This window comes from Bacillus rossius, chromosome 1, assembly GCF_032445375.1.
Source record: "Bacillus rossius redtenbacheri isolate Brsri chromosome 1, Brsri_v3, whole genome shotgun sequence".
NCBI lineage: Eukaryota > Metazoa > Arthropoda > Insecta > Phasmatodea > Bacillidae > Bacillus > Bacillus rossius.
The window spans coordinates 231,507,216-231,651,394 of NC_086330.1; the positions used below are offsets into that span (position 1 = coordinate 231,507,216).

Below are 144,179 nucleotides of genomic sequence, written 5' to 3' on the forward strand. Positions count from 1 at the left end.
TTTTTTCATCTTCCAGAATCGTACCAAGGACCTAAGTCGATCTAATTAATCAGTACATTGATTGGAAATTTATTTAATGATTTCTGAACTTTTTCCCGAATCTCTAGCATTAAAATTATGAATCACCAATATGTTGTTGTTGATGGCTTATAGGATGATGATGACAGTAGAGGTTTTAATGTCTCTTTAAGAATGTTGAACATTGAAAAATAAAAAAAATTATTATTTTTTTACATCAAATTAAACATTATTGCATCGATCGGGTATCGAACCAAGGAATGAAACGGATCGAATCAATCTGTAAATTAATGAGTGATTTATTTAATGAATTTTGGAATTTTTCCCGAATTTGTAGCTAAATAATTACACGATTCCAAGATGGCGGCCAAATGACAAGATGGCGGGTGACACAGCAATAATAAATTATTACTGCACTCTAGCGGATAAGAATCAAACTAACATGGTGTCAGCGCACTCTCGCCGACGATAACAAGATGATAATGGCTACCAGCAGACGAAGACAAGATGGCGGACATGACATCATACTAGTTGACCTTGTTATTGGTGGTGGTAGGTTAGTCTGTAGGTGACTTCCGTGGTGGAAGGAGCCTGTCGCCATTTTTAGTTTTTTTTTGCACCCGTCGGGTTCGAACCGAGGACTCCGAGCTCCGTGTCTAAAAAGTTCAATTTGTAAAAAAAAAAAATATTAAAATTTTATTATTTAAATTTTTTATAAATTTTAATTTTTTTCATTAAAATCGGATAATAAATAAAAAAGTTAAAGATGGCGGACGTAACGGAAATTGCGACGGTGACGTCATAATTCAAAATGACGGAAAGTTCGAGAAAACAAAATGACGTCATCCAAGATGGCGGATCCAAGATGGTGGATCCTAAATGGCCGCCGGGGTCAAGGTCAAGGCAAAGGTCAAGGTCAAGGTCATCCAAGATGGCCGCCGTGACGTCACAATCCAAGATGGCGGTCGGCTCCACAGGCTCCAAAACCTGAATCCTGTTTTAGAACATACATTCCTATACTACTGGCATCCTTATCATGACATTTCTCACAGGAAAACATTTTGCGAGGGAGATTATAGTCATATAGTGATGTCAAAAATTACAGTTTTTTGAGAAAATCTTATCACAGTATCGTGACCCATGCTGGGAAGTCGCTGGTTTACAATCAGTGGACATAATTGATACTAGTGGAACTGCATACATTGAAGTCTCCTAGATAGCAAAACTTCATTCATCAAGGTTTCCTCTGCAGCCAGCCCTGTACTGTTAAAGTCACTTCTGTTGGTAGAACCATGCCTCTTGAAGTCTCCTCTAATTTTTTCGGTGACGATAGTACACATTACATCGGGATCTGTGTCGACCCCATCGCAGTCATCAGAGTCTCAACATCGAGAGTACACACACAAATCGTGTTCTGCGTCGCTATCGTCGTCGCTATCATCAGGGTCCTTGTCGACTATAGTACAAATTCCATCGAGTTCAGCGCTATTGATGTTAATAATGCCTTAAAGTTCTTAAGAGTAGCAATTTGCTAAAATTATGTATTAACCAAGGTAAAATTTAATAATCCCTACACCGTGTGAGAGTCGTGTCGTCTATTCATTATTTACCTATATATATAAACTGTAGCTGTTATAAAATAAGAGTAAAATAAAATACTAGTTTTCCATTTATGCACTAGGCTAATCTAGGGCCATTTAATAAATTTTATTTTTATATATTTTACTATAAATAATTAATTTTACACATATTAAGTAAATTATATTCCCAAATGATATACAAAAACTGCTCCAATCGCTCCAAATTGTTCAAGTGAATTTGGCTTCCAACTGCTGCAACTGATTTGGCTCCAACTGCTTGAATTGCTCCATCTGCACATGCTTCTAACTTAAATTGGTTCCAAACTGCTCAGTTCGCTCCAAAAACTTTTGGCCCATTTGCTCCAAACGCTCCTCCTGCACATTTTTCCAACTGAATTTGGCTCCAACTTTTCCAATTGCTCCAAATGAATTTGACTGCATCTGCTCCAATAGCTCCAACTGAATTAGGCATCATCTAATTTTGTCTCAAAACCGCATTACGCTCCACTTGCTGCATGTGGCTCCATCCTGTTCATTTTAAGCAGCAGCATGGTGTTTATATGTACAAGTAATTATTGCATGTAGCTTGCTCTTCTCAACTCTAGAATTATATTCCAAGTTTCTTTAGTGATGGATAAATTTATAGCATTTTGTAAAGCATGTAGAAGTTATAAAGGGTCATTCAATATGTTAGGATCTTCCAATGACATATAATTAATCTTTTCTGCTGTTGTCATATTCTTATGTCTATTTTTAATATTTTTAAAATCTCTGAACTCTTCTGTTTTAATATGAGCCTCGAAACCATTAAAATCATTTTCGTAAGCTTAATCAGGTTAGTGTATTTTAATGCATAGCTTACAATTTTTGATCTCAGCACTTCACCAAAGTATTAGATTTTGTGAGCTTTAGGTGCTTCATCACAGTCTCCGATCTTGCCAGGCTTAGGTGCCTCGTCACAGTCTTGAATATTGTCAGATTCGGTGTGTTTATAAATTTTTCTCAATTTAGCAGAGAATATAATTTGGTGTAAATGATTTTTAATTTCCCATGGAAATGCTTCTATTATTTTTACCTTTCAATTCCAAATCATTACCGAGATCTGGGATAGTTTTGCTAGCAACAGAATTTTCTAATTTATTGTTGTCATTATAGTCATCTATTAATTTCTCTTCATTCCACTTCCTGGGTGTTGTTGATTTGTCTTCATTATCATTAATCAGCTTGGTTGTATATATCATGCAATGTTTATTTAAGAAATGTCTTTGACCAATGGATATTTAACACTGACTACAACTATATAATTTTTGGTAAGGAGCTCAAATTCACTCGTTTCTTTCATGATGCTTAGCACTTTTCTTATGTCAAATTCCTTGCTGCAGTTACAACACCGATGACTCCTGGAAACTATCCAGAATCCCTATCAGTAATCTGTGACTGTGGTCAGATGAAATATGAAATTTCATCCTTAAATAATAATTTCAGTAATACATCGTCGATATTAATTTTCCAGTTTGAAAGATTCGTGATTGAGTATTTCTGCGTGTAAAAAAAATCTCGTCGCATGTTGTGTTGAGTTATATATTTTTTTGTTAGATGCGGGATGGTGTTTCATTATCGCAACTAGGCCCTAAAGAAAGGCTTCGCTAGACCTAGAGTGTAAGGGAAATCATCTTTATTGATTGTGTTTATAGTAGGTATATATAGTTCATATGGGGACAGGGGAGGGGGGAGGGGGATTCGGGGATTCGAAGCGGCCATCTTGAATTACGTCACTTCCGGCGGCCATCTTGGATTACGTCACTTCCGGCGGCCATCTTGGATTACATCAAGTCCGGCGGCCATTTTGTTTTCTAGAACTTTCCACCATTTTGAGTTTCGTCCGCCATCTTGAAAATCTTTATTTATCATCTGATTTTAATGAAAAAAAAATTAAAATTAAAAAAACTTAAATAATCAAAATTTTAAAATAAAATTAAAAAAATATTATTTTATAAAATTTCAATTAAAAAACCTACGCATCGAACACCCCACTCCTCTACATTACGAATACACCATCTAACACCCCGCTCCTCTGTTACAATGACATCATCATCGAACACCCCACTCATCCCTGTTACAATTTTTCGTTACATCCACCATCTTGGAAAATCATAATTATTAACTTAGAAAATCAGGAAAAAAAATATATGTATATATACCATCGTTGACTGCTGGAGGCAGCCATCTAATTTAATGGAGACCGCCATCTTAATTTCATCTGAAGGATGTCATCATCGGGTGTAGGTTTCTAAAGTACGTAGTGTACGTAAGGTAGAGTTTCTATCCCGTACCAGCATTATTATGACCCTTATAGACAAAAATCCACAAAAATCCACAAAATCCACAGTAATTTCGTTGTTGTAACCACCATTTTTTCTTAAAGTCTTATCATTTATAGGTTTTAACTAAAATATATGTTATTTGTACTAACATTGTGGATGTGATAGTTAAAGTAATGATAATATTAAAAAAAACATTTATTACCCCATCTTAGCGAGGCCAGAAATTTTTCAGAGTCCTAACTCACAAGTAATATTCTCTTCTCATGTTTGCGTACTCGTATTTAAAAGGCTGCATGGAAGCAATTATTTTTAATGTCTGTGTATAATTACATTTCTAAACAATTTCATGTTTGCGTATCCATGTTTTAAAAGCTGCATGGAAGCAGATATTTTTAATGTCTGCGTTCTATTTCACTTTTATAAACAAGTTCGTGTTTGCGTACATGTGTTTAAAAGCTGCATGGAAGCAGATATTTTTAATGTTTGTGTATAATTACATTTCACCATTCTGTAAGACATTTATAAGTATCAGTACCTCGTGGGATATTGGTTCTATATTAAAAATAATAAACAATATGTAGGTAAAATTGTATTTATTAAATTAAGAACATATTTTACACAACAAAAGTGGAGCAAAAACAGAAACTACACATCAAAAAACTGAAACTTTACAACAAAAATGGAAACTATACATCAAAAGCATAAACTGTACAACAAAAATGGAAAACTGTACAGCAAAAACATAAACTGTACAACAAAATGAAAACTATAAAACAAAAAACAGAAAAACTATACAACAAATGGAAACAACTACCAAACTGCCAAACTATTTAAATCAAAAACTATTTACAGAAAAAAAAAATTATTCGTCGCCTCCAACATATCCGTGGGGGACTGTGTGGATACCATCTTCGCAAATCAGCCGTTTGTCGTCCTCCCACGTTATGGCCAGCTTATTGCTGTACTCAGTATAGAGTATGTGCTGACGGGAGCGAATTGCTCTAACGCCTGCCCTCATTGTGCCGTGGTCTTGCAGGGCATCCAGGTAGTCATCGAATGTTATGTGGTTTTTGACCACACATCGCTGGATGCCCTTGGCCTTTTTCTCGCTCTTACCGCCACACCTGTAGGCGTAGAGTTTGGCCCGTAGGCTTACAAACTCCTCCATTACTTCTCCCCCACATTCATCTTTGAATTTACCGACAACTTTCTCGTTGATGGGGGAGAAGCATGGGTGGTCGGAAGGGTAGCAGCTGGTGTCGAATTTAGCCATCAGTGTAGGGTCGGCTTTGAGGTCTGAGTAAAAGTCTGTTGTCTGGATCTCATACACAAAACTGTCTGTATCCATATACATCAGGTGAATATTGTCATGGTAACGGGGTTTCATGGTATTGTAGTGGAATTCGTACATGAGAGTCTTTGAAAGATCTAGTACAGCCAGTCCGGCATAAATCGGCTTGTCGAAAATGATGGTCTCGTGATTAAGGTGGACTAGAGACAAATTCGGTTCGTACATTGTACGGTCCTTGAAGGACGGACGACACACCAACTTCTTGAACCTCTTCTCAGAGCACACCAACTCCATTTTGAGCCTCCGCCTTTTATTTTCCATCAGTTTACCAAATGTCGAGTTCACAGCGAGCTTAAAGAACTCCTTCTCGAACTCGTTAGCTGCTGTTTTCCGCTTGTTGGTATTCAGTCGAATATAGGGCTCCAACCATGCCGACTGCTCAAACTGCAGGACTCGGTGTATCTTAGTCACTCTCAGCCCATGAGATACCGCTTGCTGGAGGTTTTTGTAGTGGACAATGTAGTGCTCTTTATTTTCAAGTGTTGTCATCAGCTTTGATTGATTTGAGCCGGGCGGACACTGATTTACGGGAAGAAATGGCAGGTCTTTGTGACTTTCGTGGAGCTCGGGAGGGTACTCCACATCACACTCAATAATGTAGCCTGTAGGAGAATCATCTGGGACAGACACGACATCAATTGATGTGTCTGCCCATTGGAAATGCCGAATTGGAAGCGGCAGAGACATCGCCCACCCGTACAAATTATTCGCATCAATGTACTCCAGGAATGTGGATGGCTTGGAAGCATCATATGTCTCAGGTATGTAGGAGTTATTGGCTACGCAATGTCGTTTAATGCTTTGCGCTACTCCCCCCCTAATACCAGCCTCCACAAACATGTACATATCGTAATCGGTAAGAAGCTCTAGCTGTACACCTGTGGTTCGAAGCATCGCATCGAAAGCGAACCCTGGACAAGAAATATAGTGAGACGGATCTAGGCTGTATGTCTCCAAACATATGGAACGAAAATTCTCGAATACATCCGCCAAAATCAGAACATCCGTCTTTAGGTACAAGTCAGCGTACTCCCCCAAAGTAGCACACTGAAACTTGTCCCAGACTTTCACTGCATGAGCGTACTCCATCTCTGAAATCATGGAATCAGTCAGACTATTGTAGAAATCATCGATGGATGGAAGACGAGTATCATCTAGTCGAGCAAAAGAATCCACATAATCATACGGGAATACACCCTTGCGGGTAACCAACTCCAACTCATCAGGCGCGAAAAACTCGGTAGTACTTATAAACTTGTCTGCAGGCAAGAACTCAGCGAGCGAAGCAAGACCCCGACTCATAAAACGGAACGTATCGACAAACTGAATGCTGAACTTATCATGTAACTTCTTGGAAAAAGTTATCAGCTTCTCCTCTGAATTCGGAATGATGAAGATGTCTTTACTATCATACCCCAACTTCCTGATAATGAAGTTCTGATCGTATGCCAGGTTGTGGAAGAACACAATCAACTTTTTTGGTCTGCGCCTGAGAAGGTTGCAGTCATTACATGCAGGCCCAATAAATTCGCCGGTGAAGTGATTGTGGTCACGAACTTTCTTTACAGTTCCTTCGAACTTTCCTCCACAGTAGCAACAACACCTTGCTTGCAGAAAAGCAGTGTTTTGTGCATGTGTGAGCGGAGTCATAGGAACAGACGTAGAAAATATTTTCTGTACATCATGTCCAATCTCCACAATGCGGGATATGAACTTATCCTCTGCATCACAACCGCGATACAATTCAGGCTCTGATGAAAGTGCTGAAGTGAGGTGTGCAGGAATGATGGTATTATCAGCTTTCACGTAAATACAGTAGCTGTATGCTTTATGCTTTTGGTACTGCAGCGTGTATGACTCATCAGGATTCGGGTGACATGTATGGATTTTCTCTAGAATAGCTTCAAAGTCGCAATATACCACGATGGGCATCTTATCACTGTGATGGAAGTTTTTGAACTGCAGAACAGGAGGCAAGCCATTTTTATCGGGCGATGGCATCTCCATCCTAACAGCAGCATGCTCTTTGCAGAGCTCACGGTGTTTTTCCAAACACCGAAGACCAGTGAGCCCGCTAACCCTTTCCTGATCATCATAATGCTTGAAGCATCTTTTACAAACATGAATAGCATCATGATGTGTAGTGATTTGGGCCCGAACCAGGGCAGAAAAATTAGTGATGTAGGCGAAATGGGATGAATCGTCATTGACCAAGAGCAGAAGATCGAAATGATGTTCTTTTTCTTCAGGAGCGACTCGAGCAGGAACAACATTCAGATTCTCGTCGATACTGTAGATGTTGATGGAGACTCCGGGGTTCTGTTTTTCAAACAGTGGTATTTGCTTGATTGGAGTAGGGAAGTCAATGTTGTTGAAGTTGAACTCCCCCTCCAAGTTATGGTAGCGCTGGTTGACACGTTCAGGATGCTCACCTTCCACGTACTTCACAAGAATCGACCACTTAAAGCACATGTGGTCTTCGAGGTTTTGCGGATTTATCACTGCGTATTTGTCTTTGATGCATGTAGGTAATTCGATGTAGGAGCTGGCACGGAGTGGATCGAGATTATTTATCCGTAGTTGAAGCCGCTTAACGGCCGACAAAGTCCATCCGGACCCCTTCCCCATGTAGTCTTCCTCCTCCTTGCAGATCTTAGAGATGGACTCGGTAACTGCCTCCTCCACCTCATGAACTGCATAGAGGGGGACATTCATGGTTTTGAAGGCCCTCTTGTCTTCACAGGCATCTACGGGTTTTTCGTAGACGCACTCGAGCACGATATTGAATTTGAGAGGTCCGTTCTCTTCAATCTCCTCCACAAGTTGGTTGATTATTTTGTTCTTGATGGAGTCCAGGTACTTACAAATATCCTTGGCAGAACTTGACGTATTTTCTGCCACGTACGTCTTAAAGTTACCCTTGAAACCCACTTCGGCGGTGATGAAGCCGTGGGTATTGGCCAAACCAGTCCCGGTCACCACCTTTGTTCGGCTGGTCGAAGGCTTGGGCGTAACTGCAGGCTTAACTGCTACCATCCTCTGCTTCTTTGTTGGAGGCGGAGCAGGCCCCTTGCATACCTTGATGTGGGCTTTTAACTTATCAGCCCTGGCGAACTCCTTAGCACAGTTGTCGCAGGTATGTGCTATGCGGTTTGGGTTAAGACCGCAAGCCGACTTCTCATGGCGTCTAGCCAAATCAGCACGGGCGAAGGCCTTGTAGCAGAAGCTACACCGCATGCCTGATGTCGTAGCGACAGCTCCAGCACATGATGCAAGGTGCTGCTGCATCTTATCGCTGCGTGCAACCATCTTTCCACATAGGTGGCACTGCTGGTAGTCACGATGCTGGTTCTCGGCACACTGTCGCTCGTGCCGGTAGCGGTTGTGGCCTGCCGTGAATGTAGCAGAGCAGAAATGGCATTTCTGAACGGTAGACGCCATCATCACGGCAATCGGTAGACTGGTCTCAACGTACGGAACACGTAACGGTAGCTCGACGCACGGAGAACTATAACAAAATAATTAAGAATACAATGTAGCTAGATGTTAACACGAAAAAGTTGCAAACATAACCTCAAAACTCTATCCCTTAAGCCTACTAACCTAAACTGATAGCAATGTAACTAAATAAAAAAGTTACAAACATAACCTCAAAACTCTAGCACTCAAGCTTACAAACCTAAACTACTAGCATTGTTACTAAATAAAAAAAGTTGCAAACATAACCTCAAAGCTATTCCTTCATGTACAATCCTAAAAATGGTAGAATATTTAAAGTACTGATAAAAGTTAAAGCTGAAAAATATTCAATGCTAACTCAAAATGATTGATTACATAACCTCAAAACTACACTAATTCACAACTCAAAAATGCTAGAATATTAAAGTACTGTTAAAAGTTTAAGCTAAACAATTCCTGGTTACCCTCACATAAGTGTACAGAGAAAAAAAATAGCTAGCATATAACCTACGAAAAAGCTGAGAAACATAAAAATATTAACGAAACATGTAGCATACCTCAGAAAACGATGAAGTGGAGCTGTAGAACACGAAGTAGCGTTGACGGTAGAAATCGTGGTAGCAGCGAAACTCACACACGAACTAGCTCACTCAAACTCCAAGAACACACTGAAGCTCCGACAGCTAATCCTGGCCTTTTATAGCCTCGGACCTGCCTGTTCTTGGAAAAACCATTAGGAACAGAGTATTTCTGTTGTATCCACCAATAGGAATGTAGTACATGGAAGTACCATTGTCTTCGGAAAAACCCAGCATGACTCATTTGCATGTCGTAGCAGGTCTGTGAGGGGTGGGGTTAGAAATGTAACCTGACAGCCAAACATGGGAAACCACTCTCGGGTAAAACCACTAATGACCTAGGTGATTAGAGATTAGGGCGCGAGGCACTGCCTGCATCGTGACTCATCACTCAGGAATGTCGTCTCGCAGTGTCGAGGGGACCCAAACAATAGACTTAACCGTGCATGTCACAACTGGTACATTAGTCCGCGACTTTGTAGCGCCATGAGGCGCTCATGAATGTCTGAGCCTGCCACAAACAGCTCGTCAAAGTGTAATCACGAAGCACTCGAGCTTCAGTCATGACGCGCATGCTGCAACAGGCCCGTTAGTCACCGACTTCGTGGCGCCAAGCTGACACTCGGGTAGACAGGTAGCTAAATGATAATACTAGTAATGCAAGGAAATAAAACAATCGGGTATGTTTAATACATTTATTAAAAGTAAGAACACATTACAAAACTAAAACATTAAAAATTTATTCTACATTTATTATGACCAACATTCGTTTAAAAATTTTTAGCATTTCATTGCGAATGATCAGTTGAACATCCACAGTATGACACAATTTGCTGATGTTCCAGGAACAACCCTTTTCACAAACATTTAAGGAGACTTTCCTTAAGCTTTCTTTTCATTGGTCAAATAAAACATCTCCCTCTCTTCCCCTTTTACAATGATGCTGCTTTACCATCATGCTAAAATTCTGTAAGACAATAAAAAAATTTACTTCCCTTAAACCTTACGGTAGAAATTTCATCCTAGGTTGCTGTTACTGCATCTAGAAATTAAAAAAAATATTATCTCATACAGGTTTTATTTACATGTTATACTTAACCATCCTACCACACACACGCACACACATTCACACACTTACGCACATGCGTGCGCATGCGTGCACTGAGATGAAATACATACTTGCCCACATAATGTACTTTTATTTACAAAGGCAACATATTAAAACACATAATATTTAAATTTTGTGTAGATTGGATGGTACTAGAAAACCATACTACAAAACGAGCGGACAACACTTGAGTCTTTATTATGATTGGGCTGACGGATTGCCTCTGGAACGCCCTTGTTACCTTCAACGACTCAGAATTAATACTTTTTATCCATCAAAAAACAACAACAGTTTAACTAAGCAAACATACACCCCACACCCCTCAAAAATTGTTATTACACAATGCATTATTTACATGGTAGGAGACCGCACAAACGAAGTGCGCAACTTCAGATTAGAAATATTGATTAAAATAACTACTAAAGATGCTAATTTGTTTATGAAAAAATTGCACATGAAATACAGACACTTGGTTATTTACACACACACACACACACATACATACATACATACATACATACACACATACACACATACACCCTGCATGGCTTCAGAAGTAAGTACGATATTTTGAAAACCACTCAAGACTTACATCTGTTTATGAAAAGGAGCTAAATATTAAAAAAATTTCAAAGTTAATTTTAGAGATGAAATATCATGTGCAAGTCCTTGCATGCGAGAACATTTTATTACGCAATTATCTTCATTTTTCCCAAACCATAGGTCTGATGTTTGGATACCACACAAATCTCATACTTAACATATGCACTACGAGATGACTGCACGCCAGTCCAAGCCCCTGCGCTTAGAGACGAAACTGCACTAGAAGCGTTAGCAAGCATTGCAATTATCTCGCTTCACAAATGCAGATTCACCTCTGACTAGGTAGACCTCCTGAAACAGTAAACATAGGACAGTGAAACACATTAAAAAAAAAGCATTTCAAAATAATTGAATAATATAAAACACTGCACATTTCACGAAAATCACCACGAAACTGACAGCCCTTTCAGTCACAATTCTGCGAATGCTATCACAGAATGCTAGATTTAGAAAGAAAGGATCATTCATGCCTTCATTATGGAACAAAGTAATAAATCACATGAAGAGAAACAAAAAACGTACACACTTCGTTCTTAGACTCGTGCCGCCTCCTTGACAGAGAGAAAAGATTTTACACATAAAATAGTATATATTTCATTTCCAGCGATGAAGATGTACTAATATCACCTTGACAAGCTTAGATGATCTAGGGAGAGACAAAGTAAATATATTAACAAAAAAAAGTCGACTAAAAATCATTTACAAACAAAATACTTATCATTCCTTAGATTACATATTTTTCTCAATTTAATAAATGAGAGAACACAAACATTTACTTAAATCACTATTTATCAATTTTAAACTCTCGTGTACATCAGGAAAAAATAAATTGTATCATTCATTATTAGTTGTAATGTAAAAAATGCAAAACAGTTTCTTTGTGGGTTGTGGAATGCTCACTCACGATCGAAAAAAAGAGGGGCTTCGCTGTAAATCAAGGGAGGGGGAAACCATCTTGAAAGTTGAAGTTTCTCATATATTTGGATGTATAGTAATCAAGCAAGTAATAACATTTGGTGGTATAATATCCGTCTGATTAAAGTTTATTTGCTAACATGAATTCACAAATTAAACGAATCTCTGAGTACATTTGCTTATCTTTTATAGGAAAAAAATGCACAGATTGATTGTTTTATCATGAATAACCAGGAGCACACTAAAAAAACAAACGAAATTCTCGCCAATAATAACCAACAGCACACAAACAATAAAAAAACGATGTGTCAGTAATAACATGCAGCATGCGGAGAAAATCACCAAAATATTGTCAAGAATAACCATCAGTACATGTAGAATACCAATAAAGTCTTGACATGAAAAAGGCTGAAGTGCACGGAGAAAATCAAATTCTCGTCAGGTAAAAAAAGCAGAAGCACATGAAAAAAAAAAACCAACAAAATTATAACACAGTAAAGTTGAAGCACACGTAGAAATCTATCGAAAATTCATTTGAAAAAATAGGAGCACTCAGAGAAAACTATCCGGGAGAAGATTAAAAACATCATAAATTATCAATTTTTTTTTAAAAAAGTTCAATTTAAATCCTGCCAGATATCTCATGTTGCTTAAGCAAGGAGTTTACAAGTTGACTTGTGCCAGAACTCTCATGTTGCTTAAGCAAAGAGTTCACAAGCTGACTTGTGCCAGAACTCTCATGTTGCTTAAGCAAAGAGTTCACAAGCTGACTTGTGCTGGAACTCTCATGTTGCTTAAGCAAAGAGTTCACAAGCTGACTTGTGCCAGAACTCTCATGTTGCTTAAGCAAAGAGTTCACGAGCTGACTTGTGCCAGAACTCTCATGTTGCTTAAGCAAAGAGTTCACAAGCCGACTTGTGCCAGAACTCTCATGTTGCTTAAGCAAGGAGTTCACAAGTTGACTTGTGCCACAACTCTCATGTTGCTTAAGCAAGGAGTTCACAAGTTGACTTGTGCCAGAACTCTCATGTTGCTTAAGCAACATGAGATATCTGGCAGGATTTAAATTGAACTTTTTTAAAAAAAAAATTGATAATTTATGATGTTTTTAATCTTCTCCCGGATAGTTTTCTCTGAGTGCTCCTATTTTTTCAAATGAATTTTCGATAGATTTCTACGTGTGCTTCAACTTTACTGTGTTATAATTTTGTTGGTTTTTTTTTTCATGTGCTTCTGCTTTTTTTACCTGACGAGAATTTGATTTTCTCCGTGCACTTCAGCCTTTTTCATGTCAAGACTTTATTGGTATTCTACATGTACTGATGGTTATTCTTGACAATATTTTGGTGATTTTCTCCGCATGCTGCATGTTATTACTGACACATCGTTTTTTTATTGTTTGTGTGCTGTTGGTTATTATTGGCGAGAATTTCGTTTGTTTTTTTAGTGTGCTCCTGGTTATTCATGATAAAACAATCAATCTGTGCATTTTTTTCCTATAAAAGATAAGCAAATGTACTCAGAGATTCGTTTAATTTGTGAATTCATGTTAGCAAATAAACTTTAATCAGACGGATATTATACCACCAAATGTTATTACTTGCTTGATTACTATACATCCAAATATATGAGAAACTTCAACTTTCAAGATGGTTTCCCCCTCCCTTGATTTACAGCGAAGCCCCTCTTTTTTTCGATCGTGAGTGAGCATTCCACAACCCACAAAGAAACTGTTTTGCATTTTTTACATTACAACTAATAATGAATGATACAATTTATTTTTTCCTGATGTACACGAGAGTTTAAAATTGATAAATAGTGATTTAAGTAAATGTTTGTGTTCTCTCATTTATTAAATTGAGAAAAATATGTAATCTAAGGAATGATAAGTATTTTGTTTGTAAATGATTTTTAGTCGACTTTTTTTTGTTAATATATTTACTTTGTCTCTCCCTAGATCATCTAAGCTTGTCAAGGTGATATTAGTACATCTTCATCGCTGGAAATGAAATATATACTATTTTATGTGTAAAATCTTTTCTCTCTGTCAAGGAGGCGGCACGAGTCTAAGAACGAAGTGTGTACGTTTTTTGTTTCTCTTCATGTGATTTATTACTTTGTTCCATAATGAAGGCATGAATGATCCTTTCTTTCTAAATCTAGCATTCTGTGATAGCATTCGCAGAATTGTGACTGAAAGGGCTGTCAGTTTCGTGGTGATTTTCGTGAAATGTGCAGTGTTTTATATTATTCAATTATTTTGAAATGCTTTTTTTTTAATGTGTTTCACTGTCCTATGTTTACTGTTTCAGGAGGTCTACCTAGTCAGAGGTGAATCTGCATTTGTGAAGCGAGATAATTGCAATGCTTGCTAACGCTTCTAGTGCAGTTTCGTCTCTAAGCGCAGGGGCTTGGACTGGCGTGCAGTCATCTCGTAGTGCATATGTTAAGTATGAGATTTGTGTGGTATCCAAACATCAGACCTATGGTTTGGGAAAAATGAAGATAATTGCGTAATAAAATGTTCTCGCATGCAAGGACTTGCACATGATATTTCATCTCTAAAATTAACTTTGAAATTTTTTTAATATTTAGCTCCTTTTCATAAACAGATGTAAGTCTTGAGTGGTTTTCAAAATATCGTACTTACTTCTGAAGCCATGCAGGGTGTATGTGTGTATGTATGTATGTATGTATGTATGTATGTATGTATGTATGTGTGTGTGTGTGTAAATAACCAAGTGTCTGTATTTCATGTGCAATTTTTTCATAAACAAATTAGCATCTTTAGTAGTTATTTTAATCAATATTTCTAATCTGAAGTTGCGCACTTCGTTTGTGCGGTCTCCTACCATGTAAATAATGCATTGTGTAATAACAATTTTTGAGGGGTGTGGGGTGTATGTTTGCTTAGTTAAACTGTTGTTGTTTTTTGATGGATAAAAAGTATTAATTCTGAGTCGTTGAAGGTAACAAGGGCGTTCCAGAGGCAATCCGTCAGCCCAATCATAATAAAGACTCAAGTGTTGTCCGCTCGTTTTGTAGTATGGTTTTCTAGTACCATCCAATCTACACAAAATTTAAATATTATGTGTTTTAATATGTTGCCTTTGTAAATAAAAGTACATTATGTGGGCAAGTATGTATTTCATCTCAGTGCACGCATGCGCACGCATGTGCGTAAGTGTGTGAATGTGTGTGCGTGTGTGTGGTAGGATGGTTAAGTATAACATGTAAATAAAACCTGTATGAGATAATATTTTTTTTTAATTTCTAGATGCAGTAACAGCAACCTAGGATGAAATTTCTACCGTAAGGTTTAAGGGAAGTAAATTTTTTTATTGTCTTACAGAATTTTAGCATGATGGTAAAGCAGCATCATTGTAAAAGGGGAAGAGAGGGAGATGTTTTATTTGACCAATGAAAAGAAAGCTTAAGGAAAGTCTCCTTAAATGTTTGTGAAAAGGGTTGTTCCTGGAACATCAGCAAATTGTGTCATACTGTGGATGTTCAACTGATCATTCGCAATGAAATGCTAAAAATTTTTAAACGAATGTTGGTCATAATAAATGTAGAATAAATTTTTAATGTTTTAGTTTTGTAATGTGTTCTTACTTTTAATAAATGTATTAAACATACCCGATTGTTTTATTTCCTTGCATTACTAGTATTATCATTTAGCTACCTGTCTACCCGAGTGTCAGCTTGGCGCCACGAAGTCGGTGACTAACGGGCCTGTTGCAGCATGCGCGTCATGACTGAAGCTCGAGTGCTTCGTGATTACACTTTGACGAGCTGTTTGTGGCAGGCTCAGACATTCATGAGCGCCTCATGGCGCTACAAAGTCGCGGACTAATGTACCAGTTGTGACATGCACGGTTAAGTCTATTGTTTGGGTCCCCTCGACACTGCGAGACGACATTCCTGAGTGATGAGTCACGATGCAGGCAGTGCCTCGCGCCCTAATCTCTAATCACCTAGGTCATTAGTGGTTTTACCCGAGAGTGGTTTCCCATGTTTGGCTGTCAGGTTACATTTCTAACCCCACCCCTCACAGACCTGCTACGACATGCAAATGAGTCATGCTGGGTTTTTCCGAAGACAATGGTACTTCCATGTACTACATTCCTATTGGTGGATACAACAGAAATACTCTGTTCCTAATGGTTTTTCCAAGAACAGGCAGGTCCGAGGCTATAAAAGGCCAGGATTAGCTGTCGGAGCTTCAGTGTGTTCTTGGAGTTTGAGTGAGCTAGTTCGTGTGTGAGTTTCGCTGCTACCACGATTTCTACCGCCAACGCTACTTCGTGTTCTACAGCTCCACTTCATCGTTTTCTGAGGTATGCTACATGTTTCGTTAATATTTTTATGTTTCTCAGCTTTTTCGTAGGTTATATGCTAGCTATTTTTTTTCTCTGTACACTTATGTGTGGGTAACCAGGAATTGTTTAGCTTAAACTTTTAACAGTACTTTAATATTCTAGCATTTTTGAGTTGTGAATTAGTGTAGTTTTGAGGTTATGTAATCAATCATTTTGAGTTAGCATTGAATATTTTTCAGCTTTAACTTTTATCAGTACTTTAAATATTCTACTATTTTTAGGATTGTACATGAAGGAATAGCTTTGAGGTTATGTTTGCAACTTTTTTTATTTAGTAACAATGCTAGTAGTTTAGGTTTGTAAGCTTGAGTGCTAGAGTTTTGAGGTTATGTTTGTAACTTTTTTATTTAGTTACATTGCTATCAGTTTAGGTTAGTAGGCTTAAGGGATAGAGTTTTGAGGTTATGTTTGCAACTTTTTCGTGTTAACATCTAGCTACATTGTATTCTTAATTATTTTGTTATAGTTCTCCGTGCGTCGAGCTACCGTTACGTGTTCCGTACGTTGAGACCAGTCTACCGATTGCCGTGATGATGGCGTCTACCGTTCAGAAATGCCATTTCTGCTCTGCTACATTCACGGCAGGCCACAACCGCTACCGGCACGAGCGACAGTGTGCCGAGAACCAGCATCGTGACTACCAGCAGTGCCACCTATGTGGAAAGATGGTTGCACGCAGCGATAAGATGCAGCAGCACCTTGCATCATGTGCTGGAGCTGTCGCTACGACATCAGGCATGCGGTGTAGCTTCTGCTACAAGGCCTTCGCCCGTGCTGATTTGGCTAGATGCCATGAGAAGTCGGCTTGCGGTCTTAACCCAAACCGCATAGCACATACCTGCGACAACTGTGCTAAGGAGTTCGCCAGGGCTGATAAGTTAAAAGCCCACATCAAGGTATGCAAGGGGCCTGCTCCGCCTCCAACAAAGAAGCAGAGGATGGTAGCAGTTAAGCCTGCAGTTACGCCCAAGCCTTCGACCAGCCGAACAAAGGTGGTGACCGGGACTGGTTTGGCCAATACCCACGGCTTCATCACCGCCGAAGTGGGTTTCAAGGGTAACTTTAAGACGTACGTGGCAGAAAATACGTCAAGTTCTGCCAAGGATATTTGTAAGTACCTGGACTCCATCAAGAACAAAATAATCAACCAACTTGTGGAGGAGATTGAAGAGAACGGACCTCTCAAATTCAATATCGTGCTCGAGTGCGTCTACGAAAAACCCGTAGATGCCTGTGAAGACAAGAGGGCCTTCAAAACCATGAATGTCCCCCTCTACGCAGTTCATGAGGTTGTGGAGGCAGTTACCGAGTCCATCTCTAAGATCTGCAAGGAGGAGGAAGACTACATGGGGAAGGGGTCCGGATGGACTTTGTCGGCCGTTAAGCGGCTTCAACTACGGATAAATAATCTCGATCCACTCCGTGCCAGCTCCTACATCGAATTACCTACATGCATCAAAGACAAATACGCAGTGATAAATCCGCAAAACCTCGAAGACCACATGTGCTTTAAGTGGTCGATTCTTGTGAAGTACGTGGAAGGTGAGCATCCTGAACGTGTCAACCAGCGCTACCATGACTTGGAGGGGGAGTTCAACTTCAACAACATTGACTTCCCTACTCCAATCAAGCAAATACCACTGTTTGAAAAACAGAACCCCGGAGTCTCCATCAACATCTACAGTATCGACGAGAATCTGAATGTTGTTCCTGCTCGAGTCGCTCCTGAAGAAAAAGAACATCATTTAGATCTTCTGCTCTTGGTCAATGACGATTCATCCCATTTCGCCTACATCACTAATTTTTCTGCCCTGGTTCGGGCCCAAATCACTACACATCATGATGCTATTCATGTTTGTAAAAGATGCTTCAAGCATTATGATGATCAGGAAAGGGTTAGCGGGCTCACTGGTCTTCGGTGTTTGGAAAAACACCGTGAGCTCTGCAAAGAGCATGCTGCTGTTAGGATGGAGATGCCATCGCCCGATAAAAATGGCTTGCCTCCTGTTCTGCAGTTCAAAAACTTCCATCACAGTGATAAGATGCCCATCGTGGTATATTGCGACTTTGAAGCTATTCTAGAGAAAATCCATACATGTCACCCGAATCCTGATGAGTCATACACGCTGCAGTACCAAAAGCATAAAGCATACAGCTACTGTATTTACGTGAAAGCTGATAATACCATCATTCCTGCACACCTCACTTCAGCACTTCCATCAGAGCCTGAATTGTATCGCGGTTGTGATGCAGAGGATAAGTTCATATCCCGCATTGTGGAGATTGGACATGATGTACAGAAAATATTTTCTACGTCTGTTCCTATGACTCCGCTCACACATGCACAAAACACTGCTTTTCTGCAAGCAAGGTGTTGTTGCTACTGTGGAGGAAAGTTCGGAGGAACTGTAAAGAAAGTTCGTGACCACAATCACTTCACCGGCGAATTTATTGGGCCTGCATGTAATGACTGCAACCTTCTCAGGCGCAGACCAAAAAAGTTGATTGTGTTCTTCCACAACCTGGCATACGATCAGAACTTCATTATCAGGAAGTTGGGGTATGATAGTAAAGACATCTTCATCATTCCGAATTCAGAGGAGAAGCTGATAACTTTTTCCAAGAAGTTACATGATAAGTTCAGCATTCAGTTTGTCGATACGTTCCGTTTTATGAGTCGGGGTCTTGCTTCGCTCGCTGAGTTCTTGCCTGCAGACAAGTTTATAAGTACTACCGAGTTTTTCGCGCCTGATGAGTTGGAGTTGGTTACCCGCAAGGGTGTATTCCCGTATGATTATGTGGATTCTTTTGCTCGACTAGATGATACTCGTCTTCCATCCATCGATGATTTCTACAATAGTCTGACTGATTCCATGATTTCAGAGATGGAGTACGCTCATGCAGTGAAAGTCTGGGACAAGTTTCAGTGTGCTACTTTGGGGGAGTACGCTGACTTGTACCTAAAGACGGATGTTCTGATTTTGGCGGATGTATTCGAGAATTTTCGTTCCATATGTTTGGAGACATACAGCCTAGATCCGTCTCACTATATTTCTTGTCCAGGGTTCGCTTTCGATGCGATGCTTCGAACCACAGGTGTACAGCTAGAGCTTCTTACCGATTACGATATGTACATGTTTGTGGAGGCTGGTATTAGGGGGGGAGTAGCGCAAAGCATTAAACGACATTGCGTAGCCAATAACTCCTACATACCTGAGACATATGATGCTTCCAAGCCATCCACATTCCTGGAGTACATTGATGCGAATAATTTGTACGGGTGGGCGATGTCTCTGCCGCTTCCAATTCGGCATTTCCAATGGGCAGACACATCAATTGATGTCGTGTCTGTCCCAGATGATTCTCCTACAGGCTACATTATTGAGTGTGATGTGGAGTACCCTCCCGAGCTCCACGAAAGTCACAAAGACCTGCCATTTCTTCCCGTAAATCAGTGTCCGCCCGGCTCAAATCAATCAAAGCTGATGACAACACTTGAAAATAAAGAGCACTACATTGTCCACTACAAAAACCTCCAGCAAGCGGTATCTCATGGGCTGAGAGTGACTAAGATACACCGAGTCCTGCAGTTTGAGCAGTCGGCATGGTTGGAGCCCTATATTCGACTGAATACCAACAAGCGGAAAACAGCAGCTAACGAGTTCGAGAAGGAGTTCTTTAAGCTCGCTGTGAACTCGACATTTGGTAAACTGATGGAAAATAAAAGGCGGAGGCTCAAAATGGAGTTGGTGTGCTCTGAGAAGAGGTTCAAGAAGTTGGTGTGTCGTCCGTCCTTCAAGGACCGTACAATGTACGAACCGAATTTGTCTCTAGTCCACCTTAATCACGAGACCATCATTTTCGACAAGCCGATTTATGCCGGACTGGCTGTACTAGATCTTTCAAAGACTCTCATGTACGAATTCCACTACAATACCATGAAACCCCGTTACCATGACAATATTCACCTGATGTATATGGATACAGACAGTTTTGTGTATGAGATCCAGACAACAGACTTTTACTCAGACCTCAAAGCCGACCCTACACTGATGGCTAAATTCGACACCAGCTGCTACCCTTCCGACCACCCATGCTTCTCCCCCATCAACGAGAAAGTTGTCGGTAAATTCAAAGATGAATGTGGGGGGGAAGTAATGGAGGAGTTTGTAAGCCTACGGGCCAAACTCTACGCCTACAGGTGTGGCGGTAAGAGCGAGAAAAAGGCCAAGGGCATCCAGCGATGTGTGGTCAAAAACCACATAACATTCGATGACTACCTGGATGCCCTGCAAGACCACGGCACAATGAGGGCAGGCGTTAGAGCAATTCGCTCCCGTCAGCACATACTCTATACTGAGTACAGCAATAAGCTGGCCATAACGTGGGAGGACGACAAACGGCTGATTTGCGAAGATGGTATCCACACAGTCCCCCACGGATATGTTGGAGGCGACGAATAATTTTTTTTTTCTGTAAATAGTTTTTGATTTAAATAGTTTGGCAGTTTGGTAGTTGTTTCCATTTGTTGTATAGTTTTTCTGTTTTTTGTTTTATAGTTTTCATTTTGTTGTACAGTTTATGTTTTTGCTGTACAGTTTTCCATTTTTGTTGTACAGTTTATGCTTTTGATGTATAGTTTCCATTTTTGTTGTAAAGTTTCAGTTTTTTGATGTGTAGTTTCTGTTTTTGCTCCACTTTTGTTGTGTAAAATATGTTCTTAATTTAATAAATACAATTTTACCTACATATTGTTTATTATTTTTAATATAGAACCAATATCCCACGAGGTACTGATACTTATAAATGTCTTACAGAATGGTGAAATGTAATTATACACAAACATTAAAAATATCTGCTTCCATGCAGCTTTTAAACACATGTACGCAAACACGAACTTGTTTATAAAAGTGAAATAGAACGCAGACATTAAAAATGTCTGCTTCCATGCAGCTTTTAAAACATGGATACGCAAACATGAAATTGTTTAGAAATGTAATTATACACAGACATTAAAAATAATTGCTTCCATGCAGCCTTTTAAATACGAGTACGCAAACATGAGAAGAGAATATTACTTGTGAGTTAGGACTCTGAAAAATTTCTGGCCTCGCTAAGATGGGGTAATAAATGTTTTTTTTAATATTATCATTACTTTAACTATCACATCCACAATGTTAGTACAAATAACATATATTTTAGTTAAAACCTATAAATGATAAGACTTTAAGAAAAAATGGTGGTTACAACAACGAAATTACTGTGGATTTTGTGGATTTTTGTGGATTTTTGTCTATAAGGGTCATAATAATGCTGGTACGGGATAGAAACTCTACCTTACGTACACTACGTACTTTAGAAACCTACACCCGATGATGACATCCTTCAGATGAAATTAAGATGGCGGTCTCCATTAAATTAGATGGCTGCCTCCAGCAGCCAACGATGGTATATATACATATATTTTTTTTCCTGATTTTCTAAGTTAATAATTATGATTTTCCAAGATGGTGGATGTAACGAAAAATTGTAACAGCGATGAGTGGGGTGTTCGATGATGATGTCATTGTAACAGAGGAGCGGGGTGTTAGATGGTGTATTCGTAATGTAGAGGAGTGGGGTGTTCGATGCGTAGGTTTTTTAATTGAAATTTTATAAAATAATATTTTTTTAATTTTATTTTAAAATTTTGATTATTTAAGTTTTTTTTAATTTTAATTTTTTTTTCATTAAAATCAGATGATAAATAAAGATTTTCAAGATGGCGGACGAAACTCAAAATGGTGGAAAGTTCTAGAAAACAAAATGGCCGCCGGACTTGATGTAATCCAAGATGGCCGCCGGAAGTGACGTAATCCAAGATGGCCGCCGGAAGTGACGTAATTCAAGATGGCCGCTTCGAATCCCCGAATCCCCCTCCCCCCTCCCCTGTCTCCATATGAACTATATATACCTACTGTTTATTAACTGTTTTAAAGCACTGTATTTCGATTTATAAAGGAGGAAATTTTGGCGATATTTTTTTGGCAAATTTTGGCAAATTTTGAATTATCTTTGGGCATTCTTTGCCAATTTTGAAGGCCAAGGTCAAATGTCATGGACATGTTGTATAGAATTGGGTTTTATTGTTGTATAATAAATTAGTCAATAAGGCAGTTTATTGCCAGAAATTCTAAGCAATACAACTGCAATGGTTGAGAGTGCTTATTGGGTAAACGTTTTGGTAATGGATGATGTTTTAAATTTAAAATATAAAATTTTGAGTCAATGCATTTTTGTGAGATTTAATACTAAAAATACTAAAAATTTCTTACAATAAAATAAATTTTAATTTTTCTTGAGTTTTAAGAATGCGGCTGTTTGAATTAAATTTAAGCATTTTTATTTTTTTCAATAATTTATCAAAGTAAAATTTTTGAGTAAACTAAACAAATTTGTACATGTCAATAACATAGGTTAAAAATAGTTTTGATTAATATTTTATAATTAGTTCAATTTCTGTTTTAAATTATGGGTACACTTCGATTTTCTTAGTTATGTAGTAACATTTTTTAATACTGAAATTATGTGATTTCTGTTACTTTTGGAGAAATGGAAAATTTACTAGATTATGATGTGTTTTTTAGATGCCTGACTTTTATATTTAGGCGCTATGATTTAACATTGACTTTCGGTGAATTCAACTTCATATCAGGATATATAATATTAGTTTATATGTAATGTTCCACTTTATGTGTTTCTGGTGTATCTAAGAAACAAATTATAAATGTTTGTATGCATTTATAAATTTGACTTGTTCCTCTACATGGTTCCTAATGTGTAATTATTATTTTCATAGGTGTGTATGCTGCTTGGATTTAAAACCTATTATTCGTGTCGCTGCCTCACATGATAACGGAGTCAAAAAATGCGAAGAATAATGATATGTTTGCCAGAGAGCAAGAAAAAATAGGTAAGTCAACCTCATTGCTAAATATTCTCCTAACAGCCACTTTGTAGTTAAAATTTTATACAAATTGCAAAATTTATATATTGATAATATTTGGTAAAATGTGATGCAATAAATTATATAATTAGATGATAATGTTTCAAAATTTAAATGAAGTCAAAGCAAGTTTGTCGCTACCTTGCTTCTTACATCACCACAAGGAAGGGGGAATAAAAAGGCAAAGGTAGAAACATGATGGAAAAACTAGGAATAAGCAAAATCAGATTTAATGTGCTTAGTTTCACTGCAAAAACTGATAAAATATAATAGATTACAAATAATCTCAAATTGTGACAAACCACAATAACGATCATTTAAATTTACTTTACTCAGCACAATTGCTTGCAATAAGAAAAAAGGCAATTAAAAGGACATATACATGTAGGACAGGTCTCTGTCTCTTCAAGCATCAATATGCATACAACTTACTTATGATAGCAAACTTTCACAGCAACATCCTATACACATTACCAATATATGTGAAAACTATGCCAGCATAGTCTCCTAGAATTTCCACTTTTGTAATACAATAAACATGCAGTGCTGCTGTGATTCAATACTATACATATATAAAATCAAATAGTTAATGCAGCACAAACTTCTATTAATGTAAGATAGGGGAGATTGAGGCAATGGCGCACACTTAAAGGAAAAATAATACCACCTACTCACTTTTCGTTTATTTTTCTTGAAACTGTTACCAATTATTTGTATTTCATTCTTTTATTGATTAATATTATTTTTAATATATTTTCTTAGTAATTTAAGGTTTTATCAAAGGTTATGTGGAACAATGTAAAGTACGGAATTGCCCCGATGTTCGGGGCAATTCATTACACATTTCGGGGTAATGACGTAGATAATTATACGTAGTAAAAAAATAACATTGACATCAATGTATCAAAACTAAAAAAATAATGTCACTGTCTGTGACAAAAGTCACAAACAAAGTTCTCAGCTGTACCTGAAACACTGCAAGCTGCGTGGATCCAACCAGAACAAGAAACACATCTGAACCATAGCTCTCTGTCGTGTCCAAAATCGCTACAGATGAGACAGATGTTATTAGCTGATCCAAAAGTCTTCTCTCTTGATACTGCTGAAGGGTTTCATATCATCCATTTCGTTGTCATCACAAAAGTTAAAATTATCATTTCCATTATCTTCATCAGACGAACTGAAAGAAATATTTCTACGGCATACTTTTTTATTAATCTTCCCAGGATCAACTTTTGGTACAGAAAGGCATTTGGAATACTTTTTGTAAATTTGATTTGTCCTTTTGGTATCGTTTCAAGTCATTTTCCTATCTTTTAAACGCCTTTTTTCCTTGTTTTTCTTTTTTATTGAGAGCAGCTAACTCTAAGGCTATTTTGTTAGGCGTAAGTGTTAAAACTGTAGAGTGTTGCTTTCTCGGATGTGGTTTAGTTTTTTTTAATTAAGTAACATGCGAACATTTTGATTAAGGTACATGGTTACACATCTCTGCTGCTTGATTTTTAATGGCACTATACAAAAAGAACTGGTTTTAGACACGTTCTGGTAAGAATAAGGTGGCTGGGTTTCAAAATTTGGGCTGTTTTGTTGTACATCTACTACTTTAGTCACCTTTTGAATGCTTGGTTCCTGTGCAGCCTCTTCATCGATGACCTGTACCAGTTCATACTCTTTAGGTAACAGTGCAAATTCGTCTACTGTGAACGTTTCTGTATCCAGAGGGAAGATTCCTGTATTTTAAAACAAGAAATACCCTTTTCCATGCTGGCAGTCCTAATGTAGGCTTTGTTGAACAGAGATACAATGTAATAAGGTGTTATTTTTGCAAAGGGGTTGGCTTTCATGTAGGAATCACATTTACGACCAAATGCTGCCTTTAAAACATTTTAAAACGTTAGGTCAAGTGGTTACAAGTGGTGTGAAGTATGTGGAGGGATTTTGACAACCACAATGTTATTTTCATTGCATTTGTAATAAGCAACAATAGTATAGTGTGGTTGTCCATTATGAGCAACACAGCACTCTATTTTGTATATTTTGAATAGGAAATAAAATAATCCAACCACACCAGAAACAATTCTTCATTGATCCATTCATTTATATTACACTGCTTTATAGCATCCATATTTTTTCAACAGTGGACTCAATCTCTGCCTGGGGAAAAGAAACATAACCGACATAAAGGACCCAGTAGCACTCACAGCACAGCAGATGGTGATATTTTTTCCTCGCTCCCACCTAGTGGCTGAATCAACTTATTTTGCCCCCTTAGGACCGTGGAATTTCCCCGGTTTCTGGACAGTTGAGATACAAGTTTCATCATGGTTGTAGATATGTGATGGCAAAAAATGTGTTTTTTTCCATAAAAGATTCAAGATTCTCATAAAATTGTTTTACTTCAATCTCATTAAAACCAGAAATTCTGCTTAGGCTTGTAGCCTCCGGTTTTCTAATGCTAACTGTAGGATTTTTCTTAAGGAAACTCTGTAGCCAATTTCATCCAGCCATTTAAGTCTCCATATTAAACTATTGTTTGATATTGTTCGCCTCGCCATATTCAAATACAAGCCTTCTTAGCTCAATTGCTGAAAGTCCATAAAAAAAACTTTGGCTAAACACAGTACCTGTTGTTTTATTTCTTCCTCCTCGTCTTGCTGAAATTAGGTTTATTCACTAGCTGTGCTGCACTTGAATTTTAAGATTTTATTCTGTCCAAGAGAGTATCACAGGTATACTATACTGCCGGGCGGGTTCTCAAAGCTTCTTCCCATCTTCGGTAACAGTCATAATTGCTGCCTCCGTTGCTGTAGAGGTCCATTTGGCCTTTTGCGTCAAACGTGTTCTATTTCTCACCATCTGAATATAACACATATTATAAGCCTTTTGGTTGGATTTTTACCTTGGTGTAGTACCGTACACTTTGTACTGCTTTGGCCGGAGTCAAATTAAGCTTAATATGGCGTCATAACACATACAAATATAAGAAAACAAGTGTTACCTATACATCATTTTAATGTTAAAAATACAAGGATTATGGTGGAAGTGTTAAAAGGATTGTGTATGTTACAGATTCTCATTTACCTCTTAAGTAGTCAACAGCAAAAATTAGAAGTAAACTATCAAAAATAAAAAAAAAAGGTACGCTAACTATCGCTCAGCTTTCACTGCAGAAGCGTTTAGCACGGCTTCCACTAGGTAGCAGCACGAACTGGAGCACTCTAGAGGCTTTATAGACAACCTAAATCACCTGTACCTACGTCATTACCTCAATGTACGGCAATACACTGGTCTCTCCTTAGCTCTAACTTGATGTAAAATAAAAAAAAGTAAAACTTTAATAAAATCACAGTTAATAACCCCAGGAATTCTGTTTATTGAAGGAATATGACATCGAATTGATATACATATATTTATAACCCCTCTCGGGGGTTAAAGCTGTGTGACGAAATATTTTTTTTTTTTTTTTTTTTTTTTTAGTTTCACTACACTTTAAATCAAGTACCAAATTTATTATTATGGTAATTATTATGATTTGACTATGAATCCTCATTGTATATAAATTACTAAAATTTAATGTAAATTTTGCATTTTCCATCTCAATATACCTCAAAGCAACAAAAGTAACTATCCACTACATGTGGTTTAGTTATAATAATACAATTAAGGTTTATATAAAAAGATTAATTTATACTGTGTGAAAAATTAACTGACAATAACATTTCAGCTATAGTAACTTTGCATAATATTAGGTCCCTCTACAGTATACTATCTTTCATTACTGAAATAATCATGCAACACGAATCGAAAAATGTCAATACTTTATATCTCACATTCAGCTCACAAATATTTTCGCTTTTCATAACCACAATATCGTCATAGAATGCCTAACAAATCTTTGTCAGTTTACTCACACAAAATTATGGAAGGTACAAATTCTATCTGGTATTTAGTTGCTGTCGCCTAGACCATATACTTGGCTACATAATATAATACGCATTTTGGTCGCAAAGGAAATCTAGGAATCAGCAGTCAATCAAACGACTAATTAAAGTAGCTAAAAGCAAGAACTATTATTAGCCTCTGCAAAGTCCATTTCTGGTTAATTGGATGTGCCAAACACGCAAAAAAATTGTGCATATCATTAGCACAGTCACCATGGCCATGATAATATCTTTGCATAATCACGGGGCACGAATTGTAACAAAATAAAAATATAATATATATCTTTCGATTTACAGCACTCGTAGAGAGATCCAACAAAAAGTCATTACAAAACCTTTCCAATTATTCGTTAATCTAAGCCCGAAACACCGGAACAGGTGTGCGTAGCTGATAACTGCGTCGTACAGCCAAACACAGGCCCGATTCTTCACAGACATGGGATATCACGAACCCATGTCGAATGGTACAGCTGCTACGAAGTAAATTCACAGAATGAAATGGCTGCCTTTGTAGATAAATTTAAATACAGCCCCCATGCTGTATATTCACGATAAATGCGTGGCACATCAGCCTACACGTAGCCAACACAAATAACCTCCTACCAAGTTCGCAAACTCACTAAATTAATCTCTCGTAGACACGTCGAAGTTTCTCCCAGTAAAATTGCAATATATTCAATTTTAGTCTCATATGTCACTAGTCTTAAATCGGTAGAAAATTCAACAGACTCCCTCTACCATCAGCAATAACTTAATCACGATAATTGCCCCAGAGCCACCAAGTGCAAGAAAACAAAATCTTCCCAGGTGCCAACCGCACAAAACCTAAAGAATCTACTCCACTCTATATTGCTCCATGCGACGTCGCCGCAACGCATGCCCACGCGCAACGACTGGCAGAGACACCTGGCGGAAACTAGACTACTACGTCCCCAACAGTATCCAGGTGCACCATCAGAACGCAGACAAAACCCTGCTGCGCGAATAAAAAAATTCCTTAACATCCACGAACACGCGCATACAAACAGTGGCGAGCGCAGCTCATCACAAGTTTTATCCAGGTAACTCCTCGATTCAGTTCCCTGATTCTAAATTACTGAATCTAGAAGTTAATAGGTGTCCGAATAGTGAATGTGATTGAGGCCTGTTTACTACATGTAGGTATTCGTTCAGCACTTGAAGTAGACTACAAGAATACACTTTTTCATTTGTATAATGATTGTAAGATACAGCTGTATTACAAGTTTTCCAAGCAAATCCCAAGTGTTCAGTAGTTCAAATACTAATTTTTTTTGACGTGACAACGTCTAATAAATCGATGAACGCCGGCTGCACGCACGAAAAAGTGTCCCACTACGGATGTTCCTGTTTGCTCATTGTACGCATGCGTGGCATCTTTCTTCCACTCGATTGGAACGACCATCGATTTGACTTTTCAATCATATTATCGTCGTTTGAATTATTAATATTATGTAATTTAACGATAGTCCACCGATTTTCAGCACAATCGGTACGGTTATTTAAAAGTAATGTTAAATATTCAAATACGTTTTGAACCAACAATGGTGTTTTACGGTTACACATAATAATTCAAATTACAACCGGGATCTTTTGCACAATGTTTTAAAAAATATTGTAACACCTTATAAATAAGTTTGGTGAATTTGGGATGCGTATTTGTTATAAAATCGAGTTATTAAAACGAAATAATATTATTCCCCTACAGTGAACAAAATTTTTATAAACATATATATATCATCTGAAACTATCAATTACTTAATTAGGCCTCGTGGCTGAACAGTCAGCGGTGCTGTTTTCTAATCTTAAAGTGTTCGGTTAAAATCCCGGCAGGTGCAAAGTTGTTTTTTGAACTTGTAAAAGTAAATACGCCGCACGTAACATTTCAAAAGTAATACATATATTTTGTTACACCCCTCGTGCCTCAAAATTGAATTATTTTGAATTAATTAAAAAGAGCCTTGGAAACTTGCGGGATAAAAAAAATAAGTTAAATAAATTGATTTACCAGAGGCGGCACGAGGTGGGGAACAAACAAAATTTAGGAACTTCCTGTAACAAGCAAGGAGGAAGTTGGTGGATCGTTAAAATCAATAAATAAAAACTACACGATTAACTTGATCTATAGTTTCCCTGTTTTATTTGCCCTGATGAATTATTTTGTTTCCATTACTTTACATACAAAAGGTTTTAACAAGTTTCAAAGATTTAAAAAAAAAAAAAAGAAAAACGAAAAGGGGCCGGCCCGCGATTATTTAAAACAAAGTACATTGTATTGATACATTATTAACACTTGCAATGTTCTACTACATTAAATTTGTCGCTGATTAGTTTACCATATCAGTGGATTAACTGGATAGTCACTTATCGCTGGTTTGTCTTTAAAAAAGGGGGGCGAATAGAAATAGAAACCATATCACCCGAGTCTTCCAGGTGTGGAGTTAAAAATGCCGAACTGTAGAATGGAAGAAAGCTGCTTCTTCTAATGGATGGATCTCGGACTGCCGAAAAACATACTGGTGGACAATTCGTCCACCAGTAGTTGCTGGATCTCGAATCTAGCTGAATATGTGCATCGCTGGGAGGTCGAACCCCTGACAAAACAGGGGAGTTGCCTTCAAGCTGCCATCGCGGAGTCAGCCATGGTCCGTAGCTCGCGATTTGCGCGGCTGGGCGCGGATGATTTCTTCATAGTTAAAAAAATTAAAAGGGAAAATTTCAAAACAAAAAAAAATTGCTAACACTATGCAGACAGGCTAATCTACTTGAATTTAGTTGAGGGATAGCATCCCTTATTTAGGACGATTACATAGTCGCTAGCGGTCGGATGAAGTCTTCCAGAGTCTTCTGAGCTCGCCGGAGATCTGTCTGCAAACGTGACGCGCGCTGATCTGTGTCGCGGCAAACCGCGTCTCGTAATTAAAAAGGCGCGCCGGCTCTTACAGGTGGAGGGGGTCTGGGCCGCCGAAAGATTCCAAACTTGCCCGAATGCGGGCGAAAAAAAACTCTGGCAGGAGTTTTGAAGCTGGCATCACTAGGCGACAGTAGAGAACTCTGTCGGAGGGGTCTGAGTTGAAAACAATCGACTCGCCCACGGCGTCCATATAACTCAAGGGAAAGCAGGTGCTGCTCTCTGGTGCCCTAGAGGGTAGGCTAGCAGAGAAGTTCGCGACTTGGTCGCTAGGTAGCGCTTGCGATCAGTTTTGGCGCACTCGTTTTTTTGCGAGGAGACCTTGAGGACGGTCACGGTTGCCCAGGGGGTTACGACCGGTCATTGGTCTTACTTGGAACTGAGAAGGGGGGGAGGGTAAAACGCAACGCTGCTGGGAATCTACGTCCCGTCGTGCCTGCAGAGGAGCGAACTTAACACTAATACGTGATGAAAAAGGCCAATCTCAGCTCGTCTCTGAGAACTGGTCGCCTGCAAGCTACAGGCTTGTCTATGCAGTTTGGGTCTCAAAGAGAAATGATATTACAGGCTTGAGGCGTGACTGAAGGCGGGGGAAATGGTAAGCTGTCTGCCAGTCAGGGATTAGGCCAGCAAAATATCCGATACGCCGATGGGAAAGGGGCTTCAGAGCACTGAGACAAAGTTTAACTCAGAGGAGTACACCAGACTAACAAAAGTAAATCACACTATAGTAGAGCAAATAAAATTTCCACACAAAAAATTTAAAATCATAATAAAAATTTAAAATATATCGTGTCGAAATTACTAATTAACGGCACATACTTCCCCGCTTGAATGCGGAGCACATAGGGAAAATAAAAAAAAACATTTACACTGCTCAGTAAAACTAGTACCAGGTTCGCCTGTATTCTACTACTTACAAAAAATTATGTTGATCAAATCGAAGGTGTATTATAATTGTCTAAATCACCCTTAACGGTGAATTATGTAATTAGGAAAGTTGATCTCAGATGTTGGGAATGATGTCAAGTTACAAATACTCTAAACATGGGCGCTGTGAGGTGGGCCTAAAACACTGGGCAGGAACCGGAACTTGGTCCGTCGGGTGCCAGTTATGAAAGATGGGGATTTGTGTACCCCTGAAAATAGTCTTTCCATAAGAAACCGAAGGCATTGGGACTTAGCCCTGCACAGTCAGGCGATGGAGAAGACAGTCAAATTTGCTGCTTGCCCGAAGGCGAAAGAGAGCCTCAGTCCCAGAGTGACACAGGACCTATGGGTGGATTTCCCTTGGCGGAATTTTAAATATTTGGGGATGAAAACCCCAAAAGATCAACAATCCATAGAGATTAATGAATTTAAAAATATTAAATATTCGATAAATTAAGAAATTTCAGTGCATACCACTCTGATGTTTATTATTATTAACTAATATTTATTACTTAAATGTTTTCTGCAAACAAAACGATAAATTAACGACTCTTCGCACTCTAATTTAAATTATTTAAATAAATGTAAAATGCAATAAACCAACAATTATAAATCCAGAAGGGGATAAATTATAATGGAGCGGTTAGATCTTCCATGACTGCTGATAGGTTTCGCACTGCCTGAGAGGGGGTTTGAACATAGGCCGTCCAAAAATGAGTGGTGGGAATGTAACCCAAAGAACACTCGAAAATGGTCATGACATTTTTCACTCAGAGGACCTGGTCATGGCTCGTTGGCTCAGAGGACCCTAACTTTTGCACCGCTCGTTGGCTAGCTTGACCTAGCTCCCATTTTAGAAAAACACATAAAAGAAACCAGTTTGCTGTCTGGAAGTCACGTAGCTCTTACTTAAATAAAGAATCTCATCGATAACGATGTAAAAGAAATACAACTTTGGGGTAGAATTCAAAAAAAAAAGAAAAATGGCTAGATGTGACAGCTTCAGTGCTCAGACTCTATGTACGTCACTGTACATCACATTTACGTACAAGGAAAATAAAAAATATAAACTTTGTTAAATCAAAAGTCAGTTAAAAAAAATTACTACAAAAAATTATTCTTGCTTACTTTACGAATTATGGTTATTAAAAAAAAGGAACGTAATCCGAAATTAAATATATGAAATCGTGGAACAAGATTCATGAAGATACAAAAAATATCAGAGAGGTATTTCTGAGTAAAAAAAAAAACATTAAAACTATTTACGTCAAGTAGCTTGTTAAGGACTGAACTAACGTATGTAAAAATTAAAAATTAAAATATCTTAAATTACCTAGCTTGTGCTAGCCTAGAAACGGGATGCTCAAACATACCCAAATTAATTAAGTGGACCTCTCGTTGGGGGTTGAAAGTATTTCACCCTTCTCGGTGATTACCTTAAATATTAAAATGATACTAGTAACCTCGTAGCTGCTTAATTTAGGGGGAATACTTATTTTTATATGCGTGATTATATTATCATTATTGAGCAAAAAAGGATGCCTGTTGCCCTACTACTTGTAATAGAAGCAGAATTAATTCCATGACCTTTGACTGTAACACTTTATGAGTCAAACACAAGGTTAATAATTAAATAGGGTCCATTTAAACTTGGTTTAAATTATTTAAAATAAATCCTTAAAATCATTTAATAAATAAAAAATAAATTTAAAGCTTAACCTTAAAGTACCTGTAAGCTTACAACTATTTATGTCTTTGCTATATTAATGAATTGAAATTCATCCCGTTGATCTCAGATTTTGGATATCGTGTAGGAACACAAAATGGGCGCTATGAGGGAGGCCGAAAAGCACTGAGGCCGAAACAAGGGAAATGCGTCCTTGAGCACTCAGTGACTAATGGGGACTGTAACCCCTGTAAATGGGTATGGTAACCCGTAACTTACAAACTAAATTTGGGAATATAACCCCTGTACATAATTGTTTCGCTGTCCATAAGAAGTCGAAGGCATTGAGTCATAGCTCTGCACAATCTGACGATGGATCAGACGAAATGATGAATTTAATACTTGCTTAAAAAGCGAAGTACACCTCGGTCCCGGATACCTACATTTATTAACTCACATAGGCTCAATATGTTCAAGCTCTGACGGTTGATCAGACCATCAGGCTGAAGCAGAGAGACCTACGAGGGAATTTCACCCCTGAGTTAGTTCGGGTTCGAAACCCGAAAGATCAACGAATTTGGATGAAAAATTGATAATGAAAAAAATTTAGATGTTTTAAATACATAGCTGTACACCACCTTATAAAGGAAATTAACACCGATTCAAAAAATATATAAAAGTTAATAAATTGTTTACTCAAAATTCATAATCACAAAAATATTATTTATCCTTTACCTTGCATTCTTAGATTAATTGTTAAATTATTTATAGAAAACTCGACGTTAAAAAAGTATAGTACTCTATCTTACAATAAATTCCTCACCTCATGGCTAGCGTAATAAGTATTGGGGATTCAACCCGTGTATATAAACAATTTAATTCAGGCCTTTTCTTAAAGGCACGAGTGATTGCACCTCTCGTTGGGTGATCACGAAATAAATCTAAACAAAACTAGGCACATGGATGTGTGTACTAACACAATGAAATGGTACATCGAAGTATATTTATTCACTTTGCTTGTGAACGATGCAATAGGATAAGAGTACTTGTTAAAATTACTTATGAGCATATTCTTATTTTATATTACTTAATGAATGGACCCTTTATAAATTTATTATATGTACTATTAAAATACTTAATCGTTAATTTTAAGATACTTAGAAATAGTAAACAATGGAAGTTTCTTAACATTAGCTAAAACAAAAGGTTTATATTATCATATTATTTGTATTGTTAATATTATTATAAGGTATATATAAAATAATTATGTTATATTTTAGTAACCCTAGATTAGAAAATTCTTTGCTGCTAGATTTAAGGTAGTATAGATTATTTATAGTGCCTGTCTTGTGACATAAAAATTATATTATTAGGACATACAAAGCATGGGTAGTTTGTTTACAAAATACGTGGTACGTGGGTGGAGTAGAGAAGAAGTCCGCGCGGTTGGCGGCCCTACCATGTGGAGAGATAACATATCGGCGCGCGCAAGGCGCCGAGAGACAACACAAAAATACCACGATGTCCGAAAGGAATTCTATGATCTGTTTTTCACAAAGATTGCCTGGTTTGCAGGCGGATGTGTTATAAAAAAAACACAGATAAAAGGAAGGAATTTAGAAAAACTCAGGGCACTGTCGGCCGCGAGTAACAAACTAGATTGCAACGCATTGTTTACGCTGCCGGACAGGGGGGCAACGACATGACCTTGCCTCCTCCAGCCGGTGAGGCGAGAGGGGGAGGGGTGAAGAGGATGACAGGGAGAATGACACGCGCGCTTGATAAAGCACGCTGCCTGAGGGCCGTCGCACCGACACGACGGAGGCCGCGCGGTGTCTCACCGCGCGCAAACTCAATCACAGTGGGACGTAAAACTCAAAATAAATTTTAAAATAGAAAAAGCAATATAACTACCGGGTGTACCAGCGATGAGTTTATAATATTATTAAAAATTGCTATCATCAAAAAAAAAATTAATTAAAATTTTTTTTTGTTTATATTATTCAGGTATGCATATAAAACCGGAAACCACGCTCTGCTACCAAGTTGTTACACCCCTCGTGCCTCAAAATTGAATTATTTTGAATTAATTAAAAAGAGCCTTGGAAACTTGCGGGATAAAAAAAATAAGTTAAATAAATTGATTTACCAGAGGCGGCACGAGGTGGAGAACAAACAAAATTTAGGAACTTCCTGTAACAAGCAAGGAGGAAGTTGGTGGATCGTTAAAATCAATAAATAAAAACTACACGATTAACTTGATCTATAGTTTCCCTGTTTTATTTGCCCTGATGAATTATTTTGTTTCCATTACTTTACATACAAAAGGTTTTAACAAGTTTCAAAGATTTAAAAAAAAAAAAAAGAAAAACGAAAAGGGGCCGGCCCACGATTATTTAAAACAAAGTACATTGTATTGATACATTATTAACACTTGCAATGTTTTTCTACATTAAATTTGTCGCTGATTAGTTTACCATATCTGTGGATTAACTGGATGGTCACTTATCGCTGGTTTGTCTTTAAAAAGGGGGGGCGAATAGAAATAGAAACCATATCACCCGAGTCTTCCAGGTGTGGAGTTAAAAATGCCGAACTGTATAATGGAAGAAAGCTGCTTCTTCTAATGGATGGATCTCGGACTGCCGAAAAACATACTGGTGGACAATTCGTCCACCAGTAGTTGCTGGATCTCGAATCTAGCTGAATATGTGCATCGCTGGGAGGTCGAACCCCTAACAAAACAGGGGAGTTGCCTTCAAGCTGCCATCGCGGAGTCAGCCATGGTCCGTAGCTCGCGATTTGCGCGGCTGGGCGCGGATGATTTCTTCATAGTTAAAAAAATTAAAAGGGAAAATTTCAAAACAAAAAAAATTGCTAACACTATGCAGACAGGCTAATCTACTTGAATTTAGTTGAGGGATAGCATCCCTTATTTAGGACGATTACATAGTCGCTAGCGGTCGGATGAAGTCTTCCAGAGTCTTCTGAGCTCGCCGGAGATCTGTCTGCAAACGTGACGCGCGCTGATCTGTGTCGCGGCAAACCGCGTCTCGTAATTAAAAAGGGGCGCCGGCTCTTACAGGTGGAGGGGGTCTGGGCCGCCGAAAGATTCCAAACTTGCCCGAATGTGGGCGAAAAAAAACTCTGGCAGGATTTTTGAAGTTGACATCACTAGGCGACAGTAGAGAACTCTGTCGGAGGGGTCTGAGTTGAAAACAATCGACTCGCCCACGGCGTCCATATAACTCAAGGGAAAGCAGGTGCTGCTCTCTGGCGCCCTAGAGGGTAGGCTAGCGGAGAAGTTCGCGACTTGGTCGCTAGGTAGCGCTTGCGATCAGTTTTGGCGCACTCGTTTTTTTGCGAGGAGACCTTGAGGACGGTCACGGTTGCCCAGGGGGTTACGACCGGTCATTGGTCTTACTTGGAACTGAGAAGGGGGGGTGAGGGTAAAATGCAACGCTGCTGGGAATCTACGTCCCGTCGTGCCTGCAGAGGAGCGAACTTAACACTAATACGTGATGAAAAAGGCCGATCTCAGCTCGTCTCTGAGAACTGGTCGCCTGCAAGCTACAGGCTTGTCTATGCAGTTTGGGTCTCGAAGAGAAATGATATTACAGGCTTGAGGCGTGACTGAAGGCGGGGGAAATGGTAAGCTGTCTGCCAGTCAGGGATTAGGCCAGCAAAATATCCGATACGCCGATGGGAAAGGGGCTTCAGAGCACTGAGACAAAGTTTAACTCAGAGGAGTACACCAGACTATCAAAAGTAAATCACATTATAGTAGAGCAAATAAAATTTCCACACAAAAAATTTAAAATCATAATAAAAATTTAAAATATATCGTGTCGAAATTACTAATTAACGGCACAATTTGAATAATCAATGCAAATAAAAGTAAATTTATTAATTAAATTGTACATTTCATTTCACTCCTTTGTATCCATACAAAATAGTGATAATTAAATAAAAATGATTCAATTTTATTCATAAAAGTATGCAGAGGTAGATTTTATCATACAAAAGATAGAAAAAATTTAAAAAAATTCTTCCTCAAAGAATATAATATTTTTAATGCGTTAATGGTTTGGTTGCAAAAACCTATTATGGCTCAGTCTCAGGCCGAATATGATATTTCATTTTCCTCTGGATTAATCATTTCATCAATGTTTTATTATGACGTTGTCACGTTAAACTATCGTCCGTAAACCGACTTTACAGACAACCAATTTTTTTTTTTTTAGTCACCAGAGTTAACAGCTGGCATCACCAACCAAGCCAATCACGTAAGAAACGTTGTAAACATAGAGATAATGATTTGAAGTAATATGTCAAAACAATAAAATTGATCCACGAAATACAGTGGTCTATTTTGTTTTGCTAACAGTTCTTTAGACACACTTTTCACGACATTTAGGCTAACCACCAATAAACCAGGGGACGATGTGTTAGTCCACTTGCAAACCAGTTTCAAGGAACAAAAACCTATGGCATTTATTTCGTTTAATGAGAACCTAAAAAGAGCTTTACCAGGCATACAACAATTGAGTCTCCAACGTAAGAAATATTTTGCTAACTATCGTAAACTGCAGTAGCGGCCGGTGATGTTAAATTATGGGTGTTCACACACACATGCTAACACATATGCACTCATAAAGAAAATAAAAAAGACCTCCTACCTTACTGCGTACTAGAAGCCTGTTTTGGTGTCAGATTATCTATGTTGGTGCGGCACCGTAGCAGTTACTGCTTATCTTGGAGTCGTGAAAGATATATTTCGTTTATTACACAAACTCATGTCTGTAATTGTTGCCCGAATCAACACAACAAGGCTTATTGAGCAGACTAGTTGTGTTTTAAGAAATTTTAAATTGTAATTCAAAATGGTAGATCGCTGATCAAGCCTCACATAAATAATAATAAATTATGTTTGATGTTCTTGATTTTTTCAAATTTGTGGCTGGGCTTAAGCTTATCAAAGTGTTGTGCCTGAAAGCAATGTGAAGCTAAAAAATATGATTCTGGTTTTCAGCTGAGCAAACATGTTGATGACTTTATGATTAAAATCATGCATGCTATTTATTAGTCTTTTTTCTATTGACAACACTGCGAAAGCAGTAAATCTTTCTTCTGACATAGTGTTCCTAAATTTTTAATTGTTAACTTTTCCTTGTAGTAAGTTTTCTGTTCGCTAAAATTGTTTGTACGGAATTCATTATGGCGATTTTTAAAAATTGTACATGTTTGCTATACGCGCTAAATACCGCAGTCACATTTTCACAGTTAAAGTCTTACAACAAAGGGAAACTTAATAAAAACGGTACCTCAGAAAAATGTTGTCCTGCGTAAGGCACAGAAAAATATTTTACAAACGCACAGTCACACTAATTATTTAAAGATATTTACGCTCGCATTGAACCACACACAACTATTTTTTTCTACTGGACGTAAAAAAACTGAAAACGAAAAGTTTGTTTGGTTAGGGGTGATAGTATTGGAGTGGACAATCCTGGCATCTACCGGGCTGATTCATAAGTTATGACTTACTTCTCTGATCAGTGCTGCTGTGCGTGCTGAAATTCGGAACTACATCAATGAAACGCCAGGACAATCAAGAGCACACGAGAGCCGTGCACTCGTCCAGTGTTAAATGTCCCGTAGGAGGTGACGTAATTCCTTCGTGCGCATGCGCAAAAGGACCGAGGCAGGCATGCAGGCAGCGCGTTTCGTGCACAGATCCATCGTGAACACTACAGCGTTGCCGTATCGCCACAATCGAAAAAATAAAAACAGACATCCGTGACAGATGCAAACAAAGCGACGAGTGTTACTCTGGTAGCTGCCACTGGTAAAAGTAGATAAAAAGGAACTTTTAACTCTACAAAATAAATAAATGTTCTGTAGAAAACTGGGTGTGCACGTGCACTTGTGCTCTTTAATACCGGCCGCTACTGGTAAACTGTAATTAAAGTTTTGTAACACGGGAAATTTACTATTCAATAATAAATTGTACATATCCTTTGCATTTGTCTTTTCCGAAACAAATATCAAAATGATTTATTTGATTTGTAATCAATAGCACATTAAAATTTAAAGGTTAATAACTGGCACTGCGTGTTTAGGAACATTACCATAAAAAAGAATGTAAATTGTCACATCTGCTTTAAAACCAAGTATTACAAACTCATAATATTTTTCATGTTAATGATATTACTAGGTGAAGAATGTGACTAATTATTATCAAGATGCGGCAAATGCCCGAAATTTATATGGTCTTTATATTTGTTATAGGACAGGTTTAGTTAGATAATATACTACTAGAGAAGTACTTTTTTCTGAGTTATTTGCTGCAATTTTGTTAAGGTAGGAAAAAATAGCTATGATTTACAATGCGTATGAATGTAGGTACAGTATGAAGATATTATTACAAAGTATTTAGGAAGACTTGATAAGCGAAATCAACATTTTTATGAAACCTCTTGGCGTTAGTGTATACCGTAACCGACACACACCAACACACACACACACACACACACACACACACACATATATATATATATAAGTATATATATATATACATATACTGATTATTTGTATCAGGCCATTACTTGTTTGTTCAAAATTGTTATGATTATAAAATTAAGATTAATTATAAAACAAATAAATTTGATACAATCAATGTTAAAATATTTGTACACTAATTCAAAATTACCAACTATGGGCTTAGTGTGGAATAAATTTATGAATAGACTTATGATAACAAATAAATATAAAGTTACTAATATGACTGTACCGGAAACACTGTTGTGAAAACCAAAATGGAAAATAACAGCACTTTTAAAGAAAGGACAGAAATACCGATTCCATCACTCATAGAACTTATTACTCTCCGTGTCAATACAAACTATTTCCAGTTCAAAGATGAATTCTATAAGCAAAACGATTGAATGTTATTTACATATCATTTATAAAATATTTTTTTTTTAAAAAGCATTAACATTATGGAGCTCAAAGTCCTCGGTTTCAACCCTGAAAAAAGAGAAAAAATAGAGTTTGATCCTAACCTCCTGGGTGGCTACTAGCAAACTGACCTCATACAGTTAATATCAAGGAATATAGGTATCATGACAGCTAGTATGTCGTCACATCTGAGATATGGCTATTTTTGGTTTGCTGGAGGCTATCATATTGGATTATGATATCACAGCCGCTATCTTGTTTTCGTCTTCTGGAGGCCGCCATCTTCATTTTCAGTTTTTGCTACTAGGAGTACTAGTGTCATATAGTACATAATTCGTTTGTTAGAGTGCACTGTCGCCATGAGTTTAATTTTTACGTGCTAGAGTGTATTAGAATTTATTGTCAAGGCACTCGCTATCCTGTCGGTCGCCTTGGCCTCCATCTTGGAAATTCGTAATTTTTTAACAACAAATTCGGGCAAAGTTCCAAAAATCATCAAAAAATCACTCATTAATTAGCTGATTGATTCGATAGATTCCTGGCATATGTTCGATTCTTGCTAGATCCAAAAAAAAATACTTTAGTAAAAAACACTGAATAAAACATAGTAAAAAACATAAAACCAGTTAAATTCCTTATCTTCCATCTTCCACTATGCCAGTGATAGCCTATCATATTGGACGACATCTTGGAAATTCTTAAAATTAACTTAGGAATTCAGAAAAAAAATTTAAAATCATCAAAAAATCACCTTTTTAAAGTAATGACTAATATTATTCATTTCATTACTGGATTCGTTTCATATTCAACACCAAAATTTAATTCATGGTTGTAGTATATGGGACAGGCTTCAGGTTGTGCAGCGTGGCGCCGACCATCATCTTGAAATGTGGCATCACAGTGGCCATCTTGGATAACCTGTACCTTGAAATTTGAATTTAAACTTCAAAATTTTCCAAAATTTACCAAACATTGTCTAAAATTTGGCAAAATTTATCCAAAATTCGTCTAAATCAGCCGAAATTTCCAGTTCTTAAAATACTTTCACCACAAAATCTCAAAAAAAAAAAAAAAATAAATAAATTCAAAACTAAAAATTCCTTTATTTCAAAGGGAAAATTCTAGTTTTGAGGGATGATTTCCCGTTTGAACACTCAAAAATTAAAAAAATTTGACTTCAAAAAACCTCAAGAGACTTCTTGCCTCAGAAAGAACCAAAATTCCTCCAGATGGCTTAAATAACACGACGATAATTTCCCCTAAGTCACTGAGGTCATGACCTTGACCTTGATCATAAACTTAAAATCATATATTTCTGCAAAAAACTCAGAAAAATTTCTAAAAATCAACAATAAGTACACCAAAAAATGATTTGGGATAATAATAACGAATTATACATATTTCCATATTTGGTTCGTTTACTGGCAAGATTATATATGTAATTTTTTATTACTATATTGAAAAAATTCTTTAAAAACATTTAAATGTAAATAAAATTATCTTACATCACACACGCCATTTTGAATTAGGACATTACCACTGCAGTTTTCGTTACGGTTGCCATTTAAAAATCCCTAATATTTATAAAATAAATTCGGAAGAGAATTAAAAACATAAAAAATTAGATAGTTAAATTTTAACAAAAATTTTTTAATAATTACCATTGCACATTTCGTTACGGTCACCATATCGCATTATAGAAACGTTGCATGTTTCGTTACACCCGCCATCTTAGATGTGTTTTACGCCCTAGTTGCAGTTTAGTTACGGCTGCCTTCTGGGATTATGACATCACGACCGCCATCTTGAAAAGTCCATAATTATTTATGATTATAGTGTGAAAAGATTTAAAATATAAAAAAATAATTAAATTTTAATAAAGTATCATTTTAAAATTCACTTATGTCATGGAGATCTTAGTTCGAACCCGGTTAGGGTAAAAATTAAAAAAAAAGACAATGGATTCTTCCTCCACTGAAGCCGCTGGCAGACTGACCTACCACCACTAATGTCAAGGTATATAAGTATATCGCCAGCTAGAATGACGTCACGTTCGTCATCTGAATTTAGTCAATTGTAAGCAGCCATCTTGTTTTCGTCGGCTAGGGTGCGCTACCGCCATGAAAGGATAATTTTTACCTACTAGAGGGCAGTAATCATTAATTATTACTTTGGGCACTACCATCATAAAAATTTGTTTTCATCTTGAAAATTCGTAATTATTTAGCAAGAATTACGGGAAAATTAAAAAAATTCATAAAAAAAACATGCAATTAATATACTTATAGAATCGATCAATTCGTTCTATCAGTTTGATCCATGGTCAATTTCATAAAGGTAAATTTAGGTAAAAATATTATTATTTAATAAATCATGATCAAATTTCTAATTGAGTCTTTATTTTCTCATATAACAGACTCCAGGAAGCTTTAATAAAATCCATTTTGGGGAGTTCGTATTTATTGACAGAATAATTTGGAAAAAAATTTCAAAATTAAAAAAATCAAATGTGCAATTAATACAATTGTTTATTCGATCGACCTCAGTCAGTTCCTTTGTCTATGCAAAGATATTAATTTAATTAAGTATCACATCAATGTAACATAAAAGTGACATGTTCAAAAAAAATTTCAAATATGATTTATTACATAAATCCTACACTTTTACAGGAACACATATTATAAACAATTAGTTCTGCAATGTGTTTAACAGAATAATTCTTAGCTCCAATCGGTTTTATGAATACAGATACCACCCAGATCCTTTGCCTACATAGTATTTTTCTTCCCGACAGAGTTTCTCGATTCTGTGTTCAGCAGACTTGGTCATTTTTCTCGGAAATGTAAATGGGCGTATTCACTGTCTTGAATCCACACTTCTTTACTTTGTTCTCGAGCGGATATGACTTTCCACATACACAGTTCAACCACAAATTATATTTTAAAAGTCCGTATATAGCTTCTTCATTAGTAAGCTGATTGATAATATCCTGCCTGATATGTCAAGAAATGTACAAATGTATTTCGACTCACTAAATTTATTTGGATAATGGTCGTCTTTCAACATTACACTAAATACAGAATTCGCCATTGAATCCGTTATCATTTACCTGTAATGCACCGACCACAGTTTTAGGCTTAAATTCACGTCCGGCAGTCGAAATCTGTTTTTGTCCAATCTAAAGTGAGGAATCAATATGTCTGCGAGTAGTTCATCAGTAGACACGCAGACTTTTCCTTTACATTTTTTTCGCACTCCTTTGCAAACTGTCAATACATGTAAACAAACATGGCACTAATTGCAGTGAAATTTAATACAATGTGGATTCTTCATGCATTTATACAGCTCTTTTCTTCGTGCATCATGGACAAACACAAAAAACATATCGCAGTAGCCACAAGGATGTCTAGTTGATAAAGAAGAATCTTTCAGACCCGAACCAGATGATGATGTTCCTGCAGTTTTACCAAACTAACGTCTACTCTGAATCGATTAAAACAATCGCTCTTGTACCGAAACCTTTACTTTCTGTCGCGCAGCAGAACCTTTGCATGCCTTCAAGTGTCTTGTCAACTCATGCCTTGCAAATTTCTTCCGAAATTGGTTACAGCTTAACATTTTGCGTGAAAAATTCTTAACATTTTCTCTCTTCTCGTGTCGCCGAGCATTACTGATGTTTAAGAAAATCTTGTCACAGAAACGACATCGATGCTCGATAGTTGTTGACGAATCAAAAGCCCCTGAAGTCTCCATATAGGGTGAAACATCGTTCATAGAGTTTTCCTCTGCAACCAGCTCTGTAGTCATTAAGCTCTTTTCTGCTAGTAGAACAACGACAGTATAGGTCTCCTCTAGTGTTGTCGTCATCGAAATTGCCAACGGGATCTGCGCCACCTTCGTCATCGTTAACACCGGGGTTCCAGTAGACGATGTTAAAACTGCCATCGAGTTCGACGTTAGAAGTATATAATAGTATTTCCGGACCCAGGGTTCAGGGTTGTGGAGCTGGAGCCGGGTCAATGACCAATTGCTCTGACGTCACGACGGCCATCTTAGATGACCTTGACCTTTAACCTTCAAATCTGCCAAAATTTTCAAAATTTGTCCGGAAAACGCCAAAAAGTCCAGTTTTTTGGAAAACATTCCACCAAAAATTCTCGAAAAATTCGACAATTAAAAAATTAGGATTTCGAAAAACCTCAAAAGTCTTTTTTCCTTACAAAGAACTCAAAATCCTGGAAGTGACTTACAAATCCTAAGAGCTAGCCACCCTAAGCCGCCGAGGTATGACCTTGAAAATAAGGATGCCATGGCAGCCATTTTGAATTATGACGTCACAATTGCAATTTCCGTTACGGCTGCCATCTTGAAAATCTTTATTTATGATCCGATTTTTAATGAAAAAAATTTTAAATTTATAAAAAAATTAAATTAATTAAAATATAATAAAAATATTTAAAAAGCATACACCTACGACATGGAGCTCGGAGTCCTCGGTTCGAACCCGGTGAAGGCAAAAAAATGGTAACCGATCATTCCTCCACGGAAGCCTCTGGCAGACTGACCTCCACTTATGTCAAGGTATATAGGTATAATGGTTCGGGTTCGTCTTTATCACCACGGTATCCTTGCAGCTACTGCGATATGTCGTTCGCATTTTCCCATGTAGCACGAAGACAACGGAGTAAATGCAAGAAGAAACCTTCTCGTATAAAGTTTCGCTGCGATGAGTGTCATGTTTGGTTTACACAAATTGATAGTTTGCGACGATATGCGAAAAAATGCAACGGTAAAGTACGTGTGCCTACTGATGAATTACCTAAAGAAATTTCGACTCCTCGTTTTAGGTTGAAGACTCGTGAGCGTACAGGAAAATAAAACAGATGAGCAGCAACCGATTGGTATGACGTCTGGACATGAGACTAAACCTAAGACTGTGATCGGTGCTCTACAGTTGAATGATAATGGCTTCTTATTGGCGCAGTCTGCATTTCGTGTAACATTGAAAGACTACTATAATCTAAATAAGTTTTGTGAGTCAAAATACATTTGTAATGTTCTTGACGATATCAGACAAAACATAATCAATCAGCTTACTGATGATGTAGCAACAAACGGACCTTTTAAATATAACTTGTGGTTGAACTGTATTTACGGAAAGCCATATCCGTTCGATAAAAAAGTGAAGAAGTGTGCATTCAAGACGTCGGCTGCATTAATTTACAGTTATGACAAAGTGAAGCAAACTGTTAAACACGGTATCCAGAAACTCTGTCAAGAAGAGGAGGACTATGTCTATAAATGTTCTGGTTGGTCTCGGTCTAGTATAAACCGATTGGAGCTAAGAATTAGTCATTTCAAGCCTATTTAGAGCTAAATGTTTATAAAATTGTTGGCTTTCGCAAGTGTTCCTGTGGTAGAATAGAAATTATGTAATACATATTACGTTTGTAAAAGAACTTTCGGTGTGTTATTTCTCGAACCTGACACTTTTCTGGTTTTTTTAATTAAATTTATATTTAGCTTCGTCCATAGATCTAACCAAGTATCGATTCAATATGTAAATTAATGTGTGAGATTTTTTGATGAATTTTGGAATTTTTCACGAATTTATAGCTAAATAATTACACAATTTCAATATGGCAATAAATTTTGAAAATGGCGTTTGCCTCAGTAATAATAAATGATTACTGCAATCTAGAGGGTAAAAATTGTACTAACATTGCATCAGCTCACTCTAGGAGCCCAAAACAATATGGAGGTCTCCAGCAGACGAAAACAAGATGGTGGACGTGACGTCATACTAACTGATGATACATATACCTTGTTATTGGTGGGTCAGTTGGCAGGTGGCTTCCATAGAAAAAAGGTTTATCGATTTTATCTGCTCTTTCCGGATTCAAACCGAAGACTTCAAAGCGTAAGTGCGTTTTTAAAATAACATTTTATTAAAATTTTATTAATACAATTTTGTTTTAATTTTTTAACTTTTCCGAATTTCTACCTTAAATTTACGGTTTTAAATGGTGGTAGTACCGAAAAGTGCGACAGTTTTTTTTTAAATATTTTTTATTAAAATTTATTAAATTAATTTTATTTGTAATTTTTAAAAACTTTTCCCTATTTTCTCGCATTAAAATTACTTATTTTCAAGATGGCGGACATCGCGTCATACTAGCTGACAATATACATACCTTGACATAAGTTGAGGTCAGTCTGCCAGCGGCTTGCATGGAGGAAGGATCGGTTGCCACTTTTTTGCCTTCACCGGGTTCGAACCGAGGACTCCGAGCTCCATGTCGTAGGTGTATGCTTTTTAAATAATTTTATAAAGTTTTAAAAAATGGAATTTTTTATAAATTTCAAAAAAAATTTCATTAAAAATCGGATCATAAATAAAGATTTTCAAGTTGGCAGCCGTAACGGAAATTGCAATGATGACGTCATAATGCAAAATGGCTGCCATGACATCCTTATTTTCAAGGTCATTACTTTGGCGGCTTAGGGTGGCTAGCTATTAGGACTTGAAAGCCACTTTCAGAATTTTGAGTCCTTTCCAAGGCATTAAGATTTTTGAGTTTTTCCTAAATCCAAATTTTTGAATTGTCCAATTTTTCGAGGAATTTTGGAGGGACTTTTTATCCAATGAATTGGACATTTTGGCGATTTTTGGGATTTTTTTGACCAAATTTGGCAAACTTTGAAGGTCAAAGGTCATGGTCAAAATTCAAGGTAAAGGTCATCCAAGATGGCCGCCGTGACGTCAGAGCAATCGGTCATTAACCCGGCTCCAGCTCCACAACACTGTACCCTGGCGCCGGAAATACTATTATATAGGTACTACTGACGTTAAAGACGATAAATATTCCATATAATTTACAAGAATAGGTACTTATGCGATTCATTCACGCGAAGAGACAAATAAGGTTATCGTTACACCGTCGCGCCAGTAAAAAAAAATGAAATTCCCACCGTCTGGGGACTCGCAATCGGTTGATTAATATGCTGGTCAAAACAAGAACCAATTACCAAAAAAAAAGACGACTAAAAACAACATTCAAATAAGAAAAATACAAAATATAGTTAGCAATTTCGGAAGCAAATTCGACAGAAGGAATGGGCACGCCGAACACGCAATGTACACATTTAGCGAAAATAACTTATGTACATTTGAACGAAAATTCGTCAAAAAGGAAGCACAATTTGAACATCAATTCAACAAAAAAGGAAGAACAGTTAAAGACAAGTACGTACATGTGCACTAACATTCAAATTAGTATGATACGATCGTCAATTTACGATAGGATATAATCCCTCCTACAGTCGATAGCTCGAACATTATTTTGGCTCCAAAGTCCATGGCTCCAACAGTCATTGGCTCCATCAGTCTTTGGCTCCAACAGTCATTGGCTCCAACAGTCATTGGTGGCAACAGCCACTGCTCCAACAGTCTTTTGGCTCCATAAGTCTTTTGGTGCCAAAATTCATCAGAGCCAACATTCATTTACTCCAACAGTCACTGGCTCCAACAGTCTATGGTTCCAACAGTCATTGGCTCCAGCTGTCTTTGGCTCCAACTATCGTAGGCCTAGCTGCTTTTTGTCTACGAGACTAGGTGGCTACGAAGCTGTGAGACTACTGGACTACAAGGCTTCACCTTGTTACGAGGCTAGAAAACTTCTAGGCCACAAGTCTACTAGGATACAAGTCTATGTGGCTACTAGTATACTAGGCTACATGCATACATGGCTACAATTCTACCAATCTACGAAGCTACGAGTCTACTTGGCTCTGTCTTTGACTCCATTCAGCAGTGATAATTAATTTCTCTTGCTGTAAGTAGTCTCGGATCTTGCCAACATATGTTGCCTCATGTTGTGTTGAGGTAAATATTATTTATTTCTTTTGAGTGGGATGCGGGATGCTTACTAACGATCGCAAAAGAAGGAAAGCACCACTAGACATCAAGGAGAAGGAAGTTCGTCTTGCAAGATAGTGATTGTCAGCTGGCTGAGTACATAATACTTGACTGATTAATGGATGTTTTTTGTTTGAATTCCGCCTGATTGAGAATTTGGTAGCAAAAATTCACGATTTAAATGTAACTGAAAATATAAAAATTCGCACTCATTAATTAAAAAAAAATTATTGTAAAGATTTATTCCTCAGAAATAACCAGAAGCACTGACAGAATATTAGCAGAAGTCTTGGCATAAATAATAATGAGCACACAAATAATACCATCATAATGTTGGTAGGAATAATCAGGAGCACAAGGAGAAAACGAACACACTTTTTCCTAGTTTCAGAAAATACAAAAAAAAAATTACATTAAAATAATACAAAAAAATTAAAATTACAAATAATTCTGGGTTGTACTTGATGTTAGTCAAGTGTACTATTTCATTGCAGATCTCATCATCAAAAGTGCAGGTCATTTTAAGCCTGATAAATGTGTAACAATATTCTTATACGGGGTTCTTGGCTCAATAGTAGACCAATTGTAACAATCTTTACTGTAATAGGAAAATGGTAGATGACTGTCACGGTTTTCAGTTGAACAGGTTTCACTTAAGATTGTAATATTTTCATTTTCAGGAATTTCTTCTTTAGAATGCTCCAACTCTGACTGATGATCACTTTCAATTGTGAAGTCTTGAAAAAATTCATTGTTAGTAAGATCGGTGACATCAATACAAATTTCTTCCAACCACTGAGAAACTGTTTCTTCAAAGTTATAATCACTAACACGTACTTGTTTCCGTAATCCAAACGAATTCGCCATCGCGTGAATAAATGCCAGACATTCACATTTACCGGACCTGGGTCCCACAGACCCAAAACACTGTGTTTAATAAACGACAATATCCGGTCGAAATATCCCCCCCCCCCGCTTTTTTTCTCTTCATAATACGATGGTAGCAGTGTTGCATGACTGCAGTTCTAAATAATGAAAAACTGACGGTACAAAAAAAAATTGTTAGAGTCTCTCAGACCCGAGTACAATGTTTAAAGTTTATTTTTTTTTAAATAAAACCCTGAGCGGTTTTTAACATTATGACGTGATAACGTCTAATAAATCGATGAACGGCAGATGTACGCACGAAAAAGTATGACTCATTGTCCCGTTACGCACATCATCCCGTTACGCTTGGTCCCGTTACGCTCATTGTACGCTTGCGCAGCATCTATCTCTCTTTCACTAGTTTGGAACAACCATCGATTTGACTTTTTCGAGGCACATTAAACTTTAACTCTCCCATTCGTTTCCTACTTTTCCTATCATCGTCCTATACTAAACAGAATAACACAGATTGGAAGAAGTTAAATAGCTAACATTCATAAAAGTTATACTTGAAATAATCTCTTCGTTAAAGTAATAAACATATTTGAATTAATGAATGCAAATAAAATTAAATTTATCAATTAAATTGTTGATTTCATTTCACTCCTTTGATTTATCCATAAATAATACAGATAATTCAATACAAATTATTCAATTTTATTCTTATAAGTATGCAATCATTTCATTAATGTTTTGATATGACGTTGTCACGTTAAACTATCGTCCGTAAACCGACTTACAAACAACCAATTATTTTTTGTGTAAAAAATTGTTTCTATAATATTTTGAAATTCTTTACCTGTAGTAACTGCCTTAATGAAGGTATTTTAATGTAACGCTGTAAGATACCATCACATAGGATTAATTGTTCTTTTTCTGTGTGATAAACAACATATACTGCGGTAGAACTTTGGACCTATGTTGATAAGCACAGCCGACTCTACCGCTATGCAAATATTCAGTTTTTAAAATACTTTTTAACATGTAATTTATTACATTTTTTTCGGATCAAGTGCATCATTGTTGAGGTTTCCTTTGCATATATTATTTCTGGGAGTATCTCTAACTGCACACGAAAACTAGTCGAATAACTAATCAAAGTACAAGGCGTGACTTATCAATAAAGCTATTCGAAACGCGTGGTTTTGTTTACTGAGAAAGCATGTTTGAGCTTCAAAATATTTTTTTTGTGTGTGAAATATCTTTATTCTCCCGCAGGCGTCGAGAGAAAATAAGGTTTCGGTGTGAATGTTTGTGTGAGTCCCCCACCCCGGGACACAGTGTACAGCTTGGCGTTCATCAGAGAAGACATTTCTCAGCTCGCGCCTGTGTGTGCGAATGGAGCAAAAGGAGGGCACAAAAAGGTGTCAGTTATCGCTCTCGTACTGTCTTCTCCGCACCCTTCGAGAGATGTTATATTTCGTCCCTCCACCTTGCCCGTCCTTTGTAAGGCTAAACCTTTCCCAAGGCCACGGCACTACACCTGCCCCAGTGATCACCTCTTCTCATTTAGTCTGCTTCATTAAGTAGTATACTTTCTGTTACAAAAGTAAAAATGGTGTTATACTACATACCGCACTTAAACTTTTATACAATTTGTAACTGATGTGAAGCTAAACTAGGTACAATGATCAAAATATATGTAATTATTTATAGGTATATATTTTTTTCTAAATTGGTAGGTTTCATTTACGATCGTTACATACTATAAACAAATACGGCCAATATTATAATTATGTCATACCGACTTAATAATGAATATGTATTTTTTTAGTAATCTGATATTTCAATCAGTTTCAACAATATTAGTAGTATGTGAATGTATGTACTGGATCAGGATGCAGGATGTGGATTGTGATTGTCGGTCCGCCATCTTGGATTGTGACGTCACGGCGGCCATCTTGAATTGTGACGTCACTGCGGCCATCTTGTATAAGCGTAACGGGACATAACGTAACGGGACAAGTATATCACGACGGCCTTCTTGGATCCGCCATTTTGGATGACGTCATTGTTTTCTAGAAAATTCCGGTGATGTGTTTTCCGCCATTTTGAATTATGACGTCACCGTTGCAATTTCCGTTACGGCCGCCATCTTTAACTTTTTTATTTATCATCCGATTTTAACCAAATTTTTTTTCTGTTCCACTGGAGGCCGCCATCTTGGATACCGACGACTCTGTTTCTGTTGTTTGTTCCTAGATAGCGCCAGCGTCGCTCTTGACTTTTTTCTGTTCCACTGAGGGCCGCCATCTTGGATACCGTCGACTTTGTTTCTGTTGCTTGTTCCTAGATAGCGTCAGCGTCGCTCTTGACTTTTATCTGTTCCACTGAGGGCCGCCATCTTGGATACCGTCGACTTTGTTTCTGTTGCTTGTTACTAGATAGCGTCAGCGTCGCTCTTTCTCATCACATAAGGTCGATGTTCCATTACCTACCATAGCTATTATGAACCTTATCGACATTTTAAATTTTATTTTTTATGAAAAATATATTGGAAACGCTGTGATTCGAACCATCGCAGCTCTGATCTCTAGGTTGAAAAACATACGCCTTTAACCGCTCGGCCATCGAGACATTTACCAGACCGAAGATTAAATAAGGTATATATAAAAATAACATGCATATTTGGACTTGTAATTTTTTTTTTAATTTAAGGTAATAATAGCACCACCTGTTCGAGACAGACCTACCATCTTGTCATTTGGCCGCCATCTTGAAAATCCATAATTTTTATGCTAGAGATGCGGGAAAAAGTTCAAAATTCATTAAATAAATTGACAATAAATATAATGATTGATTAAATGATTCCCGTTCTTGGTTCGAAACCGGTGAGAGTAAAAAATAAAAAAAAAAACATCAGATCCTTCCTCCACAGAAGCCACCTACAGACCGATCTACCGTCACCAATACCAAGGTTCATACATCGTCAGCTGATATAACGTCATGTCCGCCATCTTGTCTTCATACGCTGGAGACCACCATCTTGTTTTCGTCGGCTAGAGTGTGCCGATACCATGTTAGTATAATTATCTGGTCACCACACCATTGACCCTGACCTTTGACCTTGACCTTGATATTTGACCTTGTCCTTGAAATTTGACCTTGACCTTGAAATTTTACCCTGACCTTGAAATTTGACCTTGAAATTTGACCTTGACCTTGAACTTTGAGCTTGACCTTGAAATTTGACCTTGACCTTGAAATTTGACCTTGACCTTAAACTTTTACCTTGAAATTTGACTTTGACCTTGAAATTTGACCTTGACCTTGAAAATTTACCTTTACCTTAAAATTTGACCTTGACCTTGAAATTTGACCTTGAAATTTGACCTTGACATTGAAATTTGACCTTGACCTTGAAATTTGACCTTGACCTTGAAATTTGTGTTTGTCATAGTCGACCATCATGGACCCGACATTTAATGTTCAGTAGATGCTACCAGGAGCTACCAGCTGCTGGAGTACGTCATCTTGTGTGTGTACTCATATTATAGAGTACATTTCCATCTGTATGATTTCATTCTAACCCGCTACAGTGCAGTAAACATTTATTACCGAGGTGCCCCCCGCCATCTTGAAATCCGGACACCATCTTGAAATCATGTAATAATGCAGCTAGAAAAGCGGGAAAAAATCCAAAATTCATCAAAAAAATCACTCATTAATTTACATATCGATTCGATCCGCTCCAGTCCTTGGTTCGATCCTCGATCGTTGCAATAATGTTTAATTTTATGAAAAAATAATAACTTCAATAAGCCATGTTCAACATTCTTAAAGAGACTTTTAAACCTCTACTACCATCATCCTATAAACCATCAAGACCACCATATTGAAAATTCGTAATTGTAATGCTAGAAATTCAGGAAAAAGTTAAAAATTCATTAAATAAATTTGCAAACAATATACTAATTAATTAGGTCGTCTAAGGTCCTTGGCAAGATCCTGGACGAAGCTAAAATAAATTTAATTTAAATACCATAAAAGCGTAAGGTTCGAGAAATAAAACACCACAAAGTCGTTTACAAACATAATATTTATTACACAATTTCTATCCTACTACAGAATCACTTGCGAAAGCCAGCAAACTTATAAACATTTAGCTTTGCATAGACATGCAACGGCTACTTCTTAGCTCCAAATGCTCCAGCAGCTCCAAATGCTCCAACAGCCTCCAAATGCTCCAACAGCCTCAAAATGGCTCCAACAGCTCCAAATGCCCCAAATATCTTTTCTTTCAACAGCTGCAATGATATTGGGCCACAATGCTACGAGTCTAAGAGACTACGAGGCTACAAGGCTACGAGTCTAAAAGGATCTAGCTGGTTCCGAGTTAAACATGGCTGAGGGACTGCATGACTAAAAGACCGCATGGCTACGAAACTAAATGTCTATGAAGCTACATGGATACAAGTCTACTCGGCTCCCACACGCAATGTACACACAGTACACACAGGAAAACGTAATGTACACACAGGAAAACGTAATGTACACACAGGAAAACGTAATGTACACACAGGAAAACGAAAAGTACAAACAGGAAAACGTAAGTACAAACAGGAAAACGAAATGTACAAACAGGAAAACAAAATGTACAAACAGGAAAACGAAATGTACACACAGGAAAACGAAATGTACAAACAGGAAAACGAAATGTACAAACAGGAAAACGAAATGTACAAACAGGAAAACGAAATGTACAAACAGGAAAACGAAATGTACAAACAGGAAAACGAAATGTACAAACAGGAAAACGAAATGTACAAACAGGAAAACGAAATGTACACACAGGAAAACGGAATGTACACACAGGAAATCGGAACGTACACACAGTACACACAGGAAACGGAATGATCACACATACAGTAGCGGAAACACAGGCTTATTTGGAAATCAGGATACAAGAAATAAATCATACTTTTTTTAAATATAAATAATTCATTTTATTTTTCATTAGTACACACATGTCAGTTAATCAAATGATTATTGTATGTAGCCAGCGTTCCGAAGTTCTTACAGTATGGTCGATACTTCCACAATATGCAAGTAGTTTCCTCTACGAACAGATGCCACCATCAGTCTTAGCCGGTCAACCAATATTTTTGGATCTTTCCATGATGTGGAATCAATCTCTTCTGCCACCATCTTCATTGCTTGTTTATTATAAATATTATGATCTCTGGTGTCTTCCGTTTTAACACCATCCTCAGGGTTACTTTCATCATCTAGCCAGCGATCATCACAAGCTTGATCAGATTTATTTATTATAACACGACGTTTCCATCGCTTCGGTCTCAGGACACCACCACATTCTTCGATCTTGTCAGCTTTAGGTTCTGCATCACAGTCTATGCCTTTGTAAACAGCCTCAGAGTCACTGTAGCAATCACCGTAGAAGACAACGTCTTCAACCAGATTACTGCAAGAACTCAATATCGTTGATGTCGAAGTGTCTTCATCGCCTGTATGCTTCCATTTCAGGAGTCCACCATTTATACAAAGTATGGAGGATCTGCTAAATATAGGCTTGAATGTATTCTCACTTTTCACAGTGTTGATACCTTCATTAGTTTCAGTCTTCCCGATACCATCAACATCCTTCAATATTTGTTTCTCGTCACGATCGGCGTGCTAAGGCTTCCATCTTTTCTATATTCATAATATTATTTGTCTTTAAATCTCCGCGTCCGTGTCACTATCACAGATGTAAATCATCATCATAGCTGTCATCAATATTGTCATGAGCTGCATCAATATAACTCATTTTATGAAATCGTTTCCACATTTCAGTTGTCATTGATTTACCACAATCTATGATCTTGTGAGCTCCATTCTCATTTTCTGTAAAAGCCTATGAGTCCAGTTTTATTATTTAATCCTTCAACCCATCATCACAAACAAAATTAAATAATTGTAGTATATAGAAAAAAAAATCATCAAACTTCCTTTCATTTAATCTTGGAAACCCTATCATCCTTTCCACCTATAGTAGGTATAGTTTCTTGAGCCCAAGAGTCTTTCATTATATATACCATGCAGTGTTCTTCAAGAGATGTAGTATACCACCATTTCTACATACAAATTCATCCTATCATTAATTTGTTTACACATTAGAAAAACCTTCACGCTATTTTTACGTGTTTTATTAAATTACCACTTCGACTAAAATAATTACCACACATAGTAATTTCTACAAAGGACACTTTGTCCAAGACATTTTAACCATAATCTGTCTGAAAACAGCCATGTCCCATCTATATCACAAAGTAAACGAGGGTTAGTGGAGATGTCAAACAAGTGCTAGTCACTCATAGGGTAAGAACCATGTGTTCGATACCTATCTCAGTCAATGTAGCATCTATGTATTTTTATTACCTCATGTAGAAAAATATGTTCCAATGCATACGAATTTAAACTTATTCACGTACGACTAGTCAAAAGTACATAAATTCAAGCACGCCAACCGCAAAAAAAAATTCTCAATGATAGAGGCAGAGACTTCTCGATCGAGACACGCCTACCATCACCTGCAAATGAACATTGACCCCTCGCGCGGGAATTGCAAGCTTGCAGAATGCTGCGACACTCATATGTTTTGCTCAAGACATGCATACATCTCATCACTAGCCTTCCAACTCAGTACACGTAAAACTCCAGTGAAATCATAATCCAGCATACGTAAAGTACTTGCTGGAACCACTTCAAAGTATACATCACCGAACCAGAGCAGAAAATCAGCCTACGAATGTATATCTTGCTACCTACAAAAATAAATGTGTAGCACATATACGAGAGGAGTCGAACTTTACATACCATACTCAATACTCTGATAATTATAAGCGGCAAAATATTTTAAATCATGACCCCGGCTAGTATACATTTTTTTCGTGAACCCTAAATTCATGTTAGGAATCAGTACAAATGTGTGAGTAATTCGGACGAATAATCGCTTACCAAGTATCCAGAATCTTACTGTTACAGCCCAGCCAGTGCACCAGATTACTTCGAAGTGTACGCAATTGATTAACATTATTCAATTTTTTAATATCACCTCCGTAGTGTACACCAATATATGACAGGTTACGATTTAAGACCATAGATTTCCCACAAGTATGTTATGTTTATTTCGGGAGAGTAATAAATTATTATTTTAGAAATAATAAATCAAGTTCCTATCAGATTTGCTCTAATGTTGCGGTATTACCTGTACCAGCACTTTACCAAGACATCTCCCATAAAAATCTTAAGAATGCAGATGGCATACTCAGACTGAAATAATTTTAGCAAAAAAAAACTATTTTCAGCATTATTGGTAAACAAAATAATACTCACAAACAAGACAAAACGGACATTACAAATCCGATCTAAATTACGTGCCACATGTAGTTTATTACATTAAGATAAACGATGTAGGTTAAGAAAAATTAATAAAAAAATTCTTTAATTCAATAATTTATTTTAAATTGCACATGCATACACAATAAAATCTGACACTGTATGTATATATATATATCGTATACATTTTCTCAGTCGTTGCAACATTCATTTCTATTAAAATAAATTATTATATTTCGTTTTAAGAGTGACAAAATACAACTAATTCATACAGATCACGATACATCAGATCAGGAGTGTAACACCTTAGAGGACCAGAGATGATGCTAGAAACCTATCTTTACAAAATTTATAATGTTTTTCAAGTAAAATTTTCGTGTAACCTGTACACCGCACTTCTCACACAGAAATTTTACACGGTCAAGATTTCTTCTGCATCCATGCTTTTCATGGATGCGTGTACTTCGTAGTCGCTCAAATCGTTTACCACAGTAGCGGCACTGATACAGATATTCATCGCAATTATCATCGCTTCCTCGATGTTCAACTTGCAAATGAACTTTGCTTTTACAATGCCTAATAAAATTACTTTTGTTTGTGAAATGTACACCACATGGGTCACACGGAAATGTCACACGATTAGCGTTTCTTCTACAGACATGATTTTCATGTCTTCTTGCATGTTGACGATATTTAAAACTTTTGTCACAGTAACAGCACCGATGTTCGTTAGTCGTTCTTGAATCACCAGTCATTGAAGTTTCCATCGAGGACGAAACGAAGTTCGTAGAGTTTTCCTGTGTAGCCAGCACCACCGGCATTAAAGTCTCTCCTGCTGACGGTATCACGACTGTTGAAGTCTCCTCTTGTGATGACGTCGTCGTCGTTGCCGACGGGATCTGCACCTTCTCCGCCATAGCTGACGTCAGGGTTCCCGTAGTCGATGGTACAACATCCATCAAGTTCGTCGTTTTAGATGGTAAAGATGCCATCGAGTTCACAAGAACAGGTAATTACGCGTCTTATGCACCAGAAGAATCAAACTAGGTGATACTTACACCGTCGTCGTCGCCAGTAACAAACTGAGCGACCTGCTGTCTAGGACTCGCTTATATACATGCAACGGTTGGAATAATACGCTAGTCAAATCAAGAACCATTTACTATAATACTCGAATCAATACATCATCCAATGTTATTACTAAAAAAAATTAGGAATTTCAAGAAATAAAAGTTTAAATTATATATTGAAACAACTAATCTCTCATCCTACATACACGGTTCATTTAGACTTACTAGAAGGATTAAGAGTCTCTGAACAATGGAACTTTCAGAAACCAAACATAGTTTCAACTACTCAAATTTAAATTTTATTATGTAAAGCTACACATAACCTACAACTGACTCCAAATGTCTACAACACATTTCTAAAATAATTTATACGATACCGGGCTAGGTCCAAAGTCAATTATTTTTGTACCTCTCATCTACAGTTCAAGAGTCCTTCAGTGTTGATATAGCTACAGACAAGACATGTCCAGTACCATACATCTTCAAAGCCTTCAGAGTCGATCCTTGTTAAGCCTTATGACAAAAGTCTCCGAAACAAGAGTCCTACTCTATAAGTTTACTATACACTTTTATGCTTTTCATAGCACACATCGATAAATATCTTCGTAAATAACCCAACATATTATCAGACCACTAGCATTCGATTTATGCACATACAGTAGGACACCAACATATCCATCAACACAAGTCCATTATACATTAAGCTCCTCACTTATTTTCATCAGTCTACACTCAGCACACAAAAAGTAAATGAAGTCAATTAACAACCTAGTATTTATATACATCCAGTCATTTAACAGCATACCGATGGCTAAAATAATAATATTGACAGTGACCATGTTAGTTAAGTTTAAATTTATATAGGACCAGGGATCCATTGAACCTTCAGAACCGAGCTACACATACTCAGTGCTGGATGCAAGTTAATGCTACACTCATTTGCCATCACCCATTTTCCATAATCGACTCTCTATTCGACACCCATTTTACATAATCGAAACACATTTTCCATCATCGACACACAATTCAACACTCATTTTCCATCACCAACACACAATTCAACACTCATTTTCCATCATCGAAACTCAATTCGCCACTCATTTTCCGTCATCAACACTCAATTCAACACTCATTTTCCGTCATCGACACTCAATTCAACACTCATTTTCCTTCATCTACATAAAATAAAATGTAAACTTTCCAACACCCACACACACACACATAGATATTAAAATAGTCATCCGCAACTCAATTCTTTAATGTAGAAAACACATGAACTTTATTAGGACATGAATAACGACACATTTTAATATCAATTTTTAAAATTATATTTATATCAAAAATACAAAAGTATAAAATTTCATCAGTCAATACACATTACTAACTTATTATATATACCCTGAAATTCTAAGTTCATCAAGAATAGTCCACGTTTCTTTGATAACTGATACAATTTCGTCATCTTGCGAAACAAGTAAAAGTCGCAACCTGTTCGTTAACACGTTCGGGTCTTTCCACGATATATAATCAATTTCACTTGATGCCACCATCTTCTTCGAATGTTTGCTGAACATATTCTGAAAATCGTTGTAATAATGATTATGATAATTTGTATCATCATCATCGGTGCTGTTCACATCTTTATCAAACACACTGACATCTTCATCTTGCATATCCCAGTATTTCGAATTTTTTGACATTGGAGTACCATCCTTGGTATCAAGCTTACTTGCTAATTTTCCAAAAAAATATTCCAAAGTCCGTAGAAGTCTACTATAAGACGACTTGTCACTTTTTCTGGAGATGTTACTTTCATTATCTTCTACCTTACTTATATCTTCAACACCAGTTAAGCTATTTCCTTCCTCAAGACCTAAAGATATTTTAACACAATCGCTTTTAAGACTATGTAGATCAATTTCATTGTAAGACATACTGTCCCCGAGCATAGCGTCTCCATCTACGTACTTTATCTCCTGCGCGAGCTTGGCTTTACAAGTTTTATCGTGTCTTTTTTAATTCTCTCTTCGTGTCAACCGTCTTCCACACTTGCCACAAATTAGTATTTGACGGTATGGGCTTTTAACACATTCGTTCTTTTCATTTCTACGAGCATTATAGATGTTATCAAAGTATTTGCTACAGTATGTACAATGTCCTCCAGATCGAGATCGATATTTGTGTATCGTACCTTCACTAGTCTGTACGTACTCCATAATGGTTGAATAGCAACTAAAGGTATTTTTTAGGTACTTCGTATTTTTATGTATGAACATTCATCAATTATTTACGAAAAAATATTTTTTTTTTCTCATTTTGAAGAAAAAATCATGTTCCACGTAGTTTTACTACCCACCTTCATATTTCCTCATATGTTATGTTGTAAAAGCAACCAAAGTTGGTTGTAGGTTATGGAATGCTCACTCACGATCTCTTGAAAAAGGTGTACCTCCCTAGATCTCAAGAGGAAGAACATTGACCTTATTTAAAAATTAGTGAATAATATCATGGTCTAGCAAGAATCACAAGATAATCTATTCTCATATTAGCAACCATCATGTATCAGTTGTCTGTATAAGCAGTCAATGTTTTGTGTGGGATGCAGGATGCTCCCTTACGATCGCAACAGAAGGAGGGCTTCGCTAGAACACAAGGGGAAGGGAAATCTTCGTGTGTGATAGCGTTTCTCAGTTTTTTCATGACATAGTAATCGTCTGATTAATGAACTTTTGTTTTTGCCTGATTTCCACCTGTTAAAATTCTTTTTTAAGTGTTGATTTGATAATATGACTTCGGAAATTTATACGAAACTCTGAATAAAATTACCTGTCTTAGACACCAAGAACAATACAGTTTGTCCTTCATGTTAATGCTTATCAGCTGTCTCAAAGCATATTATTTGTCTGAGTAAGGTTATTATTTTTTAAATCCACCTGATAAAAATATTGTAAGTGGTGATTTATTGACAGAATTTCACTAATTAAATGTAACTCTGAATAGAAATGACACGACTCATTAAGTAAAAAATTCTTCATGCAGAGATAGATTTCTCACAAATAATCAGGAGCACTCGGAGAAAACCATCAGATGTCTAGCCAGGAATAATCAGAAACACTTGGAGAAAGCCATCAATATATTAACAAGAATAATCAGAAGCACTCGGAGAAAACCATAAGATGTCTAGTCAGGTATAATCTGGAGCACACGGAGAAAACCACCATAATATTGTCAAGAATAATCGGAAGCACACGGAGAAAAACACCATAATATTGACAAGAATAATCGGAAGCACACGGAGAAAACAGCCACAAGTTTTCTTTCATATCATAAAATTTCAGGAAAAAATAATAAATAAAAATTAATTAATAAAAATTAAAAAATAAAATACAAAAAATACATAAACAGATTCTGCTAGCTTGTGAACTTTTCATTGTTGAGCAAAGATATAGTTCTAGTACAAGCAAATACTTTGATAACATCTATAATGCTCGTAGAAATGAAAAGAACGAATGTGTTAAAAGCCCATACCGTCAAATACTAATTTGTGGCAAGTGTGGAAGACGGTTGACACGAAGAGAGAATTAAAAAAGACACGATAAAACTTGTAAAGCCAAGCTCGCGCAGGAGATAAAGTACGTAGATGGAGACGCTATGCTCGGGGACAGTATGTCTTACAATGAAATTGATCTACATAGTCTTAAAAGCGATTGTGTTAAAATATCTTTAGGTCTTGAGGAAGGAAATAGCTTAACTGGTGTTGAAGATATAAGTAAGGTAGAAGATAATGAAAGTAACATCTCCAGAAAAAGTGACAAGTCGTCTTATAGTAGACTTCTACGGACTTTGGAATATTTTTTTGGAAAATTAGCAAGTAAGCTTGATACCAAGGATGGTACTCCAATGTCAAAAAATTCGAAATACTGGGATATGCAAGATGAAGATGTCAGTGTGTTTAATAAAGATGTGAACAGCACCGATGATGATGATACAAATTATCATAATCATTATTACAACGATTTTCAGAATATGTTCAGCAAACATTCGAAGAAGATGGTGGCATCAAGTGAAATTGATTATATATCGTGGAAAGACCCGAACGTGTTAACGAACAGGTTGCGACTTTTACTTGTTTCGCAAGATGACGAAATTGTATCAGTTATCAAAGAAACGTGGACTATTCTTGATGAACTTAGAATTTCAGGGTATATATAATAAGTTAGTAATGTGTATTGACTGATGAAATTTTATACTTTTGTATTTTTGATATAAATATAATTTTAAAAATTGATATTAAAATGTGTCGTTATTCATGTCCTAATAAAGTTCATGTGTTTTCTACATTAAAGAATTGAGTTGCGGATGACTATTTTAATATCTATGTGTGTGTGTGTGGGTGTTGGAAAGTTTACATTTTATTTTATGTAGATGAAGGAAAATGAGTGTTGAATTGAGTGTCGATGACGGAAAATGAGTGTTGAATTGAGTGTTGATGACGGAAAATGAGTGGCGAATTGAGTTTCGATGATGGAAAATGAGTGTTGAATTGTGTGTTGGTGATGGAAAATGAGTGTTGAATTGTGTGTCGATGATGGAAAATGTGTTTCGATTATGTAAAATGGGTGTCGAATAGAGAGTCGATTATGGAAAATGGGTGATGGCAAATGAGTGTAGTATTAACTTGCATCCAGCACTGAGTATGTGTAGCTCGGTTCTGAAGGTTCAATGGATCCCTGGTCCTATATAAATTTAAACTTAACTAACATGGTCACTGTCAATATTATTATTTTAGCCATCGGTATGCTGTTAAATGACTGGATGTATATAAATACTAGGTTGTTAATTGACTTCATTTACTTTTTGTGTGCTGAGTGTAGACTGATGAAAATAAGTGAGGAGCTTAATGTATAATGGACTTGTGTTGATGGATATGTTGGTGTCCTACTGTATGTGCATAAATCGAATGCTAGTGGTCTGATAATATGTTGGGTTATTTACGAAGATATTTATCGATGTGTGCTATGAAAACCATAAAAGTGTATAGTAAACTTATAGAGTAGGACTCTTGTTTCGGAGACTTTTGTCATAAGGCTTAACAAGGATCGACTCTGAAGGCTTTGAAGATGTATGGTACTGGACATGTCTTGTCTGTAGCTATATCAACACTGAAGGACTCTTGAACTGTAGATGAGAGGTACAAAAATAATTGACTTTGGACCTAGCCCGGTATCGTATAAATTATTTTAGAAATGTGTTGTAGACATTTGGAGTCAGTTGTAGGTTATGTGTAGCTGTACATAATAAAATTTAAATTTGAGTAGTTGAAACTATGTTTGGTTTCTGAAAGTTCCATTGTTCAGAGACTCTTAATCCTTCTAGTAAGTCTAAATGAACCGTGTATGTAGGATGAGAGATTAGTTGTTTCAATATATAATTTAAACTTTTATTTCTTGAAATTCCTAATTTTTTTTAGTAATAACATTGGATGATGTATTGATTCGAGTATTATAGTAAATGGTTCTTGATTTGACTAGCGTATTATTCCAACCGTTGCATGTATATAAGCGAGTCCTAGACAGCAGGTCGCTCAGTTTGTTACTGGCGACGACGACGGTGTAAGTATCACCTAGTTTGATTCTTCTGGTGCATAAGACGCGTAATTACCTGTTCTTGTGAACTCGATGGCATCTTTACCATCTAAAACGACGAACTTGATGGATGTTGTACCATCGACTACGGGAACCCTGACGTCAGCTATGGCGGAGAAGGTGCAGATCCCGTCGGCAACGACGACGACGTCATCACAAGAGGAGACTTCAACAGTCGTGATACCGTCAGCAGGAGAGACTTTAATGCCGGTGGTGCTGGCTACACAGGAAAACTCTACGAACTTCGTTTCGTCCTCGATGGAAACTTCAATGACTGGTGATTCAAGAACGACTAACGAACATCGGTGCTGTTACTGTGACAAAAGTTTTAAATATCGTCAACATGCAAGAAGACATGAAAATCATGTCTGTAGAAGAAACGCTAATCGTGTGACATTTCCGTGTGACCCATGTGGTGTACATTTCACAAACAAAAGTAATTTTATTAGGCATTGTAAAAGCAAAGTTCATTTGCAAGTTGAACATCGAGGAAGCGATGATAATTGCGATGAATATCTGTATCAGTGCCGCTACTGTGGTAAACGATTTGAGCGACTACGAAGTACACGCATCCATGAAAAGCATGGATGCAGAAGAAACCTTGACCGTGTAAAATTTCTGTGTGAGAAGTGCGGTGTACAGGTTACACGAAAATTTTACTTGAAAAAACATTCATGTGCAATTTAAAATAAATTATTGAATTAAAGAATTTTTTTATTAATTTTTCTTAACCTACATCGTTTATCTTAATGTAATAAACTACATGTGGCACGTAATTTAGGTCGGATTTGTAATGTCCGTTTTGTCTTGTTTGTGAGTATTATTTTGTTTACCAATAATGCTGAAGACAGTTTTTTTTTGCTAAAATTATTTCAGTCTGAGTATGCCATCTGCATTCTTAAGATTTTTATGGGAGATGTTTTGGTAAAGTGCTGGTACAGGTAATACCGCAACATTAGAGCAAATCTGATAGGAACTTGATTTATTATTTCTAAAATAATAATTTATTACTCTCCCGAAATAAACATAACATACTTGTGGGAAATCTATGGTCTTAAATCGTAACCTGTCATATATTGGTGTACACTACGGAGGTGATATTAAAAAATTTAATAATGTTAATCAATTGCGTACACTTCGAAGTAATCTGGTGCACTGGCTGGGCTGTAACAGTAAGATTCTGGATACTTGGTAAGCGGTTATTCGTCCGAATAATTCACACATTTGTACTGATTACTAACATGAATTTAGGGTTCACGAAAAAAATGTATACTAGCCGGAGTCATGATTTAAAATATTTTGCCGCTTATAATTATCAGAGTATTGAGTATGGTATGTAAAGTTCGACTCCCCTCGTATATGTGCTACACATTTATTTTTGTAGGTAGCAAGATATACATTCGTAGGCTGATTTTCTGCTCTGGTTCGGTGATGTATACTTTGAAGTGGTTCCAGCAAGTACTTTACGTATGCTGGATTATGATTTCACTGGAGTTTTACGTGTACTGAGTTGGAAGGCTAGTGATGAGATGTATGCATGTCTTGAGCAAAACATATGAGTGTCGCAGCATTCTGCAAGCTTGCAATTCCCGCGCGAGGGGTCAATGTTCATTTCCAGGTGATGGTAGGCGTGTCTCGATCGAGAAGACTCTGCCTCTATCATTGAGAATTTTTTTTTGCGGTTGGCGTGCTTGAATTTATGTACTTTTGACTAGTCGTACGTGAATAAGTTTAAATTCGTATGCATTGGAACATATTTTTCTACATGAGGTAATAAAAATACATAGATGCTACATTGACTGAGATAGGTATCGAACACATGGTTCTTACCCTATGAGTGACTAGCACTTGTTTGACATCTCCACTAACCCTCGTTTACTTTGTGATATAGATGGGACATGGCTGTTTTCAGACAGATTATGGTTAAAATGTCTTGGACAAAGTGTCCTTTGTAGAAATTACTATGTGTGGTAATTATTTTAGTCGAAGTGGTAATTTAATAAAACACGTAAAAATAGCGTGAAGGTTTTTTTAATGTGTAAACAAATTAATGATAGGATGAATTTGTATGTAGAAATGGTGGTATACTACATCTCTTGAAGAACACTGCATGGTATATATAATGAAAGACTCTTGGGCTCAAGAAACTATACCTACTATAGGTGGAAAGGATGATACGGTTTCCAAGATTAAATGAAAGGAACTTTGATGATTTTTTTTTCTATATACTACAATTATTTAATTGAGTTTGTGATGATGGGTTGAAGGAATAAATAATAAAACTGGACTCATAGGCTTTTACAGAAAATGAGAATGGAGCTCACAAGATCATAGATTGTGGTAAATCACTGACAACTGAAATGTGGAAACGATATCATAAAATGAGTTATATTGATGCAGCTCATGACAATATTGATGACAGCTATGATGATGATTTACATCTGTGATAGTGACACGGACGCGGAGATTTAAAGACAAATAATATTATGAATATAGAAAAGATGGAAGCCTTAGCACGCCGATCGTGACGAGAAACAAATATTGAAGGATGTTGATGGTATCGGGAAGACTGAAACTAATGAAGGTATCAACACTGTGAAAAGTGAGAATACATTCAAGCCTATATTTAGCAGATCCTCCATACTTTGTATAATTGGTGGACTCCTGAAATGGAAGCATACAGGCGATGAAGACACTTCGACATCAACGATATTGAGTTCTTGCAGTAATCTAGGTGAAGACGTTGTCTTCTACGGTGATTGCTACAGTGACTCTGAGGCTGTTTACAAAGGCATAGACTGTGATGCAGAACCTAAAGCTGACAAGATCGAAGAATGTGGTGGTGTCCTGAGACCGAAGCGATGGAAACGTCGTGTTATAATAAATAAATCTGATCAAGCTTGTGATGATCGCTGGCTAGATGATGAAAGTAACCCTGAGGATGGTGTTAAAACGGAAGACACCAGAGATCATAATATTTATAATAAACAAGCAATAAAGATGGTGGCAGAAGAGATTGATTCCACATCATGGAAAGATCCAAAAATATTGGTTGACCGGCTAAGACTGATGGTGGCATCTGTTCGTAGAGGAAACTACTTGCATATTGTGGAAGGGTCGACCATACTGTAAGAACTTCGGAACGCTGGCTACATACAATAATCATTTGATTAACTGACATGTGTGTACTAATGAAAAATAAAATGAATTATTTATATTTAAAAAAAGTATGATTTATTTCTTGTATCCTGATTTCCAAATAAGCCTGTGTTTCCGCTGCTGTATGTGTGATCATTCCGTTTCCTGTGTGTACTGTGTGTACGTTCCGATTTCCTGTGTGTACATTCCGTTTTCCTGTGTGTACATTTCGTTTTCCTGTTTGTACATTTCGTTTTCCTGTTTGTACATTTCGTTTTCCTGTTTGTACATTTCGTTTTCCTGTTTGTACATTTCGTTTTCCTGTTTGTACATTTCGTTTTTCTGTTTGTACATTTCGTTTTCCTGTTTGTACATTTCGTTTTCCTGTGTGTTCATTTCGTTTTCCTGTTTGTACATTTCGTTTTCCTGTTTGTACATTACGTTTTCCTGTTTGTACTTTTCGTTTTCCTGTGTGTACTTTTCGTTTTCCTGTGTGTACATTACGTTTTCCTGTGTGTACATTACGTTTTCCTGTGTGTACATTAAGTTTTCCTGTGTGTACTGTGTGTACATTGCGTGTTGGAGCCGAGTAGACTTGTATCCATGTAGCTTCATATACATTTAGTTTCGTAGCCATGCGGTCTTTTAGTCATGCAGTCTCTCAGCCATGTTTAACTCGGAACCAGCTAGATCCTTTTAGACTCGTAGCCTTGTAGCCTCGTAGTCTCTTAGACTCGTAGCATTGTGGCCCAATATCATTGGAGCTGTTGAAAGAAAAGGTAGTTGGGGCATTTGGAGCTGTTGGAGCCATTTGGAGGCTGTTGGAGCATTTGGAGCTGCTGGAGTATTTGGAGCTAAGAAGTAGCCGTTGCACGTCTATGCAAAGCTAAATGTTTATAAGTTTGCTGGCTTTCGCAAGTGATTCTGTAGTAGGATAGAAATTGTGTAATAAATATTATGTTTGTAAACGACTTTGTGGTGTTTTATTTCTCGAACCTTACGCTTTTCTGGTATTTAAATTAAATTTATTTAAGCTTCGTCCAGGATCTTGCCAAGGACCTTAGACGACCTAATTAATTAGTATATTGTTTGCAAATTTATTTAATGAATTTTTAACTTTTTCCTAAATTTCTAGCATTACAATTACGAATTTTCAATATGGTGGTCTTGATGGTTTATAGGATGATGGTAGTAGAGGTTTTAAAGTCTTTTTAAGAATGTTGAACATGGCTTATTGAAGTTATTATTTTTTCATAAAATTAAACATTATTGCAACGATCGAGGATCGAACCAAGGACTGGAGCGGATCGAATCGATATGTAAATTAATGAGTGATTTTTTTGATGAATTTTGGATTTTTTCCGCTTTTCTAGCTGCATTATTACATGATTTCAAGATGGTGTCCGAATTTCAAGATGGCGGGGGGCACCTCGGTAATAAATGTTTACTGCACTGTAGCGGGTTAGAATGAAATCATCCAGATGGAAATGTACTCTATAATATGAGTACACACACAAGATGACATACTCCAGCAGCTGGTAGCTGCTGGTAGCATCTACTGAACATTAAATGTCGGGTCCATGATGGTCGACAAGGACAAACACAAATTTCAAGGTCAAGGTCAAATTTCAAGGTCAAGGTGAAATTTCAAGGTCAAGGTCAATTTTCAAGGTCAAGGTCAAATTTCAAGGTCAAGGTCAAATTTCAAGGTCAAGGTCAAATTTCAAGGTCAAAGTCAAATTTAAAGGTCAAGGTCAAATTTCAAGGTCATGGTCAAGTTTCAACGTCAAATTCAAATTTTAAGGTCAAAGTTCAAGGTCAAGGTCAAATTTCAAGGTGTAGGTCAAATTTCACGGTCAAGGTCAAATTTCAAGGTCAAGGTCAAATTTCAAGGTCAAATTTTAAGGTCAAGGTCAAAGTTCAAGGTCAAGGTCAAATTTCAAGGTCAGGGTAAAATTTCAAGGTCAAGGTCAAATTTCAAGGTCAAGGTCAAATATCAAGGTCAAGGTCAAAGGTCAAGGTAAATGGTGTGGTGTCCAGATAATTATACTAACATGGTATCGGCACACTCTAGCCGACGAAAATAGATGGTGGTCTCCAGCGTATGAAGACAAGATGGCGGACATGACGTTATATCAGCTGACGATGTATGAACCTTGGTATTGGTGACGGTAGATCGGTCTGTAGGTGGCTTCTGTGGAGGAAGGATCTGATGTTTTTTTTTATTTTTTACTCTCACTGGTTTCGAACCAAGAACGGGAATCGATATAATCAATCATTATATTTATTGTCAATTTATTTAATGAATTTTGAACTTTTTCCCGCATCTCTAGCATAAAAATTATGGATTTTCAAGATGGCGGCCAAATGACAAGATGGTAGGTCTGTCTCGAACAGGTGGTGCTATTATTACCTTAAATAAAAAAAAAATTACAAGTCCAAATATGCATGTTATTTTTATATATACCTTATTTAATCTTCGGTCTGGTAAATGTCTCGATGGCCGAGCGGTTAAATGCGTATGTTTTTCAACCTAGAGATCAGAGCTGCGATGGTTCGAATCACAGCGTTTCCAATATATTTTTCATAAAAAATAAAATTTAAAATGTCGATAAGGTTCATAATAGCTATGGTAGGTAATGGAACATCGACCTTATGTAATGAGACAGAGCTACGCTGACGCTATCTAGGAACAAGCAACAGAAACAAAGTCGACGGTATCCAAGATGGCGGCCCTCAGTGGAACAGAAAAAAGTCAAGAGCGACGCTGACGCTATCTAGGAACAAGCAACAGAAACAAAGTCGACGGTATCCAAGATGGCGGCCCTCAGTGGAACAGAAAAAAGTCAAGAGCGACGCTGGTGCTATCTAGGAACAAACAACAGAAACAAAGTCGACGGTATCCAAGATGGCGGCCCCCAGTGGAACAGAAAAAAATCAAGAGCGACGCTGGCGCTATCTAGGAACAAACAACAGAAACAGAGTCGTCGGTATCCAAGATGGCGGCCTCCAGTGGAACAGAAAAAAAATTTCGTTAAAATCGGATGATAAATAAAAAAGTTAAAGATGGCGGCCGTAACGGAAATTGCAACGGTGACGTCATAATTCAAAATGGCGGAAAACACATCACCGGAATTTTCTAGAAAACAATGACGTCATCCAAAATGGCGGATCCAAGATGGCCGTCGTGATATACTTGTCCCGTTACGTTATGTTCCGTTACGTTATGTCCCGTTACGCTTATACAAGATGGCCGCCGTGACGTCACAATTCAAGATGGCTGCCGTGACGTCACAATCCATGATGGCGGACCGACAATCACAATCCACATCCTGCATCCTGATCCAGTACATACATTTACATACTACTAATATTCCCTACCTCATTCTCAAAGCTTTACCGTTCGTACTTTACCGTTGGTACTGTACCGTACGTTTCACACTCTAAAAAAGAATTGAAATGAACACCCCGTTGTAATTTGCGCCCAGTTTTTCTACGCTTATTATCATTTTTTGTGAAACAGTATTCTTTATATTTTGAAGAAATCTTTTTACCGTATTTCTATAAAAAAAACTATTTCACTGTGTATTTATTCACCCCAACACACCATCGTGCATCAATTAATCTGATTAAAATATCTTTATTCACGCGTCTTTTTCTGGCGCAGTTAAACTGATGCATGATACATAAAATGCATAATAAGTTATATCTAGTAATCAAGCATGAAATTACAATTTAAAAAATTATAAATTACAGCAATTACTGATAAATCATCTACCAATTTAACATCCAAGTTTAGTACTAACATAAACCGTACTAAATATTGTACCTATTAATTATTTAAATATAAAAATATAATTGAACTTTAAACTAAAACATATTAAATATTGTTTTTCAATAAAAAAAATTAAAATGTAAATATATAATTTGAATTACAACACTGTCATTCTCTCACACAGTATTTCCTTGATATCGTATATGTGAATTTGATCCCATTTTTTAAATAAGATTTTTTCAATATCTTGGCATACCGCTTGTGTCTAGCATCCTGGTCGTGACTGTTCCAGGGGTGAGGTGCAGTGGCCGTGAAGGATTTCGTCGTTGTTCTTGTTTTATGCGTGGGTATTAAAAGTTCACGATTTGATTTTGAAAGGGTCCCAAGACTGTGAGGCGAGTTTAAAAAGGTCAGTCGCCAGGATACAATCTCAGAAGTATCTGCTTTCAGTATTTTATGTAGCATAAATATATCGTTTAGTGATCGTTTTAGGTGAAGTTTGAGCCCGTATATATTTTTATAGTAAGAGTTAAATTAATTATGCAATTTAAGATTGTAAATAAAAAACGCAAGTATTGTGGGTTTTTGCAGTCTTTTTCCAGGTTCAAAGCCCACATGAAATTCAAATAATTAATTAGTAACTCACAATTTAAGAGTTAATTAGAACAAAAATATTAATTGTTACTTCACTCTTAAAAACGTTTGGTGAATGTTACACTTAATGAGTATATCATAAAAAGTAGTACAGATACTATATGTTTAAGCTACAAATATTAATAAAAAACCTAGGACAAACAAACAAAGTTTATTTTCAATTAAATCCATACATTATTATCATTTTCATTTCTAATTCTCTGAATTAAAACTTTTTTACGACCAGTGGGTTAAGTCGAGGCAATGAATCATCACAGAGTGATGCATTACTCAGGAGTGAAGCCTCGATGGAGTGAGGCCTTCTCACGCTCGGGCAAACATTAGTGAAGCGATGCTACAGTGTTGCAGTTTTGGTTACGGTGAAAAGCCATAAAAAAATTTCTCTTTGAAAAGTAAATAAAATCAGTTATATTTGTTATTATGTGTATAGACATTTCCAATAGTCTTAATGTTTTTTTAGTATTCAATTATTTTCATTATTTTAATTCATAAGGAGATAATTTATCAAATTAAGATGAACACAATTTTAATGACAGTTTAGTGAGGAGACAGCTCTACATCTGCCAAATTAAACTTTTCAACTCCGAACCGGATTTTTCCCTTATCTGCTAGTTCCATCTCTTGATTTCCAACCAGCGCTCACTTTGTTGTTAATTTTTGTTGAAAACGTTCACTGACAAATCTGGTATATGCATGGCTGCAGTTAGCTCTTTCAGCTGGCGATATACTGCTCCTATGCACATAACGCCACTGACATTTGATGTATTTATATCAAACTGATTTTTACTGGGACCGTCTGTTTGAATTCGTCCACTTAAATTCCACAAATTACATTGAAACATGAAAATAGATGACTGCCCGTGCTGTTTTTCACAAATAAGTTTAATTTTTTAGAGTACAGTCAAAAGAACCATAATCACCAAATCACTTCAAATTGTGAATAAGTAGTTGAAATGAACTATATGGTCACATAATAAATTTAAAACTGAGCTTAGAGCCTTTAAGGTTTTATTTTCAAAAGATAGCAAAGTTTAATTGGTTGTAACTTCTATATCATTGCAATGTGCTCCAAGCTCAACTTTTTCCGTGGCTCCTATCACTATCACATGAGATTCAGCTGTTTTTTTCTCTAACAGTACTTTTTGTAACATAATCAGTGTGACATTCAGTAGCTGTTTTGTAAAGTTATTTAGTATATGGTGAAGGGGAATACTTCAAAATTGAGTGTTAATAGTCAGATACAGGTATAGATGATAAATAATGCAGGTTTGTACTAGAATTAGTATTGAGAAAAGAAACAGTGATGGCGATATCTTAAAGTAGTATACGAAAGAATGTCCGAGCCCAGGTTTCAGGCTGTAGATTGTGGAAGGGTTCAATGACAGATTGCTCTGACGTCATGGCGGCCTCCTTCATGATCTTGACTTTGAACTTTGACCTTGACCCTGATCCCGACGGCCATCTTGAATCCACATATTGGATCCGCCATTTTGTTTTCTAGAATTTTCCGCCATTTTGAATTATGACACCACCGTTGAAATTTTCTTTAATGCCGCCATCTTGAAAATCTCTAATTTTTGCGCTAGAAAATCGGGAAATTTTTTTAAACATATAACAAAATTTAATTATTTAATTTTTAATAAGATAAAATATAAAAAACGTACTTATGTCATGGAACTCGGAGTCCTTAGTTCGAACCTGGTGAGGGCAAAAAATTAAAATGGCGACCGATCATTCCTTTATGGCGGCTGCTGGCAGACTGAACCCCACCACTAATACCATTGCATATATGAACTCCCATCCTCGCCATACCTACCATCCTCCTACCCCCTCCCCTTCAAACTTTCCCAAAACTTTCCCCCAACAGTGGCATTAACAACAGAGAAATGATAACAAACATTATTGGAATCAGAACACTAATGAGGATGCGGGAAACGAATCAGGAGGGGTCACAAGCAGCCAATGAACCCTTCCAATTAAAAAAATTAGGCTGCACTAGTTATGAACCTAGGCCTGTTCCTAAAGGGAGAAATCTGTTTTTTTGTGGTAATACCATTTGGTTATGTACAACCCACGGCTGATAAGAGCATGTTGGTTGACACAGGTTCAGAGATAAATTTAATTTCCTTTAACAGTTTAACAGAATATGATAAAATCAGTGTTTATGAGCACGATCGATGTACAATACACGAAATAGCACAATATAAGATTACTACAATGGGCACTTTTACGGTTTCATTGATAAAACAAGAAAAAGATAATTATTTGTAGTTCCATGTCAGAAATTGTCCCTACACTGGGCTTATAGGAAATAATTTTTACAATCCCAAAAAGCAATAATCAATTACGAACAAAGAAACTTGTGCTACCTAAACTAGGGATAGAGTTTATAAGTCAAGCAATATGTCAGGCCATTTTATATGTAACCACCACCAGACCAAATTAATATTATGGCCAGATGTGAATTTATAATAGCGGCTGGAACAAATGACAAAGGAGAAGGGTTAGTAGGAAAAAGGGAATTGAAAAAGGGGGTATTTTTGGCCACTGGTCTAACGATAGCTTGGAATGGAGTTTGTGTGTGTAGTATATTAAACACCACCGAATGTGAGGTTTCCCTGCCTACTCCTACAGTATCCCTAGAAGCTGTAGACACAGTAAAACCAGTCGAAAAAGGTTTAGAACAATCTAATCGGATTAACACTTTGCAATCATTGTTACGAGTAGATCATGTAAATGCTGAAGAAAAGAGAAATTGAAAATTGCTGTCTCCAGTATTCTAACATATTTCATTTGCAGGAGATAAACTGACATGCTGCCCTATAGTTGAACAGATTTTCCCCACTATAGATGGTGTGGAGCCCTTAAATGTTCGCCCTTATCGTATACCAGAGGCTCATAAAGAGGAAGTGTACAGGCAGAAGCTATAGATGATTAAGGATGAAATCATAGTGCCCAGCCGAAGCTTCTAGAAAGCACCTATTTTAGTCGTACCAAAGAAACGTGATGCATTGGGGAATCAAAAATTGAGAGTAGTGGTAGATTTTCGTTCCTCTAGCACCTTAAACATAGATCATGTATTTCCCATCCAAAATATTACAGAAATACTTGACCAATTAGGGCGGGCAAAGTATATCACAACCTTCGATCTAGCGAATAGATATTTTCAGGTACCAATTCATCCAGAGGACCAGCCTAAGACTGCTATTAGCACGCCGCATAACCATTATGAGATTACTCGCAAGACTTTTGGATTGAAAGGCGCACCAGCCAGATTTCAACGTCTCATGAATTCAATATTAGCAGGATTGCAAGGCATTAAATGTATGGTCTATTTAGATGACAATGTAATATATGATCGAACATTAGCTGAGCACTTAGAAAGGCTGAGGGAAGTATTTAATAGATTGAGAGAGCATAATTTAAAATTGCAGCGAGATGAATATAAATTTGTGATTTTTTTTTGCGAAAGGAGGTAGCCTACCTGGGGAAAATAGTAACTCAGGAAGAGTAAAACTGTATCTAGAAAAGATAAAGGTGGTACAGGAGTTCCCTAGACCAGACACAAAAAAAACATAAAATCATTTTTGAGATTAGCTGGATATTATAGAAAATTTGTCCCATACTTTATTGGAGTGGTCAGACCTCTATGTGACTTGTTAAAAGAAAACCTGCAGTATGAATGGGGGGTATATAAGGAAAATGTATTTATAACATAAAATGAAAAATTTATAACAGCCCCAGTACTAAAATATCCAGATTTTGAGAAACCATTTATAACTTATTGATTACTGATGCAAGTCGCGATGCTATAGGTGCCATTTTATCACAAGGGGAGATATGAAATGATCATCCTATAGCATACTCAAGTAGAACTCTTAATAATGCTGAGAAAAATAACTCAACCACTGAGCGTGAGCTGTTAGCTTTTGTATGGGGTACAAATACATTTAGACCATATCTCTTAGGAAAACCTTTCACGATCGTAACTGATCATAAACCTCTTACATGGATTTTTAGTGTAAATGACCCAAGCTCGCGGTTGTTGAAATGGCGTCTGAAAACGGAAGAATATGATTATGAAATCTAGTACAGAGAAGGGAAAAATATTCCCCATGTAGATGCCCTGAGTAAAACATATGAGATAAATCTTATTACAGAGGATGAAGAAATAACATAAAACAAACAAAACGAAAACAGCAAAGAATGTGTTAAATGAGAAAAGTAAACAATTAATATTGATGGAATATCATGATTCTCGTATAGGGATTAGCTCGTACCTATAGAAAGATTAAACAATTTTAATGATGGAATGGTATGAAAACTGATATAGATAAATACGTTCACAGTTGTACTTCGTATAAAAAGAATAAGTTGACTCGACCAAAAACTAAAATGCCCATGGTAATTACAACCACACCCGAAATAGTGTTTGAAAATGAAAACCTGTATATATTTACTTGTTAGGATGGTTTGTTAAAATACTTAGCGGCAGTTGCGTTACCACAAGACGCTGAAAACTTAGCGAAAGGGTTCGTAGAAAATGTTTTACGATTTGGAACACCGCAGTGGGTTTTGACCGACAGGAAAACCAACTTTCTAAGTGATGTAATGAAAAAAAGTATGTAAATTCTTACATCTTAACCAAATTTGCACTACCAGCTACCATTCCCAGTCTAACTTTTTTGAACGATCGCATAGAACGTTAATAGAATTTTTAAGACATTATGTAAATGATGAACAGATTGTCTGGGACAAATGGCTAGGATATGCAACTATTGATTTCAACACCACGCCCCATACAAGTACTGGATTTTGCCCGTATGAATGAATGTTTGGTCATGTCCCCAATATACCGATAATATTACAAAAGAGGGTTGAAAAAACTTATCAGAACGAGAACTGAACTGAAGTGTACATAACAAAAAATTGCCTGTGAGAAGGTAACAGTCAAAATTGTCTAGCAAGGAATACTATGACAAAAATTTTAATTAATAACAATTTGTAGTATTTGATTAGGTACTACTCTATGATGAATCAGTAAGGAGAGGGTGTTCAAAGAAACTATCCAGCCAATGTATAGGCCCGTATAACATAGTAAAAGTAGAGGGAGTGTTATGCACAGTAAAAAAGGGAACTAAGTTATCCAAGCTGCAGGCAAATCAACTTATACTTTTTTTTTAATTATAGGATAGAGTGGACCATGGGATTGTTGGTAGTAAGGTAGTGACCTGTCTCGACATATATAATGCCTTTGAAAGGTTAGTTTGGTCTGTATTATCAACAAATGTATAGCACAGTTATCAAATACTCAACAGACCATTATAACATTTACGTGAAACTCTCTCTTGTGGATATGCATTTCAAAGTAGCAAAACAATATCTGTAAGTTACTGAAAATTTATGTTTGCACCAATATAAATCTGTAAACAAATAATTCAAATTGTGCTAAATTTTCGAAAGAGTTCTCAAATAATATTAATAAATTGAAGACAAATCATAAATTGTTTTAAGAACGTGTAAATGTAAATGAGGAAAATAATGTCGTAAACGTGGTATTATAAATACCATAGATACAGTTAGTAAGGTGCCATTTGGTACTCTTAATGAAGATGATGCTAATTATTACAATGAACATATTCATAAATTAGAATCTGAACAGTATAGTTTGTTAAGACTATTGAGAGATCAAATAATAGTAGTAAAGTTAGCATTGTATATAATAAAGAAAATAATGTCAAATACTGCTCATAATGAATTCATACTAAAACAGGGTATTGAAAAATTGGAACAACTTGTAAAAAACGATCAAAATTTGGAAACCACTATTAATATCCAAATACTAAAAATTGCTATTTATGAGAATATAAGTAACTTATATAGAATAATTCAGACAGTTAAAGACGATTACAATGTAAAAATAAGTGCAATCATTCAAGCACAACATGGTGTTCTGGAACCCCATATAATATCCCCAGCTCAAATTACACAGGTCTGCGAAATTTTTTTAAAAGTTTTTTTTAAATGGTTGATATTTGTTTTAATTTTCTTAAAAGTAATAGTAAATGGTATTCATATTATATATACCACGTTACATTTATCAGATTTAGATGATATAGTATTTGAATACGAAAAAGAACAAAACAAAAATTTAATAAAATGAATGAGAATCATTTCAGAATATTTTATTAAGTTTTATTGAGTCCATAGCTATTAAAATACAACATTAAGGCATACATGAGGAAATCAATTAATAATAACGTTTTCTTTTTGAAAAAAAAAGCTGCGTTTTGTTGGTTTTGAATGGTTGTCGTTTATGAATTTTTATTTCATCTCTGCGTAACATCCAGCAATAATCCGCCATAATATTAACGTACCAACAGCCTTAACATCTTCTTTCCATCGCTTGTATGTCCTAATGAAACCGTTCACCTTGTTTTTCACTGTAGTCACCTAGATTTTTTGGGAAACAATCAATGTGAGACTTCAAAAAATGAATTTTCAGACTCATATTACAGCCAAAATTTTTGTAGGCGTTAAACATTTCCTAGACAATATTTTTATACGCAGGATCTTTTGTGTTGCCTAGAAACTTAGATACGACATTTTTAAAGCCATGCCAGGCATTACGTTCCAAGATTGTCATCACTTTTTCAAATTCTGTATCCCTAATCAGTTTCCTGATATCAGGTCCCGTAAATATTCCCTCTTTCAACTTCGCATCTGATAAGCTATGGAAACATGAACATATATACTTGAAAGTATTTCAATCTTGTGGTAATGCCTTTACGAACTGTTTGATCAAACCAAGTTTGATGTGAAGTGGTGGAACCAATATTTTTTCGGGATCCATCAAGCTGGGATTGATGACGTTTTTTACTCCAACTTTCAATTCCATTCTAATTTTCCAATCAGTATTTTTCCAATGTAAATTTATTTCTCTACTTTCCCATTCACAAATATAACAGGGGAATTTTGTGTAGCCTTGCTGTTGACCAAGAAGCATGCATATGATTTTTAAGTCACCGCAAACTAACCATTTGTGTTCGGTGTATTTTATTTTCTCCAAAAAAATTTTCAAGTTTTCGTAAGTTTCTTTAAGACTGTTCAAGTTCCCTCTACTGTTGTCGTCGACGTTCCCAACGCGATTTGCGTCACCATTGTTGTCGCTGATGTAAGGGATCCCGTATACAATGGTATACAACTTCCATCGTGTTCGACATTAAAGACGGTAAAGATGCCACCAATTTTATAAGAACAGTATTACGCGACTTATGCACCAGATGAGACATACAAGGATTCTTACACCGCCGCTGCCATTAAAAAACTAAAATTCCCGCCGTCTAGGAAGTCGATTCTATACACGCAACCGGTTGAATAATAATATGCACGTCACAACACGGTTTATTTACAATAATAGACTAGTAAAAAAACATTTAAGAAGAAGCATATTTGGAACGAAATTTCACATAAGAAACGGGCACACAATACACGCACTGGACACGCAATGTACACGCAATGACCAGACAATGTACAAACCAAACACGTAATGTACGCACTAGACACGCAATAACCACGCAATTACCACAGAATGTACACGCCGAACACGCAATGTATACACAGGACACGCAATTAACGAAAATGAAGCACATTTGGACGAAAATTCGACAAAAAGGAAGTACAATATTGAAAAGGATGCACCTTTAAACGTAAATTCGAGTAAAAGGAAATACGTACAAAGAAAAGGACGAAAATGTGCAAACATTCAAATCAGTAGAATGTGAACGTAAATTTACGATAGGATATAATGCCTCCTAAAGTCATTAGCTCCATCAGTCATTGTCTCTAATAGTCATTGGATCCAAAATTCATTGTCTTCAACAATCATTAGCTCCAACAGTCTTTGGCTCCAACAGTCCTTTGGCTCCAAAAGTCGTTTTGGCTCCAAAAAGTCTTAGGCCTTACTGCTATTTGGCTACTAGACTAGGAGGCTACGAAGCTACGACACTACGGGGCTACAAAACTACTAGGCTACAAGACTACTAGGCTACAAGTCTACGAGGCTACAAATCTACGAGGCTACAAGTCTATGAAGCTACAAGTCTACGTGACTACGATACTACTTGGCTCTAACTGTCTTGGACTCAATCCAGCTGCGAGAGTAAATTATTCTCATGCAAAGGAAATTCTTGTAATTATTCATGATTCTTGGCAAAATTGACGCAACGTGTTGCATTTACGTAAACATATTTATTTATTTTATGTGGGATGCGGGATTTTCACTAACAATCGCAAAAGAAGGAAGGCTTCGCTATACATCAAGTAGAAGGAATTACGTCTTGCATGTTAGTGCTCCTCAGCTGTGTCAATGACTGTTTATTTTTTGAATTTGAACTGATAAAAAATATTTTTATTAGGTAATTTGGTAACAGAAATTCATAATTAAAATATGACTCAAAAATAATTTTGCATGCCTCATTAGGTAAAAGATTTTTCATGCAGTGATCGATTTCTCAGAAATAACCAGAAGCACGTGGATAAACCACACGAATAAAAAGGAGCACATGGAGAAAACCATCAAAATATTGTCAGAAATAAAAAGGAGCACACGGAAATAATAAAGCACGTTTTCCTTAATATCAGAAAATCACAGATAAATAATAAAATATAAAAAAACAATGAATATAATAAAAAGTATTAATAAAAAAAATTCTGGCTCTTCTAGAACTATATCCTTGCTCAACAATGGAGAAGTTCACAAGCTGGCAGTAGCTGTTTTTGTAAATTTTTTTCTATTTTTTTTTTTTTTTTTTTTTTAGATTTTTGACGAATTTTTTTTAAACTGGTAATTTTGTTGGATTTTGTGTCATTTTGGGCAAACTTTGGCAAATTTTGAAGGTCAAGGGCATCCAAGATGGCCACCGTGAAGTGAGAATCCGAGATGGCGATCGGCACCTTCGGTAACTATTATACACTACTCATCAAGTAGCTTTTATACATCACATCAGAGTTTCAGAAAGAATCCACTAATCGACCGATTTGCATTTGTGGATGAACTCGGAACGCATCTACTTGGGTCACATTTGCGAGGACAATATGAAGCACCATAACTAAGAAAATTAAACCGTGTGTTTCAACAAAATACTTCCAGTGACAGAAAACTAATCTTTTTCTGTCACTGAAAGTATTTTCTTGAAACGTTTTGTGCATAAAGGCCTACCATCAAATAAAAGTTGGAGTACCTTCAAATATCAGACCACCCAAACCCGAAGCAGGGACGAAGAAATAGAATGAGGGAGACTAAGCAAAACGAACCCGAAATTCTTATATTCGCCAAAAGTTGATACTAATTCATTTTATTTATTGACTTAATTTTTAACTTATGTGAAATTTTCCAAAATGGTTCCGTATGATTTTCCTGTAGAAATCATTTAATTATGTTTCTGTGGATTTCTAAATTTTGAGAGCACATGACATATATCGCTCCACAAATGTATAAACAAACTTCTCACACTTACAAAACTCACTAGAAGAAATTCTAACTTCAAAGCATAAGACTGTTGCGGCATCTAAATAATGAACTGGTCAGCTACACACTCTTCCCAACATGCGACTACTTTGCTTGCCAGACTCGTGCCAATAACCATTTGGACCATCGTTTACACCCCCCCCCCCCCTAAAGTCAGGGGGCCACGTGGGCCAATCAGCGATTAGTGTTTGCGCGGACATAATTTGGGACATTGCAATTGTAGACAGGCCTTTATGATAATACTAGCTGCAGTACCCGGCTTTGCCCGGGCTGAACACCGGGTGATATATTGTCCGCGAGTTACAGCAAAATGGATAGCGATATGTCCAGTGTGGTGTACATTAAGAAATGACACATAATTACTGTTTGTGTATCTGTGACCTATGGTTTTCTGTTTACCCATGGTGATCGGTTGAAAGGTTTAGAAGTTGATGCGCTACAGCGCCATCTAGCGGCGAGTTACAAAAAAATGGTTAGTATAAAAATCTTCTCCATGATAAAAACACTTCGATTGCCAACTTTCACGGCGATCGGTCAAACGGTGTAAGAGTTTATCGACGTCATACATGCCAACATCCAATTATATATATTCTTATATTTCGAAATTTTCGGGCTTTCACTTTTGCGGAAACTGGATGTTCAGGACCTCGAATGGTTTGGAACACTCCATCTCGAAAGAATAGATATTTGAAATTCCTGAAATAGTCGAAATTTTGGGGCTTTGTTCCCAGAGGGGGGCGGGAGGTTCGAGGACCCTGAATGGCTCGAAAACACTTAAAATCTAAATAGATAGATTTTTAAAAATTTTTAAACTTTCGAAATTTTGGGGCTTTAACCACCTGGGATGAGGGGTGATTATGAGGACCCCGAATGGCTCGGAAACACTCCAAATCGAAAGAGATATAAAAAATATAAGAATATAGGCATTTACTGTACTCCATCTACCATAATAACAATATTGACAAATATAAAGCTTATTACCTACCTATGAATAATTATCTAAATAAATTAATAAATAACTGTATGTTTAAGAATTTACGTACAAACATAATATTAAACTTCAAACTATACACACCAAAAAAAAAAAAACTTAGGATGTTTGTGAAACTATTTTTTATTTGTCATAATGTTTAAAACATTTGTAGGATTTGTTTATATGTAAAACTGTGGTGGCAATATTCCGCTTATCCAAAGGAGTATAGAAATTAATAGAGATATCACTCCCTGTACACACCATAAATCTTTTAACTAAGTAAAAAAAAAACATAGTCCAAAATGAAACAAAAAGTATAAATAACAACTAATTTGACAAAAAAATTTATACAACTGGAATGACAATGTTAACATCCGCCTGAAATTTAATAGAAGTAGGTAGGTAAGAATATATATAAAAAATTAAATGAAATTAAAGCATACATAAATAAAATTATCTCACACTCAACCAAACATAATGTTTAATATGAAATAAAGGAAGATGGCAATTACACGTAACTATTCTAATAAATAAAAAAAAAATCAACTTTACTGAAATAGTTAAATTCAAATTTTTCAACAATATATTACATAATTGATAAATATTTCTTGTCTTGGGTCTCAGCAGCCCTAAGACTCTTGACACTCAGCAGATAAATTATAAACACTTAACCAAACTCCTTGCAAATAAGTAGGTACTATAAAAAAATAACAATATTGACAAATATAATGAATAAATTTCGAAGAAATTTATAAGTTTAAGAATTTATGTACCTACATAATATTAAACTTGAAACTATCAACACAATAAAAACCTAAGAATGTTAGTGAAACTAATTTTTTTTATTTGTCATAATACCTAAAATACGTATGTTTCCAAAATGAAACAAAGTATAAATAATGACCAATTTGACAAAAATAAAATTGTGCAACTCGAATGACATTGAAAACATACACGTGAAATTTAAAAGAATTATGAGTGCCCTAGGTAGGGAGAAAAAAATATATATAGAAGAAATTAAATAAAAAAATGGGTGCGTGTATTTAGGTACGCGCATGAGAAGTTATACTTCTTTGGCATCATTAAAAAATAGTTTTTAATTGCATGCAAAAATATCGCGTGGAGTCCCTCCGCGTGGAAGAAGTGAAACTTCGTAATGTGGAAATGAAAATAGGGATGGGTAGAAGTTGATTTTTAGTGAAATCATATTGTATCAAATCAAACTAAAAAAATAAAGGAAATAAATTTGTAACGATTCATAGATTGATCTTCAGAGAGAGCGAGACACCTATTGAATGTCTGTAAAACTAACTTTTTTATGAGAGCAGATTTTCATGAAATAAATCATGAAACCATTCAACGATAAAAGCTGTTTATTTAAGTAAGCGGACGGGTTCGCCCAAGGAGAAAATTGACGCGGCTAGACCTCGTGGACATAGAGAAATGACACACACTCACTATTTATGTGTCTATGAAACATGATTTTTTTCTGCATTTTAAATTGTAATATACAAAAACGGTATTGAAAATTGAAACAAATATGGCGACACTACAAACTGTCAAGATCTTTATTTTTTTCTTACTCTCTACTTAGTTCCTTGCAATAGCAAAACGTAACGCAATGGGTTGAAAACCATTGCTCGGCAGACATAGAGGAATGACACTAACAGTTTGTATATCTATGACACATATTACATATAATTAAGATATAATTTTTTTAACCGGTTTAAAATTTATATTTTTAGACAAAATATATCCTATGTCCATCCCCAGGATATAATCTGTCTCCTTACCAAATTTCATTACGATCCGTTCAGCCGTTCAGTCGGGAAAAGGTAACAAACAGACAGACAGACAGACAGACAGACAGAGTTACTTTCGCATTTATAATATTAGTAAGGATGTTTACAAGATAACTTAGATTAGCTATTAGCTATTTTTTGAATATACAAACAATGTGCTTTGAATTTACTTCAGTGCATACCAAACACGTCTGTCTAAACGGCAGCAAAAAAAAAAAAACATGTGCTTATAAAGTGTAACCTAACAGTCTGCTATGCCCTTGGTGCAAATTACCTGAAGTATAAGAAAACACGAATAAGTTAATACGAACAAACATAAGATTATAAAATTCTTAGTATATGCAAGGCAAATTTTTTTTTGTAAAAACTCTTCGTTAGATTAAAAAAATTAGTTGAAATTGTTGAAATATGCAGGATGCACCAACAATTATCCGAGAAAATGACCTTGTAAAAACCCCCGAGAAACACATAAGCCTTGCACGGCAAACTATGATCGCATTCTCACCAGGGCATTTTTAAGGATTATTATTTACATTTATTTTAGTCAGGCATTTGCTTGAAATATACCTTTTACACCTATGTTTCATCTATGAACATGGATGTTAGAGATACTGCTGCAAATAATTATTCCTTTGAATCACAGGTTATTTCTCCATAAGTCAGGTAACTTTATAAAGTATTGTAAACCTCTCAGGAGCAAAGTTACATATATTGTGTGCTCTGATTATTATTTGCTTCAAATTTTGAACTTGAACACTGCAAAAAAAATTTCCAAAAACTGACACTGCTATCTCGTGCTTTAGAAACATTGTACATTTTTTTTGTGCTATATTTGTTCTATGTTAGCAAAATTATTACTGATGGAAACCAATTTTTTTTTTCTCTAGGATCACAATACTTTAGTTAACAATGTTGTCCCCTGTGTCACACGGGACCCCAAGTCCAGGCTCGAAACTGCGATATCTACAAGTGTATACAGATTTGACATCATAGCTAATATTAATTATGCAAGTTATCCTCATTACAAATCTTTAGGCCGGAAGTGACCAACGATAGACGTGATATTGATTCTCGAAACATATGAAATAAAATATGGTATAAACTCAGGTATCAGAAGAAGGCTTGGTTTCATATGCCATGTTGGTTACCTCTTTTTCTTGTTTATTTTGGTATCAAAGGTCTATTACTGTAAATTTATTACGAAAGCATTCTTGCATTTTAAGTTCCGTCTAAAATTGTCCCAGCAGATATTTACTAAATATTGTGTAATGGTAGTAATTATCACGCAACCGTTTGTAATTATAATTACTTGCATTACCTTTAAGAGCTTGAAAATAACATTTAGTAAATAACTGGTGAGAAAATTTGAGACACAACAACAAATGCAAGAAATACATTTTTCATAAAATCCCGCGGTAAATTTGAATAAGAAAATTAACATACTAATTTGGTGCGAGGGATCGAACCTTGAGTACTACTGATATATAACGCACCAACATAGGTAAATTATGTTTATTTGGTTAGTCGTATAAAAGGTTTTCAAATATATACCTAGTTTACCTACTCAACTGAATATTTTTTTTTTAACATTACAGATTTCCTTAACAAAATATAAACTCTTCTATGTGTAAATATGTGTATCAAAAGTTTTACAAGAATACATCTAGTTTAAATTAATGCCTTCATATAGCAACAACAAAGCGAACATAAAAAATATTCAAAGTGAACATTTGAATTAATAAAAATGTATTCAACTTAAAAACATATGTTATAAAATTTAAAACTTAATTAATAATTTTGGACCTTTTAAATTAAAAAAAAATTGTAGCAGAAATATTTAAAATACAATTTTTTTTCAGCTATATAAAAAGCATTAACTATATGGAAATAAATTAATATAAGACTCTCTTACTTGAATACAACTCCAAAGTACTTAATCAGATAAACTCTATGTGTTTGCAGCGATCCCTAAACAAACAAAAACCTGAAACTGTTAAATATTTGGTGATGAAGGCCGCTTTTATGGGATGTTGCTCCGTCTTGCTAGTGGTATCGCAAATAATCAATATTTTAAAGCGGCTATTAATATTTTTACTGATGTACTTATGTGCCGTTTGCAAAATGACTCTTTATCCACAACAGCGTTCCAATTTACGAGCAGGTTTGTATAGTACGCTATTACCTGAATAACTGGTTACTTTAGGTACAATAACTACCTACACTCGCTGATACAAAAATATTAGAATAATTTGCTCCTAAGAATTGAAGAATTCCGTTACTTTGTCATGGATCCCATAATCAGAATCTAACCAAACTCTCATAAAACTACCCATGAAGTACATACTTCCCAATAAAAAAAGAATAATCGAAATCGGTTGGCGTGATATTAAGTTATTCGTCCATTTGTCGCGCAAGTGCATAGATAATGCAAATTTAAGACTTATATGGTTTTCTCATGGATACCGTTGTCATAACTGGACTAAATTGAAATGGGATTACACGGGAAGCATCAGCTTTCAAATAAAAAAAAGAAGCAACAAAATCGGTTGACCCAGTCGAATGTTCTGAGGTAACAAACATTAAAAAGAAAAATACAATTTACATACATTTTAATGGAAAACTATAAGATGCTGTCATCTAGGACTTAGTATAAGTACTTTTTCTGTGTGACGCACAATGTGTACGGCGGTAAACTATGGTTAATTATTACCTAAGCATTGTCGACTCTACTTCAGTGCGAAAATTCAGCTGTAAACAATTTTTCGCAAGTGTGCACTTTTTGGTCCGTTCCCTGCACGGGTGAACGCAAGAAAGCCTGGCTGGTTATCGCATCACGGCTGTGGGCTGCGTGGACCTTTTAATAGAGGGAGGGGGGAGGACACTTCTCTTTGTGGCTTGCTTCCCTGTTGTTCGTTTCCCAGGAAAACTGCGGAGAGAGAGGTTGAGCTTTGTAAGACCTTCCAGCGATGCCCGCTAGATGGCAGGCCTCAGGGCTGTTACCTTCGACAAAGTTCCCTCGCGAAAGCTGTCTCGCCACTAAATTATTATATCTGATCCGCTAGTTTAAATACGATCCAGCTAACTATATATGTTTGATAAACAAACATATATGAAACAGATAGGACAATTTTCAGCTTTTTCTGACGTATGATTGTTTTTTACTCTTCACCAATCCCCTCAAAACACACATACGCCATATTTGAATGAATGTTGCTTAACTTATAATTTATTAGAAAATATATATTTAATTGGTATAATATAATAGAAAAAACTTTCTACCTATTCGTTAAAATTATTGTAAAGAATATTGTTTCTTTCATCAAACACTTCTACCGTTAACATAAACATGGATAAAAAACCCAGTTTTTGTTTAACAAAAATCTTATTTTGTCTAAAATTAAAGCAACTCATTTTGGTGTTACAATTTTGAATGTTTTACTTGGCTGTTGATGTTTCTCTATAAAGCCTTCCTGTAGAATAATAATGTTTATGCTTAATTATCACCAATAAGTTTGCTAATATTAATATATTCTTAAAATAAACAGCCATATGAATACATGTTAAGATAAATCACTAAAAATTCCTAAATTACTTATAACAATTAATAGGCTGAAAATAAGAATTATATTATTTTTAGCCATGTCAGTCTGCACTGGTAAATGAGCCTTTAAGAAATGTTTGGATAACATTCACGATTGAGATTATGCGGATAAACATTTAGGCAACTTTCTGACAAATATTTTCTACAAAATAAAAGTTTTTTTAATATATTTACTTTTTTTAAATTCATACGGAAGCAAACGTTATAAACGATGATTATAAAATAAAATTTCTGGAAGGGATGAAAAATGTCAATGAAGCCGAGGTAGAAAGGATGCGTTGCTAACATTAAAAATTCCTCAATTCCAAATATCCATGAAAATTAACGGGCTCAAACGAACAAATAACCTTCTTTTTTGACATATCGCCCACGCACAGACTGGCAGTTGAATCCTTCATTGAGAGCCACACAGCGCGATCTCAGGCACTCATATTCGCGTTGCCCGACTGAAAAGAGTCCCGAAAAAGACCTGGAACAAAGCCTTAGCACAAATGATTTCGCGCTGAAACTGGGACCCTGCTACCCCGAAACAAAGAGTATCGACGAGCGCTCGCGCGAATGCGTTTAATTAAGCCGAGTTGTTGTACACAGGCGAGCAGAACTAGTCCAGATATGGCAGGCTTTCGGATAACCTTTCCACCCCTCGTCCCTCATTACCGCTGACCAGGCCGGGTCGAGAAGATGGGTCGATATCGTCCAGGTATAAACATCGCATTCGATGGCTTAAGATGGGTCAGGAGCTTCTTTCTGAACACTAATTATTGCATTGGCGTAACAACAGAAGTTACTGTGAGTCCAGCGCGACCTTGTGCTGGCGAGAATAACCACCAGAATGATGGCTCTGACCAAGCGCGTCATAGCTATTGAGTAATTAGACTTTAAAATTATCCCTAACAAAATGGTTATCACATGAACAGAGCACAGACACGTAATTATTTTTCTCTCTAAAAAAAACAATCGAAAATGAGAAAAAATAATAATTTAGTGATTCACCAAAATTAAAGTTTAGAAATTATTTAAAATGTCCTCATTCAAAACATTTGCTTTAAATTTACACAAAGTGTAGCCTATATGCAGCATAGTCTAGACCTAGGGTCAAAAACCCATACTCTTGTTGGTTAATTTTACCCTTGCACTTAAAATAAAAAAAATATCAGAGATGTGAATGTAAAATAAATTGCAATTATTTCTCCACTATGATATATCTGATAAAGTATGTCTACAACAAAGTATTCAAAATTAAATACGCATAATTGAGTAAATTTATACTAACATTGAATTTGTAATTATGTTAAGCTCGAAATTATTAGTTTTTTTTTTGTGTTTTAAAGCAATTAACCAAATATGTGAATTTTAAATCGATATTTAATTTTATAACACTTTAATTTTATAAAGTACCGTAAAATATCTCAGTTAAATGGTGAAATACCAAACCGATAAATTTTGGCTGATAGTTAGCTAACAACTTAACTCTTCACCATATATACACACACAATAAAGTAATAGGAATAGCAATTAATAATGATGTGATGAAATAATGTTATGTAATATATAATGTTTGTTGGTATAGGAATGAGGCTCCGGTTGGTTGTGGAGCCTGTGGGGTCAACCGCCATCTTGGATTGTGATGTAACGGAGACCTATTGGTGTCATGTTTCCTCAAATTTTCTCAAAAATGACTCAAAAATCGTGAAAATTCCTAGAAATTTCCGTACTTCTAGGGAAAAATTCCCGTTTTGAGGGAAAATTTCCCGTTTTATTCTTCAAAAATCAAAATTTTGAAATTTATAATGCCATTAGACATTTCCCTTAGAAAAAATGAAAATTACCCATAAGGTTAACATTCCCCGTCATATAGCCTCCCTAAGCTGCCAAGAAGTCATAACCTTGACCTTGAACACAATCTTGAAATTCTTTAACTTTTCACTATTAAAAATTAAAAAAATACTATAAACTAGGCACTTTTCATTATACCCGCCATCTTAGATTCTAAAACGTTGCACTATTCGATACGGTCGCTATCTTGGCTGTTTATATCGTCACAGTCGGACTTTTCGTTACGGTCGCCATTTCAAATTAAGTTGTCGTCGTTGAAATTTTCGTTATGGCTAAAATCTTGAAAATCCTTAAGTCTTATCCAATCTTGACAGGAAAAAAATTTAAATTTATAAAAAAATTATGTAGTAAAATATTGAAAAAAAAATCATTAAAAGGTAGGTACTTGGTTGGAACATGATGAGGTATTTCGATTTAAAATGGCGATGGATCCTTCCCCAACGCAAGCCACCGGCGCACTGTCCTCGCACCACTAATACCAAGGCAGACATTACATCAGTTGGTACGACATGACGACCATCATGTATTCATCTGCTGTAGAACGTTGCGACATATCAGTTTAATTTTTTTCCGCTATAGTGCAGTATTCTTTTATTGCCAGGGCACCCGCAATCTTGGTATAGGCCGCCGTCTCGAAAATCTGTAATGTTTAAGCTAGAATTTTCGAAAATTAAAAAACAAATCATCAAAAATCACTCATTAATATAATGATTCATTCATTCACCTCGGTTAGATACTTAATCCATAAGAAACTAATTAAAATTAATCTAATTTCACGTTGGAACAATAAATACACCACAAAATGGCAAATAAAACTTTATTACTTAATTTATACTATACTACAGTTTAACTTGTGCTTGATAGCAATATAATAAACATTTATTTTGGCATTGGCTTGAACTGACGTATTCTCAGATCCAATCGGTTTACTGAAGACAGAGACAAGCCAGAACATTTACTGACGTAGTCTTCCTTTTCCTGACAGAGTTTCTTGGTACAGTGTTTAACTGAATGCTTTACATCGTCACAAGTGTAAATTGTAGGAGGCGATACGTTAAAAGCACACTCATTCTCTTCGTCCTCGAACAGATACGGATTTGGCAGTCTATACACAAGTAATATTTTGAAGGTCCGTACGGAGCTACTTCAAAAATAAGCTGAATGATAATATTCTGCCTGATATCGTCAATAAAGGAACAAATTTCTTTCGACTTACTAAATGCATTTAGAAAATAGTCATCATTCAAAAATTCCACGAAATGCAGATTCCGCCAAGTAGGATACAGTATACCTGTAATGCACCGAGCACAGTCTTGTGTTTAGTTTCGTGCCCAGGCATCACCGCAATCGGTTGCTGTCTAGCCGCTTGTTTGCTTGTACGCATGTGAGTCTACAAACTAAACATAGGAGTTGAAATGTCTGCAGGTAGTTCAACAGTAGGCGCATGAACTTCACCTTTACAGTTTTTTCAATATCGTTTCAAACTTTCAATACGAGTAGACCAAACATAGCACTTGTGGCCGCGAAAATCCATACGAGATAGATTCTTCATACATTTACTTGTGTCATGTCTTCGTGCATCATGGGCAAATGCAAATGACATATAGCAGTAGTCGCAAGGAGTCTAGTCGACGAAGACGAAACTTTCAGGCTCAAACCAGATACTGATGTTTCTGCAGTTGTACCAATTCCTGGTGTACCCTTATGCACATCGATGCATCGTTGTTATAGTGAAAACTTTACTTTCTGCCAAACAGCAGAGCCTTTGCATGTCTTTAAGTGTCTTTTCCACTTATTATTTACTGTAAATTGCTTGCGACAATTTTGAGAGCTAAAAATTTTGCGAGTAAGATTATTCGCACATTCTCTCTTCTCGTGATGTTGAACAATACTGTTGATCGAGTAAATCTTGTCCCAGTAATGAAATCGATGCTGGGAACACGTCAATGCACATTTAGTGGACAACGTTCGATGGCGAAACATCATTCATTGAGGTTTCCTCTACAGCATCACTGAAAACATAATATTATCTTCTCCTGGTGAAACATCACCAGTTGAAAATTCCTTTAATTTTGTCGATGACGATGGTACGCATTCCATCGAGTTCTTTCTGGTTGTCGATGACGATGCCAATGAAATCTGCGTTGATGTCGGCGTTGCTGCCTCCAGGGTCCCCGATTTCGATCGTAAACAATCCGTCAAGATATGTGTAGTTGTCGTCGTAAATGCAAACGGGAAATGCATCCCCATCGTCACCACAGTTATTAGATCCTGCTACGTTCATGGTACAACTTCCATCGAGTTTGACATTGGAACATTAACTAAATATCAGGAAACGTATTGATGTAAGAGCCGAATCGCACTGCACAATTTTCAGATAATGACTAAGGCCCTGTCGTCTAGGACTCGCTTATATACCTGCGATCCCTAGAATAATATGCTAATCATAACACGATATATTTACATTTATGCGTGAGTCGAAACAATATTTAAAAAGGATGTTCATGTGCTCCTAATTTTTCCTGCCATATTTCGTTGGTTCCTCCAAATTCTTCTGGTTATTCATAGCGATGCTTATGTTGGTTTTCTCTGTGTTCTCCTGGTTATCCTGGTGATACTTCTGCTGATGATCTCCGTGTTCTTCTGATTATTTCTGAGAAATCAATCTCAACATGAAAATTTTTTTACTTAATGTGACATGCAATATTTTAGAGTTATATTTACTTAGTGAATTTCTGTTACAAACATCAGCACTTACAATAAATTTAACAGGTTCAATTCAATACAAACTATCATTTCTTAGTCAAATAATATGACTTAAGATTGCTGAGAAGCACTATCAAACAAGACGAACATCCTTCTCCTTGGGGTCTAGCAAAGCCAACCATTTCTTGCGATCGTGAGTGAGCATCCCGCATCTCCCATGAAAGAGCGAGTGCATGTACAACATGTCAAATGAAGATATTCATTAACATACTTAGACAATTATACTATGACTTGAGTCTGCTGAGAAACATTGACATGTGAGAGGAAATTCTTCTCCTTGCTTTCTAATGAAGACCTCATTTTCTTTCGTTCGTGAGTGAGCATCCTGCATCTCCCATGAAAGAGCGAGTGCATGTACAACATGTAAAATGAAGATATGCATTACTTAGACAATTACTATGACTTGAGTCTGCTGAGAAACATTGACATGTGAGAAGAATTTTCTTCTCCTTGCTGTCTAACGAAGACCTCATTCTCTTTCGTTCGTGAGTGAGCATCCCGCATTGCACATAAAAACAGTGACTGTCTGTACAACACAGCATGTAGCGGCAACTGTCGTAAGAATCGGGACTTCTTGCAGACAAGTTATTTTCTAGAGATAAATTACTCTCGCTTCTGCATGGAGTTATTGTACCTAGTTGCAGACTTGTGGTCTCATAGAACTGTTGCCTCCTAGTCTCGTAGTTTTTTTAGCCTAGTAGTCTCGTAGCTAGTTGGAGCCTCGTAGAGTCGTAGTCCGATAGTACTGTTGTATCGTTGTATTGTGATCCTGTAGACTCGTAGTCTTGTAGCCTTTGTTGCCTTGTAGTCTTGTAGCCTTTGTTGCCTTGTAGTCTCGTAGCCTTACAGCCTTGTAGTCTCGTAGCCTTATAGTCTCATAGACTTGTAGCCTTGCAGCATCTTAGACTTGTCACTTAGACTCGTATCTTCGTAGCCAAGTCACCAAGTAGCAAAATGTTGCTGGAGCAGTTATGTTTAAATAAGCTGAAGCCGATAACTTTTGGAGCCAATGACTTTTGGAGCCAAAGACTGTTTCAGCCAATAACTTTTGGAGTCAATAATTTTTGAAGCCAAATACTGTTACAGCCAATTACTTTTGGAACCAAAGACTGTTGCAGGCATTGATTGCATGATATTGCATATTGCGACCGATCTTATCCCTGTTGTGAGAACGTATCCCTGCAACGAGAATATCCTTGTGACCAGATCGTATCCCTCTGACGAAAAAACATTCCTCCAACGATATTGTATCTTTGTAACCAGATCGTATCTCTGTGGCGACAATGTATCTGTGGCGAAAATGTATCCGTGCCGAGAGATCGTATCCCTGTTTCAAGAACATATCCCTGTTGCGAGAATGTGTTGTTTTTGCGAGAATGTATACCTGTGACTAGAACGCATACCTGTTGCGAGAATGCGACGAGATTGTATTCATGTAAACAGATATTATAATTGTGGCGATAACGTATCCCTGTGGAGATTTCTTATACCTGTGTCGTATCCCTGCATCGAGATTGTATCCCTGCGACAAGATTGTATCACTGCGACGAGATTGTATCCCTGAGTTCTTTCACTCCAATGAGAACGTATCGAAGCGAAGAGATCGTATCCAACTCAGTTGAATTTTCGTAATACTGAGTGAACTTTTTTTTATGTGCTTCACTTTTGAATGTGCTTCCTTTTTTACTTGTGTGCACTAAATGGTGCTTCCTTTTTTGAATGTGGTTTTGACTCGTCTATTAATGTAAATGTATCATGTTTTGACTTGCATATTATTCCAGTGGTCGCGGGTATATAAGCGAGTCTAAGATGACTGGACCCTCAGTCTTCTCTGACAGCTGTGCAGTGCGAATTGCTTGTCTCTTTTGTATGTTACCAAATATTTATAACCCATCCCACTCTTAGATTGCAGTACGCGGCTTATGGCGCGCGCTGTTGCCAAATCTCTTACACATTACGAATTTCAGGAGATGTGTGTCTTTGTAATTCGGATCTAACAAGAACCACAAGACCCCGTTCTCCCCCTCTACTAGTCAATAGAAATAATGCTTAACCAGACGCATAAAAATATTCCCCCTTTCCACCCCTCGGACTCGTTAGTCAGCGCATCACTCTGTAGGTACTGCTATCATTCTCCCTCTCTCACTCCCTCTCACTCCCTCTCACTCTCCTCTTTCACTCTCCCTCTCTCACTCTCCCGAAATCCAATACCCCTCCCATTCCGGTTTTTGGTAGTAAAATTTAAATATATATACATTTTCTGATTTGCATTATTATTTTTAATGATATAACTGTGCATTATATGACAGCTAATTTTCAACCATTTAAGTACCTAACAAATTATTTAATTTTTTTATAATTATATGTATTGCTATTAAATTATAATTTCTTGAAAACAATGTTTGTAATAAATAAACCACCTTTGTGCTCTCACGTCTTTCAACTGTATGTTGAATTTATTATAACAAAAACTAATATAATTTTTAAGAAAGATTGTTGCTTAATTATCAAAAGAAAATAACTATGTATTTAAGTTGCACATTGAAAGTAGTGTATTAGTGGTTTGGTTGCGAACTATCTGCCAGTGGCAGGATAATTACTACAGGCTTTGGGCAATAGAGGAATGTTATTGGCCTAAACTTATAACTAGCGAGTTTAAGATCGTTTCCCACTCGGTGTAGTATTTGTATCGTACAAAGAGATGTTATTCCTTCATAACATAAACATAGAGTGTTTAAAAAATAAACAATAAAATTATGATGCTCAAAATTTTTTTTAAACACCTAATCACTTAAAAAAAGAGGTTTAAAAATGCTAATTATATGGTTTAATAACTAATCCTGGCTCAGCGAATTTTCAAATACCTTTAATGAATATAGTACAAAAAGATTTAATGTTTCTGTAACTTTTCATTCCAAATTGTTTTACAACAGAAGTGGTGTGAACAATTACTATTGGAACATTCACAGTAAAAATGTACCAATAAGGAAGACTTTCGTGTAGCATCATTAGCAATTGTATAAAATTGGGGGAGTCTCATAACATAAAGCTCATTCAAGATGGCAGAGTAAAACGTTTCTTCCAAATGCGTTTTTTCACTTTTAATCAATTAATTATTGTATTGTAGCGATGTGGTGACTTTTGATTTAACACAAATTTACCTAAAGGTCCATGCCGAGGTACGAATCCAGGCATTAATTATGTCACTGAGACGCGCTGCGGCGCGGGGAAATCATATTCATGGAAAACACGCTGAGCTTTAGATGCGTTTTGAGGGTGTGGCTATCAAACAAGGCGAGAGGAATTAAAGGTTATTCTACATGAGTAGAAACATGTCCCTAAAAGGCACCGGAATGGGAGGGGTACTGGATTTCGGGAGAGTGAGAGAGGGAGAGAGAGAGGGAGAGGGAGAGTGGGAGAGTGAGAGAGGGAGAATGATAGCGGTACCTACAGATTGATGCTCTGACTAACGATTCTGAGGGGCGGAGAGGGGGAATATTTTTATGCGTCTGGCTAAGCATTAGTTCTATTGACTATAGTAGAGGGGGAGAACGGGGTCTTGTGGGTACAACAGGGGGTGCAGGTATATTGACCCGCACAGCAGAATCATAATTCTCGGAACTTACATACCAATTTTCTTCAGTACATGTTCCGATTATGGACAAACATAAACTCTTATGGCATTATCTCACCTTCCTTCCTTCAGGGGATGTGTTAGTCGCATAGTTGATATTTATGGGGATATATTAGTGTCGGATTATGTTCTGATTTGGTATTTAATTTTGTTCTAGCCTTATCTCAGTACTATGGAAAAAAAAGGAAACATGTTATATTATTAAACTACGATTGATTCACATGATACACATATAGCTTGTGTTAACGTCAATAATTGTCTTCCTGCAGTTACATGCATTCATTATTTCATGAACAGGATCTGTTACGTACTTAAAGAATTATATCAATACTGTTTTTTTAATGTTTTTACTGTGCGTTTTAGTAGAATCATTGGTTGGTTTAGTGTCATGGATATGCCCACACATGTTTTCATAAATTTTACACCATTAAATAGTATTTTTTTTTATTTTAGCTGAAAATAATCAAATTGTAAACAAATCGTTACATAATAACTTTAAAAAAATTATAAAATTTATTCTTTATCTTAAAGTGTTACACATACCGTATGTATATTGTTAATGAATATAACTTGCGGATCTTTGCTTTTAGAGACTGTCGATATGAATTAATTATGATTATTTGGAAACCTTAATTTGTTACTTCCAATGATTTGGAGATCTGAATTTTTCTTTATGTGAGCAAGTCATGATTGTCTAAATTTGTTTGTCTATTTATACCAATGGTTTTGCTCCTGCAATGTTCCACGCCTGTAGTGACTGGCCAAAATAGTTATTGGTTCACTGTGAGGGTAGTGACAGTGATGCACGTGATGTCTTCCCGCGCTGCGTGAGGTTTTAGAATGGTCAGTTGTCCGACGGGGTCATTGTTGGTGCTTGGGAATGTGTTGTGTACTGTATTTCCAACGTATTTCCGTGGTCTCGCTAATACTTGCTTGTACAGGCCAGGGATTTTTATGTAGAGGTTTATATTACGACGTGATATTACAATTGTTATATATATTTTTTAAACATTAAATCAATCATTACAATGGAATTAAAGAGCTCGGTTTGAATACATTAGTATATTTTTAGGAATGTGGGGAATCTACAAACTTTTAATATCCATTTTATAGAGCATTTCACTGTATTTTAATTTATGATATTACTTTTTCTTTCTAAAAATATTTCTCTAAAGATTGAGAATGTATTATAATTTTCTTAATATATATAACACATTTCAAAATTTTAAATTATGTGCTACAGTTGTACCTAATTTTAATTACAGATTACAAAAATTTATATAATGCACTTCTTTTGTAGTTAATTTTAATTTATTTCCTCCACTTTTACTTTTTTATTTAGCTACCTAATATTTTTAATAAATTTTAATTTTACTGCAATACTTTCAATAATTATAATATTAACTTTAAATTTACATTACTTTCATCGATAACTTTAATTAAAGATTGTGCCTTTATCAGCAATGGTCACGAAAATTATCGAACTTTCTGAGAAACTAATTTCGATATTTAATAATGGTCTTCTTTGCCATCTTCAATAATATTATTGGCTTATGGACATATTTTGTTTTTATATATATACCTTCTCTAAATGACTTTGAATAACATATTGTCCTTATACATATCGTGGGGAGAACTGGGTTCGTAAGGGATATCCCAATTAGTTTTAATCACATTGTTATTGATTTATAATATTTACATTAGTAATAAATAATTGTACTTCAAAATATCCGATCACAAATCACTACCACATAAAAATGTTTATCCTCAAGTCACTCAATATCGTGGTTCGCCTCTTAATTCGTGCCTGTCCACACACAGTCTTGCGTCACACAGTCGCCGCAGTCTCGTGATAAGGTCGAACACCATGTCGCACAATTTTTAGGGTGGGGGGGGGGAAAGGTCTCTTACCCTCTTCGACGATGTCGCACTTACCTTCGCTCTCGGAACTTCGGAACTGTCGTGGGACTTGCTCGGAACTCTCGCGGGACTTTCGCCGCCTCCGCGCGGAACTGCCCCGTAGGCCGGCGTCGATACTTATGTAACTCAGGGGCGCCCTTCTCGAACCGACGAGAGTTGCTGTGACGAGTCGTGTCATCCCGGGCCGACCTGACGCCTGAAACATAGACAATAGCAACGCTTGTTCACGCGGCGGTTCGAGGAATCCTTGAAGACCGCCCAGCGATAGATATCAGTGTCGAGGCAGGACGATTCCTGGGAAGGGTGGGGTGGAGCTGGTATGCGACTACCCTGTTATCCGGCCAGACACGCGTGGAATGCTTACCTCAGCAGATGACGTGTGACGTCAGTGGCGGTGCGCGACTGCCAGCCAGCTCAAAACCTGGCATGGTGGTCTGGTCGCTTGCGTTCCAAAAAGTATTTACCTTTATTATCTATTCTCTAGCTTTTCAGCTATTCGTTCAGTGTGTGACTGTGTTTGGTCACAATACGTTTTGTTTAAATATTCTACATCAAATACTTTTAAGGAAATTAGAAAAACACATAATTTACCTGTTTACCATGTGGAATCATCATCTTGTGACATCACAAGAAATAGATAGGCTACTCCATTGTGTTGTTAAAGACTACCCTTAAACCACAAGTACTATGGGGGTTCCATCCAAAACAGCTTCGAACTCAGGGGTACCAACCGAAATCTTAGCAAGAAGAAATTTCAACCGGAAGAAGTGACTATGTATCGATTGTTTGGACTACAGTCAAGAATCTTCTAGAACTTTCTGTAACCACCCCAGACTTTCTGTTTCATCCTAGAAAAGTTGTGTGGCAAATGAAAGTAGTGGGAGGATTTTAGGATATAAATACTCGGGGTTTAAGGTAGTTCAGGATAGAGCAGTAAGGTCTAAGTCTGAATGTGTACTATTGTATAAAGTTATTTGTAAATTTCACTAACGCTTACTGACCAATTTTCGCTTACATTTTTTGTGTATGAGGCACCTGGTAATGTTAAAGTAAATGTTAGTGTTTGGTGGTAATAATACTAGTCTGTTTTCTATCTGCAATGCACCTTCTGTGATTTTTAGTTTAGTGGTCATATTTGTTTCAGATAATTAAAAGTCAATTAACTCTCCAAGGCCTTGAAATTACTTACAAATACCTATATATTTTATCATTTTTCAGAGAATTAAGACCTTATCGCTCAAAAAATTTGTTTTAAAATAGTATGAGATATATATTTAACACAATGTTTTAGATACTAATTCATGTGATTAAAATTGCATACATAGAATAAATAACACATTTTACCTGAACAACGTAATTATATCAATTGATTATTTTTGTATTGCTAATCGTAAGTAAGTTTTTTTCCAATATTTGTTTGATATTTATAATTCAACAACTTTAATAGTAGTATAGTTTGGCCGGTCCGAGATCACGGTCCAGGGGGTGGATTGAAGATTGTCGACGCCATCTTGGATTGTGACGTCACGAAGGCCATCTTGGATGGTTGTGACCTTGACCTTGACCCCGGCGGCCATTTTGGATCCGCCATCTTGGATCCGCCATTTTGGATGACGTAATTGTGTGTTCTCGAAAATTCCGGCATTGTGTTATCCGCCAATTTGGATGATGACGTCACCGTTGCAATTTTCGTTACGGTCGCCATCTCAAACTTTTTATTTATTATCCGATTTTAATAAAAATTTTTTTAAAAATTATAAAAAAATTCAATTAATAAAATTTTAATAAATTTCCTATAAAAAACAAACATTTACGACATGGAGTTCGGAGTCCTCGTCTCAACCCCGACGAGTGCAAAAAAAAATTAAAAATTGCGACCGATCCTTCCCCCGTGGTGACTGCTGGCAGACTGACTCCCACCACTTTTTTCAAAGCATATATATCGTCACCTAGTATGACGTCATGACCGCCATCTTGTCTTCGATGGTGGAAGCCATCATCATCATCATTGTATCGTCGGCTAGAGTGCGCTGACGCCATGTTAGTTAAATTCGTGTCCGCTAGAGTGCAGTAATAATTTATTATTGCTGTGACACCCGCCATCGTGTCATTTGACCGCCATCTTGGAAATCCGTAATTATTTAGCTAGGAATTCGGGAAAAGTTCCAAAATTCATTAAATATATCACTCATTAATTTACATATTGATTCGATCCGCTCCTGTACTCGGTTCGATACCCGATCGATGTAATAATGTTTAATATTACGTAAAAAATAATAATTTCAATAAACCATGTTCAACATTCGTAAAGAGACTCTAAATCCTCTACGACCATCATCCTATCAGACATCAAGACAACCATATTGGAAATGCGTAATTGTAATGCTAGAGATTCGGGAAAAAGTTCAAAATTCATTAACTAAATTTGAAATATATATACTGATTGATTAGATCGACTTAGGTCCTAGGTTCGATCCCTGGTCGATACAAAACAACTTTAATATTTTAAAAAAGTACCACTTAAGTGGCAGGTTTGAAAAAAAAACACCACAAGTTCCTATAAAAAAACTTTTATTACATAAGTAGTACACTACTACAAGTACAAAAAAATACACAGACAAATTACTAAAGTCTTGTGGATTTCTCGATTCAAACAGTCTTCTTACTATACAAACTAAGTCCTTTACATGACTTTAAATGTCTATTCAGTTTATCAGTTTGACATATTGGTAAACCACAATTTTCACACAAAGACGAATTATCAACTTCATTAAAAGGACAGTGATATATTTCGTGTCGTTGTGCACTTTGAATATTTGCTAATGTTTTGTTACAAAATATACAGCTTGATTCCGATGAATGTACGTTCAGTCTATCACAATTCCTGAGGTGCCGTTTTTATTCTTCCATAGAGTATAAACTTGCTTAAACATCTGTTGCACTGATATTTAATGCGTTCAGAGTTACTACTACGATTGTGTATTACATAATCCCATAATTTCAAGTTTTTGATCTTCTCACAGTACGTGCAGTCGGGTGATGGAACGCCGATGGATGCTCCTTCCTTCATCAATGCCACTGGAACTGTTGACAACCATTGTAACACTGCTGACATGTTAACTTCTGAAGCCGTTGAGGTCTGCTCTGCGGAAGATGTTGGACGCGTCGAAATCTCCTGCTGTGCTGAGAGAGCAGGTGTACCTGTAGACGTCGTTGTCATCGTGCTCTACACCGATGATGGTAGACCTTCGATCCAGGTTGGTGTAGATAGTGGTAATGATGCAATCGAGTTCTCAAGAATAGCTAGATACAGGTCTATTATGTTATACAAGTCTAACTATCCGATCCGTTCATCACCGCAGCCAGAGACGGACTGAAGTCCATATCACCAAGGTCTCACTTATAAAGACTCATCAGCCGGTACAACACAAGAGTCAAAACAATAACCATGTTCATTATACTCGCACTTAACTTTCTCGGAGCATTTTTTATAATGAAGATGTAAGCTATCAAGACGTGAAATTAGATTTTTGCACCTATTGCACTGAAATTGTATTCTTTTAACATTATTAGAACAACTGCTTCTTTCATATCTGCGAGCATTTGAGGTGATAGTAAATGATGCGTCACAGTATTTGCACTGACGCAATGTACACTCTTCATTAGTTAAAGAATCCATGCTGATGATGAATCTTCGGATGATGGTGGTATCACATCTGCTGAAATCTCATCCACTGTTGACGTCATCGTTGCCAACGGGATCTGCACCTTCTCCATCGTAGCTGTCGTCAAGATTCCCGTAGTCGACGGTACAACCTCCATCGAGTTCGACGTTAAAGACGGTAAAGATGCCATCGAGGTCTCAAGAACAGCTAATTGAGACGAGTTATGCACCAGAAGAAACAAACTAGGCGATCCTTACACCGCCGACGTCAGTAACAAACTGAGCGACCTGCTGTCTAGGACTCGCTTATATACATGCACGGTATGGAATAATACGCTAGTCAAATCAAGAACCATTTACAATAATACTAGAGTCAAATCTACTAATTTAAAAAGAGGATCATTTGATCAAAAAAAAATTCGATTTCTCCAATATACACCAGGCTCCAAGAGCTACAATTCACGTCATCAGATCCATCTACATTTTGCTCCTATGCTTCAATTGACCATTATCTTTAAGTGCTCCAACAGCTACATCAGCTCCAACACGTAATGTACGTATGTACCACATTACTATTTTTCCATGAAAAGTAAGTTTTTTGTTCGATTTCTTTGTGTGATTGTTTGTTTTATTAATACAGATAGAGTGATATGTGTTTTTTTTCTCATCATTAGTGGTTAAATAGCAGTGATTACTTTGAACGTAGGTTATCCTTCAGTATAGTCATGGCAATTGTTTTTTTTTTTTTTTTTTTTGCGAATGAATGCAATGGGTACAGTTTGAGCCATTTTTCTGGGTACAGTTGTGATATAAGTAAACATATATATTTTTTTGCTTTTAGGTGGATAAAATGACAAGGAAAATGTAAGCTTTGGTCCCACTTTGAGTGCACAGAGGGTAGTCGCCATTACATTTGTCATAACTGTGAAGAGTCTGACTATATCTCAGTAGGTTACTTTTTTAGAAAGTAAGAACTTCCTTAGATTTTATTGATTTTGTTTTTATTGTTGCATGTTCACTTACACAAATGTTTATTTAAGCTGTTATACAGCTGATTAGAATTTTAGTTAACTATTAGCTGATTAATAGAAGACTGTTAATAATTAAAGATGCTATAGAGCCTTATTAGTTATAAGTAATACAAATGTTACTTTGTTTCCTGTATTTCACCACAAAATGATTGTATGAAATTTATTACGTGCCTTATACGTGATTTTGAACCATTTACGTGTATTTTAATCTTAAGATAACATTAAGTTTAGTAACCTTTTGGCTGATTAATATGAAGACTGTTAATAATTAAAGATGCTACACAGCATTATTAGTTATAAGTGATGCCAATTTTTCTTTCTTACTGACGTATTTCATCACAAAATGATTGTATGACATTCATTACGTGCCATAAAGTTGAGTAAAGACCATTTATGTGTATTTTTTAACATCTCACTTTCGACCCCAGGCACTGTCACAACTGACCTTGGGGTGGGGTCGATTGTGACATTTTTTTTTCTTTTTTTCAAATTAATCTTTGCACTTATAGACAAAATTTTAGTATTTATACGTAGAAAAATGTCAATTTCACTATAAAACACACCTTGCTTCCAGCTAACTGGAATACTTACGAAATGATCGACGATCAAATGAAAAATGGCACAAGCGTACCCAGTCTCACGTATGATTACTTATTATTATGCTTAATTCATTTTTTGGTGACCATATAGGGTGTGGTAAAACCACAGCTCGGATTAATGAACTTTTTACTTGGCCAAGTCTGTGAAAGGAGTTAGAGAAGGAAGTTAAGGCTTGTGTAAATTTCCAGAAGGCAAAATAACATTATGTTAATTTTGAAGGTAAATATGCTGCCAATGTAGCTAGTTACCCCTGGGAACGTTTGTATTTGGATTTGTAGGTCCTTTGCCACGAACAAACTCTGAATATACAGCTAACTTTGTAGGTATAGACAGATTTAGAATTTTTTTTTTTCATCGCCCTGAGAAACATTAAGGCTAGTGAAATATGTAGACAGCTGGGAAAATACTTTTTTTTTCCTAATTTTGGATCATCTGTTTCCATAGTATGTGATAATACCACCTATTTCTCATCGTTGAGCTGAAAAATCTGTTGTTTACTTGGGAAAGTAAGCTAGTACACACTACCACCTACTATCCCCAAGGTAATATCTTGGAAAGATATAACAGGACTCTTAAGGTAGCTCGTCGGGCTTTCTTGGAGGTTTTACAGTGCAAGTGGGACGAATCCATTTTTTTACCTGGCATTGTGTTTTAATAATTTAGTAAATAATGTTACAAAACATACTCCCACAAAGCTGTTCCTAGGGAGATCCCTGTTTCCCCCCGTGGTGAATATGTGGTCCTTAAACCCATTTTTGTGGGATTCAGGAAATATGGAAAATATTGAGGATGTTTGTTGTTAGGTGGCTTAGAATTTGACAAAGTACCACTAAAATCTAGCTGTAAAACACAATGTAAACAAATCTAATATATCCTTTAAAGTAGGATATTAGTTTTATTAGATTCTAACTTTCTTTGTTCTAAAGTAGTTTATTTTTCAGCCAAGTTCCCTCTATGGTAAGGGCTATTTAATGTTATCAAATTCACTGGTACTGGAGGATCTTGACCAACCATTGAAAAGTTCAAAGCCTATGTGGGGAAACTAAATCACTTTAACACTTTAATAAAGAAACGCTGTTGTCTGTCTCTGAAGTCTTGTTAGGTATTAAATAATTATGTTTTTGTGAAATTAGAATATTTTGTTATTATAGGCTTCCTCCCTCTCGAAGATAAGTAGTGTTATAATATTGTATAGAGTATAGAGTAGAGAGTATGTCTTAAAAATTTAACATTAACTTAAATATGAGTTTATTTATGATTATTTTTTTAGTTTACATTTAAATACCTTGTATATATTCCATGGAAAGCTAAGTGCTTCTATAAGTATTTATTTAGTCAATTTTTGTGATATATTAATTAATTATGATGTTGGATCCAGTCAAAAAGATTTATCTGTGATGTATTTGTCAGTGTACTCTTTGTGAAATAATGGTATGTAAATTGTATGATAAAAATATTTGGTATCGCTTTCTCTCTCTCACTCTGTGCACTTTTATGGGGAATACCAGGATACTTAGGACTCTCTCTTTTCTCCTCTTGTCTCTTTTGTCCTATGAATAATCCTACTTCATGTGCAAGGACATCAGCTATATGAAAATTTGGACCACTCCCTTCAGGTTTATCACCCACTCCGTAGAGGTACACTATCCACCATCTACATTAGAAAACTAGTTCCAATACCAGCAATTACATCAGCACCTATGGCAGCTCCAGCACCAACAGGTACCTTTATCTGATTCATTTATTACTTCGGCTTCTAGTTCTGTGGAGACACCGGCAGGTGAGGAAGTGACATGAAACTGGCCATCACAAGACTTTTCATCATCAGCAAGAAGACGCTCCCCTGCAGTGAAGTCTTGGGGGTGGAGGATGTGATCATGTGTTTGGCCACAATATGATTCGTTTTGATATTATACTTTTAAATCATTGAAGGGCATGAGAAAAACACATAACCTTATCTATTTACCACGTGGAATCATTATCTTGTGACATTTATACTACTGCTGTGTGCTGTTAAATACTAACCATAAAACACAAATACTATGAAGGTTAATTCCAAAACAGCTTCAAACTCCGAGATATAAGCAAGAAGAATACAACCAGAAGACTCGCCTGTGTATGTTTGGACTACAGTGAAGAACCTTCTAGAAAATTCTGTAACCATCCCAGAAATTATGTTTCATCGCATAGAAGTTGAGAGGCAATTGGAGGGAGAAGGAATTGAGGTTATAAATAATAAATACTCAAGGTTTCAGGTAGTTCAAGATAGAGCAGCAAGGACCATCAAGAAAATGCCACCATGAATCGATTACATCAGAGAGAGAGAGAGAGAGAGAGAGAAAAAAGAGAGAGAGAGAAGGGAGCTTGAGAGTATGGTGGTTAATGGAGAGTTAAGTCCCTAGTAGCACATACAGTTGGGCCAATGTTGGCATATTGAAAATGTCCACCGTTGGACAACGGTATAATTGGCACACTTGCCTACTGTTGTCCAACTGGCTCATCCCAAATGAAGGGCCAACGGTTTTCTAGCAAGCATTAACACCACCTGGCCAACAATTTTATTCTGATGGCCCTACCAAATATATTTGCAATGCCAACAATTTTCTATGTGTGGCCCAACCAAATGTATCTGCAATGCCTACGATTTACCAATGTCTTTTTGCAAATGACCCATCCAAATATTCCCACTTTCCCAACTACAGGGCAAACGTGTCACATTGTATTCCCTTCAAATTGAAGTTCTAATAGGCAGCAATTCAGTTTATATGAAAAGGTTTACAGTAAACTACATGTGAATGGCAAAACCATTTTTTTCGTTTGCATAATGAATTACTTTATGCAACACACACAAACTAGGTACTTTAAAAACAAATAAAGGCTTCAGAAATAAAAGCATCACTAGACACTTGAAGTGCTGTAATAAAATTGCACTCAATTGTTAGAACTGCATATTGAATGCTCATGCAATATATATTCTAGAAAATTAATAGGGGGACAAAACAGGAATAATGCTGGTAGTCCAGCTCTTAACAAGAATAGAGAGATAAAGGCTGAATGTTCTGAGCCAATATAATAGTTATTCTATCACAAAGTCAACTATTTCAGAGCTAACCCCTATTGAAAAGGCTTTAACTTTCCCTGCACCCAAACATTTTTAATGAAGTAAAATTCAATAGATAATGCTTTTTAAAATACTGTACTGCATAGTAAATTAAAAGAGCCTATAATATTATATACACAATTTCAAAATGTTAAGAAAACTATCACTGTCGTATAAAGTGAAATTAGCCTGTCACTTCAAAAACTTAAGGCAGCCTCAACATATACACAACCTCAAATATAGCAGTCTTATCCTATTACCAATTGATTGATATGATTAATTTGGAACAATTAAATTACTTTCAAATGTCAGTTACCATGATTTACATTTTTTAACCTAAGCAACACAATAATAGTTTATAATAAATTTCGTTAAACAAGCAGTTTATGTGTATGCAAATAACAAAAAACATTTTTGAAAAAAATACTTTTATTACAATACATAACTTACAAGCTAACAAAAAAAAGATGCATGGTTAAATTATTGCTGCACAAGATTCAGCTGTAATAGTGTGTAAGGAACATTATTATTACCTACTTTCCTGCATAGGTATTAAAAAATAAAATAATAATTGTAATCGCAGAGTAATTTTGACCCTGGAACTGCAATAAAGAATTTTTTAAAAACATTGGAGCTGAAGTAATATAAACTATACAAAACATCAAGTAAGAAAAAACAAAAACATACATTTATTTTAACTTCCAAGCCAGTAAATAACACATGATTGAACTGTGGGGTTTGTGATTAAACAAATGCTTCCAGGATGTCAATGAAGTACATTTATATTTGCTTACAGGACAACTTCAATAAAATACATCCATATTACAATATGGTATACACAAAAAACACGCATTATCATTGAAATCCGGTAAAAGAACACACTTACGATATAACTGTGTAGTGTATAACTTCCTGTATTTTACAAGATTATCCACTAAGTAAATTTTTAAAGTACTGCTTTTTAAAGGATACTTACTAAAATCAGTTTTACTCTCAAAGCGACTACATTCAAGACTGTAAATTCCTGGAGAGAGTGCCTTTTTAATTCCATTTACTACAATTACTTCACCGTTCACAGTCATGAAACAACTATCTGAATAATTTGTGCCTATTACATATTTATTACGATCTCCAAACACAACATACCTTATTGAACCATCAACATTTTTGACAACAGATGACTGTTTTGTTGTTTTTAAACAACACGACGCATCTTCACCTAATCGCTTCACTACTTGTTGCAATGGATTGTTTGGTGCACGAACCATGTTTTTAATTTTTTTCATGAAGTTTTCAAAGGGGAAAGCAGAGAAGTGATCAAGTTTACCAAAATTGGCTACATCATCTGCTAGGTGTAACAAATTATGAAAATTGTAAACAAGTACTTCCTTTCCATACAATGCAGGTATTTCTTTGACAAAAACATGCATCAAATCATTTGCATACTTTCTCCATGAGTTTTGTTCACCGATGTCACTTGCCAAAACATAAACAGCCGTATGAAGTAACATGAAATGCTTAAATAAACTCCTGGGCAAAACTTTAACTAAAACAACTGGTCCAAAATACAATAAAAAAGATCTGAATTCAGTAACTTTCCAAAATTTAAACAATTTCACGGGTCTTGGTTTGCGAGAAAATTCTTTAGGAGTATGCTTTCTCAATATCTGCATTCTGTTAGAAAGAGTATAAATGCTTTTTGAACTTAACTTCCCTTTCCTAAGGCCAGTATCACACCATATGCGTATCAATCGTTTCATTACCCCCAAGCAAATTAAATGTAAATAGTCCAATGGAACCTGAGACACAAGTCCTAATCGCAAACTAGATAACACTGATATTGATTTCTGATGGTATGGGTATTCCATGTATTTAAATGACTCATCAGACCTCAGTGAACAATCAATTTTGTACGGCCATGTTGTTCTACCATAGTATTTCCCTTTTTGAACACACTTCTCACATCCATTTAGTGAATTATGGCCAACTACAGATTTCACAAATGACCTTGCTGGTGCATCAGCAATTACACAACTGACACAAAACTTATAGTGCTTGTTCGTTATATTTATTCCATTTCTTTCAAGGAACACACATTCTTTTACAAATGGCTGAAGAAATTCTGTAGCATCTGAAGGCTTTAATGCACCATAATATACTGCAACTACAAAAGGACACCTGTCAACAGCCTGGTCAAGTATACCCAACAAAACCCAGAATGATTTATTTGAACTGGAAAATAATGGTAGTCCATCAACATTAACAGAAATTGTCACCATATTTTCTGAACTATAGTCCCTGTAAATGTTTCTTAGCAATGGATAGTGACAAGGTTTTAATCCAGTTAGGGCTCTTTTCACTAGATTTTTTTCTACACCAAAGTATTTGAAAAGGCCTGAGGTATGTATATCCACTACTGAGCACCTTGGAGTGTGAAGCAAAGAGCGTGAATCAAGGGGCAGACCTGACATATGTGGTTTTAAAATGTGCAACAAAGCTGTTGCTGCATTATGTGGTATGTTATAACTGTACATCCAATCAACTAATTTTTGTTCAACAGGAACAATGTTAGCACTAAGTTCAGAATTTTCAATTTCTTCAACTGAAGAATCATCATCAGTACTACTTATACTACTAATACTGCTGCATATGTAATCATTATTATTTGTAGAAATACCTGCATTGTTTGAATCAGCACCATGATTGTTAGTGTGTGTGTTTACAGTAACATTTACATAATTGTGCTGAATTTCATTACATAATTCTTGACAAATTTCTTTTGAACGAACTGCCACTTTTCGCAAATTAGTTCTCTTTGAACTTCCACAGTAGACATTTTTCTGATGTCTTTTTCTATTTAGCCGACTGTCTTCTGCTGTCTCGACCTCCATCCCTGTCCTTTGCGAAACGGAACCAGTTCCGTAAAATGGTATTCACATCATCATCACAGATGTTGCTAGTGGATTTATTTCTTCTAACAGCAGCTAAAATGAAAATAAATATTAAGAATTTAACAAACTTTTTTATTCTAACATTACAAATACAATTCTGCACTATGATAGGTTTAATGCTCAATCAGTACATGTAATGAAATAAAACTAACAATTAATTTTGTCAACAACTACAGTACGGAAATACAAATAATTTTAATCTCAAATAATGCACATAATTTTGAAATAAGTTAGTCTATAATAGAAATGTTAAAAATATTTACTGGCAACACAGAACATGCATTATATATATATATATATATATATATATATATATATATATATATTACAATTACTGGCAGGGTTAACCAGAACTTTTGCATTGTGGGAATAATGCTGGATGATGCCACCGTTGGCATGTGGGTTTTCTCTGAATCTACACATTTCCCTCACCCTTATATCCTGGTGCTGCTCTACTGACCTGCTTGTTCGCCCTCATCGGCTTTGAAAACTTGCATGCTAAAATCAATGCTAATATTCTCATTCACATGTTAACGATCCCAATTTCAGAATGAAAATATTTTCTCATTACATTTCATACAATAAGAAATTAATAAATAAATTTTGAGTCATAATATACAACTCTACATTATTTACTTTTTGTATTTCACCTGCTACACTTTGTCTCGATTTTCTGTTTTGGTAATCAAATGATAGAATATGTAGTGATTTTATGTCCTATACTTAAAATGTACTTAATATATATACACATACACACACATGTGTGTGTATGTTTTGTATTATCACTCTTACTCGTACTTGTTTTCACTAAAATGAATTCTACGAAAATAATTCATTAACACACACATTTCATGATAATACAGCTGTTAATTTGTTCCAGTTATTTCGTATTAAAACTTTAAAGCAATACTAATAGAATCACTCAGTTGAATTTGGATGTATGAAATGGTAATAGATTTTTTTTTTAAACAAACAAAAGGTAACCACTCTAAGACAGTTCTACAGTAAAATCATTACTTAAAATGCCAAACATATACCTTTGTTACAGTATAAACTGACAATTCTGTAGAATTAAACATAGTAAGATAGGGTACTTTCGTATTAACGCCACCACAGCCCTTGATTAAGATTCTGTGGCTGCCATGATAGGTTTTGTTTACATTCATTTACTGCAAACGTTTACAGTAGATGCGGTGGCGGCCATGTTGGTTCTTATTTACGTTCATATTTCTGGTTTTTTGGTTAAATATTTAACTCCAGAAATTATAAAATTGTATTTTGTTCTGTTTTTGGCAAAACCCACTTCAATATTAACGTTTTTTAACCCAGATAAGACTGAGATAATTTTTTCTCTTTTAAAACATTTTTTCCTTCAAAATGGGATCAATACACTACAAAAATGATGTTCATACTATATAACAATTTTTTTCCGAACACAAAGCCACAAAAACTGCAGTACTATATTTAGGACGCCAGTCCAATCAATACACAAAATGTCCTATATATAGGACACCAGTCCAATCAATGTCAATTATTTATTTTACTATCAATATTATTTACTTATACTAATATGACAAAACTATTTATTTTACTGTGTGAAAATCTTTGAAACATTTCACATGAACGCCAACATCACATTTGAAACATCTTGTTGTTGTTTTCGCATGACACATTCTGCAGCGAGTTTGCTTATCTTGTGGTACAATCCAGTGGTCCTTTCTATCAAATCTTGAATCTTGATGCTCATTCTTTGATGGTCTGCCCTTTGACTTCCGTGGAGTGGCATTTTGTTCGAGAACTGAAATGGCCAGTCTTCTACGGAATGATAAGTGGTCCAGTTCGCCGTAGCTTTGTCTATGAAGTTGCCAGGCATTTTGTTCAGCAACATCGATGCAATGAGCTATCAAACTGAAATACCACTTTTTGCCACGAATTGAAGTTCTGTACAAGCTAATGTTCTGATCGGCTCTGTCGACACCGCCCATGTATTGGTTGTAAACATGAATGTTGTGTGGTTGGGTGATACGGATCCTCTTTTTTTGCTTTTGAGAATACCTGCTAACATGGTGTACTGGAGATGCTGGAACACTGTTTGAAGCAACAGTCACAACCCTGTTATCGTTCCACTTGGTCAAGACGATATTGTTAGTTTTCTCTACTTTTGTTTCACTTGTTCCTCGAGCAGTTTTCTTGAGTGCTTCAGAACGTGTCAAAGGACAGCCCCCTACTCTATTTTCTCTTATGGTGCCCGTTCCTTTTATGTTCCTTTCACGAAGTTTGGCAAGTAATGGCAAGGAAGTGAAGAAATTGTCAGTGAACACGTGGTATTTGAAAGGACCAATGTTTGATAGTACATCGACATACTGCAGGACAACACTAGCACCTAAACCCAAGTCTTTATATTCTGGAACTGCGACAGTGTTAGCACCTTGGTATGGGTCTGTCCAAACAATGTAGCCACTGCTAGTCGCACCTGTCCACAACTTATATCCATAGCGAATGGGCTTTCCTTTTATGAACTGCTTGCATCCATGTTTTCCAAAATATGGCACCATGGTCTCATCAATACTGTGGTTTTCACAATGAGGGGTATGAAGAAGTAAACGTTTATTGAGTTCTGTAAACAATGGACGAACTTTAGCAAATTTATCACTTTTGTCAAGATTGTCATTGTTGCAGACATGTATGTTCCCCATAATAAATTTGAACCTATCTCTTGAAATAGCATTTGATACCAATGGATTGTGAGTGTCCGGACTACATTCCCAGAACATATTCTTTCGTGGAAGATCTACATAACCACTCAGCAATAAAACAGCAATAAAACATCTCATTTCAGTTTCAGTTATGTCACCCGACTGATTTTTCTTTGCTGCGTACTGGTTAGTATACGTTGTCATCAATGAAACAACTTCATCATCAAAAAAAAGATAAAACAATTGTTCAGGTGTAAGAGAGTTTTTAGCCATCTGCAACAATGGCCATTCTGAATCATCTTGTACAATATCGCCTTCTGACCAGTGATAACTTTTCTTCTGCTTCGAAGGGTTTTTGGAAACACTGTGTGAAATTTGTTTACCTGATACCTCAACATTCGAACATAACTGACTACCAGGGAGATTATCCAGTAATGGATTTTCCTCTCCACCGGAATCTTCGTCTGTTACTGGATCACATGCAGTTGCAGGCGGAAGAGCAGTGATTTCAATTTCTCCAGTTTCTTCATCCGTATCAGATGCTGCTAGCATTTCCAGTGCTTCATTTAGTGAGAATCCTCTGAAACAAAAATAAACAAAAAAAAAGACTTTATATGAAACCAATGTTTTACCAAAAATAATTAACATGTTTAGAAAAGTTGCATACAAGAAAGCGAATTTGATGATTCATAGTTATGAAGTGTGTACGGTATATATATCTATACATACAATATACAGATTTATTCAGCAAGACACATATAAATAATTTTTTTATATATAATTAGTAACTGTGTATGATTTTATATGTTTGTATTTTTTTGTAACCTATACATAAATTATATATTTATAAATAGTTATTTACATACATAGTTATGTGTTGCACAGATACATACGGTCATTTTGTTCATTGAAGTAAACGAAGTAATACCATTTTGAAATGTGACAATACATACCTTTCAAATGTTATGAATGGATCTTCAGCCATCGTTGATTCTTTCTAACAATCTTCTAAAATAAATAAATAATCACAGAAAACAAGATAAAGTAAAATTTTGCTCCCATTGATAGCTAAAAGCAGCACTACAGAAAAGAGCAGCACACTTCTGTGTGTACTTCTGAAACACTGTAAATGCCAGTGCTGCCATCTGTGAACATTTGTAGACACTCCACAAAAAAGTTACACGGGGTGAATTCACAAATAAAAAAGAACTGAAAGATGGAAAATAGTTTGGTTCTTATTTTATATAGATATAAAAATGCCAGACACTTGCTTTCTTATAAAAATAAACAACATTGTTGTGCCATGTAATATTACCCTGATGGACTGGCGTCCTATATTTAGTACACTGAAGTAAAAGTTTCCATAAATTTGATAAGAAATATTTTTTTAGTGTAATAATAAATACATAATATAAATTGATACATACTTCACTTATTCTGAGAACCACATAAAATTCCAAACGGATACAGAGAAACTATAACGTCATTCGCATTGTCAAATGTAAAATTTTCCAACTAAATTATCATTGATGATATCATTCACCTTCAAATATACGTGTATTGGATATTGCTAGGCAAATTAATTAATGCAACAACCAGAAACATTAAGGATGACAGAGAATTTATTTCAACACCAAAATAATAAACAGAACAAAAAGGAAAAATATATCAATAACTTAAGTACACGTGTTCTACACAAAGGACGCCAGTCTTATCTGGGTTTTAAAGCACTGCAAACTCTTACAGTAGATGTGGTGGCGGCCATGTTGGTTTTTATTTACGTTCACATTACCTTTTTGGTCAAATATTTGGCTCCTAAAAATATAAAATTGTATCTTGTTCTGTTTTTGGCAAATCCCAAATACACATTTTCATAGCATTCAAAAATTGCATTATAAATCAGCAATATAGTGACTGACCAAACCCAACGTAACCCTTTGTCTCGGAACATAGGTCTGTTTGTAACGTTTAAAATTTAATGTTAAATCAAAACCCCGTTAACAGTCAAAAATTGAAAATAAAAAATTGAAGGGTTAGGTTAGGTCAGTCACAACATGCTTGTTTTCATTGGAAACTTCTGATTTAGCAGCTGCGGTGACGTTAATACGAAAGTACCTAAAATAGTATTCTATGCGTTTTGACTTACCAGGTATAATCTTCATCAGCTGCAGATTTTTTAATGCTATCTTCTGATTTTTTCCTGTCCAATTGTATTTCAATGCCAATCTATTTGTGAATAGTCTCTCTAGTATATGGCGCACAACATGATCAGCTTTTCTCCCTCCAACTGTAGCAAGTGTGGTTTCCTATGTATGGAAAACAGTACAATATGTTTTAGATGCCATTCTAGACTCAATATGAAACAGCACACTTACAAATACTACCACAATACATTTTATTTGCAGTACATATACTGAAAGCTGAAGTCTTATTCTCAATTAATTTGTGTATCCTTGTGATCTTTGTGCCAGAAAGTTACAGCAACACAAAGGTACAGTAAGACAAGGTGAAATCAGTGCAAATCAACAGCAATAGTTATTTTAGAATGAATGTGGATTATTTAACTTATATACTGTTTACAAGACTTAATTTTATGACTACAGGAAGAATCAGATATTAATTTTTGTTTAAGCTTCGCAAAACTATTCATCACAAATAAAATCCAATCCCAAAATGCTGTGACTCCACCCTACAGCTCAAGTGGTCAAATTCTCTGTCAATTGCTGGGTACTAATCAGCAACCTATAGTTACGCTCAACCTATTGCTACAAGTAAGAAGACTATATTATACACTCTGCTTCCTAGAAAAATAATATACACTTTTCGAAACTTTGGTATAAGACAGTAATTTTGGCCACCATCACGTCACTTGTCGTAACATATATTTATATTACAGCATAGGCAAGTCATTATGGTTATCACTACAAACTAAAAAAATTGGATTAGCTTACCATACATATCTTATTTTCTGGGATTGATATCCATTCTTCCACTTTGTTGAGTTGTTCTTCAGTCTCGCATGGAAGAGTCAACTCTTCTGGTAAAATATTTATGTTCTGTACAGTGTCTGGTAAAGTCTGCTTTAATAATTCTGATACAGATTGCTGAATAACATCCAAACGCTTCTCAATTTTGGCCAAATGTCTAGCGATCACTTGTAAACCTGTAATTATTTGAAACATTGATTACATAAAGCATGAAACTGCTTCAGAATAGGTAGCAAAAATAAAAAAAATAGGTTTACCAATAACTCATTAAAGTGACAGTAGGTACTTATCATGTTTAGATAAATAATAAATTATTTTATGGGTTTTAATACTAACCAACTTGCTCTCTGGTGGAATCTTCTGACACAGTAACATCTTGAGTATTAACAGTATTTCCATTTTCCACAGAACAAAGAATTGAGGAAGACGATTCTGGGGGAACATAACAAACCATTAATATTCTATAATTTCTTAAAATATTCTAGGTTCTTTGGAATTAACGCCACTGGAGCTGCTAAACCAGAAGTTTCCAATGTAAACAAGCATGTTGTGACTAACCTAACCTAACATAACCCTTAGATTTTTTTTAATTTCAATTTTTGACTGTTAACGGGCTTTTGATTTAACATTAAATATTTGAACATTTCAAACAGATCTGTGTTCCGATACAAATGGTTAGGTTGGGTTTGGTCAGTCACTAATTTGCTGATTTATGGTGAAATTTTTGAATGCTACGAAAATGTGTATTTGGGATTTGCCAAAAACAGAACAAGATACAATTTTATATTTGCAGGAGCGAAATATTTTACCATAAAACCAGAAATGTGAAGGTAAACAATAACCAACATGGCCGCCGCCGCATGTGCCGCCGCATCTACTGTAAGCAACGGCTCCGGTGGCGTTAATCCCAAAGTACCATATTCTGGCTTCATACCTTCAAAGGTGGTGTTAGAGAAGAACATACTAAACATATTATGAATATCCAAAATAAAAAATGGACTGAACATAACTATTGCAAAATAAGGCAAAGGAACTGGTGCTTTGCACTGTTCCAGTATTTGGTACGCAGAAATAAAAAAATTGATTGTTTTATATATTTGGGATATTGATTATATCTATGGTGCAGATTTCCAATGTATTGAGCAATGCTTTGTGCATGATAATAAACATTGCAATCAACATGATTACATATTTTGCTCTCAATAAACTATTTTCTGCCCTTACTTGTTTAGGCAAACCATCAACCCCTGCCATTATCCGTAATTTTTTTTAGCACAGTACATTAAAAACAATTTTTTTATTCTCCTCTATTGAGACAAAATGCTCAGATTCTTCCTAACATCTTAACTGCAGTAGGTAGGCCTACACTCACCTGAATTAATAACACTTCTGCGAGAAGGACGAGAGTCTCTAGTGAACACAGAATCTGCTGAGTTGGACGGTGTGTTCACAGACCTTTGACACTCAGCCACTGGCACTTCAGCCACTTCCACATCTGGTGGAGATGTATACTTCTTGTGGGCTAGCTGGTTATTTGTGTCATATTCATCACTACTACTTTCGTCACTGCTGTATAAAATTCTTCTGTTTGGCCTTTTCTTCCTTTTCTGTGAGGATTCATTCTCATATTCAGTTGCAATGTCAGATTCAAATTCTGCATCTTTCAATTTTTCTCTGGCCTTTAATATGTCATCTGAAAATAAAACACTCATTTGTAAAACAGTTTTGTTTGTCACATAATTTTAACACTTTCACTGAAGATAATTTAAATATATATAGCCTACACACATACATACATACATACATACACACACTGGTTGCCGTCTTTATTACGAATACACCTTTACTTATTAGGTATGCAGTTCAGTTATAAGTCTACTAATTTACTGTTCTAACTAAAAAAAGTTTAAGGCTTACATACAATACTGCAAGGAAGGAACATAATAAAGTTTATAATTATATATTTTGAAATTATATAAATATTTTGGGCACTATCTACAAAGTTAAGTTTGGTTACATGTTGAATAATTAAGTCAGTAAAGGTTTCTACAATTATTTCTAAACACAAGCTAAGACTAACTTTGTGCAATTTTTTTTTACATTCAGTAGCCTATCTCTGATTTTCATAACCCTCACTATTACTAACAGTTTAGGAGAATTCAAGTTCACTTCAATGACATATACCTACATGATTGTGATTAAGTCATCAATATACAACTGAAGTATGCAATGGTGTAGGCACGGGGGGAAGGGGGCACGGGTAACATGTCCCCACCCCCAGAGACACAAAAGGTTGCCCTAAAACTTATTCGCCTGGAGCCTGCTTATACAATAACCGTTTCAAAACCTCTGCAAAACTACAAAAAATGGCCTTAAATAGCACCATTTAGCAAATAAATATCAAAATTTTTCCGGGGGAGCACCCCCAGACCCTTCGCTCTTAAAGTGAAGATGAATGAATTTGGAGGATGAGTACCTAGTTGACCACCTCCTAATTAAAATCCTGGCTACGCCACTGGAAGTATGTGTACGTATATACACTCGTGAATGTGTAAAAATATTACATAGGTAAACTGCACATACCCACCCTTTTACACAGCTAATAAATATGGGAATTATTCATGTCTATGTGATGTGCATGTCACACACTTATTAAAAAAAATTGTGGAGAATTCCTATGGTATGCGATATGTTTAACACCTCAGCCTTTACTTTAACTTAAACAGTTAAACTTAAAACAATTTTGTACTCATTTAACAACTCATGTTCAAATCTTGCGATTTACAAGAATATATCTATGTCTAAAGCCCAGCATAATTAATAATACAAAAAATAATAAACATGATATAAATGCAAAAATTACAAAGTAGAAGACAGCTTTAAGTAGGAACTTAAGTATATTTATATAAAATATTACCAGTAATGTAGAATTTTCTCTTCAAAGCACAAATTCTCCATTTTTCACAAGGACGCTGTCCGTCACTGAGACATTTATTGTACTCTTGAGAATGTTTAAAAGGTGGCCAAAAACACTCTTTCTTTCTTGGTGTTAGCCATTTAGAGTGGATAATTCCAACCCCTCCTCCACTATCAGTGTCAAACTCCACTACTTGATACATGAAGGATAAATAAAACTGCCTGATTTCACCAAGATAATTTAGCCTGCATGAAAACAAAAACTGTAAGTTACATGAAATCAATTTTCCGCTAACATTAACATATAACTACTTAATCCAATGTTGCTATTGTAATTTTTCTGATAAAAGTTTTTGTTAAGATACCTACGGTACCTACATATGTTTCAAACAAAAAAAAAAGATTTGGTTTTCATGTAATGTAGTCCATCACAAATGAAATAATTTGTTAAAAAAAAATTTACTTGTGGGTCAAATACTATTTAAGCTTGACACCTTCTGTGAAGTAGCAACCGAACAAAGCATACCCAATGCGAACTCTTACAGTAGATGTGACGGCGGCCAGGTTGGTTCTTGTTTAAGTTCACATTTCCTGTTTTTGATAAAATATTTCGCTCCTGAAAACATAAAATTGTATCTTGATCTGTTTTTGGCAAATTCCAAGTACGCATTTTGGTAGTACTCAAAAATGGCATCATAACAACAGGACAGCAAAGCATAATATAGTACGTAATTGACCAAACCCAACCTAACCCTTGCCTCGGAACATAGGTCTGTTTGGAACGTTTAAAATTTAATGTTAAATCAAAACCCCGTTAACAGTCAAAAATAGGAATTTAAAAAAAATTGAAGGGTTAATGTTAAATCAAAACCCCGTTAACAGTCAAAAATTGAAATTTAAAAAATCGAAGGGTTAGGTTAGGTCAGTCACAACAAGCTTGTTTTTATTGGAAACTTCTGATTTAGCAGCTGCGGTGGCGTTAATACGAAAGTACCCGTTTATGTATCACGTTAATAATATGTTCGTGTTGGCTACCTACACACTGACTAATTGTCATTCAATAAGATATATCATTGTGACAGTTTCACATAATGTTATGTGAATATTCACATAGGCTATGTAAGAAAAACATCCGTTCATGTAACATGTTACGAAAACATTATCTAACCCAATAGCTTTTGCATGATACGTTATACATGACTCTGTAACAAGTAACTGAGTACTCTCATCAGAATAGACAAAGTAACATATTTGCTATGTGCATACATTTGCATAACATCTTTGTTGTATTATATTTGGTTCTTGTGGTTATTTCTTTGATAGTTTATCTAATTGTACAGTGGAGCACATTTTTTAACAACGAATCTCTATTTTGAAATTAATAAGGGCATGCCGAGTGTTTTTATGTGACCACCAGCAAAAACTGTGTCTTAAACACTTGGTTAGAATTTTCAAGCAAAATAATTTAAATTCTCGCTATTTAATAACACATACCCTGCGATAGGCATGCAAAATATATCGGTATCTATAGGGTAGATTTCGTTCAACTTCAGCCACGTCTTCAGGTTATGGTAGGCTAACTAGTAAAACTCCCCTGGTTTCATAAAAGTTTATTAAAAACCGTAACTAAACCATACCAAACATTATTCTATATAACATGTCAAATCAATAATACAACTGCAAAATCATACCGTTGATTTTAAAGGTTTTAAAATGAAAAACTGAAACATTTTACGAAATCAGGTTTATGTGCTGTACCCCATTAAAAATATATTTTATAATTAAATCTTACCTTATAATGTATAAAGACAACAGAAATTCCTAATATATTGATAGCAAAATATATAATTTCTTCGTGTTAAATATTATAAACGAAAACGTGCGAGAAACCTGAAAGGCCGACCATAAAAACAGATACCATCATACTGGATACCATTACCAACCCTTATTTAATATATGATACCAACATGGCCAAAATAATAATGTAATTCAAGTTGTTCAGTTGCACAAGTAAAATAGCAATAATAAGGAAGACAAATACACATGCAATACACTGAAAACCGTTATGAGTTATTATTTAACAGTTTTAATGAAATTTATGACAAAAAATATTTTGTACTTGATTTCTATTTTAATAAAATTTATCCAAAAAATTTTTTTTATTAATGCAAAAGTAAAATCATAATCTGCATGAATAAACCAAAGAATAAACACGCGGTAATAAATTATGTCACGGTAGGTGCTATAAAAAAACACTACTGTCGGGCCAGCGGCGCACAACATAGTAGGGCCGACGGTGCTAATTCACTGCTGGGCCAGTAGCAAAACTTAAATGGAAAATAACAATCAGCGTCCCAACCGATAGCATTGTAGGGCCAACAGCTAAATTTAACTATAAAATAACCGTCGTAAGCCCAACGATAAAAAGGTAGGGCCAACAGAAAATTGTGGTTGGATATCCACCAAACCACACAGCCAACTGTTTGCCAACAGTGCCAACCATTTCCCAACATTGGCCCAACAAAGTGTGCTACTAGGGGTATAAGTTTTTTTTGTTGTTGTCTTTAATGGCCAGTCATTTTTTCTAAGTTTGATTTGTGTGCTTTTTTACTTGATACTTGCAATTTTCAATCATGTTTTCTGACATTATTTTTTTTTGTTTGTGTAGGATGCACCTGGTAAAGTCAAAGTAAATGTAAGTTCTTTGTTCTCATAATACTTTGTACTGTTTTGCATTTTCTGTACCTTCTGTGCTGTTTAATTGTTCGCCATATTTGTTTTAGTGTAGTCAAATTAATTTAACTCTCCAAATATTGTTTTTTTGTAATTGTATATTGTATTATTTTTCACAGATTTAAGAACCTATCGCTCAAAACATTTGTTATATAGTAACTGATATATATATATTTAACAGTTTAAAATGTTAGAGTTAAATTTGTGTGATAAAAACCAACATATATTAACTTATCCTACCTGATCAAATAATGTCTATCTGATTACATTTTTGGTATTGTTTATGTAATGTTTTGCTTAAATATTTACAAATGAAAAAATAACAGAATTTACATGTTTTGTCTTGTTAATGTTCCACCGCTTTTTAAAGTTTTCAGCATTTAGATTATTTACTCTGATTTCATTTAATAATGCAGATTAGGCCCCATCTGGGTAAGCAGTGTTTACCTTGTTAGTTAGTAAAATAGTAAGTGCTTGCAGTGAGTGTTCGGGACATAATGGGACTAACCTCAATTTAAAGGTGTACGCTATAAACCTCAACATGTTTGCATCTTTAGTTAGGGGCTCGGCCACTTCAATCAAGAATTTTTTTTTTTTTTAAATCTTTTGGGACACTGGCGACACATGCTTTCAAGCTTAGGAACTAAGATGGCCACCACTAGCAGACCAAAACCAGACACGACACTCTGCACACTACAGTATTGGTGGCTACTGCAAATAATGGCTGAGGAGAAAGGATTCAATCTGGATAAATTTGTGTGGGATGTATAGGACAGTTAAGAAGATGGATGTAAGACTGGATCCATTTTTGTCATTCTAAAATGTGTTAGAAGTGAGGTGCTCCCCCTACTAAGACTACAGATGAGAAGGAATTCTGACTGGATCTATTTTTGTTGGATTTCTAGGAGCAATGCAGAAGTGAATGTGTCCATTTGTGTCGATACTAAAATGTGCCAGTAGTGACTTGCTTCCCCTACTGGTCACATGAGAAATCGATTAAAACTGAGTCATGGTGGTGTCGAGCAAACCAATTTCATCCAACTAAGGAGAAATGCGAACTGGGTTCAGTTTGGTTTGAGTAAAAATTTTGGTTTATGATGACGAGAAACTTTGAAATTTAAAATATTAAATCGCGGTGGACGTCTGAATTGATAGTTTCGTCTTCTCTGTTTACTCCCATTACTTCGTCTACGAATTCAGTGGTCACTTCATTTGAAAGTTTTATTTATATTTAAAAAAAAAAATATTGAATTTTTACTACCATTAAAATTTTTGTCCCAAACCAATAACTATAAAAAACATTTTAATATTTAATTTACTCTAGATACATGGGTTTTTATCATCCTATTGATTTAATGTCAATATTTTTATTAACTGTATCAAAATCTGACTGTTTTTAAGAATATTTTCGATAGATTAAACAAAGTAATACATGAAAAGATATTTATACGTGAGTTATATATAACTTGCATGGTAACAGCACTCGAACATCATAATTTTTTTTCACATATAATTTTATTGTGTTGAACCATTATCACGCAAAACATAATTAGTCCAGTCATTTGGGAGTTTTACCTGGAAAATTTTCCAGGAGTTTTGAAAATTGGTATGCTTACAGATTTCGAAGTGCTCTTTTCGAATTTTCACTTTGACACCTCGTAACTTTGCCGCTCGCGCCGCCATTTTGGAAAAATGGCACCCAAAAACAGTTTTTTTTACAATATTTTCTTTCCAACTCATTTAGCAATAAAATAGCTATGTAATAAATTAAACTAGCGAAAATTTACTATAATTAATGTACTTACCTTTTTTTCTGTGAAACCAATGGTTTCAGCGTACGATTGCCGCAAAGTCTACTCTAACACGCATATTTCCGAAAAAAACTCATTTCCACACCACTAGGCATAATCCACGTAATGCACTTATTACAATTTTCAGTGCATCTCATTGGCTTCGTTATTATTGATGGGCCATTTTCCGCGGGTTAATCGTCTTCAGAACCGAGCGAAACGTCACCGATACAAATTTCCTCTACGTTATCCGCGATAGCGTTATCAGCTTCCGTAAAATCACCTTATTTATAGATTTTGTCATAGGTTCGCTCGAGAACAGTCTCCGTCTGTTTCTTTCTCTTCGTTGCTGTCTTGCAGTTGAACTTGCAAATTATCACAAGCGCCATTGAAATCCGTGCAAACAACAGAGCACTTTAGTCCAGCATTTCTGCATACACAGGCTCCTCGACATACTCTTTTACATTTGCAATAAATAAGTTTCGAAAAGGTTTCTGGAGCCGTGGGTTCCAGTGTAGTTACAGGTATTAGCTCATATCTGCTTTTTACCCATCCCCATCGCTCTGCACTTTGTTCAACTCCACACCACTGCTGGACCTGATGGTAGGTTCGGAACGAATGTTTTGTACTGCTGCTTCTGTCGGTGACAGAGATGCATTATTTAATTTATTTTTATATGCTTATTTTCCTGGTTTTAGAATGCATGTATTTAAACGCGTATATATAGCCATCAAAGGAATAAGAAGAACTACCTCACCAGAATTTCACTGGCATGTTGTGGATTAGGCCTCCTGGGGATACCACAAAAAATCCCCACTTAATCTACCTCATGGTGGGGTGGAAATGATTATTTTTCGCCAATACGCGTGTTGGAGTAGACTTTGCGGCAATAGATCGCTGAAAACATTCATTTCGCAGAAAAAAGTTAAGTACATAAATTTTGAAATTTTTCTCTAGTTCAATTTATTAAATAGCGGTTTTTATCGCTAAACGAATTGAAAAGGAAATATTGTCAAAAACTGTTTTTGGGCGCCATTTTTCCAAAATGGCGGCGCGAGCGGCAAAGTTACGAGGTGGCAAAGTGAAAATTCGAAAATAGCATGACGAAATATATTAGCATACCAATTTCACAAACTCCCGGAAAACTTTCTCGGTAAACCTCTTTTTGATCGCCATATGACTGGACTAAATATCGAGTCTACTTAAGTTGATTATAATTAACTTCGACGAAAACTTGGCTAGGCTAAAAATAAAAAATAAAAAATGAGTTTACAACAACCAGATTACAGAAATGTAATTTCCAAAAGTAGTTGCACTTTTCATTCCATGCGATAGGTACTGGTCCCTAAGTGCTCAACCACCACTGTTATCAAAATGTTCATAGATAAAACTGGCACCGCTATAAAAAAATAACACACCTACAGATGCGCACGTGTTTATAAGCTTTAATACTTTTCCATTAGCAGTCCTTTACCTAGAAGCGACGGCATTTTTTTTGGGGTAGTTGTACCATGGTGCGAACAGGTTGGTTGGGGGGAGGGAAAGAGGAAGAAGAAGCGTAGCGGCAGCGAGAGGCAAGAGAAAAAAAAGTAAAGCTATTTTTTTTTCCTCGTCGTTATTACGGAACATGCTCCGCAGATAAATGGGACATCATCTGGGGAAATGCAGGGTATATCGGACGGAAGTCTCACCCAGACAGCCGCCACAAGCCTGGCTGGTTGAAACACACACTCTCTCCCACTAGGGAAGACCACTCGGACAGCGGCCGGCATGATTCCGTATTCATGGCTTCATTCACGAAGGAGTAATTTCTCCAGAGACCCTGCTTTCTAATCAGCGGGATTAAACCAAGCCAGTCTTCACCGTGCGAGAAGCTGAAGCGACGGCACTGTCCCGTCCAGCTCGAAGCACTATCAATCATTAATATATCCTATTTATTTCTTTTTTTTTCGTCTAGAGCTGAAGCCAACTGATTAACTGGCCCACCTAGTAATGGTTGTAGTTGTATTTGTGTGGCGGGACTATCAATTCAAACTTATGTCGTTTAGTCCTCGGTTCGAACACAGTGAGAATAAAAACTAACCCCCACCACTAATGCCAAGGCAGATATTACGTCAGCCATAATGACGTAGTGATGGGCATCTTTGGATCCAACATTGTTGTCATCTGCTGGAGGCCACCATTTTGTCAGTCGTCTTGGCCGCCATCTAGTAATGCTGTATTTTTTGGCCAGAAAGACGAGAAATATCCCAAAACTCATAAAAAAATTACTTGTTTAAATAATTATTGATTCGATCAATTCGTGACTGCGGTTTGACACCAAGCAGTACAGAGTTAATTATTTATATTAATTATAGATTAAACAGTCTAAGGTTCAAATACATTAACAAATGACCATCAAATCACATGAAACAAAAAAAAACAGAGAAGTAGTTAGCACACATCAAGGGCCAGTCACTTATGCGTTAGTACCATGTGATCAATAAGCACTCAAGAACTTTTTTTTTAAATTTTTTCATTGCGTATAAAATAAACTTTCAATAAAGGTGAAGATAAAATTATGTACGTACGAATAGTCAAAGTATCTAAATTAAAGCTCGTTTACCACGACATTTTAAAAAAGTCCAAGGATATAGGAAGGCGCTGGCCGAACGAGGCACGTCTGCCAGCACCTGCAAATTGCATTAAACCCGCGCGCGAGAATTGCAAGCTAAAATAAGCGTCGGGTTTCAATCCAGCTGCTCTCTCGAAGGACGTGAAAACATATTTGAATTCATAACCCATTACATAAAACGTACTTGTTAGAATGGCTTCAAAGTACGAAAAACAGCCCGAGAAACTGCCAAAGTAACATTTTTGTAGTACATAAACCAGAGTCAAAAGCAGACAATATGCCACAAAAAAATACATCGCCACGAATAATAAGGAACATCCAATCTTCAAAGAGGCTAAGCTAATCAGAACCACGAGGTATAATTCGTCGAACATAATCAGCAGGTCATGTTCAATGTTAGGCGTATAGAAAATAAGTTTTCAAACCAAGAGGCTCTGTCGTGTACGAAATCATGCGCATAGGCCAAGCGTCTCAGAACAAAGAATTATGTTTCGACGATACTCTACAATCATTATAAACAAGCCATGTCAAATGTCAGGCATTTGGACCAGGCATCTCCAAGCCACGAGGTTAATCATAGCCTGGCTACAGTCTTGTCAATGCACATTAATAAAGGGATACATACGTATTTAAAAAAGGAAGCACATTAAAAAAGAACGCATGGAAGGACATTTAAAAAGGAAGCACATTTTTATGCCCAAACAAAAAAAAAAAGGGAAGCAGATTTGGAAGCAGAAACAAACTAAAAGGAAGCACATTTGGAAAGACTTTCAAAAAAAGGACATTAGGAAGCACATTCGACAAGAACGAAGCACATTAAATAAAGCAGATTTAGAAGCACATTAAAAAAATGAAGCATTTTTGGAAGCACATTCGAATAAAAGGAAGCACATTTGCAAGTACATTCAAAAAATGTAATCTCTATTTAGAGAAGTAAAAATTAGTTACAAATCAGTTTCCGAAAAATAAAACAATTATTTTGGAAATACCATACATAATTTATTTTCCGAATTGTATACAAATGCAGGTAAAACAAATAATTATTGTATTTAGCCAGCTTTCCTCGGTTCTTTTGAGTATGAAGGCTACTTCATTGGTGTGCGAATAGTTTCATGCCCTAAACGATGCCCACAGTAGTTTAACGCAAGCGACCAAAATGTTAGGATCTTTCCATAACTCATAATAAATCTATTCTGATATCGTCATCTTCCTGAAATGTGTGTTATTAACATTTTAAGATGGCTATCGTCCCAGTAATTATCGTAGGCTTCATTAGAATAATTTATTTTACCACGTCGTTTCCATAATTTTGGTCTCAGGGCTTCATCGCATTTTCCGATCTTGACCGCTTTAGGTGCTTCATCAGAGTGTTTGGTCTTGTCACCAGCTTCAGAGTCACGGTCACCATCATCGTAGAAGTCAGCATCTTCACCTGGATTAATGTAAGAATATGAAATCGTTGAATTGAAACTTCATCATCTACAACCTCATTTTGTAAGTGTCCATCATTTGTCCCAAGTATAGAAGATCTAAATTAAATATATTCTCGCTATTAATGGTAATGATACTTTCATCAGTCTTCCTTAAATCTTCAACTTACTTCAATTTAAGTTCTTTGTCGAGAACTATCAACATAATTACGTTCAAGACAAGGAAAATTATATTACTATATTATATAAAGCCGATTCCTCACGATTGGCAAGCCAACAAGCCATCAAGCCATAGTCCCATAAGAAAGACAATGCGCTAGAAGTAACTATTTTATACAACTTATAATAATAAGTACTATGCTTAATTCCCTACTTCAAAAAGAGCGATAAATCTGCTACGCGAAAGAAATTTTCTACTTGTGTAAAAATGTTGATGCTTGGGTTGCTAGTGTAGTCATATAAGGTATTGAATTGTTTTAGAATTATTTTGTGAGGATCATTTTTACTAATTTACTTATAAACTACAAATTATGAAATATAATGATTTTTGTTTTCATTTATTAATTGCGTCGTAATGTTATTTGTAAATATTTTACATAGGCTATATATATATAAATATAATATAAAATTTTAATGATTAACTTTTCATTAATTTACACTATTATAATGGCATAAGTTTTATAAAAAAATTTAAATAACTGAATTTGTAATTTGTTTAGATAATGTAATAAATGTAAATGTACTAAATTGATTTTGCAGTAAAGAATGTTCAATATTAAATAAAATAAAATTATTTAATTTGTATTTGGTTTCCATAATTATCTCAATCTATCCGTTATAGTACCTATATGCTCTCTCATATAACTTATGAATGCTATGATGAGTAATGGATACAAAACGATTTTAAACATGCTGCTTTTATGCTGTTGTAACGGTTGTTATATGGGAAACATAATTACAGTCAGTAAGGTTAATCGAAGTGACGGCTCATCATAACTTAGCGAAATGTGTTACGGTCAGGAATGAAGCACTTGTTGGTGAAGCGGTGAGGGGGAGTAATATTGAGTACGCCGATCCTCACTGTCAAGCAAGCTTAAATGAAGCGATGTTACAGTGCTGAATGTATCGTAATGCTGCTGACAAAACACTCCTTATAAGTTCAGCCCACTGGAAACACGGAGAATAAAGTTGGACTCACAATAATCCGTATGATCCGTCCGTCACCCATCCGTCCGTCAAACACGCGACCAGCAGCCAATCAGATTTCCCGGAAATTCCATCCTTCCGTCCATCAAAACCTTACCCAGCTTTAACTTTCGACGGACGTAAGGATGAAATAACCTCCGAAATCTTAGCACGAGACCATTTCTGGCAACCTATACTATCTTAAAAGGTTTTAAAGCATACTTATATATATCGCTGTTTCCATTAAAATTTATGAACTTATATTTAAACATTTATTAAGCTGAATATATTTTAATAAATATCTTAACGGAAATATATAATTTAATAATTTATTAAGTTCTTAACTTTCATGATCGTAAATGTAATATAGGTATCCGTACTATATACATTTTTACCAGTATTTTTAAGATTTATAGTATGTTGGCAGCATTAAAATGGAAACGTATTTGATGGCCGTGTGGATCAATGTGAATCGCTCAGCTCGATGATGGACGGACGGGTTCCGGACGGACGGGTTACGGACGGACGGGTGACGGACGGACGAGACGGATCATTGTGAGTCCAGGTAACACACTCCACACGTCTGCAACTGCACGTTTGATAAATATTATGACATTTAGTATGTTATTGTGCACTTTATGTTTAGTTTTATCGTTTAAGTGAAAGATTGTACTTTTTTTAAAGTAGATAATTAAAGTATGAATTATTTTTAATACGCGTGTGGCAGCCCTATTACCTTTCCTAACAAAGAAAATTTCTTGAACTTATTGACAATGCTTGGAAGCATACAGGTCTGAAACCAGTAATTCTGCATTAAAAATTTCTATCCTACATGTTTGTGTAAATTCATAGTAGCAGGAGTGTTACTTTGATGTTAGTTCAAATATTGCCGTTTATTATAGCTTTATGTTAAAAAAAACGACATATTTGACCATTTTAATTTAATTTTTTTCCGAATGACATAACACAATACCTTTTATATTCATTCAATTTGTCTGTGAATATTCTTAAATATAATCAGTTTTTAACTATAACATTATTGGATTTAAAGAAGATAGTCGTCGTTTAAACGGGAGGATTCAGCGCAAACACTTAGAAACATTTTATTATAATATTTTACCAATTATTTTAATCATTAGATATTTACATGTTAAATGCAGAATAACCTGTTTCAGTTATGTGGAACATTAACAATCTAAAAGAACACAAATGTAAAAGTGCAAACTTATAGCTCATATAGCAAATTTAAGCTTAAGTTTGTGGAAATTTTCTAAACGGTAGAAAGGAAGCGATTGTCATAACCTTGCATAAGGGGGTTATCTCTGCGTTTGTAAATTTTATACCAGTCTCGATGTTAAGAAATATCTCAATTATTTTTTAGAATAATAGGTTTTTCAATAAATAAATGTCCTTTATAGATGAAAACAAAATAGTGTCTGTAAATCAATGTTAGTTTAGAAAAGGTTTAAGTACAATGTCGCACTAACCAAAGTAAAAACCTTTGTGCAAAAAGCCATAAAACACGGTAAAAGATTTGTTGGTGTAATGTTGGACTTTACTACGGCTTTGATACAGTTACAAAATACTCCTAGACAAATTGGATAATGTATGAATCAGAGTTTTGCCAAGTACTTGGCTTAAAAGTTATTTAGAGGTTAGGACTTAGAGATTAAAAGTAAATAATAAATAAGAATAATCCGTAAGGTTAATTATAGGGGTCTCACAGGGCACTATACTGGGGCCCATTTTGTTTATTATATATTATATGAATGATTTATGTAACTTCGACATAGTTTCTTGTGCCGGTGATACTGTAATTTTATTTTGTTCTGAAAATTAGCCTTATGTATTTGAAATGTTACCGGTGCCGGTAACTTTCTTCATTGTTTAGTTACTTCTTTTTAATTAATCTGTTTAATTAGACAATATGCATTTTTATTGGTTTTGGCAATTTTTGTTGAAGTAATTTCGTTAGGATGCTAAAATGAAACTGAATTCGTTTGCTAAACGGACGCCAAGTGTTGAGTGGGTATTGGGTGTTCCGAGCAATCCCGAGGACGGTCGAAGGTGCACGACGATGACGTGGCGGAGTGACGCGCAGAGCTGTGGCGCGCGAGCCTGGGAGACGGGACTTGCGAGCCGGCGACGACGAGAGCAACATGGGCCGGCGAGAGCTGGCGACCGCGTGGACGACCAGCTGGGGCCCAGTCAACGCATATAAAGTAAGGAGTCGATGCACAAACACCTTGTTGCCAGAACAGGAGAAGGGTGGGCCCGTGTGTTACTAGCTTTTGAACTGGACGTACTTTCTTTTGGATGTTTTTACGAGAGGTGCAACATTACCCACTTAGGCCGTGATTGCTCGAAACAGACAGCAAACGAGTTCATGCATAATATCGTAAAAGTGTGCGCACAGGAACTATACAGACTCAAGGACCTTTCATTTAATATTATGTTTGGCCAATCAAGTGAATTAAATGTAAAATGTAAATATAGAGTTATAGTTAAATGTTCTTAGGAGTTAGTTTGAATCATGCTACTCAGAATAAAATAATTTGAATCCTGCTCTTACATTGTTTGTTTTAAAGCATCTCACACTTGCAGAATAAAAAGGGGAACTATATTTTGTAATGTCGCGTGCGGTGGGATCGTGCCACCCGCGCAAAATTTGACCCTCCTTGGGGGCAGAGTGTGAGGACACATTGTTGACCGCGGTGTTGCTGGAGTAAAGCAACAGGGCGGTAACAGAAACAATTATAATTTACTTAAAATAATTAAAGACATATTATATGATAGTTTTCTTTCTTTAATATAAATAAAACCAATTGTATTAATTTATTTACCAACATTTTTGGTCAACCTACAGAACATGATCATAAATGTAATGTATGTAATTAAATTAGCGTTAACACCGAAAACTATGGTAGCATAAAAAAGTACATGAGATACATTACGTAGGTATAGTGTTCGACTCTAATTTAAAATGGGGCAAACATGTTTCTTATCTTACAAATATTTATTTATTAGTTTCTCGAACTAAGATATAGATTATCTCTTGAAGGGAAAAAAAAATGGTTTACTTGGCTATTCTTCAGTCTGTTCAGCAGTATGTCATTCTGACCGGGGAGAAGGAGCAAAGTGTCAGTTAAAACACTAGTTAGAATTCTAAAAACTTATTCTGAGTCATTAAAAAAAATATGGTCCCATTGAAAGAACTTTAAAACATTTAAGAGTATTTTATATTAAAAGATTGTGTACTAGATCTTCAATAACAAATATCTATTGAAAGAAAAATCAGTAAAATTACGTAGCTCATAGTTTTCCAACAAGACAAAGACAGTACGTAAATATTTGTATTCCTTTGTTTCATAAAACAATTACTTCTTAAAAGTGTGGCTATTCTTCTTTAAAATAAACAATATAAATTAATTTCAAATAAAATAATATTTCAAACTTTTGCTTAATAATTAAAATAATGAAATATTTCGTTCCTTTTAATGTAACATAATTACTTATAATTTTCCTTTAAGCATTTTTAAAATTTATATATAAATATAGATTTTTTTATGTTATACTCTATCATGTCCATAAATTAATTGCTCTTTTTAACTTTAAACTACATATATAAAAACTAATATTCGATATTTAAAGTCATTTCTATTTATTTATTTGTCAATCATAAAAATTATTAAATGTTAACATTAGTCTAAATACCGCACGTCGATTAAAGTAACTAGATGCACTCAAACACATGCTTGCTTTTTTTGGTACTAAAATTTCCTTTTTAATTTAGTAAATTGTATTGAAAGCTTAATAAAAGAGGAAGTAAAAATTATGTGTTTTCTGAAGTTTTTTAATGTAGATTAATCGAGGCTTTAGTAATAAATAAGTATATTATTTTAAATAAATTAACCTGTGTACAATAAATAATATATAAATCACGTTATTATTACCTTTCACCTCCTGAGCTTGTTGTGTGTATCCAGAAAAACCATACATCCCAAGAGTCAGTTTGTTTTGCAACATACTGGTCACCTGGGCGCGAAAACGTTTGAAAGGGCCGCGTGAAAGGAGCGGTGATCACAAGAGAATGCGCCGCCCCTTCGCGGCAGCGACCTGCCCATCACGGCCGTACTGCGGGCAGTGTACTCACCCAGGGGAGTGACACACGCGCTGCCTATCACAAAGGCGACAAGCGAGTTGCCTACCTCACAGGGGGTTGACGCTCTCCGCTAGAGCTAACAGATGCGGATCAGACAGTGAGAATGGGTGTGTGCTGGTAAGGAGGGCTGTGGCTTATGGCGAGGGAGTGATGAAACTCAAAGCCCTGGCTGCCCAACGGAGAATCGCGTCAAGATAGCGAGGGCACAAACAACTCGCACACACAAGCGAACTACTGGTTGATTCGCGCTGCCTGCCTCAGCCTCAGCTAACTTCTCTACATCTCAGTTGAACGCCATGCTGCTCGTGTCAGACGGTGTTTATTTTTTCCTTCTGCGGTTAATGTACCCGCGTATAATAAGCACACTACGCTTCGACATAACAAACATTTATCCAGGTATTCAGAAGAAACTCATGGACATCCACCAACCAGAAAAAATGCTACGGTAAAAGAAGCACAAAAATCTTACCAACCGTCAACAACTTTATAATAGTAAACAAAACTGCATTAATCACTGGAAGCTCGTACAAAACTGATAAAAATATTTTATGTGGCTCCAATATACGCTCTTAAATGCTTCAATTAGAAGTGTTTTCTTACTGTTAAGAATAAACTATGTAAAAATATGTGGCATTAAATTAAATATTCATCCTTTATTTAAATACTTATATACAAAATAGTTACATACGTTTTATAATAATAAATGGTTTTTGGGGGGAAGTTTCAAAAATTCATTATTTATTTACTTATAATTTAAAAAAATGTTACGAAATATGTTCTTTCAAATCTACAACATTCAATTTTTAAAAGAAATAAACTATAAAATATAAATTCTGGTTTGATGTAAGTTTTTGGACATACGCCATTGCTAAGAACTTTTTCTGTTGAAGAAAAACTAATAAATAAAATAAATAAATAAAAATAAAAATACTCAAAAAAAAAGATACAAAAAACACACAAAATTAAGCAAAGAGTCGCACCTGTGTTTCCGTACCATGTGCGTCTCTGCCTGAGGACGGGAGCAGATAGCAGTTCCCGAAACGTCGCTTGTTTCTGTTTAGGTAAAACTATTGTATTTGTTTGTTTTTTCGTTTTGTCATGTTTTTTGTCTCGCTTCAACTGTTGTGCTGAATTATTTTGGGTTTTAATATTTTTGTGTTGTCATCATTTGTGGGGATTTTTTCGTTCTCTTAGTACATTTTTCTTTGTTTTTTCTTTGTTTGCTGACCATATTCCTGTTTCGGAATATTTTGTGGTGTTCATATCCTTGTTGACAACAGCAATTGTTTGCTTAATTTTGTGTGTTTTTTGTATCTTTTTTTTTTTTTGAGTATTTTTATTTTTATTTATTTATTTTATTTATTAGTTTTTCTTCAACAGAAAAAGTTCTTAGCAATGGCGTATGTCCAAAAACTTACATCAAGTCATGCACTCCCATTGCACAAATCTTTCAAAGATAACATAAATTCTGGTATGTGTGTTGATACTTATAAAAACGCCGAAAAAAGAAAAGATTAAAACATGTAAAAATATATACAAGAATATTTAACAGTAGCTAAAACAAGCTGGCCTTATAAGAGGGTACTCCTGGACGGATGTATTACTTTATTGAAAAAAATAGTAAAGAGAAATATACTTCTTTATTCGTAGTGAAAAATGACAATGAAAAGTAAGGCCATCAGAAAAAAAGAAACTAATTTGTGTGTGGTTAAATAAATTAATATACCAACACACCACTCGTATTAACCATTAAAACCCTACAGTTCATAATGTATCATGAGTGATACATGGAATAAAAAGCTTCGTTCATATTTATTGTGGCGTTTGTAAGTCGCACTGCATACTGTATCATCGGAGATACATACTGTTCATTCACGCAGTTGCATGTTTCCACGCTAGATGGCAGCATGTATTCCACATTGAAACGGAATAGTAGAGACTCCCGTTTTTGGATCAAAGTATGAAATCGCAGTTTCGCATGATGTGTTTGAAATAGTTAATAATAAATTTATGCTATAAAAATTATTTAATCATGGTAATATATTTAAGTTTTTTACTGTTACTTACATTTACGCCGACAACAACTACATATTTTACATAAACACTAAAATGTGTTTGTATCTCAGGTGATACAACATGCAGTTATTTCAGATGGCACTACTGCGGCTAATATAGGTGATTGCTGTTATTGTTTTGACTTGGTAGAATATTGTTGTAGCTGTTTGAGTGGAAAAAATTATGAATTGTTTTAGTAATTATTTTATAGTTTGCAAATAATATTAACTGTCGGATAAGTTTTGTGAAAAATAAGCAAATATGTCGATATATTATGTTGACAAAGGTAGTAAAAGGAAGATATCAAATGAAGAGTTTCAACAGCTTATCACACAGTTTCCTTCAGACAGTGAGGACGATTTTGAAGACAGCATTGACTTTGATGAAGTGAATATAGGTGGAAGAGTTGTAGAAACTTTGAAAAAAGGCCACGGTAATAATGCAATGTTTCAGAATTATAAAATCGTAATTTGTGTAAAGTGAATTTGCCTTCGACTTCGTCTTGTTCTTTCCATCATTTATCAGAAAGACCAGCTTCTGTTCCAACAACTCTGGCAGTGGGCACAACAGATTCTCTTACAGCAATGGTGAGTACTGATTTTCAAGATACTCTTGCAGTACTTGATGATGAAGTTTTGGACCTCAATTTGCCGGTTACATCCAATGCAGGACTTCCTAGTATGTTTAGCGACTTTAACCCAGAAAGTAGACCAAATCAGCCAGCATCAAGTGTGTCGACTGTAAAAAATGCAAGGCATTCTTCTAATGAGGCAAAAAGTAAAGGAAAAAAAAGGAAATCGTGTGAAAGTGATTCAAATAACTCGGTGTTACCCGGTTCGAGTCCAGACAACATAATTGATTACAAAATAATTGTGTGGAGACAAAAAGAATTGTCTTTATCTTTACAGCAAAAAGATTTTACTGGGACCAGCTCCCTTCCATCCAATGTTACTGATCTTGAGACGCCATACGAATTTTTCAAGTACTTTTTCACTGATGAGTTTATTGGAAAGATAGTTTCAGAAACAAATTTGTATAGTGCTACAAAAGATGTCAACCACCCAATAAACTTTTCAAAGGATGAAGTTTCTCGGTGGTTAGGCATTGTTATCCTAACTTCTGTCATCACATTACCTAACATTAGGATGTATTGAAATGACACAGTGGGAGTTCAGATTATAAAGGACACAATGACACAGAATGAATTTGAAAAAATTCGATCTAATCTTCACTTCAACAGCAATGCATCTCAAATCACTGATCGCCAATCAAAGGGTTATGACAGTTTACACAAAATAAGACCAAATGTTGATCACCTTGGAGAACGATTTCTGTCAGTTCCATTTGAGGAATGCTTGTCAGTAGATGAGCAAATATGTGCTACTAAGGCACGACATAACTTGAAGCAATATATGCCTGCCAAACCTCACAAGTGGGGCTACAATTTTTTTTCCTATGTGGTATGTCTGGTTATGGATATAAATTTGAAGTGTATACGGGGAACGAAAATGATGCTGCCAAAAGATTGCCGGAAGAGCCTGACCTTGGAGCTAGTAGTAATGTGGTTGTCCGCTTGTGTAGGGAGGTCCCACGTCATGTCAACCATAAAGTTTATTGTGACAATTAATTCACCTCCTTGCCACTTGTCACACACTTAGCCAAAGAAGGAATACAGAGTCTCGGTACCATCCGAAGAAACAGGGTGCCAAATTGCAAGTTGTCATCAGATGACCATATGAAGAAAGTTCCCAGAGGAACAACTGAGGAGTACGTTGGGAACATTGATGGTGTAGATGTGTCAAATGTAGGCTGGAAAGATAACAAAACTGTAGTTATTTTGTCCACATTTTCAGGATCCCAGCCTGTACATACTGTTGAAAGGTATGACCGAAAATTGAAAACAAATGTGAAAGTAAGTTGCCCTGACATCATTGTTCAGTATAACAAACATATGGGAGGGGTGGATCCACTCGACGGAATCTTGGGCCGATACAAAATCATCATGAGGTCAAAAAAGTGGTATTTTCGGTTGTTTTACCATTTGATGGACTTGTGTTTGATCAATGCATGGCTACTTTATCGCAGAGTATTGGCAAGCAGAGGAGAAGACACAGGGTACATGAAACTGGCAGAATTTCGCATCCAAACAGCAGTCACATTATGTAAAATTGGAAAAGTCACCATGCCACAGAGGAGAGGAAGGCCCAGCATTGCACAATGCTATGAAATGAAGAAAAAGAAAGGTCCAACTACTGTGATCCCACCTACAGATATTCGGCATGACCAATATGGACATCTGCCAGAGTGGACTCCCACAAGACAGCGATGCAAATTACCTACTTGCCACTCTCTAACTTTTGTAATTTGCACGAAATGTAATGTTCACATTTGCTTCTGCAAAGAAAGAAATTGCTTTCATAATTTTCATACAAACTAATGTATATACGGATTATTTGTTTCCACATTATTTGCCTGGTATTGCAATCATATTCATAAATTGCAGTGCTATTTGATTTTATATTTTGCGTAGTAACAACACTCACATGACATTTCACAAGTCTGTGGTATTGTTGGAAACAGATTGTTTGACTATTCTGTACTAGTTATTTGTAATATGAGTCTTGTGTATAGCATTGTAGCCTAATTAGTGTGATGTTTTATTGTAATTTGTTTGACCAAAGTACATATCGTTCAAACATTGCAGTCATATTCACAGTGTGATGGGATTTTATATTTTTTATATCTGTCAGTGACAACAATCATTTGACTTTTGAAAAATCAGTGATATTTTTGGAAACAGACCTACAACTACACTTTTATGTGTGTTTGTAATATGTATTTGTTGTATGCTGTACTTGTAGTATCTAAAATAGTATGATTTTCTATTAAAATACGTCTGACTGGTACATAGCCCTATTGTTTCTGCATTCACAGTCCAGGATTATTTCATTTTTTCACATTGTTATCTCTCAGTGACAACAATCATTTGACTGTACAATGAGTTGAGCATTGTGTGAAATAGGTTTTTAAATTTATTGCCAATATCTTATTGCTCTATGTAGGCTGTAAGTATCTGTATGCATTGTACCATAAGATTTTTGGCCTAATGTATCACTACTAGTGTTTATGCATACTGTATCATGTATGATACAAACAATTTTTTTATTAAAAAAAACTAAAGTTTTAACCAATATTGTTTTAAATATTTTTCTGATGATAAATAAACATAAATTTACTTTTGAATTTTTTTTCCATTGAATTTAAAATGTCATGCACTATAGGGTTTTAAAGATAACATATTTAAAGTTGTAATGAATGTATTTATGATTTATCTCTTCTGGGGTTCCACGAGTCACTGTGCGATAGCGCAACAGCGCGCTAGGAGAAGCGTTCATAAAACTGCCGCCAACCTCGCCAACTCCACTGAAGCCGTCAGCCCGGGTCAGCTGCTCAAACTGCCGCGCTTACCGCGACCCGCCAGCTGCGGCACTCGTGCGGTGGCTCGCAGTTCCTTCGCCTGGGAGAGAGTTAGATTCAATGGTGTTTACGACGAAAAATTTTTTATACATTGAATATTTAAAATGTCCTTCGTAAAGTCATAGATCATACATTTACTGATGTTCAACAAATAGCATTGGTGGTATTATTACAAATGTGTTCATTCCCAGACATGAATTCAAAACAATTTACGAACTAGATAATGCTCGGCATGCGTTGAAATGCCTCATTAAATTTTTTGTATTATTTTTAAGTAGGTTCCTTCCCTCTATATTTTTCTAGTTCTGTAATTATATTTTAATATTTTTCTTTATATATCTAAATATCTACATATATCACTTTAACCCTCTATTTAGATCTATATATGTATCTATATATCTCTCTTCCTATAAATCTATATCTATATAAACATATCTATATATCTTTCTGTGCAACTCCCATATCTTTTAAATGTCTCTCTATATGTCCAACTACCTATCTTTCTCTGTCCTCTATATCTGTTATCTCTACATAAATCTCATTCTCTATATGTCTCTCTGTCATTCTTTATATATCCATATCTTTGTCTCTCTATCTCTTTATCTCTTCCTATTTCTCCACCTCTCTATCTCTCTCTAACATTGATATTTCATTCAATTATTCTGTCTTTTGAGACATCTGGACCACCTATATCTATTTCAAACATTATGATTGTTTATTTAAAACGTTTTGGCACTAACTCATTGTACAGGGGTTAGTTTGTTTCTTAGAGTCCTTTGTAAAGACTATTTATTTGTGTGTTTAGACATTTATTTGTATTTTTTGTTCTTTCCTTTAAAGCCTATTTTGGTGTGTGCGCCACTTAGTGGCTAAGTACTGTTTAAAACTGCCTGCGCAGAAATGGATGGAACTATAAAATGATGTGAGGAGCACAAGTTTTAAAGTACCGAAACAGTGTGCATATGTGCGTATATTAATGGGGCTAGTGCGTGTGGTTTCCGGTATGTTGTGCATAAGCGCACGAGCTACGCACGCATGCGTGAAGAGTCGAGGTGGATTCACAAGCGTGAAACTCCGGGGGAGTTCCTACCACGACCTAGCGGCGATAACATCTCCATGGAGTGGGGTGCTCAATGGTGTAGACTACGAGGCTGCCACGACCGGAGAAGGGTCTTCAAACCATCTTCCCTGTACGAGTGTGGAGCACCACCATGCGAGAGCAGCAAATACTCAAGAAAAGTCGGCACCAACTCAGGCGCTAGTTTGTGCAAGATTCTGTAATATTTTTAATTTGGACTATGAAAGACTCTGTTTTGGACGCGTTTACATATTGAAAGACTGAGCTTGCGAGGCGAAGTCAAGTTTATTTCGTAAACAGGCCACGAAACTTTGAAGATATATTACCTATTTATTAATTAATAACTTTCAACCTCGCGCATTTTCGCAAACTTTAGTAATAATCAAACTCTGAGACAAGTGCATGTTAAGATATACCATCAGATTAAGCCACTGTCATTTTTTTGTTGGTTCGTCAGCTTGCCACAATGTAAGCCATCCTTAAGCGCAGCGATACTGCAAGACAGCTCAGCAAGCACGAACATTTTACCTGGCGTGTGAACTGCTTAGGGTAATCGCGCCTACAGACCAGCTGTTGTGTCACTGCGAGAGCCAGCTGGCGCGGCCAGATTATTGCTGTCAAATAAAGAACCTTATGATTTATTTACCCATCATTTCCGCGGGGTAAGTGAACTAACTGAACTGTGTACAAGTTTTTGAGGAACCGCTTACATTTTGAATTGGGCATTTGATAGCCACGGGGAAGACGCGGCACAATTCCGCGGGATACATTGTAAATATTTTTTTTTTGCATCCACTTGCCACCTTGGTACTACTTTACATTTTGGACGTACGCACAGAGACAGTAGTTTACATGGCACTGGTGAATTATTATTTTTTGCAAGCATTGGTATCTTCCAAATTTTGATAACCCATGGGGACTGAAATAAGAGGACTTTAGTAAATTAGAGTTCATTTTTTAAGCTAGTTCATCATATTTGTAAATACGTAGTTTCTTATTCATTTCTATGTGTTTCATAAATTTATCATGCTTAAATTTGTGATAGATTTTGCCACTAAGGTAAAAAGATCCAGAATAAAGCCAATTTCTTATTTATTTTTGAAATACTTGACTTATGCCCTCTGTGACCAATAGCCCGACCCGATGTTTTCTCGACATGTGGTTTTTCCTATTTTGTAGTATTTATTAATTAATTTTGGGTCGTACCCTCAGGTGGGTGTTACAATGCGTAAACAAAGAGTATATAATAGGGCATATACGAACTGGAGATGGGTGAGGAGCGAGTTTCCGACCGCCATATTGGATTATGAATCACAGCGGCCATATTCGATGACCTTTATCTTAACTTGAACTTTTACCTTGACATTGGACCTCAGCCATCATCTTGAATTACGCCATATTTAAATCGAATATTTCAATTCCCGAATGTTGCATTTTTCGTTATGGAAGCTTTTTTGACATAGAAGGTTCTATTCCTCGAAATTTCTCTTTTAATTCCGACATAAAATCCGTCATCTTGTATCTGACATCACAACCACTATTTTTCCATTCTGATGTCATGTCCGGTATCGTTTATCTTTTTTCTTCCACTAGAGACCACCATATTGAATATGTCACGACCGTCATTCTGTTTTTTTTCTGTTCTTATGGAGATCAACATATTGCATGCCGACATTTTTATTTCTGCTGTTTGTTCTTAGAGAGCTCCAGTATCGCTCTGTATCATACACGTAAAATCAATGTATCATCCTGTCAATGATGTTGTGTCATCGATATATTTAATTCAATTTTTTAAACACAATATACATCGGTAAGGCGAAGATTCAAACTATGACAGCTCGGATCTCTAGGTTGAAAAACATAAGTATTTGACCGCACGGCCATGAAGACTTTTACCAGACTGAGAATTAAAAATGTTATATAAAAATAAAACTCATGTTCAGATATTTTAGTTTCTTTAATTTGCTAAAGGAATGCCAACAACTTTATTTTCAATTATAGCAAACAGGAGCGCTATTTAACACCTATCGCCTGCTAGAGTACACCACTGCCATTTTGTTTACAGAAATCGATACAATTCTAGAACCGCATCATCTGCTATAGGGTGCTATCACAATATTAGTTTATATTTTTGCCCACTAGAATGCTGTAGTTATTTATTACCATAACATCCGCCATCTCGTTCACTGTTGTGACCGCCATGTTGTAAAACTATAACTTTTAGCAAAAAATTCCAAATGTCATCAAAAAAAATCGTTTATGAAAATAATGACTGACTTGATTGAAACATGCCTTCGGGTCGACCCTCGAATAATGCAAAAAATTATAAAAATAATGAATATTACTAAAAAAGTGAAGGGTTCGTAACATAAAACTAAATTAAAAACAAACAAAAATATTACATAAATTATTACCCACTACATGCATTAACCATTGAATTATACTAACAACCAATTCTGTTCTACATACAATACCATATTTCATTTTGTTTAGTTCAAGACATTGGATATCTTAAAGCCCGATTTTCGAGGTTGATCAACGAAATACTTCAATCACATCTTACACACATAAATCATGTTTTGATGTTTTGTAACCTGAGGTTTCACAAGTCGGGAAAGTTGATGGAAGGATTGAGGTGACAGGCTATTGTTATTCCATCTGAAGCCATGCATGTTTTGAAGCGCGGGTTCGTGCAGCCCAGAGGCGTGTGGAGGGCACTGGCACCGCCGTGGACCGCGGACTGCGGGCGCGGTAGATGCGCTGTGTTGGCGCACCGCAGTCCTGCAGCCCACCGAGGAGCTGAGTGGCTGCGGCGGACTTAGAAGCGTACACTTCAGCAGTATTATTCGCAGTTCACGTGTTCCTTTGATATCAATTCTTCCTTCTGGAACATAATCTTTTTAATATTCTATTTATAGCAACACAATGTAGCTTTGATTGTTGCAAAACTTTTATATTTCACAGTACTTAATTTCGCCAACTCAAAGAATTTGTTACCTTTAAAATCAGAAATAAACATTTTGATGATGGGTTGGAATCTCGTACCTCGAGTTCCACAGAATTTAGAATTTTTTTTTCACTAAACTTTTGAAACATATTTTATTGAAGTAGCTTCACCCTTGATTCCTAAATAACATTAAAAATGTATTCTATATGATCCTTAAGTAGTATTTAATCATATGTTCAAGCCCAAGAGTCTGAGTAGGAGCTATTGCCGATGTCCACCATTTTTTATCATGTCGTCAACCGCGGCCATATTAAATGACCTAGAACTTTGACCTTAACATTACAAATTTGCCAAAATAGACTTAAAATTAGTCTAAAGTGACCCAAAATTAGCGCACATGAATAAAAAGATCCAGTTTTAAAAAGTCTAAATTACACCAAAAATCTAAAAAGATTTCGACAGATAAATACTATTGCAAAGCATATTTTCATATAAATAATTCAAAAACATAAATTCGAAATGCCTCGAAGTATACTTGCCTTTTTAAGAACTAGAAATTTTGAAAGAGACATAAATTACTTAAATATACAAAAATTAAAGCCTCTGAGTTAATGAACTTGAATATTTTGATAATATCATGGCTATTATTTTTAATTATGACGTAATAACCACCATCTTGGATTCCACCATTTTAAGTTATGATATCACATGCGTCATATTGGAATGTAAAACTATCCGCCATACTGGTTTTCTAGAAATTCCCGCCATTTTTTATAGTGCCATTTTGAATATTGACATTACATTCACCGTATTCTATGCCCGTTATTTATATCCATAATATTTGAAAACTTTTAAATTGTTACTAAAATTTTGTTTAGTAATATTTTAATAAAAAATAATTTATTTAATGGAGCTAGGAATCCTCGGTTCGAACACGGCGGGGGTAAAATAATAGAAACGAGGCTTTCCTTTAAAGAGGCTAACGAGGTAGAAATTATGCCAGCCAGTATGAAGTCATGGTGGCCATCTCGGACTGGCCATTTTGTTCTTGTGTGCTAGAAATTTCTGCTGCTGCCAAATTAATATTTTTTACCTACTACAGTGCGTTAGAAATTATTACCAAAGATACGTGGATGCGCCACCTATCGCTCATCTTGGCCACCGTCCCTGCCAAATGAGTATATTTGGCCTTTTTTTTGGAGCTGATTCGCCCTTCGTATAGTTCTTGGTGTCGCAAACATTCATCGTCACCCAAGCTGGTACGGCCATGTTTTGATTCAGCTACCCAAAATATCACTGTTGTAAATGATGTTGCAGAGTCCCAGTACACAGCGTCCAACTCGTCATTAATTTGCGTAGGAGTTTTGCCTTTAAAAAACAAATATTAAATGACATTTATACAGAAACATGCGCATTTACTCACAAAAACGATTTTTTAATAAACAAATGCTCGTCCAAACTGGCTGAAATTTCAGAGAATAAATTCCAAAATACGTGCAAACACATTCCCCAATTATTGTTTACGAGTGCTGCCATCTTCATGTTGTTGTCGGAAACATTTCAGGCAACTGTCGCTTTAAGTAAAGTTTTGTAAACGAATAGAAAATATTCTCACAGGCAATTGCTCTGCTTTTTTGATAAAATTTACCATTGATGTGTCAAAAGCTATAAAATAATAGTTTTAATTTTTTTTGCTTCTTTTCTTCTGGTTTGTGGCCACATCTTGGGAATTATGTACCCGACGTTTCGGAATTCCTTGCCGAAGCCATCTACAGTTGTTTGTCACAAATAAAGATGGCTGCAACCAGGCATACCGAAACGTCAGGCACACGGTGTGGAATCCACTCAGATACCAAGAAGTGACAGTGCTGATGAACAGAGTGATGGGGCTTGGGGCTCGAGTCAGTATGCGGCTGCTCAGTGAGGGCTGAAGTGGTTTGTGATGGACTTGACTAGTATTGATCACCAGTGCAGACACCGTGCACGTTAACAACATCAGTCATTAGCTGCACTGGTTGGTTGGGGAGGGTGGTAGCGGGCATTGCCGGTGTCACTATCAGCTCCGGTCATGCTACAGCGATATTTCTTTTACGTTTGCTGGCTTAGGAAACATACGTCATGCCATGCTAAAATATTTCACTTAAATGATATGTTATGGTAGGAAAACCCTGCCTAACGAGAATTCCCCAAAAGGCAGGACAACTGCACTACACGGGAGTCTAAGAGGTTGCATAACTCCTAGGCCCCAGGAAACCCGAGACTACAGGCGACCGAGCCCTTAGCAACAAGGCAGTGGGCGCTGATTGGCTCTAGATGATGTCACTTCAAGTCTGTGCTGATTGGCACTTGATGATGTCATGCTGGGTTCGCCGGGTATACATACGGGTTTGTTAGCAAGCAGCAAGCAGAAGGTGCCTGGCTGCCAGCCAGAGGCTTCGGCTTACCACATCGCTCCGAAGAAGACAACAGATCGTCACGTTGCCACCATCGCCCACGACGCCCGGAAATTCAATACACCACGACGCTGCCGGCTTAGACAAATCAGCACCGGGGGCTCCACCACGAGAGAGGCTCCAACCGGACTCTGCCTGCGGCGGCCGCGCCGTGACCTCCGGAGTCTATCACCTCCATCAGCAGCCGAGGTGGGACTTAGCCGAACTTCAACAAGCAGTAAGTGAAACTTTAACTTTTCACACTGGACCGGGACTTAGCCGCAGACGACATAATAATAAGAAACGGACTTAACCTCAGACGCCACGACTCGCCACCAATACTCGCCAGGAGCCAGTAGGAATTCGCTTGGCGAGTAATTTTGTGAAAAGCTACTAGTCAAATTTGAAGTCCTCAGGGGTGGGCGAATACCCCCTGAAGGAAAATAGTGAAGAGAGCAGAATTTTGATTAGGGACACTCGCTCAGCGAGTGGAGAAGGAGCGAGTCGGCGTAACGAGAGTGGAAGTCGACATCTACGTCGTCCGCATTCGGCGAAGAGGGGTTTATAGGCAGCATTGGCGAACACACCCGGAATTGACTTTGTACATAGAGTAGTAAATTGATAGAGACAGGACTGAAACGCCGGATAACCGGAACTATAAAGACGACGAGTTGGCCGCACCTCAATAGTGTGTAGGCGAAGGCGCCACTAGGGATCTAACTTGAATGTTGAATATAATAAAAATGGAGGGCGGAACCAAACTCGCGGCGATGGTCTAAGTATAAGTCAAATGTATGTTTTGAATTGTGTGTCAGATAAACATTGTGTATAATTGAGTAAAGTTCAGTCAAGTTTGGAATTTTGGTAGTAACAGTAAATTAATTCAAAGAAAATAGAACACCAAAATTATATTGTTTGTTGCCATAGCTAACATTATCACTAAATGTCAGGATTATTATTTGTTGTTATTACGAGAGTATAGCATCAAATTAAAAGTGTGTAATTTGTGTTCACAGAGATCGTCAGTCATTTGCAGTTAACCTGTTTCAGCTATTGAAGCAAACGGCGAAGTATCATTACCAAGTTTGCATGTTTGTCGTGTGCTATATGATAACCAATAAAAGCGTCTTGTACACAAAACTGTTTAAGTTTCTTCGCAAGATAAAAACCCACCCTATTTCCCTTGGCAACTCTGTTCGAGTTGCTGCAGGAGATAACAGATAAATAATACTGTAAACTAGTTGAAAACAATCCATATTTTACATATGAAGATATTATGACACATATAAGTAAAATTATGTTACCATGGTGCTAGTATAATAAAAAGTATGAAGGGATGAGATAAATCATTTTTAGCATTTAAAATGTGGTTCGGTTAGAGTTATCTATAAGTAATCATAAAAAAACTCAACATGTATTCAACCAAAACTTTAGTACTGCTTTAATGATTAGGACTAAAGATAAGGCCTACGTCAAAATTTTCTCATAACTTTATTTTTCATTTGATTGAAGTTACATAAATATACCTTCAGATGAAAAAAAACTCCCCTATATTGCTGTATTTGAAATGGACGAGCTTAATTGTTTATAGTATTAAAAGTCCTGTTAGGAATTTTTGTGATACTAAAACCACTCTGCTGATATAGTTTGTAGGCATTTTTTTTTGTCAGAAGATTGTATTATTTATATTTATACAATAACACTTACTTATTTGATTTTAAAATTTACAAAAATAAATATTTTTAATTGGAATGAGTTATAAGTATTACGACATGCATATGCAGTGCTAATAGTGCGTAGACTACATATATTGGAGCTAAAAGTGTTATTCGCTTCAGCAAAATAAAAGCGAGAAGGAGAGAGAATTTAACTTTTAAGTGGAGCACCACATCTCAAGATCGCCGAGACGTGAGCTAATGACATTAGAACACCCCCGCCTCTTAGAAGCTTGTCTTTCAGCGTAAAGCACGCTTCTCGGGGGGTTTTCCTTGGTTACGAAGTTATTAAACTTTCTATCAACTATGCCCATGGAATTTTCCCTTTCAAGCGTTAAGCATATTCATAACTTTCGAAGCC

General features: G+C 36.0%; 1 long non-coding RNA gene across 1 annotated transcript; it reads right to left on the bottom strand.

The window, feature by feature from the left end:
- Positions 1 to 114,798: 114,798 nt before the first annotated feature.
- On the bottom strand, positions 114,799 to 117,226 carry LOC134527353 (uncharacterized). The gene is made up of 3 exons (XR_010074169.1): positions 116,727 to 117,226; positions 116,202 to 116,446; positions 114,799 to 114,977 (listed from the first exon to the last, which is right to left on the bottom strand). It is a non-coding gene; the product is annotated as an uncharacterized LOC134527353 (long non-coding RNA).
- Positions 117,227 to 144,179: the final 26,953 nt, after the last annotated feature.